Source organism: Heteronotia binoei, chromosome 21 (genome assembly GCF_032191835.1).
Source record: "Heteronotia binoei isolate CCM8104 ecotype False Entrance Well chromosome 21, APGP_CSIRO_Hbin_v1, whole genome shotgun sequence".
In the NCBI taxonomy this organism is placed as follows: domain Eukaryota; kingdom Metazoa; phylum Chordata; class Lepidosauria; order Squamata; family Gekkonidae; genus Heteronotia; species Heteronotia binoei.
In genome coordinates, this window is record NC_083243.1 from 111,565,147 (window position 1) to 111,709,325 (window position 144,179).

Genomic DNA, 144,179 nt, shown 5'->3' on the forward strand with positions numbered 1-144,179 from the left:
TCGATGCGCTTAGAGTCCAAGAGGGTGATTCTTAGCAACGCAAGAATGAAGGTTGTACACAGTAGCTGTAAAACCACTATATACATTTATTTACACACCAATCACTCTTCTCTCCGACAGTATGCTCTGCTGCAACTCCAACTCCATTAACCCACACACACCATAGTGACTTTGTACATTTATACATTGACCAGCCAATCAGCAACTTGCTGTGTCATGCTGACTGTGCTGGCTGATGCAATACCTCTGGCACCCAGCCACCTGCTGTCATCTAGATCATCTAGCTTCCAGATCTAGTTTCACTTTTACAGCATGTGCTATAAGCTGTCACTTCTCATATACAAGCAACAAGCAGCACACCAAGCAGCAGTGTGCCTGTGCTGAAGCCATTTGCCCTACTGGACTAGGTCCTTGCAGTTTATATTGCCCAGTCTGTTGCCCAGGCTGTTGTTTAATTCATCATTTTGTCTTGCAGTTGGATGCATTCTTTAAATGATTTATTTATTTCATTCAATTTATCTCCCGCCCTCCCCCACCGAAGCGGGCTCAGGGCGGCTCACAACACAATAATTCTAACAATAAAATTAAGAATTAAAATACGTTAATAATTTACACAATAAAAATAAACAACAAGTCATCGATGTGCTATCCTAAATGACCAGCACTAGAAACATTGCATTGTCTGCTTTTTGCAGTCAGCAGCATCTATTTGAAAAGTGAACACTGTTAAGAAAGGATTAATGTGTTTTTACAATAACAGACTTGTCTGATGGAAGGAAGGAAGTAAAATTCCCAAGTTACATTCCTAGAAAAGGACAATATTTTATTCTGATGGATGATCTAGGCAGCAGCCATATTGCCAGTGCCGATTTCACCACTTCGGCTAGGATGTCCTTTGCCTTGATCAACTGTCACTGTCCTTTTCAAACCCTTGTGTGCAAAATTCCTTCAATCTATACATTTTGAAGTAAGTGATCAAGAATAATCTTGGAGAGACATCTGAATTTACACTACAAGTTCTGATTGGCCAAGAAGGAAACTCTCAAACTATGGGAAAAGCCATAAGACCTGGGGTACAGCTCAGGCTCCTGCAGTTCGATGGCAGGTGTCAGATGAAAGGTGTTAAGACATCTAACTAACAACCTGCTCTCATGGACCCATTCCTAGGGAGAAGAATGTATACATATTTAAAGTAAATATTAGCCAGCAACTAACTACCTTTATATTCTTTTACTAGTATTCTGCCTTAATTGTATCTGCTCACAGTTTGTTCTCAAATATCTGTGCTATCTGGGTTTTCTGGGACCACTTGGGAAGGGCTGTTGCACGCACCTAGGTTGGTTGGTCACATTTTACTAGACAGTTTGTGCTATCTACTGTGGAGACAATAGCTGCTACTGCCAAGAACATGTGAACAGATGGTAGTGAAAAAGGTGAGCAGGCAGGGAGTACAATTCTACATGTTCCAGTTTCCCAAGTTTCAGCCTAAATGGTTTTACAAAGAACTTTCTTTTTGGCTGTATTAAAAAGTTACCTTGCTAGTAAGAACAGACCAATTGCTGCTGCAATTTAGACAGAGCTTTTTGGGTAGAAAAAGCCCAGCAGAAACTCATTTGCATATTAAGCCATACCCTCTGACACCAAGCCAGCCAGAACTGCATTCCTGTGCATTCCTGTTCAAAAAAAGCCCTGAATTTAGATATAGACAATTTAGATGGTATCTCAGAAACATGGTGGAATGAGGAAAATCTATTTGACACAGTCATCCCTCAACAGGGGTCATTTCATAGAAAGAGCGGTGCCAGAGCACAACTCATTTCCATATGCCACACACCCCTGACATCACTGGAAGGTGTACTAAATTATATCAGCTTAGCATCTACCTTAAAATGTTTCTTGAATTATAATTGTCATAATAAAACCTTACTCTGATCATACTTTTAAAATTACATTCTCCTATGTGACCACAGTGGCATGATGAAGATTTCCATCTGTCTGCTTTATATGTTTTGGTTATTTTCCCATGGTTTTTTTTTGGGGGGGGGAGAGTTTGTCAAATCTTAGATTTCAGCAAAATTCTCACAGGGGGTTTGAACAATGGAGCCCAGAAGCAAGTATTTTTTTTTGGGGGGGGGTGGAGTTAAGAAAGAAAGAGCACAATAAAATTTAGAGGTCCCAGAGCTCCACTCCTGTGAGCTCCTGCCTAAAATGAAGCCTGTCCCTCAGTATAAGCTCTATAGGCAGGGAGAGATGGGTTGAGGGAGGTGTTACATTATACATCAAAGAAGGCATAGAATCAAATAAATTGAAAACATAAGGGGAACAAACTCCCCAACAGAAGTGATATGGGAAAAGATATTAGGCCCTAAGAGTTACTTAAAAGTAAGGATATAATATCACACACCTGATCAAACCCTTGTGGTTGATCTTGAGATGAAGAAAGGAGGGAGGGAGGGAACTGACTAAAGCAGGTGATGTTGTGACACTGGGACAGGCAACCAAGATGACTAGGTAGTTGGAGCACCTTCTCTTTGAGGAAAGGCTGAGGAATCTGGGACTTTTCATATTAGAAAAGAGATGACTAAGAGGGGATATGGTAGAAATTTATAAAATTATGCATGAGGTGGAGAGGGCTGACAAAGACAACTTTTTCATCCTCTCCCATAAATACTAAAACCTGATGGCATTCAATAAAGCTGATGGTTATAGTATCAGAATGGACAAAAGGAAATACTATCTTACACAATGAATGATTAAAATGTGGAATTCATTGCCGCAGGATATAATGATTACCACAAGCATAGACAGCTTTAAAAGGGGATGAGAGAGATTCAAGGAGGATAGGTTACTACCCATGGCTACTATCCATGGTGACTAAAACGGATCTCCACATTCAGAGGCAGTAAACTTCTGAATACTTGTGCCAAGAGTCAACATCAGGGGAAAGCCACAGCCTCTATGCTCTGTTGTTGGCCCTCCAGAGGAACTGGTTGGCCACTTTGTGAAATACGATGCTGGACTAGATGGACCACTGGTCTGATCCATTGAAGTTCTTATATTCTTAATCTTTGAACTCACTTCCTATCCAGATTAGTTATTTAAACTGAAGGATTCAAACATTAATAATGCATTTAGGCATCTTTTAAAATGGAAACACTACCTCACACATTTGTTATTTCACTTCTTATTCTGCTAACCTTCAGAGGAGACTGATGACATTTGCAGCGTTCCAAAAAGATTGCTTAGTAATTTTCAGCAGCACTGTTCTTTTTTACTCTCTACTCAGTATTATGAGCACACTCCCCCCCCCTATGTGCTTTCAAGGAAATCAGCTAATCAGAAAGAGAATGGAGAAAGATACATTGTTTTAACAGCAATAATCTTGTGAATCATACATCAGAAGCCTATTTTGCTACCATTTTTGTTGATGAATACTGTAAACAGCCACAATATGAACTAAAATGCCATAAAAACTCAAGGATACCTGAGAGAAAATAGTACTATAAAAGTGTGATAAATTGTAATTTGCCAGAGAATTTCTTTGGTATATGCTACAGTAAATAGAATGCATAAAGGAAACAGTGTTGGCAATTCTTTTTACTGTTATAGTACCATTTTTGGTCACTTTGGTTTTGATGTGAATCTGATTTAATGTATTTTATGCATTTAAAACAAGGTAAACATTGATAGCCTCAAACCATATTTATTATAACTGCTCAAAGCCATAGTAGACTGTGTTAGGAAGAGGGCATCGCAATGTATCAGAAAAAAATGCAAAGTTAACTTTTGCTATTTTGTTATTATGATTGAATAGCACTTAACATTTATCTAGGGTTATATGAAAGTGGCAAACTACTGGGAGGAGAGGTAAGAGCTTCTCATACTTGAAAATGCAGCTGTAAAAATGTTGCTGCTTCTAGTTATCAATTTAATGGTACCCAATGTTCTTTCCATGGACAAACAGGTAACCATGTTGACTAAACTGGTGTTTTTGTGTCTTCACTGGGCCTGACCACTTTCCTCCCATCTATCTCAGTCTGACCTTGCCACATTGAACCATCCAAGGGTCACCACTTGTTTAGACTTCTGCAACTTGCTTTATGTTGCTTTGGAAACTTCAGGTAGTACAAAATACAGCTGCTTAGATGCTGACTAAGTTGTTATTGTCAACTCATATAACACCAATCTTGAAGCAGCTGAATTGGCTACCAATTAGTTTCCTGGTCTAATTCAAGTTGTTGGTATTTACCTTTAAAGCCCTTAACATCTGAGACCCTCATACTTACAAGACTGCCTCTCCTGTTATGATCCTCCGCCACACACCCTTGGTTCATATTCATGGCACCTGCTGCTGGTCCCAGGTCCTAGGGTGGCACAACTTTCTTCCACCAGGGGGAAGGCCTTCACAGTCCTAACACCCTCCCTCTGGACTGCAATGCCAGAAGACTTTCATGCACAGCAGGACTGGATGACATTTCAAAGACTTTGTAAGGCAAAAATATTCCAGCATGCTTTTCATTCATAATATCTCCTTATTGTAAAGTATTGTGTAGTATAGTTGGCTTTTGGGTACTTTTTGATGTTTGTAGGGGTTCCTATGATATTTTAGGATGGAGATTAGACTGGTTTTATACATATATGTATTATTCTATACTAGAAATAAGGCCCGTTGTGAGGGGGAATATAGCAGGCTCTAGAAAGAGGCTCTGGGCAAATGACCAGGGGGGCTGGGAAGGGAAGTGAAAGATAAAGGGAGGCAAGGTATGTTTAGAAGGCAGCTGTTGGGAAGGGAATGGGAGAAAGGGGGAAAAGGGGGGTAGGTTATTAGAAAAGGGGGATAAGTAGACAGAGAAGAAATGGGAGGCAAAAGAGATGAGGGTAGATTGACAGATAAGGGAAAGGGGCGAATGAGAGGGAAGGCTGATAGAGAAAGAAGAAGCAAGGAAGCAGTCCCCTTTATCTCAACTTCTTTCCCTCTCCCTGTCAACTACCCCTGCACCCTTGGCACTGCACTGCTCCCCCCATTCTTGCTGCCTTTCAACCGCAAAAAACCTTGGTATTCACTCCCCCATCCTTGCTGTCTTCCCACCCACCCCAACCCTGGCATTCACTCCTCCCTACTCTTGATATCTCCCCCCCCCCAACCCTTTATTTAATTGAGAAGGGGGGTAAGACAGTGCCAAGGGAAGGAGTGCACAGACTGATTGGAGACAGCCTCTGGCGTGGGCTTCAGTTGCTGCTGCTGTCCAGTCTGGGAAGCCTCCCTCCCAGCAGGCAGTGCTGACTGAACACAGGGTGATGAAACATCTCCCCTGAGTGGGAAAGGCTCCCACTCTGGCTGAGTGGGAAAGGCTCTGAAACATCTCCCCTGAGTGGGAAAGGCCCTCCAGCCCTGGGCCACATGACTTTCTTCCCACTTTTGCAGCTTGGTCACCAGATTACCAGGTGTGGGAGTGGGCCTGGTGAGGTGACACAGGCCAAGCCAGCCATTGAGCCAAAGGCTGCCCAGTCCCACCCCCAACCAGCAGCACCTGCTGGTGGTGCCTGTCCCTCCTGGTTGCTTGGGGGCTAAATGGTGGCATGGCAAAGCAGGACTGCTCACCCAGTGCTTCTGGCCCAACATGCCTCACAGGACTGGCATGTGAGGCAGCACCAGAGTCAGGCAAGGGAAGGGAAGGCAGGAGATGGAGGGCAATGAATGACAGCTGCTCTCACATGCCCTGGCTAGATGGCTGCTACCACCAGGAGATGGGCTTCTCCTGCACTGGCAGCTGTGGGGGTCTCCGCTGAGAGAGTCCAGCTTGTCTGTTTGCTCCCTGCCCACATCATCTTAGGGGAAGGGGGAGGAGAGAGGAGTGCAGGGGGAGGCTGAGCCAATGTGTGCCCTGACTCTGCTTCTCACTTACTCGGCTGTACATTCTGTGTGTGCTGATTGGCCCCCTGCTTCCCCAGTGGCACAATCCTTTTCTGCCTGGGGCTGGAGGGGGGGGGGGTTGCTCTCCATGAAGCCTGAGCAACATGGGACTTTGCACTGTCTCTGTGGTCAGGCTGTTTCTTATTAAATAGGCCTGGTTATAAACATGGTTAGCCCACAACTAGTTGGCAGGAATAGAAGAAGAAGACTACAGATTTATACCCTGCCCTTCTCTCTGAATCAGAGACTCAGAAGAGAGGCGTGCAGGGGGAGGCTCAGTCAATGTCTCATGTCATCATGGGGCAGGGTGCCAGGGCAAAAATATAATTGATTTTCTGTCAGAAGAATTATTGATATGGCTTTGTGTAAATTACAGACTATTAACAGTAGTAGTAGAAGAACAGAGCAAGAGCCCAGTAATACCTTAAAGACTAACAGAATTTGTGGCATCTGGAGAAATGAGCAGTGACTCACGAAAGCGCCTACCCTGCCACAACTTTTTTTTTTTAGTCTTTAAAGTGCTACTAGACTTTCGCTCTTTTCTGCTGCACTGCTATAGACAAAAACAGCTACCCATCCTAACAGTAGTGTATCAGGTCTACAGGCAGTGGCAAGTAGGACATAGGATTTTTATTAGGTTACAGATATTAATTTTCCTTGTATTCCACCTCTATGCATATCTCCTAGTTCTAATCAAACTGATTACATTTTTCAGCTTTAATAATATTTATTGGTTTTGGTCAGTAAAAGGTATTTCCGCATCCTACCTTTAACTGGTCTTCTTTACAGCATCTACCCCTACACACACATGCACACACACACCCTTTCTGACCTGGATATAAAGACCAAAAGAAATTCACTCTCATTTGTATCAGTCCAAGTGACCTTTGACACATGAAAGCTTATACTCTGGAAAATGTTGTTGGCCATTAAGGTACTACTAGACTTAAACTTTGTTTTACTACTATAGAATAACAAGGCTGCCTACCTGACCCAGGTCTGTATACAGACCTACTACTAGACCACTTGCTAGTCCAGCTACTCATCTGGCTGCTAGTCCAACTGCCTACTAACTACAGAGCTTCATAGTAGTCAAGATAGTCAAGACTTCTCCCTTACAACTCACAGGGCTTTATTGGTAGAAAAAGCCCAGCAGGAACCTATTTGCATATTAGGCCACACCCCCTAATGTCACCATTGTTTTGCATAGGGGTTTTTTGTAGAAAAAGCCCTGCAGGAATTCATTTGCATATTAGGCCACACTCTCTGATACAAAAACAGCCAGAACTGCATTCCTGTGCGTTCCTGCTCAAAAAAAGCCCTGACAACTCATATCCCTCCCCCCAAAATAATGATGTTTTTATTACCTCAGGAAGCCTCATGATAACTTTCCCTCTGTAAGTTTCTTACAATAAGCAACCTGATTTTTCCCTGGATTTTACTAGTACAGATTCAGTTCTAAGGGAAAGTTCACTGGAAATGAAATTATGACTTTGATCCCAAATGATCAGCTAAAGAAGATTCTCATCTCTACTGGAACAAAAAGGTTTTTTTGTTTAAACATCTTTATTGTACTGGGGTAAGATGCAGTGATTTGTTCACTACAAATCTTAAATCCCATTCTCCAGAAGCCATATTTTTCATTCCTTCTTATATTTTTCCTGAAGAAACAAAAAATTCTGACTGCTCACTGTTGCCAGTTTACTCTGGGCAATTTTCATTATAGTGTTTACAGTAGGACACTTGAGCCTTTGCCATATGCTTCTTGTCTCCCAGGATGCTCGTGGAAATGAAACATGTATTTCCTAAGGCTATAACAGCAAGCACACATTTAAATAAAGTATCCAGTACTGATTTAACCCTGAAGGAGGTAGAAGATGATATTTATTGGCTTTGAAGATATATATATATATATATATATATATATATATATATATATATATATATATATATATATATATATATATATATATAATTCAAATTCCAGTGAGGGACTTGAGAAGAAAAAGGGAAATCCCATTTCAAAATGCTCATTCTATACACAACTGCATGCACAAAGAATATAGCTGGAGTACATTTTTAAAAAATGGATATAGCAATTGAAGCTGTGTTCCTGATCCTAAGTATTGATAAAAGATACCTGGTTTTGCAATTATTTTTTTCACTCTTATTCACTCCCCCTTCTTTAATACATATTCACACACATGCACACACAAAATACAAACTTGTACTTCCCATATATTTTGTGTGGGCCAAATTACATGCAACAGAAGGATCCACAGCAGATTCCAGTGATTAATTAAGTTCATAATAGCAGTCACAATTGTTTGTGTCATAAAGGAGGAATACTATGGACTGGAACCACATGATTTAGGAAGGAGAGGCTTAACTCCTCCTCTTTTCCATTCCCCTAATCAAAAATGACTATCCCAGTTGGTTTTTTATCCCAAGTAGGAGTGAGGGTCAAGCACCACATGGGTTGGATATCTGATTCTTTTTCCTCCATAAAAGCAGCCTGCAGTGGCCAATTCTCTCAGAGGAATGTCAAGAGGGAGAGTTAATCCTACTACATTCCCCAGCACTATTGTCCAAATGCATCTCTCTCTCTCTCTCTGATTAACTTATATTAACTTTAATAATGGACTCCAGCATCACATATTACCCTCAGCTCTTCCTGTTCTGTGCCATGCATTTTTATCAGTCCATTAACATAATCAAATTACTCCTTCATTTTTATTTCTTCTCAATGGGTACCCATAAAAGTGTGAATGTGTGTTAACTTTTGGTAAGATTTTTTAAAAGTTTAATTAATTTAATTAATGCAATTTGCTTCATTGATTCATCTTTCATTCCCACACATTTAATTTAATTTAATTTGTGATGTATACCCCACCCTATCCCGCAAAGTGGGCTCAGGGCGGCTTACAACATTAAAACATTGCAATAACAATAAATAAAACATATCAGATTAAACACAATGAATTTAAAATACCTCATAAACATAATACATACAGATTAAAATAGAAGACCATAATGCCAATAATAGTACAGCCTGAGGTCATAGTTCAGCAGTTGGTACAACTTCAGCTAATTAACACCATTTAGCACAGCTTCAGATCATTGACACCACTTAAGGTTGTAACTCAGACCCTTGACCCAACTCAAGCACATGGATAGTAAAGTGCTGGGGGAAGGTTTCAGAGGACACCTGGTAGATTAAAAGCCTGGCAGAAGAGCTCTCTTACAGACCTTAAAAACATAGGTAAGTCCCACAGGGCCCAGATCTCCAATGGGAGCTCATTCCAACAGGTAGGGGCCTGGATTGAAAAGGCTCTGGCCCTCATTGGGGCCAATTGGGCATCCTTAGGACCAAGGATCACAAGAAGATGTTGTGTAGATGATCTCAAAGCCCAGGGGGGGCTCGTATGGGAAGAGGCGGTCCCGAGGATATGCAGGCCTCAGGCCATATAGGGCCTTAAAGGTAAGGACCAGCACCTTAAAGCAGATCCAGTACTCGATGGGGAGCCAATGCAGTTCGCGCAGCACCGGCACATTCATGCCCATATAGACCTCAATGCTAATAATCAGGCTACTGTGTTCTGCACCCACTGGAGGTTCTGGAGCAGAGTCAAGGGCAGCCCCACGTAGAGAGTGTTACGATAGTCTAATCTGGAGGTGACCTTTACATGAATCACTGTAGCTAAATCACGGGGTGCCAGATAGGGGCCCAGCTGCCAGGCCCGCCTCAGATGGAAAAAGGTGGTCCTTGCAGCGGTGGCAACCTGGGTCTCCATAGATAAGGTTGCATCCAGGACTACCCCCAAGCTCTTCACCTTTGTTGATGGCACTAATGAGGTACCATTTCATTGAAAAGGGTTTTTTCCCTCTGTAACTACCCTCCCCCTAAAAATTGACATGAAATTATTGGGCTTATAACCCTTGCCTGAGGGATCCCCCTCATCAGATTCCAGGTGGTTAAAGGAAAGTGTTCCCATTGTATAAGTAATTAAAATTCTACTTTGCTTTGTAGACTCAGTATACTTAGCATGTAGCGAGTAATGATAATGAAAACAAATATCCTTGAATATATTTGTTGCCTGCTTTAGAGAAAGTGGGAAAGGGCTCAGTTTTTAGATGAAAATTGAGTGCAATGTGGGTGGAGAGAAATCTAGAGCTAATCTGACTTACTTCCCAGTGTTTTCATTCTTGAGGCCATCTTTTCCTCCTCTTTGATACCAGAAATTAGCTTGATTGGGATGGAAATTACTTTCAACACCAAAGTTCAGCAAAATAAGGTGAAAGAAGGTGATTTTTTTCCTCCTTTCACCTACAAGATACACTTTTGTTGTTAAATAGACCCACTCTCTACTTCCTATGCACTACTATGAGGAGTATGTACATGGACATCCCCAGTCATGTTTATTTTGGTCCTTAGTTTAATTCTTTAAAAAGGTTGATTGTCTTTTTCTCTACCAGAGTTAATAGGTATTACCAACAAATCTGCAATGGGTTAACCCACACCCAATTAAAGCCTACTGTAACTACTTTCAAATCATGTTAGTGGGGAACAAGTGTAGCAGTTTCCTGCCTCCACTCCCACTTCTGCACTGTTGCATGCCTGTGCACCATTGTATACACTGAAAATGTTTGTTTGCATTTCTTAGTTCCACTATCAGTGCTGTCAATAACAAGGAGTGGAAAAAAATAATTCTATGCCATTTACTATCCTTCCTTTGAATGTGCAGTGTAGCCTAACAATAATAATAATAATAAGTTTTTATTTATACCCCGCCCTCCCTGCCAAGGCAGGCTCAGGGCAGCTCCAAGGCAGGCTCAGGGCGGCTACATGCCAATGTATGAATGCAAAATGCTTTCCTATGTACCAAGCAGGAATAGCATCAAAAGATACCCTATATCAACCAGACTGGAGTTATTGCTCCTATGGAAACAAATTACAAACTCTTCCCCATTTCATCAATGTGACTCCTCTAAACACAAATATAATGTGTCAGGGAAATCCTCCTTGATGGCAAGATCTGTGTGTGACTCTATTGACTGGAAAGCATACATACCAGATAGCAGATCCAAAGATCTCCCTTTGCCCTACTTTTTTCAGTACAGATTCATTATGATAATTAATAAATGGAGAATTTTAATTGCACTGATCAGTTAAGATGGAAAATGTTGTGTCTTGCATTTCAGTCCTGAAATTACAACACAGCGGACGCTACGGAGGTGACCAGTGGAAGTCCACTGGTCCCCGGATGTAGCTCCGCAAATACGCTCCGCCAATCAAGATCTGTGGCGGGAAGTTTAACTGAGGGTTGTTCCAGGGTATGTATATAATTGGGACCTGGCCCGCGTGGCCTTGCCTTGTGATGTACTCGCTAATAAAGCATGTTGCCTTCAACACGTCTTGTCACTTAGTACATTACAGTGGCGACGAGGATGGGATTCTAGCCAGGTAACTCCCCAAGCGGGACTTCGCTGACGTGGCCGGAGATGAGGAAGGCACACATTCGAGGGAGAAGGAAGTGCCCGCCGCCACCATGGCTAACCCAAGTGGGACAATGGGCCACCTTGCAGAGTTTGACCCCGCCAACCCCGATAGGTGGGAGACCTACACGGAGCAGGTCGACTGCTACCTACGAGCGAACATGATTACAGACGACAGCCATAAGAGAGACATGCTCCTGAATGTCTGCGGGGAGGCCACATTTGAGATCGCAAAGGGTCTCTCGGCCCCTGCGAAGATCACGGAGAAAATGTACGAGGAGATAGTCAGACTCCTGACCGGGCACTTTTTGCCCCAGCCTTCCATCATTGCCCACCGATTCCTCTTCCACTAGAGGGATCAAGGGGCGGGAGAGACATCTGCCATCTACCTGGCCGCAAAATCGCCAAATCGCAGGGAGCTGCAGCTTCGACAAGCTAGATGAAGCCCTGAGGAATTGCTTCGTCTAGGGCCTCTGAGACGAAAGACTGCAGCAAAAGCTCTTCGCAAAGGAAGAGCTCACCCTCCAACTCGCATTCAATGAAGCCACCGCATTCAAGAGAGCAACCAAAGCTTACAACAATCCGCGAGCGGAAGCCGTCCACCAGGAGGAGATGGCACCTGGCAACCCAGAGGAGGAGGAGGCAAACCAGCTATGTCGCCAATCAGGAATGGGGCCGAGAGTGCCCACGCGGCCATGAGCAACAGAGAGACCAGCCAACACCAAGTGCGCTAGCTGTGGGGATCCACACGAGCGCCAGGACTGCCCCTACCGCAACGTGGACTGCAGGAACTGCGGAAGAGTGGGCCACATAGCGCAGGCTTGCCGGGCCAAGGCCATCCGCAGTTGCCAGTCCACCAACCACAACTCGACCGATGCCTACTCAACCGCATTGACTAGCCTGCAGGTAATGAACTTGCCCCTCACCACCCCAGATAAGGTCATGGTGTCAATCCTAATTGAAGGCGCTCCATTCCTAATGGAGCTGGACTCGGGCTCTTCCATCTCCATAATTTCGGAGGAGTCTCTAAGAAAACATTGTCCCCGTGGCCGCCCCCAGCTGTGACCGGCAGACTTCATACTGCAGGACTTCCAAAAAAACCCTGTACAGATTTTGGGTTGGGCCACTGTAAGGGTAGAGTTTAAGAACTTTAAGGGCAAGCTGGACATTCTTGTGGTCAAATGCCAGCTCACCACATTACTGGGGCTGGCCTGGTTTCGACCGCTGGGTATTCAAATAGTGGGGGTGCAGCACATGCGAATGCAAAATTTCGAACACATGTGCCGGGAATTCCCGGAAGTGTTTGATGGGTCCCTGGGGTGCTACAAGGGGCCTCCCATCACCTTACCCCTCAATCCCCACATGAGACCGATAAGGCTGAAGGCCAGGCGAGTTCCGTTTGCTCTTAAACCAAAAATAGAAGCGGAGCTGGACCGCCTCATGGCCCAGGGAGTGTTACAACCGGTATCCTATGCTGCATGGGAAACTCACTCCAGTGAAGCCGAATGGAGATGTGCACATATGCGCTGATTACAAGTGCACAATAAATAAGGCACTTCAGGACAACCCATACCCCGTTCCAGTGGTCAGCCACGTACTGGCAGCTCTAGCAGGATTTAAGGTTTTTGGGAAACTGGACTTGGCTCAGGCGTACCAGCAACTCCCGGTGGACGCTGAGACAACAGAAGCCCAGACCATTGTGACTCACAGGAGAGCTTTTCGGGTGTGGTGCTTACAATTTGGGATTAGTGTGGCTCTGGGGATTTATCAGAGCATAATGGATGCTCTTCTCAAAGGGATCCCTGGAGTGCAACCGTTTTTTGATGATGTTTTGATCCCTGCCCGGGACGCTGAGGAGTTCAGCAGCCGTCTGCGTGAGGTACTCTGCCGTTTCCAGGTGGCGGGACTTAAAGTCCTCTTTTGTCTTCATTTATTAATTCTAAAGTCTTCAAGAAACATGCTAAATGTGTTTTGATTATTTTAGAAGTAAAAATTAAGATCACACTCTATATGAAGATTGTTCAAACTTTACATTTTGTTGAACCATTTATTAATTATTGTCTATTTACTAATAACAAACGTCAAAGATATGAATTATCAGAGAAAATGAATCACATTAGCATTTCCTTGTATGTGAATCTTATTAGAGATCCTTGGGTGCTCCACTTTAGCTGTGATGTGAAGTTCCCTCATTATCTCTGTTTTAATTGAAATACCCTCCTGCAGTTGTCCAGAGCAAACAAGCCAGATCTGTGTGTAGTAAATGATTTCATTACCATTTCTTTAGTTGAATCTTGTATTTTAAGAGAGTACAAATCAATTTAATGACAGTAATATCTTCCCAAAGGGTTCATCCTTATCAATTAAAAATCCATCATTAATTATGTAACTGACATCCTTCTTGTAACACAGTAACTTCTGATCTATTGTTGCTGTTGCCAAGTTTCTTTCATATTGCCTTTTCAAAATAAAGCACAGTTTCTCTACAGAGGTCTGTGAGAGTACTTCAGAGAAATTCTGTTATTAAAAGGACAGAGAATAAACCCTTCTCAAGTCTATCCAGCTAACATGACAATGGAGCAATCTCTATGTAATGATTTAAAATTTTAAGAGTGTGTTTCTTTAAATTCTAAAGTTAAAGAAGAACAAGGGGCGTGAAAGAGGTGGATGAGTGAGTGAGGAGACTGGTTGATGACTGAAAGTGTACCAGCAAGCTACGTGTGTGGATGGAGAGAAAGAAGGCAGAAGGCAATCAGTCAGCCAGCAGTTAACAGTCAGTTGTAGTCAATCAGCAGTCTTCAGAGTCTGAGAAGCAGTCTTCTGGTTAGAATCCCACAGGTGGAAACCCACAAGAGGGGACCCACAGGAAACTTGCAGAGAGGGTGGATCTCTCCCCCTTCTTTGTTTCCCTTCCTCTTGCTCCTTCTTCAGTAATATTCTCCCTCTTTCTCCCCCTCCCCTTATCTATCAACCTATCCCCATCTCTGTCTATCTACCCCTTCTGTGTTAACCTACCTATTACCTCCTTCTTCCATTCCTTTTCTCTCAACCTACCCTCTATTTCACTCCTTTCTCCCATTCCCCTTGTATGTCAATCTACTCCCATCTATTTTGCTCACCTTTTCTTCATCAGGCTATGCACCTCTGGTATTCACCCCTACTTTGCAGTCCCCCTCACCCTTGGTACTCTACTCACCCACCACTCTTTGCACCCACCCACCTTTACATTCACTTAACCCCATCCTTGCTGTTCTCCCCACCAATCCCCCCAAACTTGGCACTGTACTGAACCCAACTTGGCAATTCTCCCTATCACCTCCCCCACCATTTGAACTTCACTGCCTCCTTGCCCTTAGCATTCGCTGAACCCCTTTTCTCTCTTCCCACCTAATCCCCAACCCTTGGCATTCTACTACCCTCACACTAGGCATTCATTCACCCCCTTTCTCAACTCTTTCTGTCAGTGTCTCTTCATTCTTGGCCTGCATGTATCTGTGCTGGCTGCCAGGTGGTCGCAGGCATGGACAGTGCCATCTCCTCCCAATGTGGAAGGCAGGCTGCATTGGCCTCTGTCAGACAGCAGTTTTTGTGGTGGAACAAAAGAGGAGGTAAGAGAGGTTGGGAGTAGCCTTCTGCACCAGCTGTTGGGCAGTCGCTGGCATAGAGGGTTGTGTCTCCTGATATGGGAGCTGGGCTGCATCAGTCTCTGCTGGGCAGCAGTTTCATGTCTTTCTCATTTTGCAGTTGGATGATTGATTGTTTTAACTGATTGTACTATATGGTACTGTTGTTGATTATATCCACTCACTGTGGATGCCCTGAGCCCATCTTGGGATAGGGCAGGATATAAATCTCATAAAAACAATAAAATAAAAATAAATAAATATCCTTATTTAAAAACCCACAATGAAAGAAAAGGAAGGCTGAGGTATACACAGATGTCTTCACAAATTCTAGAGATCTAAGTCAAAAGAAGCAAATGTAACTTTGATGCTTAGCAGGAATAGTTAACCTGGAACTTCTAAATACAGAGGAAATTTAGATGGAAGGAACTTTAATTTATTTATTAGACTTGCATCCCACTCTCTCCACAGAAGCAGGCTCAGGGCGGCTTAAATCTCAATTAAACATTACATAAAACCAATTAGAACAGAAACAGATATAATATATTAAAAACATTAAGGTATTACAGGTGCTATAACAACCTTACAATGGTAGTGTATTTAATGATACTGGATAGCTGCCTATCCATTCTGTATCTAATTTCATTGTCAGCTGTTACTAGGGCTGCCAAGTTTCTGGGTGGGGTGGGGGTTCTTCCGCTTTGGAGGTCCCTAACCTGCTGGCCAGCGGGGGGATCCCCTTAGCCAGTGTGATGATGTCACTTGCAAGAGATGTCATTGCGCCGGCGATGTTGCACACCAGCCACTCTAGGAGCTTCTGAGAAAACTCTATGCTTTTCCTGGACACACTCTAGCAATTTGGGAGAAAAACTCTATGGTACCATTCTAGAGATCTAGGTCAAAAGTACCCTAGAGTTTTCCTCCCAAATTTCTAGAGAGTCCAGGAAAACAGTTCCCCGCCGGAGGGGACTTGCAAACCCTAGCTGTTACATCCAGATGTTCCATAAAAATCATAGGGTCAGACTTGTGCTTCAAGGTGGTTCAGATCACTTCATTCATGTTGCAGTCTCCAATCTTAGCTATGCCCCATCAAAAACCAGTAGTGGAATCTCCACTCCTAGGCTGCCACAACTTAAATACAGGACCTCTGTCTTTGTCATATTCAGTTTCAGTCAAATCAGCCTGAGCCACTTCACCATGACTTGTAAAGCTGGGCCAGATTGGCTACCCACCAACGGATAGAGCTGGGTAATCTGTATACTGATGGCATCCCAGCCCATGCCTCCAGGCAATCTGGGCAAGGGGGTGCATGTAGATGTTAACCAACATTGGGGAGAGAATTGACCCTTGTGGCACTCCGCATGTAAGTGGGTGTCATCAGGACAGCTGCTCCTCTATTTGCATCCTTTGCCCTCAACTCTGGAGAAAATACGAAAACAAGGTGGTTAACCAGTGGTATGCAGTGGTTTCGTATTTAACCAAAGAAAATATTTTACAAAAAAATGCTGTACATGAAAAAATAATTTATTTTTAAATATAAGACTGCCTAATGTTAAGACTATAAGACAAGGACATTCTGATAATTAATGGTCACTGTTGTTAAGTCAATGGCATTACTTGATTTTCTTTTCTTTTGTATGAATACCCTGATATTCATTGTAACAAATACTGGAAAATCTGTGAAGAATTGTATGTATATACAACCAGATGTAATTTTGAGTTTAATAAAAGTTAAAAGTTTTTTTAAAAAAAACCTCTGGAGAAAAGAGGAGAGCCACTGTAAGGCCAACAACTGGATTCCAGCATCAGCAAGGGTCAGTAACTGATGGTCGACCATGTTGAACGCAACCAATAGGTCCAACAGCAACAGTTGCTGTTGCATAGATATAGTTTGCAGAAGCATGGACAAAATAAACATCAGAAAAAATAAGTATTTACTTAATCCATCATGTACCTTTCATGCCACTGATTCTTTTCATTTGAGTTTTGCCTGCACGTAACTCACCATTCTGATTTTAAAAGAAACGAAAATCAGTTAGAGAGAGGAAAGTTGTGACAGTCAGCTTAACAGCATGGTAAATAATTGACTTTGAATCAATCTGAAATTAATCTCTGCATTTGGGGTGTGCTATTTTGCCCAGGTTAGCTTCCTATTGTGTTCTTTTATACTCTTCCCAGTGCAGCAAGACATTCAATTTACATAATTGGAGATGTCCAGTTAATTTTAAGAAAATTACTACTTTGTGGAGGGAAATAACTGTTATACAGTAATTACACCAAAGATATTCCACTTTGTACAAGACACAATTAAATTAGCAGGTTTCAAACATTAAAAACAGGGGCTTCTAAACACTATGTCACTTTTAAAAGAAGAACAAACCCTGTTAAGAAACAGCTTTGCATATTAAACTACAGTGCTTCTGCACATCTTGTGTGAAGATATATGATTATCCACACTATTGAAAGAAATAATGACTGGAGAACACTGATTTTTTTTTCTTATACAGAATTTACCTGTCGGGCAGTAAGATACATTTTCTCTGCATATGTCCATTAAAGAAGATTACTATATGAAAGTCAGATAGTAAGGAACAGAAACTTTGGTGTGCTTCATCTGAATTTATAAAATATGTTTTAATTCAGTGAGCCAGAGATGTAGGTGTAGCAAAAACCCCCTATTCTGGTGTTGTTTCCTGAGGCAGCAAAACTAATAGTTGAACACATTCTTCTCTCTACTGGTTTACGGCTGGTCCATAGGACTATTCTTCAAGAGATGGCAATAAATTTCACAAAGTTGATGGTAGAGTTTTAATATCTTCAGTCTGAATTTTCCTCTTTCTTGTACAAATTGAACCCAGGAGTCTTTCATAGAATTATATAATTGGAAGGGGCCATACAAGCCATCTTGTCCAACCCCCATTCAATGCAACATCAGCCTAGAGGACATCTTTTCATAGCGGTCTGTTTCGTCATGCCAAGTTTTCCACATAAAACAATTTTTTGCCATTATTTGTATGTAAATAAATTGTATACATAAATGTCATAAACATTGTATAGAAATGTGACAAAGGCTTTTGTCACTCTACAAACTATGTAAAGCAGAACTGTTCAGAATGTCATTTCTACAAAGGTAACAGGGCTATAAAAGAAAGTCTCATGGAGGGGACATTCCCCCCACCTTTCTTTCTCCCCTTGTCCCCCTACTTCTATGCCTCTCACTCTTTCTCCATCCTGCTACCTGTTTTCTTACTCTCTCCCCATGCCTGTCACTCTATTTGCACTCTACCTCATCACTTTCTCTTTGTTGCTCTTTCTGCTCCTCTCCCAATCTCTTTCTTTTTGCCTTCCACCTCAGCATTCTCTCTTTTTCTGCCCCAACCTCATTACTCTCTTTCTGTCTGTTTCTGCCACTTTACCCCATCAATCTCTCTCTGCCTGCCTGCCCACCCCCACCAAGTTTCCCCTGCTGTTCTCAGTGGCTTACCTGGAGTTGCTCCAGGCAGTACAGCCAGCCTTCCCTTCCCTTCCTGGATCACCCAGAGCAGCTCTAGGTGAGCCAGCCTACCTTCCTTCCCCTTCCTTGTTGGCTCTTCACTACCTGGCCCAAAATGGATGCCAGCCAGAGACAAGCCTGAACACGCAGTTTAGAAGAGTTGCTGGCTAGCTAATGACCTCCTCCCCACCCTAAGGAGAGGCATAATTTATGACAATGGATCTCCCAAGAACCTATTGCCTCACCTTGGATTTGTTGGTATAAGGAGTCCTCCTTTACACAGCCTGACAGGTGCAACGTGCCAGCAGGAGATCTATCTGACAGGTCAGGTCAGAGTGGCCTTGTCAGCAAGCCGGTTCTGGCTGGATAAGGACAAGGGGAAAGTACCTGCTGGAGTCAGCAAGATTATGGACTGCCTTGATTGGCTGATGTACATATATAAGGACTGCGGTACCTGTGTATAGTTCTCTCACTGGAGAGGTGAATGCTGGCGGAGCACTTTGTCACTGAGATCCATGTTTGTCACTGCACTAGTTACTTTGTATATAGCTTGTAAATACACTGTTTTAATACTAGGTGCAGGTGTCTGGCTCACTTCCTTACCGGAGCTCATTATTGTACATATCTCAGTTCCTCACTCTGCACACACACGCACCGATAGGATTAATCTTGTCAATGTCCAGCCTTACTTTCCCTCATCCATTTACCCTAATTATGCAACACTTCACACTATGCCTCATGACTCTGACCCTTTGGACTGTGTTTGGACTCTGACTTCTGGATTTGCCCCCAACCTGTTCTTGCAGCCAAATTGCATACTGCATGTCTGACCTGGGAGCTTGTCTCTGACCACACTGTGCCAGTTTTACCAATAGCTTGTCTCACTTACAGTCCAGCTCAGCTGACCCACCTTGTGCCTAACATGTTCCAGGACAAAACTCCTGCTTTCTGATGTATTCTCAAACTGGCATGAACTGGCACAAACTGCTTTAAAAGTTCATGAAAGTTTTCATGACACTAGATCTGCCATGAATTTTGGTTCACAAATCATGAACAGGGCAAAATTCATGAAGAATTTTGATTCTTGCTTTGGTCAGTGCCCATACCTAATCAAGAAACATACCTATTGCCTCCCCAGTTGGAATAATGAGACAGACACCAAATTGGATTAAAGGGCCACTTTATTAACTTAACGGCAAGGGCAAAACGTGGGGACAGGTCAAGCCAGGGGTCATACCAGACCACCTCCTTGACCTGAAAAATGGGCGAGCCCCCAAAGCCCCGGGTATGAGCCAACCCAGCGGCTCAGACCCGGCCAGCCCAGCAACATGATTGCCGCTCACCCAAGATCCACCATCCCGAAAGCGGTACAGCCTGGAATGTGGACACTCTCCATGTGACGGGATCCCCAGACTCCCTGGCGCTGACCTTGAGCCGTGCAGCTTAACGGTCACCCAGGGAGGCCTTTCACCAAAAATGGTGCGATGCAATGGGAATTCACCAATCCCCAAAACATCATCCCAACAACAAACAGCCACTTACATTGCCAAGCCTCTGCTTAGGCCACTGCACCCAAACTGACCCCTAGAATCTGCAACAGCTCTTGCCACAAGTCAGCCAAAAATGCCTCATTGCCCTTAACAGAAAGATGAACCCCGTCATCCCTATACAAGTCCCCAAGACTCACCTTAATGGAAGGATGAGGTACATAGACACCCAACCCTCTACCAAGGGCTTTACGCAAGGCCCTGTTGGCCTTAATGCGGGCCTGATCCAAACCTGCTGGGTCCCAAGCTGCTCGCTACACCCGGCAGGGCAACATGGCCAACCACAGGATAAGGACGCCCGGCCATCTCCTGCCAATCAAGGCAATATCCATCTGGGCCTGAATCGAAAGGGCCTTCCCCTTCATCAAACTCAGGTCATTCTCTCCCAGATGAATCACCAACATCTGGGGAGGGTGGGCCCTCATGCCCCCAAATAGCAGTGGCAGGAGCCCCGACCACCTCATGCCCTGGTGGCCCTGCCACTCAATGTCAACTCTGTCGCTCAGGCCCAGCTGCGAACCAACCGGCGTCCATCGGGCCTGATGTGCTGCCCAAAACACAATACTGTGGCCACTTATAAGGATCCTTTTCTTTTCAATGCCAGCCACAGCACCTAGAAGAAAAAAACCATTAAAACTGTTGAACATCAAAACAAACTTTAACCCCACTGGGGGAGGGAGGAGTATGGCTAGCTAACGTGTACAATTCCAGGCCTCAAGGCAGTAACGGCCGAACATAAGTTCGATAGGCCCTTAACTTCCAATGGCCAACATGACGAATGTCCTCCCCCCCATAACCCATCGCCACAGCTGTAGAAGCGGCTCCAATCCTAAAGGAATGGGTGCCGAACCTTACCCCGCCGAGACCAAGCTCCACCAATGCTCGGCTCGTAACAGTCCAAAATTGATACCTGGTCTAGGGTGATGCATTTACATGGCAAAAGAGAGGACCCTCCGACCCTCCTCGCAACTCCATGTAGTGTATCAGCACAGCAACTGGGCATAACTCCTTCTCCGAGCATGGCCCCAGAGTGACCGTGCTACCCTGCTGCTTTTGGTCCGTCTTTGACCGGCAGACACGTAACGTCACAGAGTCCCCAGATAATTTTACATCCCCCAACCGCAGGGCCCTTGTGGAAGCGTCATTACGGGAAAGTGCAACCAGTTCCAACACTCGAAAAGCCCCGAAAAAGGCCGTCAATGCGGCTGCATTAAAAAGCGCCTCTTCATAAACCGAGCCACAGACAAGCGCCCAAGTGGCATGAAGCCCCAAAAGTATAGAAGGCGAAATGGGTTGCCTGTCATTGGCCCGATGGCCAGTCTCGCAAGACCAACCCTCTAACATTTTTAGGATACGAAAATCCTTAGTCGCATCCGAATGCCCACGCACCTTACTCAAAAATGACAACACGGACATTTGTCCCCTAATGAATTTAACAGAGAGGCCCTGGTCCCTCTGTGAAACACAAAATTGCTTCAGTTGCTCGACCGGAACCAGCCATACGTCTGGTAATCCGGCCCCCTCCCTGAAGGCAAAAAACTGGCTAGCTGCCCGGTCATACGACCTTTTGGTGCTGGGCGCTATGGCGAGGTGGATTGCCCGGCTAACTTCAGCCCTCCAATCTGCCACATTTCCGCTGGAATGTGCACGGGGAACAGGTCGGCCTCTGGGGCTAGCTGCCGAAAGCGCTCCATCTGTTGGCGAGACAGAGTGTCCACCACACCATTACAAATACCTGGAACATGCTTTGCTAAGAACGAAATATTTAACTTCAGACAGTGTAGGGTAAATGCCCTAACCAATCGCATCACCGGGGGGGACTTAGATGTCAAGCTGTTGACAACATGCACCACGGCCATGTTGTCGCACCAAAAGTGCACCGTATGATTGGCCAAAGCATCGCCCCAAAGGAAAATGGCCACCACAATAGGAAAAAAATTCCAAAAAAGTCAAGTTATGACATAACTCGGAACCCAACCACTCTTGTGGCCATTGCTCAGCACACCAGTGCCCCCAGAAATAAACCCCAAAACCTGTAGAACCAGCAGTGTCAGAAACAATCTGGAGCTCCACTTCCAACTGCATATCCCCCCTCCAGAAGGAAATGCCATTGAACTCTTCCAAAAAAGTCTCCTAAACACTAAGGTCATTGCGCATCTCCCTAGTGACTCGTGTGAAATGATGTTTCAAATGAAGTGCGACCATTCCATCACAAAACTGCCTTAAAAAGGCCCTACCAGGAGCAACCACTTTGCATGCAAAGTTCAAATGGCCTACCAACTGTTGCAATTCCAGGAGAGTAATCTTGCGCTTACACCGTACTGACCTGATCCGTGCCAGGAGGCTCTCTCGCTTATCCTCGGGTAACCTGGAAAACTGGTGCACTGTATCAAGCTCAATGCCCAGAAAGGTCAGGACCGTAGAAGAGCCCTCCGTTTTTTCACAAGCCAGTGGCACCCCTAGCTCCCTGGATAACCCTCAAAAGACCTTAACAGAAAAAGGCACCGCCGGGCCCACAAAAAGAAAATCATCCAGATAGTGTGCCGTGTACCGCAACCCAGTTCTGGCACGTAGCGCCCATTCAAGAAAGGTGCTGAACTGCTCAATAGCGGCGCATGAAACAGAGCATCCCATCGGCAGCGCTCTATCCACGTAGTAACAACCTTCAAACGCAAAGCCTAACAATTCAAAATCCCGTGGGTGCACTGGGTGAAGGCAAAATGCGGACTTAATATCGCACTTTGCCGGTTCCACCCCCACTCTGCACTGCCGCACAATCTGCACGGCCCGGTCAAAAGAAGTGTATTTAATCGGACAAAGCTCCGCTGGTATCGAATCATTCACTGATTGTCCCCTGGGATAAGACAGGTGATGAATTAACCGGAATTCGCCAGTTGCTTTTTTGGGCACTACACCCAAGGGGAAACCTGCAAATTTGGAACCGGCAGGGTGGCAAAAGGGCCTAACATTCAGCTCTCAGCACACTCTTTCTCTATCTTTGCCCTCACAATGTGCTCTAAACCCTTCACCGAAGGCAAATGCGAACAAGAAAACGGGGTCCGTGGATCCTGAAAAGGAATTCTAAACCCGTGAACAAACCCCTCCAAAAGATAATGTGCTTCATCCAAACGTGGATAATCCCGTAACAAATCCTCAAGAACCCTCAGCTGAATGGGGCTGAGCCCCTTTTGCAGCATGCTGCCCTGGCCCGACACCCAGCCGCTTATTAGCACCCCTTGGTTTTGACCTGTTGCAGGCCGTGAACGCATGTGGCCCTCCACAAAGTGGGCACCCGTGCTTATACCTACATGCCTTCCTGGCACACATGCCTTGGGAGGTAAACTCCCAGCAAAGCAGCCGTGGCTAAACCGACTGCCCCGCAGTTGCATGGGAGCCAGTAAGAGTCGCTGTCTTCTGAACAAGGTGGCAGCTATCAGATTGCTCCCTGGCATTTGGTTTCATGGGAGCTAGAAGCTGCAACCAAAGCTGCTGATTAATCTGATCCCAGGGGAGTCCAGGATTAACCGCCGCCCACATGCAGAATTGCTCGTCATACTGAAGCCATGCTCCACCAGTAAAGTCATTATATGCCCTATATATAATATCGCAATACTGGAAAAGGGGGGCAGCCTGCCAAGGCTGGGCCCTAGCTATGACCCCCGCATAAATAAGAAAATCTGGTAACCAATTCGATCATGTTCTATCCACCTTCCTCCGCTTCAGCTTCTCCTTGTCTTTTTCATCAGGTTCGTCTTTTGACTTCTTTTCCAATTCCCTATATAAGAGGCTAAAACATCTACAAATTCACCTTTCAAAATCTTGTCCCTAGTGGCAAAAGTAAGGTGATCGCCTAGAGGCACAGCCGGGTCTCCAAACGGCAAAGCGTGAAAATCCACCATGCTATAAGGGACTGGTGGATGAGATGGAAACCCTCAAAACCCGCTCTGCTGTGGGGGCCATGATGATGACATGGAAGGGGTCTGCTGCCAGCCCCTTGGTAAACCTCCCCCTGCCGGTACATGCCCGCCTGGCCCTGCACCACTAACCTGGCCTCCTGCCATAGGAGCTGAATACCACGGCGCCCAAGCACCCTGCATTGTAGATGTAGTGGCCGAACTACCTCCTTGCAAGGGCAGCGTACCTAAAACTGCATGCCGCACTACAGGCATGCCCCTAACACCTGGGACCCCGCAGCCGTCCCCAAACCCAAGGCGACATTGGGACCCCAAGGCCATACCACACCCAACTGCTGAGCTGATAACTTGCCTTCGATCACGGGCGGCACCACCACCACTGCATCAGGTTCCTCCCTCTGCTCCTCCTCCGATGGTACCACCTCCCGTGCCCTGCCGCTGCATCCTTCGGCACCCTGCAAAACAGAGAGCCGCGCAAGCACCTCCTTCTGGAAGGAAATGGTGGCCACTCTCCCAGAACCCATGAGGCCACTGGCCCTCCTAGAAGGGCCCCCAACCCCTCTAGCTTTTTCCAAGGCAGCCAGCTGGTCCATGATAGCCTGTCACATCTTCGTTATCCTCAGGCAAGGGCTGTTCAGGGGGAGGCCTCTTAGGTGGCCTCTTGGCAGGTTGCTTCCCCTTTTTATTGCCTTGCCCCTTCTTTGGCCCCATGCCTAAAGCTACTGTAAAAATTGCCTGAAAAAACTGGGATCTGCTTGATGGTCTCTCGTCCCACTATTAACCAGGGCTGACCCTGCTTAGCTTCTGAGATAAGGCTCTCTTGGACCATCCAGGGCAAGGCACACAACCCCTACACAAGGCTGGCACTAATGTCCTGTGTGCCTCAAAGAAAATAGGGGAGGGGTAAGTGCAAAGAGGGAGGGGATCTCAACCCCCACTCAAAAAGCAAGGCACCCTTTCTACCCCTTAATAGGGGCAACCACCACCAACGGGGCACCAAAATGCCCACTATCCTTCCCCGGAGCCGACAGCCTAAACCGTCCTGTGCCTCAGCCACGATAACGCCATCAATCGAGGCCCCTGAGCCCCCGCTCTCCACGTCCGTGCCAAACAGCTGAGCTCCCAACAGTCTGAACACGTCCGACCAACGTTGACGCCGCCGTGCACTCCCCATCATCCTGACGAGCCCAGTCCAACACCAGACCTCCCCGGACAAAGCAGACGCTGCTCTGTTTCCTGTCCGAGAGCGATTTTCGACTGCGTGCTCGGGGAGCGGGAGCGGCCTTTTAAGGCCGTGCCTCACCCCCCCCCATCCGGAAGTTAAGCTGTTCCACTGCCTCCATCCTGCCGGGGAGGCAATGGACGGCCCCCAGCCTCAGCAGATGATGGTCCGATCGGCTGGGATGGGGCCGAATTGTCCAGGTTTAGGGGGGATAAAAATAAAAAGTAACTTTTCATCCTAATGCTTGCTGCTAATTTTTTTGTTATATTGATTATTCAAAATACTCAGCTGCGGTTTCTGAATGTGTGTTAATTATTCAAAGATAATCTGTTGATCTTTCTAAGCCCTATATGGTCAGGGACCTGCATACCTTAGGGACTGCCTTTCCCCACATGTTCCCCAGAGAGCACTTCAGTCTGGGTCTAAAAACCTCCTTTCAATCCCCGGCCCTAGAGAGGCCAGGCTCACAACAACTAGAGCTAGGGCCTTTTCTGTAGTAGCCCCACACCGGTGGAATAAGCTCCCTGAGGAGGTCAGGACCCTGCGAGAGCTCATACAGTTATGCAGGGCCTGTAAGACGGCACTCTTCCACCAGGCATTCGCAATTTAGACCGCTGGCTACTACAGTCTCCGAAAATATCTGGACCACCTCTTGTAATCTGCTCTATATAGAACATCTGGACCACTAAGATTTGCTTTGCATAGAACACCTAACTGGAATAGCAAGGCAACATAATTTAAGATCATAGCACCTGTAATGTTAATTTCTATGTTTTAAATTGCTTTTATTGTTTTTATGTTTTTATTATATGTTTATACTCATATATACACATGAGCATATGTGAGTTGCCCTGAGCCTGCCTCAGCAAGGATGGTGGGATACAAATCAAATTAAAAAACTAAATAATAAATAAGACTTCGGGAACATGAAAAGGGGGTATATTTGTACATTCTGCTGTGGCCTCTTCCTATACAACCCTCTGTCACTCCAGACCACTACACACGTGGGTTTTTTCAAACTCAGTAGTTAAGTAATAATTTATGCAGTTTTCTCTAAAAGCTAGACAATGAAATGAATATTAAAAAGTCACAAAGAATCATAAGTGAAACTCCATCAGCTGAAAGTACCCAAAATGCACAGGCTAAGTGTAACCATTTAAAAACTGAGTTAACCTACTTCTCAGTATTTCACTCCTAAGCACACTTTGCTTATTATATTTTGGAAAAAACAAAATGAACTCTTGGCTCCCTTATTAGAGAAATGTTTATATATCCACATTTCCAAAATGGGGTGTCTTCTGCTAGCAAGCCACAATTGCTGCATACATGCTACATCGGTTTCCCTGGTTCTAAGTTAGTGACAGATTATCCAAATCTGTTTTGTCAAAAGAAAAAAGAGAGAAAGAAACCAGACAAGGCACTATGAAGTGCATTTTGACAACTCTGTACAGTCAGTCTTAATGTATTTGATGTGAGTACAACTTTATACCATATGGTTTAGGGCCCTTTTACATAACTTCCTTGCTGATGAATTCTGAAAATAGCTCAAGGGGGACAATCTGGATAAGCTATGGACTAAGTGCTGCAGTTTGATCCAAATCCTCATGTTTACCCCGTGAGCACTAAGTGGTTTGATTTCCTGCCTATCTGCACAGATTAGACTTACAAACAGAATACAGCAATAACACTGAATTGCAAAGAATAACTCCAACCCCAAAAGGAATACTTATAAAATAAAAATAAAATCCTGCAGGGCTTGCATAAATCAGAAATGTTTCGTGTGTGTTCTGTGTTCAAGTGCAACAACAGAAACTCCCAAGGGGAATGTAATATTCCTTTTTAGAGCATGCATTTCATCACAACCTTTTCATTACAAACTATATCTTAAGAACAGAAGCAATGGCTCTTTTCTACACTAATGTACAATCAAAAGCTTCACATTTCCTATCCTGTCCCCTGCTATAGCTGTTCCAGCACTGGCAGTGGCAGGCACTCTTCACTGTGTGCATGTCTCTGGCTCACATTCAGAGCTTTCTCCCTCCATCTTCCATTTAACATTGATGCTGCCATTCAAAGTTGGGTACACAACAAGCTAAGCATTGTGCTTTGATTCCACTTGGACTGGTTGTCCTTTCACTCCAGCTTCAAATTCCCATCCATGAGGCTATTAATGAAGTGCAATAAATGATCGGCTGAGAATCCCTGCTCCAAGGAATGTTTATATCTATCGGCATGTGTGATGTTTTATTTTGTATGAACCATTTGTGGGGGCATGATTTGGCAGAGAAGCAGGATAAAATAGACTAAGTTAAGAAAATAACTAAACTGCCATCATACATAAGTGACCTGCAATATACTCTAGCATCTCCCGGACTCTATATATTCTCTGATGAATAAACAAAAAACAAAACAAATGAAAAAAGATTATGTACTATACTAGCCCATATTCAACATCAGATGACATAAGCAGTGAAGTAAGTCAAATAATATTGTACACATGGGTTAGGGTGTCCTGGGGTAACTGAGACACCTGTCTGACAGTATCTTTTGATCAAGATGGGTAGCTGCGTTAGTCTGTCTAGAGCAGTAGAAAAAAGCAGGATTCTAGCAGCACCTTAAAAACTAACAACGTTTATGATACAGTATGAGCTTTCGTGAGTCACTGCTCACTTCAGATACAGCTAGAATGTGAGTTCATCTGTCCTATATCTTTGGAAAGTGGAGTGATTTAAGATGTACTTTATCAAGCAAATAACAATAGCAGGTAAATGACAATAGCAAGCATGATTGGATTAGGTGCTATATGAAGAGAGGTAGTAGGCAAAGAAAAATTAGCATTGGTAAGTTCAGTTTTATTACAGTCAGTGACCAGATCCAACTGACAAGAACATTATCAAATACGCAGGTATTCAAGGTAAGCTTCAGTTAAAATAGAAACAGAAAATTTAATGAAAATCCAGATAAAATTACATAGTAGAAAGAGAATAAAATATAAAATACATAAAATAACACCATAGATAACCATATTTAAAATTTGAACCTGAAATCTAAAAATCAAGAACTATATAAAATACATAATGATGAAATCTAAGTCAAGGCTCAAAAGGGCAGGACTGAAATTCATTGCATGCTTTGATCACCTGTGCATAGAATCTAGCAGTTAGCTTGGTAATAACTGAGATTTCATTTGTTAATCATTTATGTAAGCATATCTGGTCCGCCCCTACCACAGGACTTTCTGCAAGGCACAAGGGAAAGAATTGTCTAATCTCGAATTTGTTTATAGAGAGGGCAGCAGAAAAAAAAAAAAGCATATTTCCACCTCTGCTAGAGGGCAGGGCCAAATCCTCTCAGAGTATGAGATCTTCTTATGTCTCCCCTCCAAAATAATGGATGGCATGGCATCACATCTGGTAATGAGAATGGATACCTAGCTCTCCATTCAGTCCAAGAGGATGCATTGCCTTGAGCTTCATTATCAGTCACAATTCTACAGTCTCTCTTTCTAATCTCTCTTTGAAATTCCTTTGTAAGAGAACTGCTACTCAGGTTAGCAACTGTATGTCCTGAAAGGTTAAAATGTTCCCCCACTTGTTTTTGAATGTTGTGGTTTCTGAGCCCATTTGTGCGAAGGGCAGGCTAAAATCAAACAAATACTTAAAAAAATAAAAATCAATAAAAATGTCAGACTCATGTCCATTTATTCTTGGTTGTAGGGACCAACCTGTTTGTTCAATGTGGAGGATGGGAAGGCATTGCTGACACATGATGATTCATTCTTTAATGCAATTTAGAAAAAGAAATAAAAACAGTTAATGTAAAAAGACATTCTGTCCTCTCAGTTGGTGAGTATCAATCATGCAGTTCTGCAGAATGCAGTGCAACTGAATTTAAAAAATAAATCATGTTGGTGGAGCCCAGCTCTTCTCAAGAGCCAGGTTGGTGTAGTGGTGAAGTGCGCGGACTCTTATCTGGGAGAACACGGATTGATTCCCCACTCCTCCACTTGCACCTGATGGCATGGCCTTGGGTCAGCCATAGCCCTGGCAGAGGTTGTCCTTGAAAGGGCAGCTGCTGTGAGAGTCCTCTCCAGCCCCACGCCCCTCACAGGGTGTCTGTTGTGGAAAGGAAGGTAAAGGAGATTGTGAGCCGTTCTGAGACTCTTTGGAGTGGACGGCGGGATACGAATCCAATATCTTCTTTATCACAAAGCTGATTTTTATACTGTGATTGATATGGTGTGTCCCATCCTGGCGGCGATGGCACTCCGGCGGGAGGGCCCCCCCCCACAACCACCTGGCCACCCGACGCGGCCCGACCTCCCGAAGCACCAGTCAAAGATGGGGGCCGACAGGCCTGCCTGGAGCGTACCCCGACGCTGCTGCCTACCTTTTGGCTGCCGGATGTGGCCCGCCCTCCCAGGATGCTGGCTGAAGCCAGGAGCTGATGAGCCCGACCCCAGGCCCGGGCGAGGCAGCCGTGCTGCAACCGCGGCGAAGAGAGGGCGAGGGCAGGAACATCACCCAGCCCCGAGGGCTGGGGAAGCAGGAGCCCCGAGCCGCAGCAGCTGGTGCCGCTGCGCCCTGAAGCAACCTCCATGCCCCAGCCACCTGACGACCATGCCCCAGGGAGCCCTTCCTCCGCGTCCCTGCTTATAAGCAGGGGCGGAGCTACCCGGGGGTGGTACCGGGGTGGAAGGGAGAGGGCCAGGAGAGGGATAAAAGGCCACAAGGCTGAGAGGTCGGGGAGGAAGCTGGCTGATGCTATACGAGCTGCCTAGGCAGAGAGAGAGTGAGTGGAGCCCAGCACAGTCAGGGAGGACACAAGTGCAAACAGGTGAAGTAAGCCAGCTCTGTCCTCCCACATTCTGAGACCTCATTGATGCCTAGTCGAGCCCTGGCCCCTCCCAGGTCACCAAGAGAGCAGCGGTCATGGTAGGGCAAGGTGGGGGCCAGCAGGGGCATGACATGGTGATTGTAACAGTTTATGTCACTGATAGTCAATGGTCTTAGAAGGGTATAAGTCTGTTTAGGCTTGTGTTGTAATTGCTGCCTAAACTGCTTGTAACCTGCCAGACCAAGTGTAGCCCAGATTCCATTCAATTAAATCTTCATTTTTCCTAACTTCTTGGGATTGTAGGTAGGAGGCAGTATTTTAAGTATGTGGCAGGTTTAGGGTTATCAGCCTGAAGTTCTCATGGGATTAAAATTAGTCTCCAGACAAAAGAGAATCAGTTTCCCCGGAGGAAATGGCAGTTGCAAGGGGGGGGGGGGTGTGTCAAACTGTACAGCATCACATCCAAGTTTCCTTCCTTCCCCAAACTCTACCTTCCCCAGGCACTACCCGCAAATCTCCAGGATTTTTTTTAAGCTAGTGTTTTAAAAGAACTGGACTAGAGAATTCAAAATACTGATGAACCTGAAACAGAACTCAAATGCCAATAGTTTTCAATCTGTCCTATAAGGTTTTGTTATGTTACTGGAAGTGCTTTGGGTTTCCTATTTTTAAATGGGGAAATTAGCTGGAATACCGAAACAGAGCTTTCAGGAGTCAGAATATTTAACCAATGATATGAAGGTTGGGTGCTTTAAGAAATTATTCGATGCAGAGGTGCAATTTAAAATGTTTTACTGAAAAATAATGTAGGTGTTGCAATACAATCACTCTTTTACACATAAATTATATAAGCACATACACACACAAGACCTAAGAAATAAAAGGGGTGAGATATAGTGGAAACCCAGGGAATGAGACAGACTGGGATAATACTACCTGTCCAGGTGTGCAGAGGTTCATTGGAACTTGAAGATGTAGCCATGCACTGCCATGTGCCATGTCTGAGAGGCCCCCTTACTTAAAGTAGTGTGTGGAGGGGGGACAATCTGGTTACATTTGTTCAGAGAGGGGGGGGGGAAGCTTGCTCTCATCTTATAATCTTTGGAAGAAAAAAGTCCTTCCCAGAAAAGGGGCTGGCTTGTGGTGGGCGGTGATATGTCTTTCCTGGGTGCCTGATTGGGTGCCCACCTCAAGCCAATGAGCAGAGCTGACTCTGGTCACATGGAAAGATCTCCAGGTAAAACAATAGTAGGGCTGGTTTAGTAATATCTGCCCGATAGGATACAACAGGTCAGAATATGTGTTAATTGTTTGGGCAGTTTAGCAAAATACCCCCAGGAAGAGTAGACTTAGGAGATAAAGGATTTAAATGGTGTCAGACATTGCCATAGCATTAAACAAAGAGAATCTGAGTTGCAGTAAAGAGTTGGGGAGATGGTTGATTAATCCATAGCAGAGGATTAAGTTATGAGTCATACTTACCAGCATTACTTACCCATTGTCCTCATACATTCCATTTGGGTGGTGGGAGAGGGTCATGTTAAGAGGGTGCCTTAAAATGGTGACCAGAACAAGCTCTCTACTCGGTCTACTCCATTTTGAATGGAGTATTTTTTTGGCCTATTTCTGATCAGACCATTTTGTTTCCATAGCTTGGGGTCCCCTTAGCTCAAGTGTGGTACCCCTGGAGGCAGGCAGTGCCTCCTGGCCACAGTTATGTTTACAGTTAAAAAAAAAAAACTTTTCTGGAATTCTCTTTTGCTAACAGTGCCTTGTTTTTAAGTCCCATCAAAGAGTGCATTCAAAAATGTTTGTTGTCATTTCAATTTCATAGATTATTTGAAGCAAGCTCTTCATTCTGAAATTTCCAGCTGCTTTGGGAAGGAAATGGAAAATGCTTCTTCATTAAAGGAGCCACTGGGGTTTTTGAGTATTATAGTATTCAGAGATGTGTTTTACACACAGTGGTAGCCAAACATGAAGTGTTAAATAGTTGTACTGGGGCCAATACAGAGGCAATTTGGCATGCAAATTATTTGCGGCAGCACTGCTGTTTTTCATGAGTTTGATGCATCCCGGTTGTTCCCAAAGATACTTGTGGGAGACTGGGGTGAAAATTACAGAGTGTTTAAGAATTTTAATGTTATTTTTATTGCATTCTACTTTTTAATAGAATTCATAGCTTGAAATTGCATTTGAAAAGCAGCTTTGAATGGGCTTTCTTTACACTGTTGCCTTTATCTTAATATTCTGAATGAGCATCCATGTCCCAATTTTCCTGTTGTTTAAACACAGACAGAATATGGAGAATATTGGAGATGGAATTCCTAAAGCTTTATAAACATTCAGAAGGAGTCAATGTTTTTGAGTATCTTAAATATTTCAGCATGTGTTCTGTCCTATCAAAAGCTGAACAATCTCCATGACATAGAAATCATTTTCTTCTTCTCTTAACCACTGTGAATTCAGATGCTTTGGTTTCTTCAGGAAAGCATTTTACTTTTGTAATAATGAAAAAAGTTTAGAACTTGCTGCAGTAGGGTGTGCTTTCTTTTGGAGGGGAGGGGGTGTAACTGCTACTGCTGTTTTAGGAGATCAAGGACAAAGTCAGTCCAGGCATGAAATGAACAGTGTTGTCCAGAACTAGCAAGGTGCTGAATATACAAACATAAAATACAAAATCTGAAATCTCCTCTTGTTACCATTACCAGCTCCAGGGTTTGAAGAATCCTTGTGAAAGATGCCACATGTGGTCCTTTGTTTCAGTAGGCTATCTGATTATCTCCATTCATTCTTGTCTTCTACCTTCGTGTGAAGCAGATGGAAGGATTGTTCCAGCAGCTACTTCAGCTCTGCTGCTGCTGCAGATCCTTTTCCTCCTTGCTAGCAGCAGATAAGGGTACCCTTTCATCGTCAAGCTGCCTTCCAAAGTAACAGCTGCCCCCCCACACACACACACACATGCGTGCGCACACACAAAAACGAATGTAGTATGTTTCCTTATGGGGGAGTGACACAACAGTCCCTGAGGGGGTGGCTAGGGATCCGCCCCCCCAAGGAATGTTGGCTGTTTCCTAAGGGGGAAAGGAGGGTCAGCCACTGGTGTAGCAGGCTTCATATTGTTTGGGGGGAAAGTGTGTTTTGCAACACAGACATTATTTAGAGAATTGTGGAGATGCAATGGTTTTAAAAAACAGACGCTTTGCTTTAGGACCCCCTAAGTCAATAGTTTACAGGTGGGAAGTGCAGGCGCCAGAAATGTTGTTGTACAATATATCTGAAATGTTGCCAGCCGCCCCTGGTTGTCACAGGGCGTGTCCCCTGTGACATTTAAACACACCAATAAGTGTCGGTGGCGCTTTCCCATGGAACTCTTTAAAATAGGGGAGATCCCACCCCACCCCCCCACTCTATGGCATGCATTTGTTGCTTTTGGTTTCCCGGCTCTGTTGAACCATCATTTTATGAAGAAATGAATGCTGTGGAGGCTGAAGGGGTTCTGGCTTTGGAACAGGCTGTTCATGATGATATGAACCCAGTGGAGACCAATGGGGGGAAAGCCGATGCTGGTGAGGAACCTGTTTACAAGGAGTTGATGCATCTTTCACCCAAAAGTGATGGCAAGGAGTCAGAACATGGAGGGAAGGCACAAGAAAATATGGAGATTGTGGAGGAAATGCTCTATCCAGATGTAAGGCCTAAAAATGAGATGTGTGGAATTGGGGGGTATGCTCATGAGGCATATATGTATTTTCTGTATATATATATATATATATATATATATATATATATATATATATTGCTTCTTCAAACTTCTAGATAGAGAATGTGGCAGCAGTCAACTCAGGGAGGCCTGACTCCTGTCACTACCCATACTGTGGGGGTCTAGCCCACTTTCAAGATTCAGGCGATGAAAGGGATGATGAGGAAGATTCCCTAGAAGATGCTGAGCACGGTACCACCGGTGATTCTGGAGCGGACATGGAGGATACCTCTGGAGATTCTGGAGCAGACACAGTGCCTGAAGCCATGGAAAAGGCGAGGGAACCCCCGACTTATGAAGTGCAAACACATGTGCCTCCAACAGATGCTGATCCAGCCAAGGAGGGGAAAGAAGAAGACAACCGCCCATGCATTGAGGCTTTATTCCCCGATGTAAGTGTAATAAAACTGCACCAACTGTGTGAATGTAACAAAGCAATATTTGAACTAAAAATGTGTTTTCTTTTTTTGAACACAGGTGTGGGACAGGCCTGTTGATTTTACACTACTGGCCAGATGTGTTAGCAAGGAGATAAACCCAGGCTGTTGCTACCACTGCAGACTGGTCGCCCTGTTTCAAAAGGAGGGATACAGTGCCCAAAGTGCGTCTGTAGATGTTCCAAAGTTTACGGTATTTGAAGTAAAGGGGGCAGATCTGTGTAAATTTCTGCAAAGGAAAGCCATGGAGCGTGCTGAGAAGCAGAAACAACTCGGAGAAAAAGATGAGAATCAGAATGAGTCAGAGTGAAGATCCAGTTTTTCTGTATATATGCAGCATTATAAAAAAATACTTTAATTGTGGCAAAAGAGAGCAAAGTGTCATGACGCGCCACGGGGATGTGTTAAAAGGGATTTATTATAATCCGCAGGAGGTTGGTAGTTTTGAACAGCTATTTCAGGCAGCATCTAAGAGGGGGTATAAGCTCAGCAGAAATGAGGTGAAAGAGTGGTTGGATGATCAGGATGCATACAGCGTGCATAAACCAGTAGGGTGCGTTTCAAAAGGAACAAGGTAAACGTGCGGAATATTGATGAGCAGTAGCAGGCGGATTTGGTAGATATGCAACAATATTTCCATTACAACAGGGGCTATAAATATATTCTGACAGTGATAGACATCCTGTCTAAATACATGTGGGTGGTGCCTCTGAAAGACAAAGGTGGGGCCGAGGTTGCAACTGCTTTTAAAAGCATTTTCAGAGGATTAGGGAGGGTCCCTCAGAAGCTGCAAACAGACAGGGGCAAGGAGTTTCTCAATAAAAAAGTGGGTGCTCTGTTAAAGCAACACGGAGTTCGCCATTTTGTCACCAACAATGAGGTGAAGGCGGCCGTAGTGGAGAGGTTTAATAGAACTTTAAAGACCAGGATGTGGAGATATTTTACACACAATAACACTTTTAAGTATACGGATGTGTTACAAGACCAAGCCAAAAGTTATAACCATAGTCACCAAGAACTATCCAGACGCGGCCTGTAGATGTCAAACCCTCTAACGCGCTTATAGTGTGGAGGCGTGTGTATGGTGTGGTCCTGGGGTCTCCCCCCAAGTTCTGTTTAGAAAAGGAGACCGTGTGAGTGTCTCTAGGACAAAAGGGACATTTGATAAGGGTTATGAACAGAATTTCACAGAAGAAATTTTTATTATAGAAGAGGTGGGGGGAAGGGGCAAGAGGCCCGTGTACCACCTGGTAGATTTTGATGGTGAACCGATCCTAGGAGGGTTTTACACGGAGGAGTTGCAGAAAGTGACTCGTTGGAAAGACAGAACATACAAGATAGAGAAAATTATAAAAACCTGGACAAACAAGAAACAGAAGCAGATCTTAGTGAAGAAGAGGGGGGTGGCCACCCAAATTTAACAGCTGGGTCCTGGCTGAAGACATCATTGAACAGGATGGAAGATGATGATTTTTACATCATGCTCCCCGGCAACACTTCTAAGAACCTATTTCCTGAAAACACCAGTTTGGCTTTCACGGTGCGCTTGTTTAAGCCTCTGGATTTGAAGGGGGAATGGGAAATGGGATTGGTGGAAATTCAGTACCCCTGCACCTGGTACACAATCAGTAAGCCACAGATGTTCCAAATCTGTACTGAGACTACTAGAAACAAATTCCAGGTGAAGCAGGGCTATTACGAAGACGTTCGCCATATGTTAGATGCCATGCAGATGGCTGTACAGAAACACGCCGACACACCACCCGATGTGCATTTCCTTTATGACCAAACAACGGGGAAAATTAGATTTGTCGGTTCGAGCGTTACACACTTCATCGTGAGTGACGAATTAGCACTGCTGCTGTGGACTCCCCCTAACACGCCGTTCAAAAACATTCAACATGCAACGGATATTACCAAAGGGTTTAATTCTCTGTACCTATATACCGATATCATAGAACACCAGCTGGTAGGGGACACAGCCGTGCTCCTTCTGCGCTGCGTTCCGATAAGAGGGAAAACTCACAATTTTGTCACAGTCATCTATGATGAGCCCCACTACGTCCCTGTCAACAAACAGCATATCGAAACGATCCGCGTAGAAATAAAGACAGATCAGAATCAACCCGTGTCATTCCATTACGGCAAGGTCATCATAAGGTTGCACTTACGACCATGGAAAAAATGGTGATTGTGAAAGATTATGGGGACCCAGTGCTGTTTAGGGGCTATTACCGTTCACAGGCCGGTTACGCTCTCCCTGGATTTCATGGTGCACCCGTTATGTATGGGTCAGGAGTTGGAGGGATTTTTCAGAGGCTTTTCCGAATGGCCGTACCGCTTTTTTAAAAAGGGGCGAACATTGTCAAGTCGCACTTGAAAACTGCAGCTCGCAATATTGCTCAAGATGTCGTGGGCCATGTGACACGTTGAGTTATGAATAAACTTGACCCCCAGGAGGGATTGGACTTTCTGTATCTTAAAAGAAGGGGCGGACTTAAAAGAAAATGGTCTACTACACACAGGGCCCCCCCAGGACCCATTAAAAGAAGATATTGGATTTATATCTCGCCCTCCACTCCGAAGAGTCTCAGAGCGGCTCACAATCTCCTTTACCTTCCTCCCCCACAACAGACACCCTGTGAAATGGGTGGGCTGAGAGAGCTCTCACAGCAGATGTCCTTTCAAGGACAACCTCTGCCAGAGCTATGGCTGACCCAAGGCCATTTCAGCAGGTGCAAGGGGAGGAGTGAGGAATCAAACCCGGTTCTCCCAGATAAGAGTCCACACACTTAACCACTACACCAAACTGGCTTTCCTACACCAAAGTAAAAGAAGCTGCAGGGGCCCCAAGAAGCAGAAGGCCCTGAGGAAGAGCGGAGGAAAGAGGAAGAAGAAGAGGACTCCTCACGGGGGACTCAAAGACATTTTATAAGTGGGCCATGGCATTCATCCACTGCGGCTCGGACGTGTGTGTGAAGTTGGAGCTCAATCTGTTCCAGATAGCCCTGACACAAACTTGCATCGAGAAAAGCCTGTATATCAAAGTCCCACCCCTATCAGCCCTTACAGGATCTGCGCCTCTAGAGTTCTACATAGCTGGTAATGGGGAAGCTTACATCGATTTAAACAATACGCTCCTCTACGTGAAATGCAAAATTACTCGAGAAGATGGCACAGACCTCCCTGCTGAGTGGCTACCCAATAGCATCCATATTCAGTCAGCTGGATGTGACCATTGGAGATCGGCTGATCAGCCAGAGCAATAATTGTTACCCCTATAGGGCAACGATTGAAACTCTGCTGAATTACAGCGGGGAAATGCTAGCCACACAATTTTCAGCGGGTGGTTTTTATAAGGATACAGCTGGCCAGCATGAATCCACCATCCTGATAAACCCCATCAACAAGGGGTTTGCCAAGAGAGCAGAACTAATGGCTGAGAGCAGGGTGATAGACCTTTTAGAGCATTTCCATGCTGACCTATTTTTTCAAGAAAAACTGCTACTAAATGGAGTGGATGTGAAAATCAAACTAACCTGCAGCAGGGACACCTTCTGCTTGATGAGCGGTGTGGGAGACGGGACACGTTTTAAGCTCCAGATGGATTCAGCCTCTCTCTTTGTGAAAAAAGTGAGGGTGTCCCCGGGTGTCCGACTAGCCCATGCTGAAGCACTGATGACCTCCACAGCAAAATACCCTGTGGACCGTGTCAGCATGAAAGTGTTCAGTATCTCAGTAGGAGCCCATGTAAGCAACCAAGACAACTTGTTTTTGGGACAGCTTCCCAAAATGGTGGTCATGGCTCTGGTGGACAATGACGCTTTCAGCGGTGGCGTCACCAAAAACCCTTTCCACTTTAAAAATTACAACATTAACTTTACAGCCCTATATGTGGACGGGGAACAGATCCCCCCCAAACCCTTCCAGCCCGACTTTGCTGCGGGGAACAACGTGAGAGAATACACGAGTTTGGTGCAAACGGCGGGGAAGCATCTTCAGGATAGACCACTCCTAATAGATCATACAGAACGGGTACACTCTGTTTGCCTTTGACCTCTCTCCCAATCAGGAATGTGGAGACCATTACTCCCTGATCAAAACGGGGAACTTGAGAGCTGAAATACGCTTTGCAGACGCACTCCCCCAATTGGTGAATTTGATCGTGTACGGGGTGTTTGACAACGTCATCGAGCTCAACCAAAACTGCAACGTGCTCTTTGACTATATGTAACATGGATACTGTCCAGCTAACACGCATCTTACTAGACAATCCTCACACTCAAAAAAGCTGTTTCAATGTGGTAGATTCTCTATCACCTCTTTTGTAAGCGGCGCGCCGGGTCAAGAGCTTGGGAGTTCTACTGGAGCCCTCACTATCAATGGAGGCCCAGATAGCAGCCACTGCTAAGTCAGCCTTTTTCCATTTGAGGCGGGCAAGGCAGCTGGCCCCCTTCCTAGACCACCAGGACCTAGCAACAGTGATTCATGCAACGGTCACCTCAAGACTGGATTACTGTAATGCCCTCTACATGGGGCTGCCTCTGTGCCGAATCCGGAAGCTGCAGCTGGTGCAGAACGCGGCGGCTAGGCTGTTATTGGGGCTCCCAAAACGGGAGCACATACAGCCAAGGCTGCGCGGACTGCACTGGCTGCCTGTTATACACCGGATTCGTTACAAAGTGCTGGTCATTACCTTTAAAGCCCTATATGGCCGAGGACCTGCCTACCTGAGGGACCGTCTTTCCCCATATGAACCCCAGAGAGCACTGAGGTCAGTAGGGAAAGACCTGTTGACTATCCCTGGGCCGAAGGAAGCAAAACTGCAGAGTACCCGCACTTGGGCCTTCTCTGTTGTGGCCCCACACCTGTGGAACCAGCTCCCAGAGGAAGTGTTGGCCCTGCGGGACTTTGACCGTTTCCGCAGGGCCTGCAAGACCTTCCTCTTTAGTGAAGCCTTCACTGACTAAACACTGAGAGACTGCTTAAATGATTTTGTTATCTGTCAGAATAGCACCAAGATGTTAATTTTATTGTTTTACTGTTTTTAAAATTTTAATTAATTGTTACCTACTGTTAAAGTACTGTATCATTTGTTATATTGATTGATGTTGTTAGCCTCCCTGAGCCTGCCTCGGCGGAGAGGGCGGGATATAAATAAAAGGTATTATTATTATTATTATTATTGTTGTTGTTGTTGTTGTTGTTATCATCATCATCGACGTTGGGTGTTAACTCAGTTTGCGGGAGATACAGATCCAGCTTAGTTTTCTCTTCCTCACCCATTCTGACGTGCATGAGATATTTCTGAAGAAAAGAGGTGTAGACCTTGGCCTTCTGGTATTCGGACAAATCCCCCCTCTCTAGAACCTTGTCTAGAGAGTGCACAATGGCGTGCCTGAAGGGTTCACTCTCAGAGGGCTGCTGAATAGTTAGACGATCTAACTGCTGGCTAGGGACCAGGTACATCTTCTCCGCATGATCCATCAGGAGGGTGTTAAAAAGCTGGTGAGAAAGGGCAGAACAAAACCCAGCAAGGACCCTATAAAGCCCCCCTACTGTCTCACCAGTTCCTTCTTCTTTGTAAGGGGATTCTTAGAGCTACTCAGGGTTTTAATCAGGGACCGTTTTTTTCGCAGGACAGTCTTCTGCTGCTGTGACAGGGGGAATGACACCTTTTAGCGTGTTTAAAGCTATCTCCCCGATAACCTTTATTAAGTTATTTGGAGCAGCACACAGAATAGCATTCCTTAGATGAGGGGGTGATTTGGAGATGAGTCTCAGGAGACTTCCATTTCTTTTTAAGCATGCAGACATGCTTCCTCCATGCCAAGCTGACTCTCCTTAAAAGCCCGGCAGAGTTGAGCCTCAGCGCCTTTTAATCCCCCCGACTGTTTTTTTTATAACATAGCAGACCAGGAGGTCTGGGGGGAACATCCCTGTACAAAGTCTGTAAGATTCCGGCGTGGTAGTGTTTAAATCCACCATCAGGTAGCCGAAGGGCTTTCCCATGGCATCTTCATAAGCCTCCATAAAAAAGGCCGCTTTCCCAGGGTACATCTGTCTGGCTAGAGTCGCTATTTGTAATTTATCTCTGGGGTTTTTAAATAACACCATGCACTTGGTGTTCAGATTGATGGTTCTGCCGCTCTTTTCCTGGCATAATAGATTCTGCATGATGTAAATAATACTCAGATTTCTGTGATGAACGTATTTGGTGGAAGCGTTTTCGATTTTGCCGCTATCGGAGGCACACACCATCAGATCATCCACAACGACAAGGTTTATTTTATTAAGAGGTAGCAATTCATCATCATTCAAATTGGAGGGCAAACCCTCTACAAACTTTAAAAAAGAATAGTGTCTGAGCAATTCTTCATACAATGGTTGCCAGCATGCATAAAACCACACACTATTTTCAGGCATGACAGAAAGTGTAGACTTTGCGCTCACAAGTAAATTTTTTATAAAATAACTTTTCCCACAATTGCTGGGTCCTGTCAGGATGGCCAAGAAAGGGTGATGCCACCTTGTATCCATTTTAATAACCATAGGGCAGACTCTTAAACCCCTCCCCGAGCACTCGTTTGTCATAAACCACCTTCTGAGGTTTTTTTTAAGAAGTTTTGTTTTAATAACAAAGTTCTTTTTGTCTCTGACTATGCCTGGGTGACTCACCGTGATCTCACCAGGCTCAGAGCCAGAAACGTGTGTGAAAACCAAATCCTTCAAACTGTCAAAATGGATCTTTTCACTATTAGAGGCATTCAGAGTAACACCCTTAACTTTCAGACACGCTTCCCCTCCTGACAGCTTGTATCCGTAAGTCTTAGGACCCGCAGAAACAAACTCCGTTATATACTGCCCCACGGGAACTTCACTCGTCAGCTGACCTAGATAGCATCATGGGGGGGGGGATTAGAGTCACAGGGATGGCTTACAAAGATCACGGAATCAGTATCTGAGTACAAGCACCTCTCTCCTAAACTTTTGATGAGAGCGTGGAGTTCTAATCGCACATAAGCTGTGGTGAAAGCAGCTATGAACACATTTGTGTATCTGGGAGCTGTCAAACACTCCCCAGAGTGCTTCCAAGACACCCATGCTACATCCTCGCTGATGAAACTGCAAGCTGAGGGGTCGTAATGCTCAGAAAATACCAGCTCAAAAAAACAGTTTGGATCTCTCACAATTTCAGTGTTTGGCAAGTTTGTTCTCTGTGCAAATTTACCCCACAGAGAATTGAGGAAAAGCTTAGCAATCTGGCGCTTTGCGGGGTTGGGGCAGATATGCTCGGGGTGGAGAAGGACACCTTCCTTTTTGTAAAAATCAGCGACGTATTTTTCTTTATCAGCCACCAATTTATCAGCCTCACCAATTTATCACACACCAATCTGGGTAGCTGGAAGATTCCTGCTTCTACCTGAGATGTCTTTTAATATATTTTGCAAAGAGCTGCCTGCTTTTCCCCTCAAAATGCCAAACTTCAAAGATTTTCACAACCCTGTAGCCTTTGGCCAGAGCCACTTGCAGCTCTACGGTGACCCATGTGCCCATCAGAGCCCTCTCCTCATTGGAATGCCGACATGTTTTCTGTTATTTTGCTTCAGCGCAGGTTCTGCATAATGTAAAAAACAGCTTCCCACCCACCCAGGATGGCAACACAGGGGGAAAAAAGTCCTCTCAGGAGATAGACTTTAACCTTAGCCAATCCAAAATATTCTGTGAGAGGCGCGAAATTATTTTGAATGATCTCGGGGTGGCCTAGAGGGTACACCTTTGTTGCATTCACAAACGGGTACAGACTGGTGAAATCATAGTAGTGTATTTGCTCTCCTTCTCCAGCTTTGTAGTACAGGGTAATGGCATTAGTCTGCCCCCCAAAAAGCGCATCTCTAGGAATCAGAGGATCAGGAAAGTCTGCTGCTTTAAGAAAAGCTTTCACAGCCTCGTCAGTGTTCTTAAGACGGTTCCACTCATGCTCCCATATGCTCTCAACTTGAAACCCCATCATTTTAAGGTCATCATACTTCCACCTTGTAGCACAGTAAAGCTGGTCAAATGTTTTCCCTGCTAATCTATTGATTTTGTTAGGTTCATAAGATTGTGGACAGCCGTGCCAATAGCAGCCGTTAAACTCAAAAGCTGTTTTCTTCCCATTCAGCACTGCAAACCCATCTAGGAAATACTTCCCAACCTTACGTTCCTGTCCCTTTAACGTGTGTTGGATTTGGATCTTTTCAGTGTGCTTCAAGTAGCAGTGCCACTGAATAGAAGAAGTTGAAAACCTCTTTGTTTCCCTGTGATAGTGGTCTGGAGGAGGAATGTCCACTGAGAGAGGTGTCAGAAAATTAAACCTGTACATGGCTAAACAGACCCCCGCCAACATGAGATATTGTAGGGGATCTATACTGAGACTGTCCTGGGCTGTCACGCTCATAATTTTGGTTCGGGACAACGAACAAGCCTGTTCCAGAATGTTCACACCTTGCTGGCAATAAAAAGCTAGTTCTTTTTGGAGATCAAAAGTTCTAGACTTGTTCTCCTCATGCCATTTTAAGAAAGCCTCCCTTCCTTCGGGCATCATCAGGTCTACCCCGTAGTATTTGGGCTCTGGTAAAAGTCCCACATAACACTGATTTTCCTCAGTGTTGAAAAAATGAGGAAAATAGCCCTTACTCTGGAAAAATCCTAGAGCTTTTGGCAGCTTAGAGAGGGGCATCGGAAGATGGTTCAACAAATTAATGAATTTTATGTCAAGACTTTTTATGTTCACGCACATTAGCTTTCTCCCTAAGGCTACCAGTTCGGGATCCAACCTCTCCTCAATCAGCTGCTTAACAATAAAGTAAGAATCGTAAGTCTTGAAGTTATGGGCAATGAAGGTTGTATGCTTAAACTGCTTTTGTGCGGTAATTGTGTTAACAAACTGATACACACATGTTTCACCCCTGAATTCCCAAGATTTACCACTGGCTTGCCATTTTTTATCTTCCCCCAAGGCTTTAGCAAAAACATAATTGGGCCGGTGCACCCCACCTACGTTGTCTTGTGTGCATTCAAAATCATAAAATATGTATTTTGACGAAACGTTGGGCTGCTTCAGAGGTTCTAAATAACGCAGACTGTGGAAATCTTCACCGTCTACATGCCCTCCCACGACACTCTTCAAACAGGTGTCTAACGTCCTTGTAAGAACTGCATTTTGTACACCATGCCCTGGAGGGACATGCTGTTTCATCTTGGGCTGCCAGCTCACCATGCCTCTTAAAACAAAAGTCGCTGCTACAATACAAGCAGCAGTTGGGACATTTCTTAGGCGTCCCTAGGAGCATTTTACATTCTGCAGTGGAACACATTCTACGAAATTTAGAACAATTATGGTAATGGTTGTATAGGGTGTAACAATACCTGCAATAATTCCTAGACCCAAAAGATCTCTTAATGTGAAGAATGCCATAAAAATGATCACTATTTAAAAGCATAAAATGGGTCTCAGGATATTTTGGGGGCTGCGTTTTAAATATACTCCATTCCTTATCAGAACACAACACAACATGAATGTTCACTTTTAAATGTTCCTCAACTGTTGATATGTCACAGAGACCCACCTTTTTCTGATCCGACCATCCTATTTCGCTGTGTAATTTTCTAGCTGCCTCTAACAGGATTGCATCAGAAGGATCCCCCGCTCTTTTCATTACACCCATGAGCCCCGCCGCGAAGCATAGGTTGTTGTTATAATTTGAAAAATCTACCAAAAACGCCGGGTTTTTTTTCAATTATTGAACTGTAAGGGATAGACTTGATTTTACGACCAACACCACCCCTCGGGGGCTTTGAAACAGTCACAATTAAGCGCAGTGTGTCAGTGCTGAGTATTTCTCTATTGCTTTACAGCATATTTACCACAAACTCCAGAAACTCATCAGCATTGAGATGGTCTTTCTTATTCTTAAATGAAAATAATGGGTTTTTTAGACCTTCCCCCTGTAGGCACATTTGAACAAAATCTCCCTCATCTATGCCGCCGTTATTCTCATCCAGAACATCCTGGATCCCCCTTTTTAGCACCTCCAAGGCATGTGCAAAGGAGCGCACGTGTTCTTAATTTACAAAGCGAAATTCCTTGCTGGTTACCAAAGACCTAAATCTTTCATAGGGCCTCTGCCACACTCTCACACGTTCCACATAGACTTCGGGAGGTTGTGGGGAGGCATTTAGATCCCCCAGCACCGCCTTTACATCCTCCACACCATCGGGGCTGTCAGAGACTTCGGGAGGTGATGGAGAGGTTGCACATCTCTCTGCTGCTCCCTCCCCAACCCCATTGGTGCTAGCAGAACGTGCTTCCCCATCCTCCTCTCCCCCCACCTCATCAGCTTGAACAGACATCAGATCTGGGGAGTCCCTTACCCCTTCAGAGACATTGTAGGGCAGAGCCCCCCCCCCCATACTGTATAGCGCTATCAGCACATGCTGGGTACTTTGCATAATTTTAAATCAATTTGGTCTCATAGTTGTCAAACAGCTTGGAGATCTTGTTGCAGACAACATCATGAGCCTCCTTGACTTTCTTAATAAGATTATCTTTCTCTTTCAATTGTTGAGTGAGTTTGAAAAGAGATTCAGTGAATTCCATCTGCTTTTTAGGTTGATCGCCGTCACTTATTACACCCCCTTCTGTGGTTCTTACACTGTCAGTTTTTCTCTTCATGATCGTCTGAGAACAGGTTGCTGAAGCTGCTAGAAAGATAGGTTTTAATGTTAATAAGAAACTGTAGGTGTTTGCAATTAATAATTAACGAGGCAGTGTTATTAGAATGAGTTGCAGAACTAGTCATGAATGTCTTTGCAACAGTTTCCTCCCGTAAAACACACTGAGAACATAAGATCATAAAGAAGCCATGTTGGATCACACACACACATTGTGGCTAATAGCCTCTGCTCCATATTTTTATCCAATACCCTCTTAAAGCATGCTATGCTTGTAGCTGCCACCACTTCCTGCGGCTGTGAATTCCACATGTTAATCACAACGCATTGCCAATCTTAAAAAGGGATCAAGTAAGTAACAGTGACTTTAAGTGTGCACCAAGTTCTGAAACACTAGTTCCAGATCATAATAAGAACATGAGAGAAGCCATGTTGGATCAGGCCAACACTCTGTATCACACAGTGGCCAATGTATACACACACACACACACATTGTGGTTAATACCCTCTGCTCCATATTTTCACCTAACCCCCCCCCCCCTTGAAGCTGGTTATGCTTGTAGCCTCCACCACCTCCTGTGGTGGTGAATTCCACATGTTAATCACCCTTTGGGTGAAGAAGTACTTCCTTTTATCCGTTTTAACCCGACTGATCAGCAATTTCATTGAATGCCCACGAGTTCTTGTATTGTGAGAAAGGGAGAAAAGTACCTCTTTCTCTGCTTTCTCCATCCCTTGCATAATCTTGTAAACTTCTATCGTGTCACCCCGCAGTCGACATTTCTCCGAGCTAAAGCGCCCCAAGCGTTTTAACCTTTCTTCATAGGGAAAGTGTTCCAAGCCTTTTACCATTCTAGTTGCCCTTTTCTACACTTTTTCCCATGCTATAATACGCTTTTTGAGGCGCGGTGACCAGAACTGTACACAGTATTCCAAATGAGTCCGCACCATCGATTTATACGAGGGGGGGGGGGTGGCATTATGATACTGGTTGCTTTGTTTTCAACCCCCTTCCTAATAATTCCCAGCGTGGCGTTGGCCTTTTTATTGCAATCGCACACTGTCTTGACATTTTTTTCAGTGAGTTATCTATCACGACCCCAAGATCTCTCTCTCTCTCTTGGTCAGTCTCTACTGGTTCACACCCCCATCAACTTGTATTTGTAGCAGGGATTCTTGGCCCTGATGTGCATTATTTTCACTTGGCCACGTTGAAACTCATCTGCCACGTTGTCGCCCCACTCACCCAGCCTCAACAGACCCCTTTGGAGTGCCTCGCAATCCTCTCTGGTTCTCACCACCCTGAACAATTTAGTGTCATTGGCAAACTTGGCCACTTTGCTGCTTACTCCCGACTCCAGAACATCAATGAACAAGTTAAAGAGCATGAGTTGAATCGACACACAACCTGATGCAACCTGATGTTAAAGGGATGTGTTACACGTATAAGGTTAGCCATGCTCAGTTTTAAAGCCATCATTTTATCCGTTGGGTATGCCTCCTCTCCAAACTGTGGCCGCTTAAAACCATTGCATCTCCACAATTCTCTAAATAACATCTGTGTTGCAAAACACGCTTTCCCCCCAAACAATATGAAGCCTGCTACACCAATGGCTGACCCTCCTTTCCCCCTTAGGAAACAGCCGGCATTCCTTGGGAGGGCGAATCCCTAGCCGCCCCCTCGGGGAATGTTGCGTCACTCCCCCATAAGGAAACATACAACATTCGTTTTTGTGTGTGTGCGCGCATGTATGTGTGTGTGTGTGGGGGGGGGCAGCTGTCACTTTGGAATGCAGCTTGATGATGAAAGGGTACCCTTATCTACTACTCTTGCTCCCTTTTTACTAGCTTATCTCCATTCTCCCCGGCAGAAGGGATTCAGACAACCTTAAGAACATAAGAGAAGCCATGTTGGATCAGGCCAATGGTACATGCATTCTGACACTCTGTGTCACACAGTGCCCAAAACTCAGATGCCATCAGGAAGTCCACCTGTAGAGCCCTCCCACAGTTGCTTCCCAAGCATTAAAAAAACAGTACCTCACTGCCCCAGATATAATGTTCCATCTAGCGGGTAATAGCCATTCATGGACCTCTGCTCCATATGTTTATCCCCTCTTGAAGCTGTTCATGTTTGTAGCTGCCACCACTTGTTGTGGCAGTGAATTCTACATGTTAATTATGCTTTGGGTGAAGAAGTGCTTCCTTTTATCTTTTCCAAGCTTACTGCTCATTAATTTCACTGAGTGTTGAGTTCTTGCATTTTGAGAAAGAGAGAAAAGTACTTCTTTCTTTACCTTCTCTACCCGATGCATAATTTTGTAAACCTGTCATGTCACCTCAGTCATAATTTCTCCAAGTTAAAGAGCCCTAACCTCTTCAACCTTTCTTCATACTTCAGGTGCTCCATCCCCTTAAATAATTTTAGTTGCCCTTTTTTTGCATCTTTTCCAAAGCTATAATATCTTTTTTGAGGTACAGTGACCAAAACTGCATACAATATTCCAAATAAGGCAGCACCATATATTTATACAGGGGCACTATTTGTCAAGCATCGATATTTCAAAATAATCAAGTTTTTGTTTTAAATCAAAGACTTGTTTTATTGAAACTCCATGACTTGCTCCAAGGACGGAAACCTTGGAAGTAATGCTGAATACAAAGCTGCATAGTATCTTATAGACTACTTCAAAAGGCAGGGTTACAGATAACTTCAAAAGAATAACATAAGGATGTAAATGAGGTTGAAGGTTCAAAGACTACTCACTACTATCTCTTTTATGACTAAGGAATGTTTACATCTCCATTTCTCACACATTCCCTGCTAGCTGATAAGACATGGCTATGTGAATCTGGGGGAGAGGGACTTTACACCGTTTAATATAAGGTTACACTACACATCCTGGATTGAGAAGGACTTATTATGCATTCACAGGGGGGAAGGGAAAGAGAGGGGGGGAAAGAAGAAGAAAGGCATGGGTGAATGCAGCAGTTAGAAATAGCATGATTGACATAATGCTACTGGCTGATTTGTTTTCAGTCTCCTTCCTAATAATCCCCAGCATAGCATTTACCCTTTTTTTTATTGCAGTTGCATATTGAGTTGACATTTTCAGTGAATCATCTACCATGACTCCAAGATTGCTCTCCTAGTCAGTTATCACCAGTTCAGATCCCATCAAGGTATATTTATAATTAGGATTAGGGGTGTGTACTAGGGGGGAAATGTGCTATTTGGATTCAAGGGTATTCAGGGTTAAAAGTATTTAAGATTGCTGTATATTCCCAAATACCAGGTTCTATAAAGTGAGATGGTTCAGAAGATATTCTGGCTCCCTCCCGACAGCAGGCTGAACAGCCATGTTGACAGAGGGCCATTTTTGCCTCAGTGAAAAGGAGGAAGGGTGGCAGGGTGCAGAGCACCCTGGGAGCTGCAGGGGCAGAGCCAGTGTTTGAAATGGCTGGCTCGCCTCCCACCATGTTGTCTTCACCTCATGCTCAGCCCACCCTCCCACCCTTTAGGTAGTGCAAGTGGCAGCTGGTTGCCCTGGTTTATGGGGACCTGGTAGAAATTTTTTCACCTTTCCCTGATTGGCCTGTGGATGACATGTTTTTTACCTACTCCGCACTATTTACAGAACGGATTGCAGAATTGCCTTGGATGTGGCTGTTAAATAGGTTGGTCACTTTCTAGGTGGGCAGGATTCTAGTTATTGTTATGCAGCTTGGTGAGCACCATTAGCACCATTTTGTTATGCAGCTTGGTGAGCACCATTTTGAGGGGCATGGGGGTCTGGCTGAATCATTCCAGAACCATGTGGCCTGGTTGAGTAAGGAAGCAGACTGCCTTGGGTTAGCCTGGATTAATCCTTCCCTTCAGCCAGTGCATGAGGTTGGGGTTGGATCTCCAGGGCATGTGTGTTTGCTGTGCTGGCTGGGTATGAGCCATTTGGTTGGCTCTACCCAGGGGCAAGGGTGGCTCACCCATCATTTGGCAGGGGAGGGGATGTTTTGACCTCTGGCCCTACCATGATGCTTGTTATGTCATTGCCCTTGCTGGTTAATTAATTAAATAAAGTGGTCCTTAGTTTACCCAAACTCTTTGTGTCTGTCTCTTTCTTCCGACTGTGGAGGCAATCAGGACTCCCAAATATATGGCTCAATCATACCTTAAGGCTCATTAAAATCAATGCCAAAATCTCATAGGGGGCTGGGGGAGGGGGTTTAAAGGAGAGGCACCAAATTTGCAGTGTAGTTGCAGGAGCCTCTTTCCCAAACAACTTCCAAGTTGCAAAAAGATTGCACCAGGGGTCCAATTCTATGCCCCCCTCCAAAGAAGTTGCCTTCCTTCCCCATTATGTCCTGTGATGGGAAAAGTGTCAATTTTCCCATGGCATTTACAGTGGGTTGGGGGGGGGTGGAATTTGGAGGAAGAGACACCAAATTTGTAGTATAGCTTCAGGAGCCTCTTCCCCAGAGAACCATCAAATTCCAAAAAATACTGGACTAGGGGATTGACCCGCTCTCTCATTGCTTCCTATGATGGGAAAAACTACACAGGCAGCAGTCAGATTCTCCTAGAGAATCACTGCAGAGGAAAGCCAAATGGTAAGGCTGCTTGTTTGCAAGGAGCATATGCTATGTGCCAGCAAAACAAGTGCCACTGTGGCAGTGCCAGACCAGTCCCACACCAAAACCCAACAGGATCAACTTCAAAGCCATGAATCTACGTTTTAGAAACTGAGGGGAGCCTTTCTACAAGAACCAGTGATTTGAGTGCACTAGCAGCAAAAATCTACAGGACTGACTCCCCTGTACCTGGGATCACAGAGTTGGGAGGGGCTATACAGGCCAGCACAACCCCCTGCTCAATGCAGGATCAACCTGGAGCATCCCTGGGAAGTATGTCCATCTGCTGCTAACAGACTGCCAGTGAGGAGGAGCTCACCACGTGCTTTTCCTGAGATTCATCTGGTACCCTACTACCATCATTCACCATAACCTCACCAGGCAACCATCTTAGCAAACCCACAGATCCATTACTTATTTTTCCTTATTTAATTTGCTTATATATTGAAAACCTTTCTCATTGAGAGTCAAGGTGAATTACACAGCATAAGTCAATTCAGTCAACAGGATGGGGTATCCAAAAAGCAATGCAATTTGAGTGCAGACCTCTGAAACTATAAAGAAATCTAATACAGAGCTCAAAGCATAAGCATTAACATGACATGTCAAATAATGCAGAAATTATATAGTAGATTCATGATTGCAGCAACAGGCAGTATGTACTATACACAGTGGTATAGTCTAGGTCTTTGACATTACCCAGGATGCACCATGAGAAGGTGAGCTAGCATCACACCGCAAATGAAAACATCGAAACATAGATGGTAGCATTTAGTAGGAATGCCCAGTCAGTTTGCAAGCATACCCTTACCCATTGTACCACCTGGGCTACATGTTTTAGTGTTGTTGATATATGCAGGGTGGCAGGCACCTTGTTTCCCCAGGGACAGCCTAAGAAAGTGAGAGCAAGGGGTTGTGTCTGTCCACCCTGATCCTCCTCTCTCAGCATCTATACACCAGCTATCATTGTCACATTAGAGGAACATTAGCCTAATGTAGCTGCCCTTCATCATGGGCCTTCCCTCTCCCTCCTCCCACCCCTGCAAATAAAAATGTCTCAGTTTTGTTCCTAGTAGGTGTGTGCAAAACAAACAAAACAAAATTGGAAAAAAATTGATTCTGGGGTATTTGGGGCTTAAAAATTTGGGGGTCCAAATATCTCCTAATAGCAGATTCAGTAGCCAAATCCGATTTGGGAGCTATTCCTGAATATATGGCACCATTATACCCTATAAGCCATTGAAGTAATTTGGCAAAATAGGATAAACTGAATGGTTGCTGGGGTGGGGGGGGGGAGTTTGAGGCAGTCTCCAAATTTGCACGGCAGCTGCAGGAGCCTCTCCCCCACAGAACAACAGAATTCCAAAAATATTGGACCAGGTGGTCCAATTCTAGGGGTACCCCAAAAGGGTGCCCCTATTCCCCATGCTTTCCTCTGGTGGGGGGGGGAGGTGTCAGTTTCCCCACAGTGAGAAAATTAAGGGATTGAGAAAACTGAGGGAGAGGCACCAAATTTGCAGTACAGCTGCAAGAGCCACTCCTTCAGAGACCCCCTCAGAGAACTCCCAAATTCCAAAAAGATTCTATGGGACCCCAAAGTGGTTGCCCCCATTCCTCATTGTTTCCTATGATGGGAAAAACTTGCAAACACAGGCAGCAGAGAGTCTCCTAGATAATCTTTGCAGTGGAAAGTCAACTGTGGTGAGGATGCTTGTTTGCAAGGAGCATAACAGTGCTATGTGCCCAACAGAACAAGTGTCGCTGTGGCAGTGCCAATGCCACACATAGGGCAAATCTGAGAATCTCTCTGAATTACAAACCAAGAGAGGGGGTGCTTTCTGCAAGGACCACATCACATTAGTTTTTGTTCCTTGCCACTTTGAGGGGAGGGGATGGGAGCAAAACCAAAGGTTAAATGGCTGGCAGCTATTTAGCCCTTTGTTTTTGTTTCTACTTTTCAAAAGTGGGGGTAGCAAAACCACAGGGTTAAAGGGCTGCCAGCCAGCCTTTCAAACCTACAAAATGGGATCATAGTTCATATTACTGGCAATACAAAAATAGAGTTTTTGAAGAAAGTAAAGACACTGCAAAAAGCATTGACTATAAATTGTAAAAAGAGGTTGATAACCTTGAAGGAAATAGGAACATTTCTGGGGAACACTCCTCAGGAAGTCCTTGATGAAGTGAGTTTATATCTGGATGCTCATGGAATGGACCCTTCTTATATTGTTGTAAAGTTGTACTTCTTTATAATGCATGCAATAGTTTTACATGACTCTTAAAAGATTTTACAAAACATTGTTAGCCTGTATATTACAGTGTTCGTTTTTTGTATTGCCAGGCTTTTAAACCTAACAGCTGAGCAATGGACCCCATACCACTCAGCAGTTAAGTTTAAATGCTTGGTTTCCAAACAGCCAAACGGAAGCAGCCAAAAGTCCAGTAAATATTTGAGGAAAACTGAAAAGTCCTGCATGTTCAGGTTCCTGAGCACTGAACTGGCTCAAGTTCAGCCTGAATTTTGGCTCATAAGCTGTTTCGTGCCCATCCCTGTATTAGAGTACATCCCCCCCCATTACTGTGAATCCATAGACCAGTGTGAAGTGTTTTGTTTTTACCCCATAAAACACATTAATAAAAATACTTGGTACCATCATTTAAGTCTTTGTTTGAGTTGAAATCCTAGGAAATGCTCTCCTACTGCAAGAGAGTTCTTGCTGGGTTTTCTAGTTAAGTAAGGTAAAGTAAGTTATTTTGAATGACTAGACACCCTTTTGGATCCATTATGTATAGGTGAAATGGTTGTCTCCCTGCCCCCCTCATTGCTTTCTTCCTCTCTAAAATATGCTGAGGGAAGGGAGAATCTTTCCACTGTCTCTGGCAGCTCTACCTCTCATAGCTTCCATATAACAATTCCTTAGAAGATATTTTTGGAAGCTGACTTTTTTTTATGTGTATATTTTCTTGAAGCTGCTGAAATTGCCACGTTTTCTGTTGGCTGGTATTAGTATCTACTGTGTATGTGTGTATGTATGTCAGGACAAATGACATCTAAAAACAAATTCAATATTATAAACACAACATTACAAAACATTAAATGTAAAAACTCTGTGGTGCTATGCTTCAGTATAAAAGCTGGGTTTTCAAAAGTTCTTTCAGCATTTCACAATAACTGTTAGCAACAATTAGTCCAAGTGGAGCAGCAGCCTTCTCCTGACTTATATGATATGTGCAAGCCAAAATAGTTCGGTTTTGCAGGCCCTGCAGAATTGACAGAGGTCCCACAGAGCCCTGATAGCCTCTAGGAGGGTGTTCCATAAAACCAGTGCTGCCACCAAGAAGGCCCTAGCCCTGGTGGAAATCAGGGCCCAGGGATGGAGAGGAGATTCCCAAATGCAGTGCTTTCTGGGGAACATGTAGAAGAGTACTTTCACATAAAAAGTAAACCATAGGTCTCTCTAAACTTGAGTATGCCTGCAGAACACTACAATGAAGGGGGGGGGGAGTTCTTTGTTCAAGTCTTCATTTGAATCCCTCTTACTCAAATATAAAGTCAAGTGACAAAGCAGATCGGTGTCTGGCCCCTAAATGGTGCATACTTTAAAGGGCCAAGATGCACATAACATTTTCTAATGAGTTCATACTGCTTCCAAACTTTGTCCCTTTGGACAAAGTTTACTAACTATACTAAAACTGAAGTATGGTTGATGACAGTATCACAAGATTTTTCTCTCTGCTCCTCAGCATGCATGGTCCAAAGTCTGGAGACTTTGCTGCTAAAAGCCATTCCACAGATCATACTCGGTAGGGCCTGGGGGGGGGGGGGTAGATACAGATTCTCCTTTCCCCAACTTGCAGAAGTGAGATGAGTGGTAACCATGGGCAGGGTTTTCAGTGGTTGCACCTCATCTTCAGAATGCTCCCCCCTCCCCAAAGCTAACCTGGCACTAATTTCTTTTTATCCAGACTTTTAATTAAGTAGTTATATCTTTTCAAAGCTATATTTATGATCTGATTCTCATCTTAGTACTTCATGGTATTATTTCTTATATGTGAGCCATCCAAGCAGAACTGTAAATAAATAAAATTAATCAAATGTACACTCAAGAGGGAATCTAGCTTACAGTTATATAAATGTAAAATCTGACATGTCCAAATGGATTTACACACAAACTGGGCTGAGTGTAGCATTCCAGTGATCAACCCACATTCAACCAGAAGATAGGAGGCAAAATTCCTTTTTTTCTGCACTTATTGATACAATCATACTGAATAACAGCTATCACTCACTGAATTGTCTTGTGAATGCACTAAGTATCAACAAGTGTAACACTGAAGGTTATATGCTTTATTGCCTGATTCAAGTTTTATCTTAAATCTTAGTCTTACACTTAGGCATATTACAACATTCCCTTATATTATGGACATTTTCTTTTATTTTCTTTTTTGATAATATATATTTTTAAATTATTTAGCAAAGTGATTTTACTGGGGTACCATGTGCTCAGTAACCAGAAAAAAGCCCAAAGAAAATAAATCCACATGGAAAGAAACCTACATGGAAAAAAGCCCATACTGAAAGAAGCCCACATAGAAAAAAGCCCCCATGGAAAAAAAACCCATGGAAAAATATGTAAAGCACTATAGGTGCTTATAATTGTGAATAACTATTAATAATATTTTGTTGTTATTTTAGGATTAAAATAAGTCATATTCACATGCAACAAAAAGTGACCCTTTTGTTATTTTTATATTGTTATTTTAGGATTAAAATATGTCATATTCACATATAACACATCGTTGATTTTAAAGGATAGTTATTGTTCCTCTTGGGTTAGAGCCATCCATCAGAAATTGTCTACGCTTGGCTTTTCACCTGAATCTCTCCAGATAATGGCCCTGGATCAAGCCAGGGCCATAATCAAACAGAGACTACAAGACATTGAGAGACAGAATGATATTGCCAAGGTCCCGGATTATCTAGCTCCCCCTCAAAGGAGATATGTTTTAGCTCCAGCCCCCTATCTCTCAACTCTAACAATACCATCCCACAGAAGGGCCTTTTCTATGGCCCGTTGCAATATCTTTCCTTCAGCAGTCGTTGAGGGCCACTTTAGAAAGGTGCCTATGGCTGAGTGGGTTTGTTCTTGTGGTGCAGATAAAGTTGAAATGATTGACCATATTTTGTTTGGATGTGGCCTATACCCTGGCATACAAGCCAGGTACATTTATTCTTTGTTGGAGGGATGTCTTGGGTTTTCTGATTTCAAAATCAGAAATACGCTGTTATCAGATTTTAACCCCCAATTCACAATTAATGTGCAAAATTTATGGCAGCAGCTAGGAGAATTCGTGAGGATTATGTAAAAAAGGGGTCTTGAACTGACTTTTTTTTTAATATTTCCAAGCTTGTATTTTATCTTTTCTTAAATGCCTGAGTACTCTGTATACCATCACAAATGCTACTGAAACTGATATAAATACAGAGACCATGCATAAAGTTGCCAAATTTTGTTCCCATGCAATCAAATTGCATTTTATGGTTCTTACAAGTTAATGTCGAGGTAACAGATTGTAATTTTGACCAGTGTATTCTAGTTAATATTTTTTCTCGAGCTGTATAATTTTAAAAATTTTATTATATGTACTATATTTATTAAGCTAGAAGATGTTTGACCACTACTGTATTATTTGTCATATCTCATTATTCATACTAATGTCCTATATTTTATCTTACGTTTCACCTATTTAGGTCCATCTTGATTTTTACAATTTTTATGTGGTTGTTGTCGGCCTGCATTGTGCTGTGTATTTGGTCATGGACCGTAATAAAGCAAACTGAAACTGAATTACCCAACTTGGCATGCCATGTATACAGTTGGTAAAATATATTTGGCACTTTATCAAAGGTGCCCTCCATAGATGGTATCTTTGTTTAATTCAAGCATAAGATCTCTGTCACCAAAAAGCAGAATTCGGTCTGGATCTTTCCACACCAGAATCGTGAAGTATCAGTTACCTATACTTTTCAAGAATGTCAAAATGTATGGTTTTGGGGTTAGGCAAATTACTGCCTGCTCTGTGATAGCTTCTCTTTCTTAAAGAGCAGAAGTAGTTAAGGACTCATAGATCTAAGAAGCTAAGCAGGATTGACTGGTAAGTATATGGAAGGAAGAAATCAATAAACATAGTTGGAATTAATTAAAAAAATGGTATAATGGAGAGTTGAGCCATGGGTTTCTCGAACTCAGGGGGGCTGTTTTTTTAGATAGATGCACCAAATTTGCAGCATAGCATCCAGTGCCTCTCCCCAAAATACCCTCCAAGTTTCAAAAGGATTGGACCAGGGGGTCCAATTCTATGAGGCCAAAAAGAAGGTGCCCCTATCCTTCATTATTTCCTATGGAGGGAAGGCATTTAAAAGGAGCGTGGTCCATTTAGATATGATGGCCAGAACTCCCTTTGTGCTTGTCACAATCTTGTTCCTGGCTCCACCCCTGAAGTCTCCTGGCTCCACCTCCAAAGTTCCCAGATATTTCTAGAACTGGACTCGGCAACCCTATTCCATGTGGACTTCTTTCCATGTGGACTTCTTTCAGTATGGGCTTTTTTCATGTGGACTTCTTTCCATGTGGGTTTATTTCCATATGGGCATTTTTCCATGGGGGTATGTTTCCAAGGGGGCTTTTTTCCTGTGAGCATTTATGTCCGTGTTTTTTTTTTCCTTTGTGCTTTTTTCCTAGAGCCCATGTGCTCACAGGACATATGTTGCACATGTTCGTATCAGCTACCAATCTCATATTCAAAATATCAAAGTTATCTCATAATTTCTGACAGACCACAAACAGTCACTTAGAATGCATGATGTATTCAAATAGTTGCCTAGACAAAACAATGCCCTCCTTCCACACACAATGTTATGGTTCCCATGCAGCAATGTACATACTCATAATATTTTTGTTATGTAAGAAAATATTAAAATATAAACACTGCATATGTTTCTTAGTTTACAATAAAATGAATACATAAATATTTTTTAAAATCAAAATATTGATTTAAAAGTAAGCTGGTTTTTAGTGTTTGCAAATGCTGCTGACAACTTGCAATTAAATGACAATTTGAGCCAGAGTTTGTTAACCAGTATTACCTGATTTTATCACAGCCCTGTATACACAACTCCTCCACACACTTACTGAATGCATGGGGAATGGGAGCATGCATGGGAACATTTGCCCCACCTCCACCTCTGCCAATTACTGGCTCATGAGCCAGTACATAAGGAGAAAGTGTCCTTTCCCCATGGTCAGGATGCTACTCCCTCCCCATGGTCAGGGATGCTACTTACTGAACAATCCCAGTTGTGGGGACTGAGCATAGGTGTGGATACTTTCTCCACTATTGTAATCATTCACATCCTTGTTTTTCCAGTTTCAACAACAAAATACAGGAGGTGAATGCTTAAGATGGTGCAACAATGTGTAATTCCAGCCTTAGAGAGTGCATGCACTCAGCAATTGCTCTGGCTTACATCACCATAATCTATAAAACCTCTTGAATTTATTCTTCTTTCATACCAATCAGTTCCTTGAAAAAAAAAATTTTGGGGTACTACTGGGTTTTGTAATTTTCTGTATAAATTTAGAGCTTTGTCATCTTTCCATGACTGATGTCAATACATTCAGGGCTTTAGTTTCTATGCTGATAGGAATAATGGATAAACTAAAATGATTAATGAAAACAACAATAAAAACACACATCAGGAATTGAATTCTTTTCTAGAGTACAGATCAGGACTTCTCCCCAGTACACTTGCCAGTACAGAATATATACTTGAAAAAAAATTAGATCCTCATTCAGTTTTTCTTTTTTTGCTTAGAGAGGGAAACAAAAGCAGCAGCAATCACATTACCCTAAAGACCTGACACAATTAGCAAGCATGCAAAAGCAAAAAGAATTCACTTTAGTGCCCCTAGAAGCTTTAGCACAGTTAGCAAGTGATCATTTTCATAATAATATAATTGCCAGAATGGGAAATTACAGGTAATTGCTATTGTTGTGACCTTGATCTTTTGGTAATAAAATTAAAATAACTGTTATCTTTTGGATTACTGCTGGTTCAGGGGATTTTTTTTTTGTCAAACTTTTTTTTCAGAGGAACTAAGGTGTCTACTTAAATTGAACTTTGTACTTTCACCTATGCTATATGCTTATTTTTGTTACCTCCCCTATAGCTTTCTACTTACTGATACAGAAGAATGAGAAATTCTTTGTTGCATCATGCTATTGTAGTAGTTTAAATGTCTTAGAACAGCACAAGCCGTTTTCAGACAACAGTGGAGACAAACACAGAAGAGAGCAAGAGAATTATGCATGCGAGCCACACCCTCAACTGCCACAGGATTTGTGCATGTAGAAATTTAAATGTCCAGGTTCTCTACATTAATTGGAGACTTACTTTTCATAGGGCTCCTGATCTAATGTACGAAGTCAATATACTTGGCTTTTGTGTCTTTAAGTTTTGTTACAGGGATATATAACAATTGATACTGGATTGGATCACTTTAGTATTAATTATATATATATATATATATATATATATATATATATATATATATATATATATATATATATTCATTATTCTTCTTACTGCTATTCATTCCTCTTTGTATTTTAGTTTGTGTCGATACTAGTACCAATTTTGATTCCCATCCAATTGGAATGAAAAGTGCAGAAAGTATACCATTGATTCACAGGATCTGGTTTAGCAAGTGACATGTAGAAAGCATAAAGGCACTAAATTTTGGCAGCAACTAAAGCATAGAAAGTCATTGCAATCCATGAAAACAGCCTTTAATTAGGTTCCTTCATACCCACCCCCTATCTGTCATGGAACACTGTTCAAGATAGATCATATTCTAAACCAATAAAAAGGACATTTTCTTTCTTTGAAGGAGTTTAGGATGACTTTCATGGGATTTTCTCACATTTTATCCATGTAGAAATCCTGTGGGGTAATTACATCAACAGATGGTTACTATCCCAAGGTCATATTACAAAGTTTGAGGCTGTGAAGAATTGAACTCAGGTCTTATAAATATAGCTCCAACACTCTGTCCACCATGCTAAAATTATTCTTTTGTGTTCTTGGAAGGGTGAGCTAGTTTTCAGGTATCATAAGCATTCTGTTGTGGGGACCTTGGACCATGTTAGAAAAAATATATATAGGCCCATGAACACACCAGTAATAAACTGCCTGACAGACGGAAAGATGTATAAAGAAGTTAAGTATTGTCTTTAAAAATTGAAATTAAAGCTTCAGAAGCTGTGAATCTGGAAACTTTCTTGGTTGCCTAACTGGAGCTTTGCTATGTTTCACTGAACGCCATATTTTTTTCCTCTTATCTGACATTTCTGTTTGTTTTATGTTCTGTCACTTTTAGTTAAGGCCTCTTTTGTTCTTCCTAAGATTTCTCATCCATTTCAGTGTCATACTAGTAACAAGTAATAGCCCACCACCGAGTTGCAGCCAGACTGATTGTTAGAGACAGATACCACCACTTTGATTCCCCAAATTACACGATTATATCACTACAAATTATAATCACAGTTCTGAATGAATCTGTAATTTCCATGTTATTCCTTATGTCATCATACATTACTCCCCCTTCTATGATATTTTTGGTGCCATTTTGCAAGAAGGTTGTTTGCTGCTCTTGTTTTAACATGTTCACACATTTACTCTCATTTTATTTAGACCAAATAAGGAACCAGCCTGACACTTTGTTTTCCAAAGCAACTTCATTGCATCATCCTAAAAGTGCACCAAGAATCGCTTGCAATGTCACAAGAGGTCTTGTGGTACATGCTTCACATTACATCCAATGAAGACGGAGGTCCTTTGCCTGAGTCACAGCGATCCTGGCAGGAAAATTCTGCTGTCGGCTTTTGATGGTGTGCCACTTACAAAGGTGCTCAAGGTCAGAAGCCTGAGAGTGCTACTGGAACCTTCACTAACAATGGAGGCCCAGATAACAGCCACTGCCAAATCTGCCTTTTATCATCTAAGGTGGGTAAGGCATTTGATTCCCTTCCTTGAGTGCGGTAACTTGGCAACTGTGATCCATGCTACGGTCACCTTGAGATTGGATTATTGTAATGCCCTCTACATGGGGCTGCCCTTGTCCCAAATCCAGAAACTGCAGCTAGTGCAGAATGTGGCAGCCAGGCTACTACTGGGGTTCTCCATGCAGGAGCACATACAGCCTGGGCCAGCACTACAAGGTGCTGGTTATTACCTTTAAAGCCCTATATGACTGAGAACCTGCCTACCTTAGGAACTGACTCTCCTCACATGTTCCCCAGAGGGTACTCAGATCAGGAACCCCAAACTTACTATCATTCCCTGACCGAGGGAGGCAAGGCTCAAAACAACTCAAGAACCAACTGAACCAGCTTGCCCCACCTGGGTTCTTGGTTCTTCACCAATCTCAGATAACCGGGGGAGGGGTGGTTGCAGTGCTTATTCATGACTCTTTTTCTTTCAGGGCACTCCCTGCCCCAAATATACCCGGCACTGAGTGTGCTGGCCTGGTGTGGGAGGCCAAGGAGAGTTTGGCTATCTGGGGGATATCATCATCATGTATGTTAATATCTGCGGGATATACCAACCGCCTAACATGCCCCCCCCCCCTCAGAGAGCCTGCCTGCCCTGCTGGATGCTGTTTCCACCTGGGCTCTGAACTTCCCAGGCTGCTGGTCCTGGGGGATTTCAATGTCCACGTTGATGATGCAGCATCCATGCAGGCTCAGGACCTAGTGTCATCCATGGAGGCTCTAGGACTCATCCAGATTATATCGACTCCCACCCACCAGGCCAGTCACACGCTGGATTTGGTTTTTGGGGCTGGGATAACATCGGATCTGATAGCTGTAGATACAGTTCCATGGTCAGATCACTATGCTCTGAAAGTTCGACTGGACCTGCAACCCTCCTCCTGTTTAGGCAACGAGCAAATTTATGCTCACCCTCAGAGCCAACTGGACCCTGAATGGCTTCAAGAAGCTCTGCAGGATCCGATGGCCCCTGGTGGGTCGTTAGATGAGCAAGTAGAAGACTGGTATTCCCAGCTCACCATGGCCATCGACAACATCACCCCCGACGCTTTCTGCACTGCAGTACCAAGGCGGCCCCATGGTATACCCTGGAGCTGCAGAGGATGAAACGGCAACTTAGACAGCTAGAGCAAGTGTGGTGGCGCTCTTATGACGAGGAGTCAAGAACTTCTTATAGAACATTTATGAAGGTCTATGAGAAGAAGAAGATATTGAATTTATATCCCGCCCTCCACTCCGAAGAGTCTCAGAGCGGCTCACAATCTCCTTTACCTTCCTCCCCCACAACAGACACCCTGTGAGGTGAGCGGGGCTGGAGAGGGCTCTCCCAGCAGTTGCCCTTTCAAGGACAACCTCTGCCAGGGCTATGGCTGACCCAAGGCCATTCCAGCAGGTGCAAGTGGAGGAGTGGGGAATCAAACCCGGTTCTCCCAGATAAAAATCCGCACACTTAACCACTACACCAAACTGGCTCTCCAGGCAGTAAAGTCTGCTAAGAAGGAATTCTATGCGACCTCCATTGCGTCTGTGAAGTCATGCCTAGCCCAATTGTTTAGGACAATTTGATCATTAACCACAGTGCCAACTGGCAACAAAAAGGTTAGGGAATTGGATATTGGCTGTGAGGCTTTTGTGACTTATTTCGCAGACAAAATCTTGTGTCTCCACTGAGATCTCCCGGCCACAGTTGATACGGTATGTGAACTGGGAGCCTGTTTTCCATCTTTGGGCCCTTCTTTGGACCACTTCAGCTGTCTTTCTCTGGAAGATGTGGACAGGATCTTGGCTGCAGTGAAGCCCACCACTTATCCTCTAGACCCATGCCCACTGTGGCTTGTTAAAGCAGGTGGCATTGATACTTGGAGCCCTCTGGTTGATATTATTAATCTGTCCCTGTTGTCAGGGACTTTTCTAGTTAGGCTCAAAGAGGCAGTGGTACGTCCGCTTTTAAAGAAGCCATCTTTGAACCCTATGGTCCTGGTCAATTACCGCCCAGTCTCGAATCTTCCATTTCTGGGTAAGGTAATTGAGAAAGCGGTGGCGGAGCAGTTTCAAGCCTTCCTGGAGGACACCTCTATCCTGGACCCTTTCCAGTCCAGCTTCCACCCTGAGCCGGGCATGGAAACTATCTTGGTTGCCCTCACAGATGACCTCAGAAGGCATCTGGATCAAGGCAGGTCAGTTCTGCTGCTATTATTAGATCTTGCAACAGCGTTTGACACGGTCGACTATGATCTAATGACCCACTGCCTTACCGACATTGGAGTTCAGGGGACTTTCTTACAGTGGTTTTCCTCCTTTCTCCATGGTCGGGGACAAAGGGTGGCTCTTGGTGAGCAGACCTCTTTGCGACACCCACTTGAGTGTGGGGTACCGCAAGGAGCTATACTTTCACCAATTATGTTTAACATCTATATGCACCCCCTTGCCCAGATTGCTCAAGGTTTTGGGCTGAGTTGTCACCAATATGCAGATGACACCCAGCTCTATCTGTTGATGGACAGCCACTCAGACACTGCTCTGGGTCATCTGACCGGGGCTTTGGAAGCTGTAGCTGGATGGTTACGACAAAGCTGGCTGAAACTCAATCCAACAAAGATGGAGGTCCTGTACCTGAACCGTGGGGGACTAGAGTTGGACTTTCGACTCCCAACCCAGGTCGGTGCATCCCTTGCACCGACTCAGAAGGTGAGGAGTATGGGAGTGATACTGGATGCCTCACTTACCATGAAGGCCCAGGTCACAGCAGTTGCTCGATCTGCCTTTCACCATCTCTGGCAGGCCTGGCAGCTGGCATCCTACCTATCCCCTCCGGATTTAGGTACTGTGATCCATGCAACGGTCACGTCTAGGTTGGATTACTGTAACTTGCTCTACGCAGGCTTACCTTTGCGGCTGATCCCAAAACTCCAGCTAGTGCAGAATGCAGCAGCATGGCCGTTAACTACATTGCCTTTATGGGCAAGCATTCAGCCAGTGCTGCGCCAGCTGCACTGGCTGCCTATTGAGTACCAGATCCGCTTCAAGGTATTGGTACTGACATTTAAAGCCTTGCGCTGTCTGGGACCAACATACCTGAGGGACTGCCTCTCTCCATATACACCCCAGAGGTTGTTGCAATCAGCGACGCAACACCTCCTGACCACCCCTGGCCCTAAGGATGCCCGGTTTGCCTCAACCAGGGCCAGGGCCTTTTCAGCCCTGGTCTCTACCTGGTGGAATCAGCTCCCTGTGGAGATCCAGGCCTTACCTGAACTACTACCATTTTTTAGGGCCTGCAAGACAGAGCTGTTCCGCTGGGCTTATTGTTGTGGCAGTTGGCATCCTATTATTCCATCATTTGGCCTCCCTTGTGGGTACATCGTGCCCTTGTGGTGACATTGTAACTTATTGCAGCGCTATCACCATCACTTAAATGTGGGCTTATAACTGGCTACTTGACATGCTGTGCCTTTTTCACCGATGGTGCATTTTATTTATTGGTTATTGTTTTTACTGTTTAATTTTAATGTGGTATTTTAACTCTGTTTTATAGCTTTGTACTATTACTATTATATGTTGTGATCCGCCTTGAGCCCAGTTATGGAAGAAGGCGGAATAGAAGCCCACAAAATAAAAAATAAATAAAATAAAGAGCCTTCTCAAGACCCTTATTGGTGGAACCAACTCCCAGAGGAAGTCAGAGCCTTACAGAACCTTGCCCAGTTCCACAAGGCCTGCAAGACTATACTATTTCAGCTAGCATTTAATTGAAATGATGACCATTGTCAAGATATTAGATCTGAATGGATGTTTAAGACTACTGAATGCCATCTTTAAACTGTATTGAAATTAGCACCACATTGTTTTAATTTAATGTTTTAACTTAAATGTTTTTATTGTTGTTTATTATTAATTGTGAGCTGCCCTGAGCCTGTTTTGGCCGGGAGGGCGGGATATAAATAAAATAAACCTAAACCTAAACTGCAAAAATGCATTTTGCTAGCTTCTTTTAGCCCAGAAGATGGTTCCCTACCTTGACTTCACTGCCCAGGACACATGGATACATGCTATGGTTATCTCAAGGCTAGTCTGTTAGAATGCATTCTACATAGGTCTGCCATTAAAGACAACTCAGAAATTCTAATCATTGTAGAATGCTGCAGCCCTGAGGGGCCTTGGACCAACATACCTTGGACCAACATACCTCTTGCTTTACTTTACTGTGACAGCTTTGCTCATCTGAACAAAGCCTTCTGATGCTGTCACCCTAGTTGCCACTATCTCCAGGTAGTGGCTGGAGATATCCTGCTATTGTAACTAATCTCCAGGTGATAGAGATCAGTTTACCTGGAAAAAATGGCCACTTTGGAAGATGGACTCCGTCATTAAACCCTATTGAATTCCCTCCCCTCCCTCCCCAGACTCCACCCTAAAATCTTCAAATATTTCCCAATCCAGAGCTGGCAACCCTTCTCCACCTTGCAAATTGCAAGATCAGCAGCTGTCTGTTCACATGAATTCTCTGGTGGCTCTTGCTTTGTGGAACAGACTTCCTGAGAAGATCTGGAAGGCTCTCAAACACCTTTCATTCCAAAGAATGTGCAAAACCATAATGTTCAAGAGGGAATAGTCCATTGTTATGATTATTCTAGGTATCACCTGCTTTTATGTTATCTTTACCTTATAATCTACTTTCCGTAAAAAGTTTTTATTGTCAGCTAGTAAGAGTAAGAAATGCAAACAAGGTTCATTGATTTGTTAATCAGAGTTCATATTAACATAATCTGTCAGGGCTCACCTGATAGGCTGCCATTTGACTGACATTTGACTGACATTTTAGGAATTAAGGGAAATAATGCAGCTCCATAATGAGTCACCTATTTTAGGTGAACCACTCCTTTCTTCAATTTTCTTCATGGCAAATTTTTGCCATGATCTTTATAAACAGCTGCCACAGACCCTCATATATATTTCTTACCAAAAATAATTATTCTAAATTCTTGAACCACACAGATCTGAATCCTGTACCAGTAATATCCATCCCCAAAATAAGAAATCACAGTAAACATTCTCCCCACCCCCACAATGCCCAGATCCAAATTATAATGATTTTTTAAATCAGTGCACACCTCTAATGTATTCAACTTGCCTATAGGCGTTACACAAAGATAATGATTTAATAGCAAACACAGATTTGTTTCTTATTCTAAGTTCCAGAGCCAGAAGATGAACTTAGCTAATTGATGTCAATTTGATTCACACAAAATCTCCTATTGTTCCTGGTGAGGGGGAAATAATTAGCTCAGGTCTGGAAGATGAACGAAGTGTCCACAGTATGTCAGTAGTTTGATAAGGTGTGGGACATAGTGGTTAGAGATAAACTTTCAGCACAAATTTTGTGAGAATGCATTCATGGAAAATACTTCTGTGGAGAAATGGTTTTATTATTTCCCTTATGTTAATAATAAATCCTCTTCTACATCTTCAATACCAACTAAATATCTTGATTTTGTATTCTACTGACACAGTTTTAGACTGGGTACAGATGGCTGGCTTGGAGCTGCAGCCTCCCATCCCAGAAGTAAGCCAGTGGAAAGAGAAGCACACCAGGGTGGTCAGATGGCATGTGGCCTGCCACCAGAATGGAGCAGTCACACTCCTTGACTGCTGCTTCCCAGGCCCTCCCCAGCAGTTCAATTGGCCAGGAAAGGTGCCCTGGAAGCGCCTCACTGATTTGCTGCCAATTTGCTACCATTTTGTATGTGGTACCTTTTTGAGGTGGCAGGACAATGGGTAAGAACAGGGTGAGGGCAGGAGCGAGACAGGATCCAGATATGCTGATTTGAACACTTTTTTTTAGTGGGGCATCCCTGAGGTGGCTTATACTGGCTGTCTGGACCCAGCCTTAATGTACATTTTTATGTATGTTAGTTTCTTAAGTTGTCTGTTGTAAAGCTTGAAAATTAATAAAAAATTGAGTTAAAAATGAATCCATAAGTAAATAAATATAAAGATGTGCCAGTGCCACTTTGAATCCTTGCAGTATTCTCTCCTGCCTCTTTGCTATTCACTTCTCAGTTATGCATTTTAGGGGGAGGGTGTCTGTCAGAATACCTCCTTCTGTCTTTGGTAAGTGATCTAGTAGCATGTGAGCACAAATGTGCTTCAGCTGAGTAAAGTGAATCGGCTGCCTACTATAGTTGAACTTCTTGGGAGTGGATGCAGAGGTCAGAGATGTAAAGCAAAGTTTATGAGAGGTCTGACTCTGTAAGAAGGCACACAAGTTCTAGACCTACTGTGGAAATTAAAAACCAGTAAGTCTTGAGGTTCTGATGGCATACACCCAAGATTCCTTAGAGAACTCAAATGTTGATTTACTAACCTATATATGTAACTTGTCACTATATTCAACCAGTGTACCAGTGTCACACTATTCAACCAGTGTACCAGAAGACTGGAGAGCAGCAAGTATTGAACCATTTTTTTAAAAGGGGCCCAAAGAGGAACCAGGAAATTATAGGCCATTTAGCCTTATATCTGCCCCAAGCAAATTTGTAGAAACTGTAATCAAACATAGAATTATTAGGCACACAGAGTAACAAAACCTGCTGAGGAGAAATCAGCAAGGCTTCTGCAAAGGGAAATCCTGCCTCACCATTTGGAGTTCTTTGAGAAAGTGAGCAAACATGAAGATAATGGAAACCTGGTAGATACCATATACTTGAACTTTCAAAAGGCTTTTAACAAAGCATTCCTCAAAAGATTCTTGAGTAAGCTTAGCAGTTATGGGATAACAGGGTGGGTTCTATTGTGGATTAAATATTGGTTAAATAGCAGGAAGCAGAAAGTAGGAATAAATGGACAGTTCTTGCAACGAGTGAAAATCAACAGTGGAGTCCCATTGGGATTGTTGCTACTTACTTTGTTCAAAAATGATCTGGAGCTGGGGATGAGCAATGCAGTGGCCAAGACTGCAAACAATACAAAACTATTAATGATGATGAAAACTAAAGATGACTGTGAAGAGCTCCAGAAGCTTCTTCACAAATCAGGTAAGTATGGTGAATTAAGTTAAATGTAGGTAAGTGTAACACTGGAACAAAAAAAATGGAAAATCAGCCATGAGCTAATGAGGTCTGAATTTGCAGAGAGTGGAGACCTTGGGATCATAGTGGATAACTCAATGAAAACCTCAACCCAGTGAGGTGTGGTGGTGAATGCCCTTATATAGTTCTATGGTGGGTCCCATTTGAAATACAGTATGCAGTTCTGATCACTATATCTCTAAAACATTGCAGAGCTGGGTAAAGTACATAAGAGGGCAACCAAGATGATTAAGGTGCCACAGCTCTTCCCTATGAGGAAAGGCTGAAAGCCTAGGACATTTCAACTTATACAAGAGACAACAATGAGGGGCAATATGATAAAGAGTTACTTCTTCATATACATACTTCTTTACACAACACGTGATTAAAATGTAGAATTTGCTGCTTGAGGATATAATGATGGCAACAATGGTAGATGGTTTGAAAGGGGCATTTGACAGATTCATGGAGAATAGATCTATCAGTGACTACTAGCCAGGGCAGTAAACCTCTGAATATCACTGCCAAGAGGCAACATAAGAGGAAGGCCTCAGGTCCTATGCCTCCAGTGTAAATGTGTGGGCACTGTGTGAGACAGGATGCTGAACTAGATGGACTATTGGTCAGATCCATCAGGGCTCATCTTATATTTTTATGCTCTTAAATTTGGCACAGAATTTATTGTATCCTAAATAATTAAATGGAGCAAATGTATTCTTCATGCATAGCGCAATGTAACACTCCCTTAACAGGAGTTAAGGGAAACAAAGGAGTTAAATTCAACACAGGAAAATCATTTTAATGTGCCTCCAAATAGTTATGGTGTTCTTAGAATGTGGACTGGAGAAACTTAAAGCAACTCCTGACCATTAATGTTACTTTTATTTGTTAGTCAATCACCAGTTGTTTTTAGTTGAGAACTGAAAGTGATAAAGCAAACAAGAAACTGTTACAAACGGTACTGAACAGAATGGAATAAAATGTGCTATTGCCTCCACTGTAATGAATTCTCACAAGAGCTGGACTCCTAAAAATGTCACTGGCATGTTTGAAAAATGGGAAGGAAAGAGAAAGAACTCCAAATGAGACCTGTTGTAGTCAGTATCAAAGCAGAACATGCACAGGGATGTAAGGAAAGAAGAAATAAATTACTTTCATTTATGTAAAAAGGGTGATCTCTTGAATGAGTCATCTGCTCCTCTTGATTGGTATTCCAATGCTGCTGCATATAAGATATGTACCTCAATGATTAATAGCAGAACACAAAAGGCATTGTTGGTGTCTATACAACTGAGTTTGTGAATAAAAAGTATATCACATGGAATAGCTTGTTAATGAGATATTCTGGTTGCTTCGAAGCAACAAGTGCTAACAACCTGGGAAGCCAAACTTCATTCCAATTTCAGGCTTCAGGAAGGGTTATTTAGGAAGCAGTACCTGTCGTGCTGAATGTTCTTGGAGGGTGGGAGAAGAGTATGACAAGAATTCAACTGTCAGTGCTGTAGCTCCTGACCATATAATTTGCTCCAGGCAATACTCTTAGCAACACAATGCTAAACAATGACTTTAGCATTCAACTGAGTGGAAGAGTAAGCAGATTTTAGGGTAGACTTCACTTCTTCATGTGGGGAAAGTTAAACTAAACTTTCAAAGAGTTTGGATGAGTTTGTGAATTACACTGTATTTGTGACAAATCCCATAAATGCTTGCTAATCCCATGAATCTTTTGCTAAAATAAATATCCTAAAACAATCACAACTGGATTTTTTAAAAATACAGATGCTGCCCAGTATTCCCATTCTAGCTCCCTTCATTAAGGCAACATCACCCTGGCTTCAAATGAAGCCAGCAAATAATGGCCATCTCAGCTTATCTTTAAGAACATAAGAACATAAAAGAAGCCATGTTGGATCAGGCCAATGGCCCATACAGTCCAACACTCTGTGTCACACAGTGGTCAAAAAAATTATACACACACACACACACTGTGGCTAAAAGCCACTGATGGACCTCTGCTCCATATTTTTATCTAAACCCCTCTTGAAGCTGGCTATGCTTGTAGCTGCTACCACCTCCTGTGGCAGTGAATTCCACATGTTAACCACCCTTCGGGTGAAGAAGTACCTCCTTTTATCCGTTCTAACCCGACTGCTCAGCAATTTGATTGAATGCCCACGAGTTCTTGTATTGTGAGAAAGGGAGAAAAGTACTTCTTTCTCTACCTTCTCCATTCCATGCATAATCTTGTAAACCTCTATCATGTCACCCAGCAGTCGACGTTTCTCCAAGCTAAAGAGCCCCAAGCATTTTAATCTTTCTTCATAGGGAAAGTGTTCCAAACCTTTAATCATTCTAGTTGCCCCTTTCTGGACTTTTTCCAATGCTATAATATCCTTTTTGAGGTGCGGTGACCATAATTGCACACAGTATTCCAAATGAGACCACACCATCGGTTTATACAGGGGCATTATGATACTGGCTGATTTGTTTTCAATTCCCTTCCTAATAATTCCCAGCATGGTGTTGGCTTTTTTATTGCAATTGCACACTGTCTTGACATTTTCAGTGAGTTATCTACCACGACCACAAGATCTCCTCTTGATCAGTCTCTGCCAGTTCACACCCCATCAACTTGTATTTGTAGCTGGGATTCTTGGCCTAAATGTGCATCTGTCACGTTGACATCCACTCACCCAGCCTCAACAGATCCCTTTGGAGTTCCTCACAATCCTCTCTGGTTCTCACCAGCCTCAACAATTTAGTGTCATCTGCAAACTTGGCCATTTCATTGCTTACTCTCAACTCCAAATCATTTATGAACAAGTTAAAGAACATGGGATCCAGTACTGAGCCCTGCGGCACTCCACTGCTTACCGTCCTCCTCTGCGAAGACTACGCATTTATACTCACTCTCTGCTTCCTATTAATTAGCCAGTTTTTGATCCACAAGAGGACCTGTCCTTTTACTCCATGACTCTCGAGCTTACTAAGGAGCCTTTGATGAGGAACTTTATCAAAAGCTTTTTGGAAGTCAAGGTAAAGAATATCTATTGGGTCTTCTTTGTCCTCATGTTTGTTCACCCCCTCAAAGAAATGTAACAGGTTAGGGAGGCAAGATCTTCCCTTACAGAACCCATGCTGAGTCTTCCTGAATAACTCATGTTCATCAATGTGCTTACTCATTCTGTCCTTGATAATGGTTTCTACCAACTTTCCCAGTATTGAAGTCAGACTGACTGGCCTGTAGTTTCCCAGATCTCCTCTGGAACCCTTTTTAAAGATGGGGGTGACACTTGCTACCTTCCAGTCCTCAGGAACAGAGGCAGAGTTCAATGAATGATTACATATTTTTGTCAGAAGATCCACAAGTTCAACTTTGAGTTCTTTCAGAACTCTTGGATGTATGCCATCCGGACCTGGTGACTTATTAGTTTTTAATTTGTCTATCAGTTGTAGGACCTCCTCTCTTGTCACCTCAATCTGACTCAGTCTTTCAACACCCCTTCCAATATAAGTGGTTCTGGAGCAGGCAAACACTTCTCATCTTCCACAGTGAAGATGGAGGCAAGAAATGCATTCAGCTTCTCAGCCATTTCCCTATCCTTCAGTAATCCTTTGACCCCTTGGTCATCCAAGGGCCCCACTGCCTCCCTGGCTGGTTTCCTGCTTCTAATATCTTTGACTGCACATGAGCTGCGCTGAGAAAGGCCAATTCTTACTGCACTATAATAATGAAGATTTTGGATCCTAATGCTCAGCACCCAGGGTGCTCCTTCCCAGAAACCACCCCAACATACAAACAATTGATGGTCTATTCTGGAAATGACTCTTGACTGTAACATGATGTCTCTATTGGCGGTGCATTTGCAGAGTGTAAAACAGAGTGCTGTGTAAGAGTATACTCTGGGAAGAAGGTGAGTCACACACCAGCACCTAGTATAAAAGTAGTGTATTTACAGACTATATATAGTACAACTAGTGCAGTGAATAACATTAAGCTGAGTGGCAAAGTGCTACGCCAGGAACCAACTCTCAACTGAGAGGAATACAGTCTGGCGCTGTAGTGCTTATATATACATGTCAGCCAATCATGGCAGTCCATACACTTGCTGACTTCAGCAGGTACTTTTCCCTGGTTACAGTCCAGCCAGAACCGGCTTGCTGACAAGGTTGATCTGACCTCACCTGTCAGATAGATCCACCTGCTTCTTCTTGCTTCTGTCATGCTGTGGAAGGAGGACTCAATACACTGACACACCCCCTAGTCCAATGTACATAGCATGCCCAGTAACATTACAACTTTACAGTGTTCATTTGCATTTAGACACTTTACTCATAAGTCAGCAGCATTTCCATCATACAATCTGCACTTTGCCAACCTCCCCCAAACTCAGGAACTTGTTTCACACACCAGTCCCGGTTTGGTACTGCATTAAGACATTCAGTCACAGATCCACTGTGATTCAGCAGAGAGTTATACCTCCTCTTCATTGCTGAACACCATGCCTGCCTTTTTTCACTCTCCAGCTTTACCACCTCCTGATATGAATCAGGCTCAGGCACACTAACAAGATTTACTTCTGGAAAGCCATTTCTTTCAGGAGGAATACCTTTGGTTATTCTGGAGGATACCCGTGGCCCCTGACTAGTACTGGGCTCACTCCCTCCTGAAGCCACCTCCTGAGCTGGAGATTCAGGTTCCAGTTTTACCTCCTGTTTTTCTACCTCAGAGCTGCCCTCTGAGCATGGCAGTAAAACACTTTCACTTTCCAAGCCGTGCAGCTTCGCCTAGCTGCAGTGCTCATTAAAGCTTGCTGACCGGCTGTATGTTATCTTCGCCTGCTTGTTACAAAACCAATAAGATTTTGTTCCTGGCTCATAGCCCAGGAAAGTTAAACATTTCGCCCGGTCACCTCCCTTCCTCCTGTGTTTTAAAGGTACATTAACCCATGCCTGGGTACCAAACACTTTCAGGAATCCCAAATTAGGCAGTTTCCCAAACAACCTTTGATATGGAATATCATTTGTGGCTCTTGTCCACACCCTGTTACAAATGTAAGCTGCAGACTGCAGAGCCTCAGCCCAATATGTAAATGGTAGACCAGCATCTTCCACCATGGCGTACATGTAACTTTGAAGAACAGTTCCCTTTCTCTCGGCCAGGCCATTTTCCTCGGGAGTAGCAGGGTTAGCCAGCCTGTGCTCAATCCCTCTGCTCTTTAGCCAGTTCTTAAAGTTATTTGAGGTGAACTCACCCCCACGGTCTGACTGCACAGCTTTGATTTTTAAATCTAGCTGCCTTTCCACAGCCTTTGCCCACTGTGTGAAACACTTGAACACGTCAGACTTGTGTTGCATCGTAAACACCCAACAGAACCTGGAATGGTTGTCGGTCACGGCCAAGCAATACCTGTTCCCCGAATGGCTCCTGGGGAAAGGCCCCATCACATCTAGGTGTAGCAATTCCAGAGCCTGCTTTGTCACCCTAGAGCTCTGCTTTGCTACAGCACAAGCCTTGCTTTTTTATTTTCTTGCATACCTGGCAGTCTAAAAAGCATTTGCATGGCTTAACTTTTAAGTCTGGCAGCATTGACAGGGTCTTATTTATAGCATGGAAGCCACAGTGCCCTAGCCTGCGGTGGAGTAAATGCACACACCTGTCATGCTCTGGCACATTTGTGACCTGAGCAGCCCTGACAGACTCACTTCCCAGCATATAAACATTTTCTACCCTGTGGCCAGTAGCCAGCAACTTCCCCCCTCCTCCAAGAACCTTACAGCATTTCTGAGTGAACAGAACCTCAAGCCCTGCATCATTTAGAGCACTGACACTCAGTAAATTCGATCTCAGAGTGGGTACATATAATACATTTCTCAGTTTACAGTCTAGTGAAGGAAAGTCAACAACTCCCTCCCACTGCACAGCAGCCGATGACCCATCAGCCAGCCGCACGTGGGAGAGACTGGAATGTTTAGAGTCCCGCAGCAGACCTCTCTCATTGCAGAGATGACTTGTAGCTCCCGAATCTAGTATCCACAGCGACCCAGCACATGCTGCAGTTGATGTAACCAGCCGAGCTTGTTCCTCACAGCTGCTTGTGGAAATCTGACTCCTCTGCCTCTGACAACGGTTCTGCCTTCCAGCTTCAGGACAGGCATGCAAGAGGTGAGATGCAGATCCACATTTGTAGCAACGCCTCACAGCCAACGCTCTCGGCTCTGCCTCCGTCTTTGGCTGCATGCCAGCAGCACAGACCGGCTCCCCTCCAGACGCTCCTGCAGACACACTCTCACCAGCCGACACTCCTGGATGGATAACAGCAGCCACTCACTCCTGGAAGTCGTATAGATGGGCACAGACGTATTCCATCGTCAATGCAGTTACAGCCACCGTCTCCAGCGATGTTATGAGTGGAGAAAACTCCGGAGGGAGGGAAGATAACAGTATATAAACCCTGTCATCATCCGCAATCACCTTCCCCCGGGTCTCTAACTCAACAAAGCAGTCGGTCAAGTTCTTAACATGCTGTCTCACACACCCACCAGCTGGCATTAAAGTGCGGAACATCTTGCGTGTCAAGGCCATCAGGGAGCCTGCAGTAGTTCTCACATACACTCCACTGAGCACATCCCACGCAGCCTTTGCAGAGTCCTTGCCTCTCACATAGATAAGCTGGTCGTCCCTGACAGCCAGCACTATGTTTGCAAGCGCTTTCTCTGCTAAGACAGTCTCAACTGGAGATAATGCAGCAGGAGGGTTACTCACAAATGTCCACAGACCCTCACGCTTAAGGAAGTGCTCCATCCTCAAGCTCCATACAGCGTAGTTGGTAGACGTGAGTTTCTCAACCATCACGGCAAACTGTTGTTGAGCCATCGCACCGACTCCACCAGACAGCTGGCTGCCGTCCTCCCCCTTGCTCTCAGATAGAGATAGCTGGAATTCCTCGTCTCTGTCCTCCATGGCTTCTCTCGCCTCCGGCTCCACCACAGCGTCTCGACAGCTCTCAAACCACCTCTGCGCAGCGGAACCAGACTGGGCCCATAACCCTATTGGCAGTGCATGTGCAGAGTGTAAAACAGAGTGTTGTGCAAGAGTATACTATGGGAAGAAGGTGAGCCACACACCAGCACCTAGTATAAAAGTAGTGTATTTACAGACTATATACAGTACAACTAGTGCGGTGAATAACGTTAAGCTGAGTGACAAAGTGCTACGCCAGGAACCAACTCTCGACTGAGAGGAATACAGTCTGGCACTGTAGTGCTTATATATACATGTCAGCCAATCATGGCAGTCCATACACTTGCTGACTTCAGCAGGTACTTTCCCCTGGTTACAGTCCAGCCAGAACTGGCTTGCTGACAAGGTTGATCTGACCTCACTTGTCAGATAGATCTGCCTGCTTCTTCTTGCTTCTGTCATGCTGTGGAAGGAGGACTCAATACACTGACAGTCTCAGGGTGCCTGCCAAATTCTTCCTACCTATCATGACCTACCTGTCCTATCACTGCCAAACTAGTTATGACTTAATCAGTCCACAAACCAAACCCATTCCTGTAAAAAAAACAAAAAAAAAAACCAGAGGCAGCATGAAACTGGAAGAAAAGGAACCCTAAAATGTAAATCATAGAGCACACAAAAAAATTCTGCTTGGCCCTGAAGCAACCAGTTAATTTGTATGGTCCCTAGGGAGGATGAATGAGTAACCACACATTGATTAATGCTTGTATAGGAGAAGGTGAACTTTCTCCATCCTCTGTGAACTTTCTCCATCCTCTAATGCATCCTAGATGCATGTCTCATTTGATTCTGGGAAGGGGCAGGACAACAGCATCCCGTACCCTAACTGCCAAAAATGAACTTTCTGGGGGTCCACTGACCCCAGGAACAAACTTTTGGGAGGGTTTCTGGGCTCCCACCAAGGAAGACTATGTGGAAGAAGGCAATGTCAAGCCACTCCTGTTTATCTCATGCCTGGACTGCCCCACAGAAGGCATTGCCATGAGTCAGTTGCAACTTGATGGCACATTCTTCTTCCTTGTGGGTACAGCATGAAGGGGAAAATCTCTGCATTCCATAGATGTTGCTTTGAACACACTTGTCTCTGATGTTTGAACCAAACTGCAGGAACCTGAATGAGTCTCCTATTTCTGCTTGGCAAGCAAAAGAGAATATCTCATGCAATATCAGTCCATTCCTGTCCACAAAGAGATGGTAGGACACATGACACTATGGGCGTTTTCCCACAGAGCTTACCACGGAGCGACGTCCCTCTTCACTGCGCAGCATCTGTGCGGATTTTCCACCAACTGCTCCACATAACCAGGAAGAGCCATGGCTTTTGCATCGCTAATGTAAACTGGTTTTTAGCGGTTTACATCTGCGACACAAAAGGTTCGGCACTTCCTGGTTCTGCGGAGCAGTTGGTGGGAAATCCGCGCAGACACTGAGCGGTGAAGAGGGACGTCGCTCCGCGGTAAGCTCTGTGGGAAAACGCCCTATATTTATTTATATTTTTGATTTTTTTAGGGGGATAATAATCAGTGTAAAATAGGAATGGGCATGAATCAAAGAATGAACTGCAATTCGTGTTTAAAATGGCCGGTTTGTGGTTCATTTCAAACTAGTTTGGATGATCCTGCTGAACCCAAACATGAACATGAACCGGCTTTTATCCCCCTTGGCATGTAATTTGGCTCATGTTTGCTTTGTGCCAGCCTGGTGCTAGTCCCTGAGCTTCTGGACAGGTAGTGAAATTGACTAGAAGCAGCAGCTCAGCTCCCCCTGGCAGCCTGCACCTCTAGTCAGTTTCCAGTGAAACTGACAAGAAGCTCAGAGACCAGGAGAGTGGAGCTGTGGTGTCTAGTCAGTTTCCAAGCTTCATGGGATGAAATCAACTGAAGCTTGAGAGCTGCTTCCCTTTCTTTCCCCAGTTCCTGGGAGAGCAGTTTACTGGGAGCTGTAAAATCCTATTCACACCAAACTTGCAAAAGGAGTCACGAGAATCCGTGAGGAGTTTGCCACAAGTTTGGCATCTCTAGCCCACTCAGGGGCCATTCTACGCCTTCCTAAAACAAACAAACCAATGAAGCATGAACCATTTGGGAAACTGAAAAAACAATGAAACAAACCAAACTACCAAATTGGGCAACCCAGTGAACCATCAAATGAAACTAACCACCATTTTCCCAGTTCATGCCCATCCCTACTATAGAATATATCAAATAAAAATAACTAATGATGTAGCAAACCATCATGATCCAGTCACGGCTGGCATGCCTGCTAGGTGAACTTAGGCCATTATCTAGGGTGGTGGCCCTCGGGGGCACCAAATTGGGCACCCCATGTGACTTGTGGCAGAAAAGGACACTGCACACTGGCATTTGGAAGGGGAAAAGGGAGCCCTCTTGCCTTGTGGTGTGCATGCAGCTGGTTCCCCAGGAGGCCCAGCATCCTCAAGCAGCACCACTACCACCTCCCAGCAGAGCAGCTCCTAGCAGAGGGAGGGAGGGGGCTCCTCCAGTGTGATCCTGGCAGGTCAATGAGGGCAGTGAGGGAAAGGCTCCAGCAGCTTCAGCAGCCTGATGGTGCCTCCTCCTCCTTCTTCACAGCAAGGGCACTGGGCAAGCACCCCTGGCTAGAAGTGGCAGGGCGGCAGTGTTGGAGGGGGGAGGGATGATCAGCTCCCTAACTGCACAACCAACTCTCTTCCCACCCGAACTTGCCTTTGAATCACAGAGGCCTACCCTGGAGTCTGCCAGCCAGTGGCCAATTGGGAAGTGCAATGTCTGTCTATGGGTGGCCTCTGATTGGCTGCAGTGCTGGCAAGGGGGTGGGCAAAGAATGCTGGAAGTCATTGTCAGCAGCCGCTCGGCCAGGCCAGCTGCACTGCTGCCATTGGAAGCAGGGATCAGGGCCTGCAGAGGGCTTTCTCAGGAGGAGGAGGAGAAAGAGGTCTCAGCACATTTCCCAGGGTGGATTGAAGTCAGTGTGTCAGTGGAGACAGCAGGCAGCCAATGCTTAGGACAGGGCTGTTGCACTGAGGGGGCTTACTCTCAAGGCAGAACAGCCAGCTTAGGAGCATGAAAAGAAATCCTTTTTAGGTTCTTCAGTGGGACTAAGTCAGCCCTGAATCTTTATTTTTCAGAGCTGGTCTTCCTTTTTTGTGTAATGAAGACAAACCCCCCTTCCTTCCCTGCCATACCATGAGGAATAGACACTTAAAAAAAATAGGACTAGCAGAGGTTCAGAGTATCCCCTCCAGCTTCTGTTCCCTTGTGCTGCTGAGGCTCCTGGCTGGCCTTCCCAGTGTGGCTGTGGCAGTGGCGATGACTGCCTGGGTCCGTCTGTCTCTCTCTCTCTGGCATCTCCTCCTCCTCCTTCTCACCTAGGGTGCCAAAAACCCTGGAAACAGCCCTGGATCTAGTCATGCTTTTTAGGAATACCATCTTGATGACTCTTGTTATTTTTGCTGCTTGTCACTTTTTTACAACCCAGGAATGCTCTTGTATTGCATTCTTTATCCAAACACATCAATAGGGAACAACTAGGAGTGCCAGGAGAAATGAAAACAAAAGCCCTGCCAAGCTTCTACTAGATCTTCTGCATTCACATACTCATCTTGAAAGTACTGTTTTATGTGACTTGCTGAGGGAAAGATGTGTGAAGCAATCCACATTTTTTTTAAAAAAAATAACACATGATATTTGCAAACAAAAGAATAAGGTGCTCATTCCTGCTCAAGTTCACACAACAGAGATAGGTAAGTTCAAAACAACACCCATTTGTTGGCAAGGGAATACAGGGATGGGATCAATTGTTTTTAGGACAAGGGAGTTCATATAATCAACACAACTGATGAACAGAACTAATGAATAGGGTCTCAACCCTATGAGACTAAATCAACACATGTAAATAACAGAGCGGGGCAGCAGACTGTTCTATTATAGCATAAACAATAAATACACTGCATCAGGGAGACATGCTGGCAGTGGTGCAGGATGGTTGGCTGTTGCTATCATATACTGAAGAGGGACCCCTGAATAATTAATGAATACCCCTATAATAATGATTGAAAATATGTTTATTTGCCTTCAGAAGAGGGTGTCTGATGCAATGTTTAAAGGTAACTGTTAGAGGTCACACAGCCCAAATGAGAGTGGATTCAAGGTTGTAAAAGTAGATAAAAGAGGCCCCTTTGAGAAGCTCCTTGTTAAAACTGATAACGTATTGAGACAGCGAAATGGAAAAATACTAGAAATTACCGGAAGGAGGGGCATGTGGAGTAGATAAGGCTGGAGGCTTGGCTGCTTGTTTTGGGGTTGAATAAAAACGGTCTGTTGGAGAAGAACTTTAACTTAGTCATTTTGAAGGCTATGCCTTGCTAAGTTCTGCTTTGGTGCCAGAGTAAAAAAAATCATTTCAACACAGCAATGTGCAGACCTTGTTATTTTCCTGCTACAATACAACTGATGAGGGATTGAGATGCCAGTAGACAATTGGTGGGTTGAAATCAAAATGCCAGAACAACTGCTGTGCTCTCATGCTCTTTGAAATTAGTTTTGTACCTATTTTCCCAATGCACAGAGAGCACAGACACTGACTAGCTACACTAGTCTACACTAAACATCCATTTTGGAAGAGTAAATCTTCAGATATGCTTGAATATAGACATACAAATCCTTTAGTCATAAAACCAAAGTCGTTGTGGCAATTTCCACTGTCCTGGTTTGTTGCAGTCATCAAGACTGTACTGCACCAACTATTGACTGACACTGTCACCACTTCCCACTACCATTGGGTAACCTCTCTATCACCCTCCCGACTGCAACCTTCCCCATGTTCCTGCAGGATTGGCTTGCACTCTGTCTCTGCCGTGCCATTGGCTGATTCTGATCTCCCCCACCCACCACTGGCCCTGTCAGGCGAGAACATCATCAGATGGCCACTGACATCTGAGAGAGACAATTCTCTGCTGGGGGCTTACTGATCATTACTGCTTCTCCTCAGGGTCCTGTCTATCTTCCTTCTCATTTCTCTTTCTCTCACTGCTTTCTCTCCCTCTTTTTTTCTACTTCCCCCTTCTGTTCTTTCTCTCATTCTTTCTCTGTATCTCTGTCCTTGAGTCCATTCTGTCTATCTTCCTCCCTTTAATCCACACAAACAGTAGCAGTTAACATCTCTTCAACTGACAAGGAATGTTTGTTCACAGCAGGGAGGGGCCACTTCAGAGGGAGCAAAAGAGAGGCTTGCAATGGCTTTCTTCACAATGTCAGCTGCTTGATGCTACCAGCCATTTCCTTCCAAGGAACTACTGTTGCAAACCTCCAGGTGCTTGGTTCCCCCCCACACACATACACAATGTGAAGAAAGACTCTTCTCTTCCCATGTGGGAAAATGGCCTTGGGTCAGCCATGGGTCTCATAGAGGTTGTCCTTGAAAGGGCAGCTGCTGTGAGAACCCTCTCAGCCCCACCCACCTCACAGGGTGTCTATTGTGGGGGAGGAAGATAAAGGGGATTGTGAGCCACTCTGAGATTCTGAGATTTGGAGTGGAGGGCTGGATATAAATCCAATATCATCATCCTGTGAAGACTGCCAGGTTGCCAGCTCCAGGTTAGGAAATTCCTATGGCAGAGATCACTTCCCTTCGATGTGTGTGGGAGAGAATTAATGCCTTCACTTGGGGGAGGGGGTGTAGAAGACAGAAAGGCTGAGGGCCACTCGCCCAGAGGCCTTTAGTGCTACCTTTCCAGGTTAGTGGGAAATTCCTGAGGTCTAAAGGTCTTTCCTTCTGGGGAACCACTGTTGCCAATCTTCAGGTGAAGGCTACAGAAGCTGACTGGGTGATTTCAAACCAGTCACAGTCTTTCAGCCTAACCTGCCTCACGGGGCTGTTATTCAGATCAAAGGGGGGGAGAGGAGAATGATGTAACCTGATGTAATGGCTGAGACTCCTTCCTATTAAACCATCTGTCAGAGAGCAACTGTTAGTCTGAAAGGTCATACTACAGGCCTCTGAGGCAGAACTCACTGAGGCCAGTCCTAACTATGGCTGCCAGTTCCAGGTTGGCAAGAAATTCCTGGAGATTCTGTGGTGGACTTTGAGGAGGGCATAGGAGTTAGGGCTTCAGAGTGGGGTCTACTGGACCCAGGTTCTTGCTGTGGAAGCTGATTGAGTGATTTCAGACCAATCACAGACTTCAAGCCTAACCTGCCTCACAGGATGTTGTTCAGTTCACATGGGGGGAGAGGAGAATTATGTAAACTGCTTTGGTTTCTCCCCCCACAACTAGGGTTGCCAAGTCCAATTCAAGAAATATCTGAGGATTTTGGGGATGGAGCCAGGAGACTTTGTGGTGGAGCGAGGAGACATTGGGGTGGAGTCAGGAGTAAGGTTGTGACAAGTATAACTGAACTCCAAAGGGAGTTCTGGCCATCACATTTAAAGGGACCACACATTTGAAGAGAATTGAAAACAAATTAGCCAGCATTATAATGCCCCTTTATAAATCGATGGTATGGTCTCATTTGGAATACTGTGTACAATTCTGGTCACCGCACCTCAAAAAGGATATTATAGCATTGGAAAAAGTCCAGAAAAGGTCAACTAGAATGATTAAAGGTTTGGAACACTTTCCCTATGAAGCAAGGTTAAAACGCTTGGGGCTCTTTAGCTTGAAGAAACATCGACTGCAGGGCTACATGATAGAGGTTTACAAGATTATGCATGGGATGGAGAAGGTAAAGAAAGAAGTACTTTTCCCCCTTTCTCACAATACAAGAACTCATGGACATTCAATGAAATTGCTGAGCAGTAGGGTTAGAACGGATAAAAGGAAGTACTTCTTCACCCAAAGGGTGATTAACATGTGGAATTCACTGCCACAGGAGGTGGTGACGGCTACAAGCATAGACAGCTTAAAGAGGGGACTGGATAAAAATATGGAGCAGAGGTCCATCAGTGGCTATTAGCCGCAGCATATTATTGGAACTGTCTGGGGCAGTGATGCTCTGTATTCTTGGTGCTTGGGGGGGGGCATAGTGGAAGGACTTCTAGCCCCAGTTGTGAACCTCCAGATGGCACTTGGGTTTTGGGTTTTTTGCCACTGTGCGACAAAGAGTGTTGGACTGGATGGGCCATTGGCCTGATCCAACATGGCTTCTCTTATGTTCACACCTTTTAAATGCCACCCTTCCATTGGAAATAATGAAGGATGGGGCATCTCCTTTGGGGGTTCATAGAACTGGACCCCCTTGTCCAATCCTTGTGAAACTTGGAGGGGTTTTTGATGAGAGGCATCGGATGCTATGCTGCAAAGTTGGTGCTTCTACCTCAAAAAACTGTCCCCCAAGCCCCAGATACCCATAGAGAAATTCTCCATCTTACCCTATGGGAATCAGTCTCCTTAGGGAATAATGGAGTGCCTAGCAGACATTTCCTCCTTCCCCTCCCTGCCTCCTGATAACCCTGAAGCAGGGGGAGGGCCTCCAAACCAGGGGATCCCCTGCCCCCACCTGGGGATTGGCAACCCTACTCCCCACTGTGAAGAAAGACTGTAATTTTCCTATGTAGAAGCAGCAGAGTTAGGACATTCTTGGAGATTTAAGGGGTAGGGCCTGGAGATGGTGTGGTTTGAGGAGGGATAGGACCTCAGATGGGTACAATGCCATTTCCTCCTGTATGTTCGGCTCAGGTAACTGAACTTTTTATTTTAAAAAATCACAATTGTAAATGAATTCTGATCAATGATTAGATAAAGCACAATAAGTTTAGAGAGAAAGAAAAGTGGGAGGGGATTTGTCTTAATTCACTTTGAATTTTTCTCTAGATGTGCATCAATATTGTTACATGAAGCTTGACCCTAGGCATATTTACTCAAAAAATAAATCCCACTGAATTCAATGGGCACTATTTGCATAGGATGTAGCCTTAAAAAATGATGAACCAGTTGTATCAATCGGAATAAAAATTGAAGTAAGTTTGTATTGCATACCTGTAAAAATAAGCAACATTAAAAAATTAAATAAGTGGCATTTAAAAGAGTTCCAAAAAGAAAGCTGGCTGTCATAAAACAGAGGATTTGCCTGCCAGTAAACCTCACTTTCAACTTGATTATGTTATTTAAATGACACCTATCTGCATATTAATCCTTGTGGAACAGTCTACTTGCCCACTTAATCATTATGATCAAAAACCATGAAAGTCCGTGCTAATGATAAGATAAAGAATTTATTCCCTCCACCTACAGTGAGAAGCTAATCTTCCTCCATGTTCTAATCTACTGACATACAGGTTTTGATCTGAAATAAGCTCTTAATAATGAATAATCTGACTATGAATATGATTCTGCTGAGCAGAAAATGGAGGATTAAAGAAGGAGTTTGGGAAGAATGTGTTCTTCTGTCCTCCCCTCCTGCTTTAAGGCTAATTCTTTAGAAATACTTTTCTGACTGCTGCAACCATTAGAAATGTGCACTGTGGTGTGGGATGTGAGTGCCCCATCTTGGGGCGTCTGTCTTCCTTGCCACTTCCAAAGATATCAGCACTTTTATTTATGTAGTCAAGAAACAAAAACAGAAAAGTGGCATTAACTTAAGTACCAAGTCTCTTTAATTGGAGAATTTCTGGAAAACAAAAGAAGAATTTAGGGGGAGGTATTTGTGAATTTCCTACATTATGTAGGGGGTTGGACTAGATGACCCTGGAGTTCCCTTCCAACTCTATGATTCTATTTGTTTTAACACAGAGAAACTAGGTTTGCATTCAGCACTCCCAGGAGAAGGCTGATTGCCTATTATTCATAGCAGAATCTCTCTCTCTCTCTCTGTTTCTGTGTGTCTTGGTTATAGTTTCACTCTTTAAGAGCATATTGAGTGAGTTAAGACAAAACTGCAGGAAAATTGGATTTCCTTGTCCATTTCAATATGTCTTTGTAGCGCAAGATTGTCTCATTTGAGACATAACCTTTTCTTAAAATTGCCTTGCACACAACAGTGCGTGGGTGCAGGACCTAGGATACCAGAAGGCTTGTGGGTACAAGAAGAATGTTCAGTTCAACAGACAGCTGCTGTACCACCAATTCCTTCAGCAAGTCAGCATCCTCTGGTCTGTCCTTTCTCTGGGTCAAACTATACCTGATATTCAATGCATGAATGTTTTCCCTGAGGGTCTGGACTTTCTTTTTATGTAAAGCAGCTGTAACTGTGGGTATTGCTTTTTCTGCTGAGTGGTTTTCTAATCAAAATGCCTCTCTGCAAGCTGTTCAGCTCACAGGGGAAAAGATGCAAGTATTCATTCCCCACCCCCCCTCAGGATAAAATGTGAGAGATTAAGAAGTTGTTTTTTTAATAAGGGGTGTAAGTCCCTCATGTAAGCTTTTGATCCACATGGCATTTTTTCCCATTTCTTTGGTCATGGTGAGGTGCATTCTACAGGAATTCCTGGTTGTTTTTCCATGTGACATTTGATTAGCATGTGTCCCTATGGCTTTGCTCTACTGAGAACATGTAGGTAATGATCCTTAACAATTAACACTTTGTGTTATGAGCTCACAGAACTGAACTAGCATGGGAAATGTTGAGTTTAAAGGAAAGTACTTTGCAGTCAGCTTGGGATTTTCACATGCTGTATCCCCCACCCCACCCCACCCCAGTAATTTCTTTAAGCATTGATTATGCAACACCTGGCACAATTTACACATTGGGAGATATTGTAACCTGTTTGGAAACCACTAAATATTTAAAATGGCAAAACAAAAAACAAGTGTTAAATAATTGGATAAAATGTGATTGAATAGTCAAGCAATGTATTTTGGGGGAAGAATGTAAGAAGGCAAGAGTTTGGCCTCTTCAAATATTAAAGAACTCAAAAGACCTTGAATCATCATACAGCCTTCATAGTGTTTGAAAAACTATGGATGCATGTGTCAACCCCCACCCCCCACCCTTTTGGTTTATTTTCTTTTTTGAAAACTTGTTTCTGTTTCGCTACATTTGTTATTGGAGCTGATTTGGCAACACTTGGTCAAGGGAACTGTGGACAGAAGGGCAAGGGAGGGAGCAAGGATGAAGAAAAAAATAATCAGCAGACCACATAAATTTGGAGAGGAAAAGGCCACAGCTTTTACTGAGTACAGTCATAGGAACTCTAGTGCAGCACAGGGCATGGTTTTATCATCAGGTGACCCACCTGCCAGCTGGTGATACCCTTCCTCCACCACCCTTTCTGCTGCAGGAGTAACCACAGGATGGCCAGTCCACCACTACATGGTTCTCTTGCCTGCTGAGGTTTAGAACCAGAAGCCCGTCCCCAGCTGAGCATAATGCTGATGCCCCCTGCCCTCAAGACCCTTTCCAATGGTCTCCAGACTAGAGAAGGAAGGCACACAGGCTCTGACTGCCAAAAATTGGATCTAGCCCAACACCCAGGAGAGGCAGGCAACAGCCCCTCTCCCACCAGTACTCTGTGACCGCACCCAAGAAAGGAGGCTTTCACAAATGCTGTGCAGTCACACATCATGACCCCCAGTATGACAGATGCACACCATCCAATCATAAGAGGACTGCCTGCCTAAAGGAAATGTGTGGGTGATATATAACAGAGTCATCCACTGCCTCCACAAACTGCCCAGCTGCCCTGTTAACTTTTCTCCTCACCATGTAAATCTTGCCCAGGGAAATGGCCTTACACCAATTGTGGCACTACAGGAGCTCAGAGAAGAAGAGTTTCATCCCCAGAACTCCTTTGCCCACTCTGTAATGTTGGTGTGTGAGTCTTGCATACTTTCCTTTCATCTAATGGCAGAGCTACATGTACATGTACTAACTTTGATCTGTTTTTTTTTTTTACTGACTGTAGTGGATAGGACTGCAGTTTCAAATGCCAGACCAGTACAAGGGCAAATTGCCTCCCTATAGCCATTTCTTACTGTGCTTTTTTTCAAGCAGAAATGTAAGTTGTTTTTATTCCTGCTGAGAAAAGAAAAATCTTATAGCAGCCCAGAAAGGCATCATTGTTTTACTGACTATTCTGTACACACAATATATTGGTAGAAGAGGACAGATGCTGCAAGATATTTGGAAGGGGAGTAGGGTAGTATTTTCCCTCTATCCTTCCCCCAATCTGAAGTGCTACCCGATGCCTAGTATTTGTGTTTAATAGCCTTCCCAGGCCAGTGAGTGAGCTATATGATTGGTATAAACTCTTTAGAAGGTAGTTTGGTGCTTTTCAGTGACAATATCTGATTAGTTCTGCTGACTGGAAAACATCCCTGTCAGATATATTACTCGATAACTCACATTTTCCTTATTCTTTCCTTTCTCTAACCTCTGAAAACTCTAAGTGAGACACTTATGCACCTGCTTGAAGGAACGAATGTGTAGAATTTATATATATCCACAAGTCACATTAGCTTTTTAACAATATCTGCAAATATGGCTTTGCAACAATCAGTAGCAACAATTACACAAAACAATTGGTATGGCCCCAAACATTCCATCTGGGCCCCTCCCATATGACCCTGATCTAACCAAATATCATAATTTTTAAAATCACTTAGCTTGCTGTTACCGTGACTTGAATAATAATTGTTGATCTGGTAAGAAATATTAAAGGGAAATGACAGCATTACTAAAGAATAGATTTTACTTATTTTGTGATTTACAGCACACATTGCAGCAGGATATGGTGCAAAAACATACAAACAAAAAAAAGAGGAGAAAGAATCAAAGAGACTCCCAAGCCAAGGGACTAGCCAGACTGAAATATACTACCAATTAAACACAGGTGAGACAGGTCCAATTGAATAAAGTGAGACATCAGTCTTTCTCAAAAAGTACTAAATTGAACAAAACCCCTTTAAAATATTTCTGCTAACACAAGACATGGGAAGCTAACTCATAGCAACATAAAGATGTTTAATGGATGAAGGTAAATTGAAAAAGGTTTGGAAAGTTGGTTTTATCCTCCAGGGAGAGGAAGCAGGTGAATTGAGTCCCCAGATGATGCTGTCTTCCTGAGCTCGCATCACTTTTAGAAAGTGACTCTAGTCCCTGGATACTGAACCACAAACACCCTAACTCTTCTCTTCCTGCTGCTTCCTTAAAGAAAAAAGAAAGCAGGAGATGGGGGCAGACTGGGCAATTGAAATGACCTTGGAAATCATTTCCAGAGCAGCCTCATCTGTGACAATATAAATTGACAATATAGATCCTTAGCAGATCAAAGGGTACCAATTAGATTAGACTTCCAGGGAGAAATCCTAAACAGGTAGCATTAGAAGTACACACCTTTTTTTTCAAATGGGGTTTACTCACAGTCTTCTTTTTTCCCCTTGTATATGTGTTACTCACCAGAAAAGGCAATAATGCTAGAAGTTTGTGGTTTGTATGTTTTTGCACCAGAAGTAGAAGGAAAACAGAAAGAACCAACATGAGTGGGTGTCATGGGTCAGCCAGGGCACAGTGAGGACTCCTCAGAAGAAGAGGACACCTCAAGGAGAGAGGAGACCTATACAGCCAGCTCAGGAACCAGCAATCAGGAAGATGAACTGCAGGCTGGTCAGAATTTACAGCTAACAGCTGCTGCAGAGCCAACAACAATCTCTAGCCCTGAGTCAACAGGTGAAACAGAGTTGATCATTCCCACCCACTCTCTTTGAGTGCTACAGAGAGACACTGTAGGCAGAACTACAAGAAAGACAACAAAGTGCTTGCCTCCTGGCCTGATGCCGGCTGCTTTAGTAGCTGCAGAATTACTCCTCTAAACTGTGGAGTCCTGTGAGCAAAAATTCTACTTTGTGAGCTACTGGCATTATAGTTGTGAGCTATGCATAAATTAGTTTGCTCTGGAGCCATTTCTCCTGAGCTTAAACAAAAATGTGTGAGCCGGATGCTAAAAAACCATGAGCTAGCTCACACTAACTCAGCTTAAAGGGAACACTGCTCCTGAGCAGCTGGCTGAAAAATTGACCTTAGGCACATGCCTATTAAAACCAGCCAAGGGAGGCTGTTAGGCATGGAAATAACAAGGCTTTTTACTGCTGATTCTGTGATCACAGCCTGCCTTGCTTGTGTGATTTTTGGAGTGACTTCTGACTATGGCTTTTGACTTCGTTTGACTCCTCCTTGTGAATAGTTTTTAGACTGCTTGACTATGCCTCTAGGACAACCCCTTAATAATGGCTCTCTTGGCTCTGAACTCTTGGACTAAGAGCCAGTTTGGTGTAGTGGTTAAGTTTGCAGAGTCTTATCTAGGAGAACTGGGTTTGATTCCCCACTCCTCCACATGCAGCTGCTGATGTGACCTTGAGTCCAGTCACAATCTTTCAGAGCTGTTTTGCTCAAGAGCAGTTCTGGGAGAACTCCCTCAGCTCCAGCTACCTCACAGGGTGACTGCCATGAGTGGTGGTAGGGAAAGGAGATTGTAAGCCTCTTTGATATTCTGAGTGAAAGGTGGGGTATAAATCCAATCTCTTCTTCTTCTTGACTCAGCTTCCCTTGCTCAGACTCTGCCTTCCAGGAACCTACCCTCAGCTCTGCCTGACCTGCAACAGTGGGATTGACTCAATAAAGGAAGCCACAGCTTTGAGTTTGCAAGACCTGATTGAGGCTGTTAATGAGAGGACATTTTGGAGGCCATTAATTCATAGGGTCACTAAAAACTGGAAGTGACTTGATGACACACACACAATTTTAATTTATGAAATATGAAAACTCCATAGTATGCATCTTAATAGGAATTACAGCTTTAAAAATTTTTCTCATATGTTTATTTATTTAATTTATTTAGTAGCCTTTTCCTGTAAACGGGCTCAAGGCAGATCACAACATATAATAATAACAATAAAAAAACCTATATATCAAAAGTTAAAACACCATATTAAAATTAACAGTAAAAACAATAAATAAAATGCACTACCAGCGGACAGGGCACAGCTTATCAATAACCAGTTGTAGGCTCAACTTAAACAATGGTAATAACAATAAGATAGCACAGTTGTAAAGCATGATGTCACCACAAGGTAGGCCAAATGATGGAATAGGACGCTCACTGCCTCAACCATAGGCCCTTCGGAACAGCTCCATCTTGCAGGCCCTATGGAATGGCAGTAGTTCAGGTAGGGCCTGGATCTCCACAGGGAGCTGATTCCACCAGGGCCCCTCCCACCAGGGCCCCTCCCACCAGGCTGAAAAGGCCCTGGCCCTGGTTGAGGCAAGTTGGACATCCCTAGGGCCAGGGGTAGTCAGGAAGTGTTGCATAACTGATCGCAATGACCTCTGGGGCATATATGGGGAATGGTGGTCCCTCAGGTATGTTGGTCCCAGACCGCATAAGGTTTTAAACATCAGTACCAAAACCTTGAAGTGGATCTGGTACTCAATAGGTAACCAGTGCAGTTGGCGCAGCACTGACTGAATGCTTGCCCGTAAAGGCAATGCAGATAGCCGTGCTGCCGTATTCTCCACTAGCTGGAGTTTCCAGATCGGAGACAAGGGTAAGCCTACATAGAGTGAGTTACAGTAATCCAACCTGGAAGTGACCATTGCATGGATCACAGTACCTAAATCCTGGGGGGATAGCTAGGGAGCCAGCTGCCTGGCCTGTCGAAGGTGGTGAAAGGCAGATCGAGCAAGTGCTGTGACCTGGGCCTCCATGGTAAGTGAGACATCCAGTATCACTCCCAGACTTCTCACCTTCTGAACCAGTGCAAGAGATGCACCGTCCAGGGTTGGGAGTCGGAGGCCCAACTCTAGTCCCCCAAGGTTCAGGTACAGGACCTCCATCTTGGTTGGATTGAGTTTCAGCTGGCTTTGTCGCAACCATCCAGCCACGGCTTCCAAGGCCCTGGTCAAATGCTTCAGAGTGATGTCTGAATGGCTGTCCATCAACAGATAGAGCTGGGTGTCATCCGTGTATTGGTGACAGCCCAGCCCAAAACCTCGAGCAATCTGAGCAAGGGGGTGCATATAGATGTTAAACATCATTGGTGAGAGAATAGCTCCTTGCAGTACACCACACTCAAGTGGTGTCGCAAAGAGGTCTGCTCACCAAGGGTCACCCTTTGTCTCCGACCACAGAGAAAGGAGGAAAACCACTGTAAGTTAATCCCCTGGACTCCTATGTCGGCAAGGCGGTGGGTCATTGGATCGTAGTCAACCATGTCAAATACTGCTGAAAGATCTAGCAATAGCAGCTGCACTGACCCGCCTTGATCCAGATGCCTTCTGAGGTCATCTGTGAGGGCAACCAATATGGTCTCCGTGCCATGCTCAGGGCGGAAGCTTGGCTGGAAAGGGTTGAGGATAGAGGTATCCTCCAGGAAAGCTTGAAACTGCTCCACCACCGCTTTCGCAATTACTTTACTCAGCCTCTCTGAGCCCGCTTTGGCAGGGGAGGGTGGGATATAAGAATAAAATTATTATTATTATTATTATTATTATTATTATTATTATTATTATTATTATTATTATTATTATTATTATTATTTACCCAGAAATGGAAGATTCGAGACTGGGCGGTAATTGACTGGGACCATAGAGACCAAAGATGGCTTCTTCAAAAGCAGATGTACCACTGCCTCTTTAGCTATATCTTCAGACTTCATGCATCTGATGACATAGATTCTAACCATGAAAGTTGAAACTACAAAACATCTGCTGGTTTTTTTTATAGTGACATAAGATTCTTTTTCAGTTTTGCACAACATACTAACATAGCTACCCCTCTAGAATTTACTGGAGTTGCAACTTGCAGTAAATAAAGCAGTTGGGGGGATGGCTGTACACTCCAATTTTTTAAAAGGAGAGATAAATGAACTAATGCTGGAGGAAAGAAATGTACAGCCCCGGCCAAAAATTTCAGGCAATGTTTAGCTTGATTTTATCATGACAGTATTGATTGGATTTCGGATAGGGGATGAGCTATTCTAATTTTAGCAAGAGTTACAAAAATAACTACACAAAATAGATTGCTTCTGGTGTAATTCAGCAAAAAAAAAAATCGGTATTAGGCATAATCAGAAGAAAACAAAGTGCTTCCACATTTCTGAAAGTAATGTTGTCTCTACAGGCCAACATAGTGGATGCAATTTCATAAAGTTTTAAGTATATTTTTAAACAGATTACTATTTCTACTAAATATGATAAATTATATCTGGATTCCTGACATGAAGCTTAAATATTCCATCTGAAATATGATTTAAAAACTCTTGATTACTGTAGTATATCCAGGCAGAATTCAATTTGTAAGCATAATTATATGGAATGCACCATCCATCCATCATTATCAAAGAGGGCACTGCAGTATCTATTGGGCAGATGTGTTAAATTTGGTACATGGATTAAGATTACTCAAAAAAGTTTGGAATAATTCTTTCAGGAATCCCGAGTCCTATTTATCTACTGCATATACCAGACAGACTGGCACTTGAAGTTAATTTAACTCACATGTATGCAGCCTTTTCCCTCCAAATGAAACAATAAGCTGCTACATCCCTGCCAGTAAGCCTATTAATAAGAAGATATTTCACTTTGTCAAGCCACTTGAAAGCAGGGATGTAATAAGAATTTGTGAGGAGAGAAATGAAGTTTTATGTATACAAATGGTGGCTCAAGAGGAAAAGGATTAATTTGGATGATATATTCTAAACAGGTGAAAGGCACAGGAGGACATCACTGCCAGATTCTTAGTAGGGAAGCAAAGCTGGAGAGTCAGCAGGTGGACAGGACATCACAAGGGCAATACTAGTCAGTCAAGCAGATGTGCAGGGCAGTAGAAGGTCGACTTCAGTCAGTCAGCATCTGTCCATGGAAACAGCAAGAGGTTGTGAGAAAGTCAGCATATGAATAGGAAGCTTAAACACAGCATCTCTTCTTGTTTCACTAAACATTAGTTGCACCTGCAAACTTCTGAATTTGTTCCACAAGGAAAACAGGAACTTATGCAGGCTCCTGCTAGACTTTGCAAAGATATATAAACAAATTATGCACACAAAAAAGAAGAATTCTGCCTTCTTGTGTAAAATATATGTATCAAAAATATTTGCATATATTTCTTTATTTAGCATAATTGATTTGGGAAGCCATAGAATAGGGTAAAGCACTACTAAGAGTTCTGGGGCCCTGTCTTTGCATTTGGGTCTTGAGAAGTTTGAAGTACCAGCAAGCTGTACATGAGGCATGTGGGAGTACTGCTCTGTTGACTAGCCTATTGACATTATGGGCATATTTAGGCTTTTGGGGACAAAGCAAAGCACATGTGATATGACAAAGCAAATTTGTTTTTTGTTAGTCTTTTTGTATCTTTGGCATCTCTGGAGATCTTGTGGAAGCTCCAGTTGATTTCTGCCTAGGGAAATTATTTGGATCATTCATATAATCACTTTTTTTACCACTGATACACCAAGGAGTTTAGGATAATAAATCAACAGAGTCAATGACTAGCATATACGTGAACCAAGACTGAGAAACTAATTTGGTGATGACAGCAAAGAAAGCTTACTTTGCATGTAATTCTGGCCTAGTTCCAGACACTTTAGTTAGATCAGGGTTCTAAATATGTTCAAGGAGTTCAAATACTTCCTGGGTGAATTCTTTTTCATAGAATTCCAAATGCAAATTATTTACTAAAATTTAGTCAACTGTCCTGCATTAATTTTATGCCTGCCATTTATGGTGTTGAACACTTTTCTAACATTGATCATAGAAATCTCCTAATGTGTAAATTCTGTTTTCTCTCTCCTTTAGAAGGAAGGATTTGTTACCAGGGGATTATCTCTTACTGATTATTTGAGCAATATCTGCTGAGTCATCCTGGACCAAGGATTTTTCAGCCAGCAGTGCTCTATTAGAGGGAAAAGCTACTTTTAATCCACAAATCCTGAACATGTTTGCTATTGATGTCTGATTAGTATGAGAATCTTCAGAGCCAAATTGACTGTACAAGCAGTATCATTAAAGTAAAAATGCCTGGCTTTTTTGTTTTGGCTGTTTTCTGTTTTGGTTTGCCTATAAGTCAAGCATGTGTGACAACTGCAATTTCATAATGCCTAATATGATATTGAAAGAAACATCAGTATTTGGATGGAATCAATCAACCAACAAAATTCTTCTGCACCCTTGCTTAATAACAGAGTTTGGGCAGAAATGGCCTTTGTTGTCCTGGCTGATTATATTTTTGACCAATACACTGGGAAATGTGGTGTGATAATGCTCTTTGACGTCACAGTATTGTTGTCTTCTGGACTGTTGTCTGAGCTGGAGGATAGAGGCAATATATTGCATTGATTCCACTCCTACATGGGAGGCTGAAGGTAGTGCTAGTTTTGAAGTGGAGGTGATGATAGGTAGGGTAAGTGGTTCATTCCAGATAAGAAGGTATTAATGACAGAGGTTCTAGTAATTGGAATTTGCCCCCTTCTAAATAGAAGTACACTTTCCCTTCAAGAACCATGGCTTGGGAAAACTCCTGAAACTGTATTTGCTCCTGTAGTCTCTTTTTATCAGGTCAGGCCTTTAGGATACGGGCCACAGTCAATCCGGGGCTGCCTTGGGACCAGATTAATCAGCAGCTATGGCTGCAGTTGATGTCCCCTGCGAAGCCCAATTCTGGTGATAGGGCGGATTGTGGACACTTGGTGCATAAGCAGCAGACTAGTGCAGGTGCCCACAGTACAGCGGGCCAGCTGGTTCAACCCCGGATGTTATGTTGGGAATTCACATCCAAGGGCGTGTGTTCCAGAAAGGCCTGTAAATTCCAGCATGAGTGCCCGCTATGCAGAGGGTCTCACGCCTTTTCAGCCTGCAGTAGATCTAAACCCAAGGCGGGTGCTAAACGCCCAGGGGGAGGGGGTAGCCAGCAGCCACCTGGAAAAGGGACCCAGTCCCATTTGACTGAAGGTACTTAGACGGTTGCTAGGCGATTATCCCATGGTTGCTGACAGGGCCTATTTATTGGAAGGTTTTTCCTATGGGTTTCGGATTCTGTACCAGGGACCTAGGGTACCTTGTTTGGCCCCTAATCTCTGTTCAGTTGTAGGAATGGAACATGTGGTAAGGGCAAAAATAGCCAAGGAGTGTGCGAAGGGGAGGGTCCTAGGACCCTTTGAGGCTCCGCCAGTACCCACTTTGTGGGTATCCCCCTTGGGGGTGGTGCCTAAGAAAATGCCAGGGGAATACCGCTTGATACACCACTTGTCCTATCTGAGGGGTGGATCGGTGAACAATTCCATTCCAGACATTCTCTGTTCGGTTAGGTACACTTCATTTGACCAAGTGGTCAAAGTGGTGCGTGGTTGTGGAGTCGGGGCTGAAATGGCAAAATGCAACATTAAGTCTGCATTTCGCCTTTTGCCAGTACACTCGGGGGATTTTGATCTGCTGGGCGTTAGTTTTGAAGGGAAATATTATATGGACAGGGCTTTGGCCATGGGTTGTTCAGTGTCCTGTGCTGCTTTTGAGCGGCTTAGTTCCTTTATGGAATGGGCGCTACAAGCCAGGTCTGGGCTAAATGATACTGTTCATTACTTTGATGACTATCTTTTCGTTGGCCCTGCTGGGACTGGGCAATATGCCAGGTTATTGCGGTCATTTGAGGACCTGGCGGGGGAGCTTGGGGTGCCATTGGCACACGAAAAGACAGAAGGCCCTAGTGTGGTGCTCACATTTTTAGGCATTGAGCTGGATACCATGCAGCAAGCTTCACAGCTGCGGATAAAGCAAGCAAGCTGCCTGTGGATAAAGTGGTGGGTCTTAGAATTCGTCTAGCTTCCCTTAAAAAGCAGCACAAGGTGTCACTTCTTGAGCTCCAGCAGGTCATGGGGCATCTCAACTTTGCATGCAAGGTTGTGACCCCGGGGAGGGCCTTCTTGAGGCGGCTATGTGACGCCATGGGGGCCCTACAGCTCCCACACCATTGAGTTCGAGTGACCGCAGGCATGCGAAGGGACCTAGAGGTGTGGGAGGAATTTCTGGAATCCTTCAATGGGATTTCATTCTGGTGGGAGGATTTGAAGATCAAAGCTGAGCTCCAGATATCTTTGGATGTGGTGGGCGCCTCCAGATTCGGAGTATATTTTCGGGGACACTGGTGTGCTGAGCAGTGGCCCACGGCATGATTGGCCAGTAGGCTCTGTCGTGACCTCACCTTTTTGGAGTTCTTTCCCATAGTAGTAGCCATTTGGCTTTGGGGAGAGCAGCTAGCCAATCATACGGTCCATTTCTGGTGTGATAACATGGCTGTTGTACATGTCATCAACTCTTTGTCGTCTAAATCAGCATTGGTTATTAATTTGGTGTGGGCATTTACATTGCGATGCCTCTGGTTGAACATTCTATTTCTGGCAAGGCATGTTCTGGGAGTGTGCAATGGGGTGGCGGACGCTCTATCTCACCAACAGGTTGAGCGTTTTCACCAACTTGCTCCGGAAGCGGACCCATGGCCCGTGCAAATGCCTCAGGAACTTTGGCAGCTTGGGAAGCTGAAGCAGGTAGGGCAATTCAATTAGCATTGGCACCAAGTACATGGAAAGCCTATGAAAGGGCCGACCTTCAGTTTCAGGTTTTCAGGAATGCTGCTGGGCTTCCAGATAGTTGGCTGGTCCCCATGGCACACATCATGCAATTTTGCATTTATCAGAAAGATAGAGCGTTGGGGCTTAAGTCAATTAAGGGTCAATTGGCAGCCCTTTCCTTTATTACTAAAGCGCAGGGCCTTCCCGAGGGCACTGGAGACTTTAGAGTCAGGAAGATGCTAGAGGGTTGGGCAAGGGAACGTGGGCCGTGGGCGGATGCCTGGCAGCCCATATCCTCTTCAGTGCTGAAGGGACTTTATAAGGTGTGGCCTGACATATGTTCATCTTCCTTTGAGGCCGCTCTGTTTCATGCAGCCTCTTTGGTTGCCTTTTTCGGTGCACTTCGGATCAGTGAGCTGGTGGTGCAGTCGAAGAAGGACAATTCTGACCGGGTGCTGTGCACCAGTGATGTTAAATTTGTAGGGGGGCAAGTTTGGCTGACGGTAAGGCAGTCCAAAATGGACCAGCATCAGAGGGGCACAGTGGTTACAATTGGCCAATGTGTTTCACCAGAGTTGTGCCCAGTCAAGGCCCTGGAGCATTATTTACAGATCAGGGGGAAGGTTGATGGCCCTTGTTTTGCCAAAGTGGGGTTCCCCCCTTACAAAGTATCAATTTTGGGCGGTGACAGGTCAGGCATTGGCTGAATTGGAATTCGGGGGGGGGGGGTTAGATTTGGAACACATTCATTCCGAATTGGTACTGCATCCACGGCAGCAGCAATGGGCTATACCCCTCCCGCTATTCAGCGGATTGGCCGGTGGCGGTCAGCAGTCTTCAAATCGTATGTGCACCCATTGTTCACTTAGGAGTGCAAGGGGGTGGATTAGTAGTTTTGTTGCCCGTTGGCATATATTTCTGGGTGTTGACTTTTTCTGTTTTTCAGGTTCTGTGGCTCGTAGGGAGAGTCATCAGATCCTTATCTGCGGGCACAGTATGGTGTTTTGGGCAGCCCACCAGGCCAGGAGATCACCAGTTGGCACCCAGCTGGGTCTCAGCGAATGGGCAACGGTTAAGTGGCTGGGTCACCATGGCCTGCGTTGGCCGGGGATCATGCCATTGTTGTTCCGTGGGAGGAGGGCGCCTCCTCCGCACATCCTGGTCATCCACTTGGGTGGTAATGACCTGGGATTTATGAAAGGGAAGGCCCTTTTGTTGCAGGCGCAGGAGGATCTACAGGCCATTAAGCAAAGATGGCCGGGAGTTATCTTGGTGTGGTCTGCAATTTTGTCATGCAGGGTATGGCAGTTCGCCCTGTCTCCTGGGGGGAATAGAACGCGCCAGGCGTAAGGCTAACCGGCCCTTGCAGAAAGGAGGGACGGTGGCTCAGTGGTAGAGCATCTGCTTGGTAAGCAGAAGGTCCCTGGTTCAATCCCTGTCATCTCCAGCTAGAAAGGGGCCAGGCAAATAGGTGTGAGAAACCTCAGCTTGAGATCCTGGAGAGACGCTGCCAATTTGAGTAGGCAATACTGACTTTGATGGACCAAGTGTCTGATTCAGTAAAAGGCAGCTTCATATGTTCACCAAATTTGCCATGCTGGCCAGTTGTCAGTCAGAGGGATGGCTTGTACTCAGGGGAAGGTGGGTCACCTTGGCAAAGAGGAGATCTGGGGTGACCCCTGGCCTTGACCTGTTGTTTTTGCACTTGCTACAGAATGTGTAAATAGTCAATAAAGTGGCCCACAGTTAAACCCAATACTGTGTCTGTCGCTTTCGTCTGATTGGGGAGGGGGCAAAGAAATCCTAAAGATACTTAAAAGTTCATCAGGAACAAGCCCCTACCATCCTTTTAAAAAGGAAACTATGTAGAATGGGCTAAGCTAAACTAGCCATACTCACAACAAAGTGCATGTGCATTCATGTGCATAGGAAGCTGCCTTATCCTAAGTGTTATCTGCTCAGACTGGCAACAACTCTCCATGGTTTCAGGTAGTGGATCACATTAGTGACTGGAAATTGTTTTCTTTATGTATGTCTTTTACATTAAAGGCACTGGTTGGACACATACATATACTAAAACAATTGTATGTGTTTGTTTTCATTCAGATACACTGTTTTTCAAGCAAAAAACCAAAAAAATTCAGTTATAACTATGCTGTCAGAATTTTATTGACTGCTTTACTGATAGTGGTGGATGTTTGATTGCTTTTATTGATGTTTGTGGTTTTAAATTGTTATATATATGCATTTGGGATGACATCTCTTGCTCAAAATGCTATCTATAAATACTGAAATAAATAATGTTTCTAGTTATTTCTAAATGTCTTCCTAATGCATATAAACCATGGAAGTCATTTTTTTCTGTCATCATTTTCAGTTACATTCAGTTATTGAAGCTTCTTGTTTTTCCACAGTTTCCAATCCACTCTTAAAAATTATTTATTATTTATATATTCAATTTATAACCTGCCCTGCCTTTCATAGCAAGACTCAGGCCAGGTAACAACAATAAATTGGGTTAAAACCTTTAACAAATGTTTAAAACAACTCCAAAATTTGCAGTAACTAATAAGATGGCACGTAAAGAGAATATAAATAGTGCCTCATTTCCTGGCAGTAATAGAAGGGAAGAAAAGAGATGGAAAATAAAAAGGTAAGTCAGCCTATCTAGAGATCATCACTGTCCTTAGCCATAGGTCTGGTGGAACATCTTCATTTTACAGGACCTGCAGAATTGAATCAAATCCTGCAAGGCCCAGATCTCACTTGGTACAGAGTTCCACCAGGCTGGAACTAAGGCTGAAAAAGCCCTGGCTCTGGTTAAGGACAGCTAAATACTCTTCAGGCCAGGGAGCAGCAGTAGATCGAGTATAATGCTTTTGGGGGGATATACCAGGAGAAGCAGTCCCATAGATACACTGGTCTTAGACTGTTTAGGGCTTTGAAGGTTAATACCAGAACCTGGAACCTGATCCAGTATTCAATCTGGAGCCAGTGTAGATGGTGGCGCACCAGTTGTATGTGGACTCTTGCTGGGGTTCCTGTGAGAACTCATGCCACAGCATTCTGGACCACATGGAGTTTCCAGGTAAACTTCAAGGGTAGCCCTGTGTAAAGCAAGTTACAGTAGTCTAATCTGGAGGTAGTCATTGCATAGATCACTATGGCTAAGTCAGAGGGAGACAGGGAGCAATTGCCTGACCTAGTTTAGGTGAAAGAATCACATTTGTGATCTGGGTCTCCATCAAAAGGGAGGCATCTAGAATCATGCCCAAACTCTTGACCATCTTGACCCATCAAGAGTAGGGAGTTGGCATCCTAATTCCAGATCCCTCTGGACCAGCCACAGGACCTTCATCTTAGATGGATTTAATTTCAGCTGGCTCTGCTTCAACCATCCAACCACTGCTTAGAGGCAATCAGCTAAACCATCTGGGGTGGTATCTGGCCAGCTGTCCATCAACTGATACAGCTGGGTGTCATCTGCATACTGATGACAGCCCAACCCAAAGCTCCATGCCAACTGGCAAGCATAGATATTGAATAACATCAGAGAGAGGATTGCCCCTTAGCAGATGCCACACACCATAGGGCATCGAGATAAGACCCTCTCTCCTAGTGCCACCCTCTGTCTTTGATTTTGGAAAAATGAGACCAGCCATTTCAAGGCCATCCCACAAATCCCCACATCAGTGAGGCAGTGTGTCAATAGATCATAGCTGTCTGTGTCAAATGCTGACATTAAATCAAGTAGTAATAGCAACACCAAACCACCATGGATCAAGCTGTCTATGGAGATCATCTGTGCTTCTGACCAGTGCTGTCTCCATCCCATAGTCAAATTAGAATGGGTCCAGGGCCAATGTGTCTTCCAGGAAAATATGAACCTGTTCCACTGTTGCTCTCTCAACTACTTTACCCAGGATTAACAAATTCAATACTGGGTGGTAGTTGGACAGATCAGTAGGATCCAAGGACAGTTTCTCCATAAGCAGTATCACCACTGCCTACTTTAATCTCTTTGGAAATACCTCTAAACCCAGGGACAGCTTTATAATGTCTACCAGAGGGTCTCATATTCCATTACCACTGACTTTCACCAGCCATGATGGACATAGGTTTAGGAGGCAAGTGGTAGACTTCACAGCACCCAGGACCTCATTGACATCAGTCTGGGAGAGTCAGCTGAATTATCAAATCTGAAAATGGTCAAAGGGCCTCCAGTTCTCACACTTCATCAATACTGACAGGCAGATCCTGATGTACCAGCAAGGTATTATTCACAAAAAAGCTTGCAAAGGCCTTACAGCTAATTCCCAATTCAGTGCCCATTTTGAGTTCCCTACCAATTACCGTGAATAATTGTGCCAGACAAGAGCTAGTAGGTGCAATGAAGGCCATATAATATTCCTTTTTTGTGACCATCATTATCTCATAAGGGAATTTATTTAGGTCAAAGATGGCCAATGCGCGGGGTTAATAACCTGTGTATACATGAGTCAGTCTACCCAGGAGCCCTCTTAAAATAATGAAATTTGTATTATAAAAAGGATTTTTATTAGGAAAAATTAGTAAGCATACAAGAAAAAATAAATCACAGAACAATCACACAGTCCTAGGAAATAAAGAGGGGAAAATTGGATAGAGAAACATATAAGGGATAAAACACAGACAGGGCTATATTTCACCAATCTTGAAGAATCCAGAACAATCCAATAGCAAAAACGATAAGGAAAGGGGGAGCAAGAAGCAATCAGCATATCTCGCTATAATGGGCCCAATACTGATCAGGTATTCGGGGGTGGCTCAAACATCAAAGGTGGGGGTACCATAAGAGACACACCGGACTGACCAAAAAACAGCCTAAGGCGATGTCAAGTGATGCCTGACATCACCCCAGAGATGGCTCCCAGGAGTTTGACAAAAGAACTAATGAGTGATGATGGTTTTACCTAGTGCAAACCATCATTAAAACAAAGAAAATTAAGTGAGCAATCTAGTGCCAAGATTGTTTACTATTGTAATGTAATGTAATGTAAAATTTTATTTGTATCCCGCCCTCCCCCGCCGAAGCAGGCTCAGGGCGGCTAACAACATTTAAGGTGAACAACACAATAATAAAACAATAAATTCATATTAAATTCACATTAAAACCAATCAATGATTAAAACATTCCTAGATCTGATACTGGCGGTAAACATTATTAATCTGGCGGTAAACATTAATTTAGTCATTGGTGAACGCCTGTTTAAAGAGGACGGTCTTGCAGGCCCTGTGGAACTGGTCTAAGTTCCGCAGGGCCCGCACCTCCTCTGGGAGCTGGTTCCAGAGTTGTGGGGCCGCAGCGGAAAAGGCCCGAGTGCGGGTGCTTTGAAGTTTAACTTCTTTTGGTATTGTGATACCATAACTAAGACAGTGGAAGAGGTCTACATGACAGGATTAAGTTGTTGACAGTGATTATCTCCCAGGATGTTCCATTATGTCAGATGCTTGCCTGGATGGTCAGCAGGAAGAGTCTTTTGTTAGTTGGGAAGACATTACAGCAATCCTATTGTTAACCATTGGCTTTTTCATTAACATCTCCAAAGCATAAGAACATAAGAGAAGCCATGTTGGATCAGGCCAACATGATTGTAAACCTCTATCATGTCACCCCGCAGTCGACGTTTCTCCAAGCTAAAGAGCCCCAAGTGTTTTAACCTTTCTTCATAGGGAAAGTGTTCCAAACCTTTAATCATTCTAGTTGCCCTTTTCTGGACTATTTCCAATCCTATAATATCCTTTTTGAGGTACAGTGACCAGAATTGTACACAGTATTCCAAATGAGACCGCACCATCAATTTATACAGGGGCATTATGATACTGTGATTTGTTATCAATTCCCTTCCTAATAATTCCCAGCTTGGCGTTGGCCTTTTTTATTGCAATCACACACTGTCTTGACATTTTCAGTGAGTTATCTACAATGACCCAAAGCATGACGGGCCTTTGGGATGTACGTGTTCTGGACATCTCTCTAGTATGGATGTCTGCAAGAATGACTGTTGTTTGGGACATCGCAGAAACATCGTTTATATCAGGGGCTGTTTCTGGTGCTGTTGTCTAGATGACAGGAGTGAAGTTGCTGTCCACAGGGCTGGGCAGCTCATCTGGGAAGCACGAACTGGAGTCCTCCTTGCTGGGAAAGCATAACAGTCACACAGGCACAGGCAGAAAGCTGGCTGGAGCTTGGCTGGAAACACTGTTGCAGGATCTATACAGAGCACATATCCATACTGAGACTGGAACAAAGGCCAAGTGTTTATAGTCCAACAAGACTGAATGTCCATAAACAGCAGGCATATGGATTTTAAATAACCAAAGTCCATAGTGGTTAAGAATCCATGTGAGCCTGGCATCTGAGCCAAAGGAATCTTAGTCCTTAATGGTGGAAGAGGGGGTCCAGGGCTAACTGTGGTCAACCAGTTTCCCTAGAGGGCAAACAAACAGTGTGTAGGGAAATGGGCTTGCATTTCTGCCCATGTGGAATTGTGGAAGTTGTATGGTTTCTCTGTGGTTCTCCTGCTCAGTAAGGATTCTCTTCCTCCAACTCCCTATCTCTAGCTCCATGTCTTTCCCTCTCTCACCACTACCAGCAAGTCCATTGTTCAACAGGAAATTCTTATATGTGGATTTGCAGGCTCCCTCTGCTACTTTACCCTTATAGGCTCATAACATTGAGCCCCACTGATCAAATATTGTACAGTATTAGTGTAGTGGTAGGGAAAATAGGGGCCCTTATATTGTCAACTTTTGGGATGCTACAGAGGTTAGATATGCCAAATACTGGCCATATCTGAATAACCCCACCCCCCATATCTACCAGCTCCAGTCTGCACCAAAACAGTATATTCACCAGACATCCTGCCGCAGGTGAAGATTGCCCTGACTACCACTACTAACTTCACACAATCCACATTCACAAAGCTAGTGTCCACAGAGAAGCCATACAACTATCTCAGGGTACAGTTGCAATTATCAGGTGTTTGCATTCTCCACATAAGCTCCTGGTGTTCAGATACGTAACTGGTGTAACTCTCCCTCTCCAGCAATGGGGGACCTTCTTCCACCTGATATGGGCAATGGCTGGAACTAGGAATGGGGAGCCACAGATCAAGAGACCCTTTGTATTCTCACCCTTTTGCTCACACACCCTTCAGCTTGTGCCTCTGGCACAGGCTTCCCTTTGCATGCACAACAAATGCTTTCCTGTGAAAGATATGAGGAGAGACTCAGTGGGAGGGATTTGCCACTCAGCTGTTTCTTTTTACCACAACATAGAATAAAATTACATAAACCAACTCCCCTTGTCTCCAATGTTCCTTCTGGTGAAGTCTACTCTGGCCTCCTTTTATATGCACAGCAAAAGCATACACATGAAAGACATGAAGTGCCAATCAACTTCATTTGGCACCTCTGATTTGAACCAGTTCTCCCCATTCCTAGTCCAACACTCTAGTCTCAATTCCAAAGTGGCTGTAAGGAAAGAAAGCAATTTGTGATTAATGGGAAACTCCTAACTTGGCCCTGTGCATCATAAGAAGGAAATCCAGTCCTTCTTCATCATTCTCCCCACAGAAACCAAAGAACTTTTTTTTTAAATTAAACATCAGATTGGCAAAGTAAAATCCTAATACAAATAATAGCTTCAGATAATTAATTAGATTGTTCAATATGGCAAATATTATTTTCCAGCTTATCACAACCCCTTGGGTTAAACTGCACTTAGTGATATTGTCTCTGATATTTGCAACAGCAGAAAACTGGAATGTGGGTGGGACTATGTGAAATGTATTTCTCCTCATAAGGAAAAATTGAACAGTCATTTTTTTTAAAGGGGCGAAATCACTGGAGGAAAGGGAGCTTGGAATTCCCTACTTTTATGCTGGTCTTCTGCTGCAGATTGCATCCTCCAGAGTTACATTTTGCAAAAGATGAAAAGTCAGAGGAAAGCCTTTTATAACTGAGCATCTGTGTTTTGTTTTGACACACTTAGCAAATCTCTGTAGTGTGTTTTGACTGAATTGTACATCTGCTATATAACAGCGCGCCTCGCGGTCTCACTGGATCGTTTCTATATGCGGCTTATGGCTACCCCAGCCCCTCTTCCACCTCAGTTCTTCCTTTTGAATTTTACCTCACAACTATGGAACTCAAGGGGTGGGTGTAATATGGATTTCTCAATACTAGTCTCTTCGGGGGGGGGGGTGGTTTTGCTTTCAGATGGATATAAACTCAGTTTGTAGGTAGGGGACCACAGCAGCTTTGATAGTTTTCCCAATATACTGGCACCAGAGAACTTTAAAGTAAACCACAGAAATTTATTAACATACACACACCGTCTTCAACTGGGGAATGGGAAATATATACATGGGCTATATTGTATCTCAAGCAGTTAACAGTTTCTTCGTAGTCCAGGCTTTATAATATCAAGTTCACTTAGGTCTCTCAGATTCACAGTTCATATAGATTCACTCTCCAACACTATTCTAGGTTGGCCTCTTGGGTATAATGTGCCAAGTCCCTTAAGTCGACTGGTGTCTCTTCTCCCAGCCCTTCAGACTTCTAGACCCACATCTTTCCCTCAACCACCTCTTTAGCTCTAAAGAGAAATGTCTCTGTATCTGCGACCTCTCAGGTCTTTTACTGTGACTCTCCTTTAGTCACAAGCAGCCCCTTGGCTGTCTTTATAGAGTGAACAGTGAGCTTTGCTTCTCTCGAAGACTCTCCTCAGCTCCTGTCTCAGCTCCTTCTCAGACCAACTGTTCTCTTCAGCAGTCTCCCTCAGACTCCATCAGACACTAACTGCCCTCAGCCATTAGCTGTCAATCACCTCTGAGAGTTCCGAGCACTCTGGCCCCCACCCTCAGATCACCTGATGCAGGCTCTATGCGTCCTTAGTTTTCTTGTTAACCCGTTCATTACCGTCACAGTTGGCTTTTTACTTTTCTTCAGTTCAGAAAAGCTTTTGTTACCTAGGTCAGTCATAAGGCAAAGATGTTCTTAGCAAATACTGCTCTAAAATGGACAGAATGATAGCCACTCAACTTGGCGTAGATTGCATCATATTATCATTTAATAACAGCACTGGAAATGTTCACACCTTGCAGTGGGCTTGTGCATTTATTTATTTATATTTATGGAGCACCCAGTCCCTGAGTTCACAGGGCTCGGGCGATGAACCACTACAAATATCATCATTGGCTCAAGAGTATCTAGTTTGTGTGATTAATGATGTGCTCCAGCCCTAAGCTTTACTGGATGTTGTCACATTTCAGCTTTACAAATATGAATTGATGTAATGAGCTGAAAGATTATGACTATTCAAAAATAACTGGAGAAAAAGTAACCCTGTCCCAAGATAATTGTCTTTTCTGTGTGCGTGTTAAGTAGGGGTGGGCACAAACCAAATTGTGAAGCAAAATTCATTATGTATTTTCCCTTGTTCATAGCTTGCAAACCAAAGTTTGTGGCAAATCTACTGTCATGAACTTCCATGAACCTTTAAAGCAATTTGTGGTGTTTGTGGTGGATCATGGATAGAGCAAAAAACAGGGGTATAAAGGGACTCCAAGTCCTTTTCAACCCCTGCTTTCTGTTCCCTGTGAAAGCCACAAAAACTGCTGAGCAGCTCAGCCACTCAGCTGTTGGGGGCTGGTTTTTGCAGTCCCTTGAAAATTTAAAGGAAGTGCACAAGAAAGACTGAAAAATAGCTGAGTGATGGGGAGAAGCCTGCTTCCCATTGTTCAGCTCTTTTCCAGGCTTTCACAGGCTATCTTGTGCTGTCACTTTAAAGTAGCCATTTTTCTGAAGGGAATTGCTCTATCAGGAGATCAGTTGTAATTCCAGGTGATCCCATATCCCACCTGGAGTTTGGAGGCCCTAGATCTCAGCAGGTCAGATTCAGGGCTGACCTGATGTCTCAGCCAAATTATGATGTATGTCTAATGGAGAATTAAGAAACCCCCAATAATAAGTACAAAGAACAAAGGAGCTAGAGATTAACATGGTCTCTAAAGATCAGAAACAGAGTAAATATAGATATATGTTTTGGAATCCGGGTGCAAGAAGTATCTGAAAAAGGCAAGAATATCCAAATATATGTTTGTTTACTTACTTTATTTGCAGCCTTTTCTTGCTGAGACTCAAAGTAGATTACACAGTGCAAAACAATGCAATCAAAAAGTATGAGTCATGCAACAAAATACACAAAAGCAAAAAATAGCAACAATACCAAGAAGTATCTGTTTGTTTATTAAAACATTTGTATCCCACCTTTCTCATAGATCAAGGTGGCTTACAATAATAGTTTAAAATATGTATGTGTGCGCGTGCACATGTGAGTGTGAAGGAGGAGAGAGGGGGGGAGTCTAAAGGCTGGTAAAAAACAACCCCCTGACCTAGAGTGAATGCCTTACCCAAGTATTCTGGCTTGAGAATATGCCCATCAAATATATCTATGCTGAGTCACTCTGTCCCCTCACTGCCTATCCCTTCCTCTTCACTTCCCCAAGGAAATGGAAGTACACAGCAGCAACAATGGAATCTGAAAATAGAATGTTGCTTCGGAAATTACAAGACTGCTAGAAAAAGAGCCTGATCTTGCCTAGTTTCAGATCTAAAAACTGCAAGTAATTTTGCCCACCCAGTTGGAATAAAGAGGCTGCCATAGTATGTTGGGTAAAACAGGGCTGCTTTATTAAACATAACTGGACCAACTGGGATGGCAAGGGATAAAAGCTGGACAAGACAAGCTCCGGGGTCAATCCCACGACCCCTCCTTGTCCTGCAATGGGCGAGCCACCCTGCTCCCAGCATGAGCCCAAGTGTTATGGCTGATGCCAGGCTGACCAAGCCCCCAACTCCACCCTCCCCTGGGCAGCATCAATCTGTCAAGAAAGATCCATCTCCAGGGAGGCTCCATTGTGATCTGCCTTCATGGCATTGAGCCATGAAGCCCATCTGCCGTTTGTGCAGACCACATGCACTCAAACTGATGTAAAGCCTTGAGTGCTCACCAGATGAATTCTGTAGCTCGTTCCTCCTCCTGCCACTGCCACTGCCAAGTCTCTGCTTAGGTAGTAGTGCCCACTGGTCATCCCAGAGCCAATCACAGCCCTAGTCGAAGGTCCTCCAAAAAGGCCCTGTTCCCCAACACAGACAAGTGCACTCCATCCGATCTGTACAGGTCTGCATTTTCGGCCTGTATAGTCGGATGAGGAAGAAAAATGTCCAGGCCCCCGCTCATGGCCTTCTGCAAGGTCCAGTTGGCCTTTCGCCTGGCATGCTCTAACCCAGCTGGGTACATCGCAGCCTGCCATACTCTGCGTGAAAGGATTGCGGACCACGCCAGGAGGACCCCAGGCCACCTGTGCTTAATGTCCCGAAGATCCACCAGCACCTTCAGAGAAAGTGCCTTCCCTTTCATCAGGCCAAGGTCATTCCCACCGAAGTGGATTACTATTATGTGCAGCAGAGGCCTTTGCCTTGCCGAGAACAGTAGTAGGATGAGCCCAGGCCACCACAGGCCACAGTGACCAAGCCACTCCACCTCAGCCCACTCGCTGAGCCCCAGTTTGGTACCAACTGGCGACCTCCTGGTCTGGTGGGCTGCCCAGAACACCATACTGTGCCCGCAGATGAGGATCCGATGCGCCCCACGATGAGCCACAGCACATGAAAAACACAACAGTTAGAACCAAAAAACAGAACTAGCCAACAGGGCAACAGTAACTATGCCAAAACTCTCCTCACTGTTCAGGGAAGCCCCAAAGGGCGTATGTATGCTTTATAGGTTGTGGAGTGCTAGCGGCCCACCCGCTGAATTACTGGAGGGGCATAGCCCATTGCCGCAGCCGTGGAAGCAGCCCCAATCCTAAAAGAGTCGGTGCCAAATTTGACAGCTCCCAACCTCAGCTTGGACAAAGCCCTTGATGTTACCATCCAAAACTGGTATTTTGTGAGGGGAGAACCATCAGTGTACAAAATAAGGGGCCGTCCTCATTACCTCTCACTGAAACATGCTGCTGTAGTGCCTTAACTGGGCATAAATCAGGAAGGCTACACGGGCCAAGCATGATGACCATGCCCTGCTGCCTCTGGTCCATCTTGGATTGCTGGACGGTCAATCTGACCTGATCAGCCAAAAAGTTGATGCTGCTGGAGCACAGCGCCTGGTCCAAAAGGTCCTTGCGTGACTGCACCACCAACTTGCTAATTCTAAGAGCTCTGAAAAAGGCTGTTAGAGAGGCCATATGAAAAAGTGTGATCTTGTAAGCAGATGAACACACTTCAGGCCACACCTGGTGCAACCCATAAAGCACGGATGGAGACATGGATTGTCTGTTGTCAACCTGTGGACTGCATTCACGGGACCAACCCTCCAGCATCTTTCTTATCCTAAAGTCCCCAGTGGCCTCCCCAATGCCTTGGGCTTTACTAATGAAGTCTAAGGCTGCCAACTGACCCCTGATGGGCTTAACCCCCAATCCCCTGTCCTTCTGGTAAACACAAAATTGCATAAGGTGGGCCACCAGGATGGGCCAAGTATTTTGCAACCCCCCTGACCCCTGAAATCTCAAAACTGCCAGGCCACCCTGTTGTATGCCCTCCTAGTACTCAGGGCCAATTCTAGATGGATTGCTCTACCGGCTTCAGCCCTCCAAGCAGCCACAGGTCCTGGGGAATCCATACCAGCCAAGGGTCAGCTTCCGGCGCAGGCTGGCAGAAACGCTTGATCTGTTGATGAAACAGGGCGTCCGCCACCCCATTACACACTCTGGGTACATGCTTTACAAGAAATAGCAGATTCAGATGGAGACTGCGTAGTGTGAAGGATCGAACTAGATTCATTACCAATGAAGATTTTGATGACAGGGAGTTGATAACATGTACTACAGCCATGTTATCACATCAGAAATGAACTACATGGTTGGCAAGCAAATCCCCCCCACAGCCAACAAAGCTACCACAATGGGAAAAAATTCCAAAAAGGTGAGGTCACGGTAGAGACCGCCCGCCAGTCATTCCTTGGGCCATTGTTCCGCGCACCAGTGTCCATAAAAATACACCCCAAAGCCACTGGATCCTGCAGCATCAGAAAAGATCTGGAGGTCTGCCTCAATATTTAAATCTTCCCTCCAAAAGGAAACACCATTAAATAATTCCAGAAATGCCTCCCAAACCTCCAGGTCCCTTCACATGGCCACGGTCATCCAGACCCTGTGATGAGGAAGATGAAGGTGCCCCATGACATCACAAAAATGCTGCAAAAAGGCCCTCCCCAGGGCCACAACTTTGTGAGCAAAGTTGAGGTGGCCCACGAGCTGTTGAAACTCCAGTAAGGATACCTTGCATCGCCCCTTGAGCACAGTTAGTCTAACCCTAAGGACAGCAACTTTTTCTGCAGGCAGTCGTGAAGCTGGCTGTGTAGTGTCCAGCTCAATCCCCAAAAAGGTTAGCACCACAGTGGAACCTTCTGTCTTTTCGTGCACCAGCAGCACCCCCAGCTCCTCTGCCAGACCCACAAATGCTTGCAGTAACCTGGCACACTGCCTGGGGCCTGCGGGGCCCACAAAAAGAAAGTCGTCAAAGTAATGAACAGTGTTCATTAACCCCGCCTTAACCTGGAGTGCCCATTCCAAAAAGAAACTAAACCGCTTAAAAGCTGCACAAGAAATTGAGCAACCCATCGGTAGGGCTCTATCCATGTAGTACTTACCGTCAAAGGTGAAACCATGGAGCTCAAAATCCCTGGGATGCACGGGCAGAAGGCGAAATGTCAACTTAATGTAGCATTTTGCCATCACAGCCCAGCACAACCTTAACCGCCTGGTCAAATGATGTATATTTGACCAAACACAGGTGATCAGGAATGGAGTCATTCACTGATGCCCCCCCCCCTCAGGTAGGACAGATGGTGAATCAACTGGTACTCCTCTGGTGCCTTTTTGGGCATAACTCCCAAAGGAGATACCTGCAGACCAGGCACCAGGGGGGAATCAAAGGGGCCAGGGACGCGCCCTTTTGAGTACTCCTTGGCTATTTTTGCCCTCACTATAAGTTCCATCCCTAAAACTGAATGAAGGTTGGAAGCCATCGAAGGTACCCTAGGTCCCTGAAATGGAATCCGAAAACCAAAAGTGAAACCCTCCAATAAATAAACCTTGTCAGCAGGCACGGGGTAGTCCTTTAGCCATTGCTTAAGTACCTTCAGTTGTATGGGGCTGGGTCCCCTTTCCAGCTGTCTGTTGGTTACTCCCTCCCCCATGGCGTTTGATGTTACCTTTCGGCTTGGACTTGCTACACGTGGAAAAGGTGTGCGACCACCCGCATAATGGGCACTCGTGCTTAAACTTACATGCCTTCCTGGAGCAAATGTCCTGGGAGGTGTATTCACAAAACAATAATCGGGGTTGAACCGCCTGGCCTGCTGAACCGCGGGCACCTACATTAGATTGCTGTTTGTGGACAAGGTGCCCACTGTCAGCCCTTCTCCTGCGTTGGGTTTTGCTGAGGACATAAACTGCAGCCAAAGCTGCTGGTTTATCTGGTCCCAAGGGAGACCAGGGTTAACTGCAGCCTTCATGTGAAAGTCCTCATCATACTACAGCCATATTACCCCCACAAAGTCAGTATAAGTCCTGTACACTATGTCACAATACTGGAATAGCGGTGCCACCCGGAAAGGCTGTGCCCTAGCTATTACTCCCACATAGATCAGAAAACCCGGTAGCCAGTTTGCCCAGGTCCTCTCAACCTTCCTCCGCTTCAGTTTTTCCTTCTCATCCAGATACTCCTTGTCTTTTTTTTCCCAGTTCCCTATGAAGGAGGCTGAATGCATCAATGTACTCGCCCCTCAAATTTTTTTCTTAGGTAGCCGCTGACAGATGATCCCCCAAGGACATGGCCATATCACCATAAGGAAGTGCATAAAAAGGTACCGACCCATATGGATTTGGGGGGTAACCCCACATTCCCCACTGCTGGCCAGGCAATCCCCCATGCTGTGCTGCCACCTGTTGTCCCTCCCCCCCCCCGCATGGAAGAACATCCAGTGCTGCCTGGGAATTGGCTACAGCATGAGAAGTTGCCACAGCCATTGGAGCTGCTTGTGGCTGTACCGATGGGCCCAACACCCCTTGGCCTTGCGATTGTTGAAAAGGTATACTTGCCACCCATGAAGGGCTGGGCTGGCTAGGGTGTGCCCAAGACCCCACTTGCCCCAGCATCAATGGGGAAACGGCAGTTATGCCTGCAGGCATCGTCGAGTATAAATGGCCCCAGAGCCCCCATGGCCAGGCCTGGAAGTGTTGTGGCATTGAGGACTTACCATTACCCCGGCAGGGGGTTAAAGCCACTGCAACAGCAGCAGCCTGGGTGGTTTCCTCCACCTCTGTTGACCACTCCTGAGCCTCTGGCTCCTTCTCCATCCCCACATGTTCACCCACAGCCTGGTGCAGATACTGCCCAGATCCAGCTTGCATTGCACCACCCTGCAGAGCAGAAAGTCATGCCAGTACTTTCTTTTCAAAGGTTAATTTAAAGGACCACCCAGTAGCCCTGTGTCACCCCTCCCAAGTAGAAGGGGCCCTGGCAGCACCCCTTAACTGCTCCAATGCCTCCAACTGGCCAATGATGGCTTGCCCTAGCTAGGCCTTGTCCCCTTGTTCTGCTGGAGGGGTGGCTGGCTGCCCCCTTTTTCTGGAAGGCCTGGCTGGATGCTTTCCTTTGGAGGGGCCTTGTCCTTTCTTTGGTCCCATGCTGCACAGCAGCCAGTCAGCTTACGTGGGCACCCCATGCCTTAACTAGGTTGGAAAGTGGAAAGGTAAGTAGGCCCACCGCCGAAACAGGCCCTGGCAAGCCCCGTACGCCCTTGCACCGCGAAAGGAGAGAGAAAAAACGGAGGCCTGGACCCCCTAACACCCAGATCCCTTCTTGCTGAAAACCCCTGGCACAGGCCGGACCCTATGCCCAGAGGCTGCTGCAGCAGGTCCCCAAGGGGTAGCCACCCAGGGCCCACTCGCCCAACAAAATGGCTGCCACAGTCACTGAAGTTCCCTCACCATCTTCTGAGCATCGTTGCTGCTTCACCGCCTCTGCTGTGCTCCCTCAACACTCCCTCCGCTCCAGCCCACTGATGCACCGCGTGGATCTAAACTGCACCTTGCGCCCGCTCCCCCAAGCTCTCGGCCCAAGGGGAGAGTGCACGATATGCGTCTCCTCCCGCTGAGAGCCCAAATGAACTGTGTGGTCTTGGGCGCTGTCGGGGCTGATATAGCCCCGATGCTCTGCCCACCCGCCATTTCCTGGGTGCCTGGGATGATGCCTCAACCTCCCGGTCCTTCTGGGCAGGCAAAGGATGGCCCCCGGCCTGTGGCCGCTACCGTGGCTCGGCCAGGAGAGGCCAAATTATTTTAATTGTATACACTTAGGATGTTGATCCAAAAGGAAAGTCAGTGTAAAACTATTTTAATTAATACATAGTTTTTTAAAAAATGCATTCAGGTTGGCTGTTGGTCAGTTATTTTCTGAATGCACACCCCTACTCAGGATGAAGATGTCTAGATAAATTGGTTGGGACTAGAAGGAATGTTTTGGTGTTGTAGCTTGGCTTAGGAACAATGCAGGATGCTAGTTTGCATCAGCCAAAATACTCATGTTAAATCAAAGTGTATTTGGGAGATATGTTGCTGTCAGAAAATTATTGTTTGTGAATTCATTACATCTTCCAAGCTTTTCTGTTGCAAACCATAATCTGTTGAAACCAGAAGGGACCTCAAAATGTTGTCATGACATCAAGAAGCAATAATATCACTAGTGTTGATGTATTTGAATTCTCAGACTACATAATATATGATGATTAGATGAGCTTTGTTAGGTTTATGAGTTCTTGTGTACACTGTGTATGAAATAAACAAGCTTTAATGACAACCAACTAGTACATGGTGGATCATTTATGGATATAAATTGTCAACAGTCATGAAGCACAAGCTGGCAATAAATCATCTGAAAATATTTAATCTTGCAGGAATATATTGCAATATTTACTATGGAAAAATGAATTACCAGTTTATTGGCTGCTTAATTCCATATTCTTTAAAAATAAACGTGGCATGCTTAGAAATATCTGATCTGATCCATGGAAGTCCTGATCAGGAAAGAGCAAATGCAAATACGTGCTTGCAGTTCCCAGTAACTGAATCTAGCTGGAGAGATTAACAGTGTGCCATAATTTTGGTGGTGTTCTTCATCAGCTAGGTCCCAAAAATTATTTTACAATGTATTCACTTACTGTACCTCTTCAGAGCAGGGAGTCATATATTATCTAATCCACTTTTATCCTCAAAATAACCCTGTAAGATAAGTTGGCCTAAGAAATATTGACTGGCTCAGTCATCCAATGCACTTCACTGGAGAGTAGAGATATGAGCCTGATCTCCCAGGTGCTAGTCTGACACATCAACCACTACACCACATGCATTTGCTGTGTACATTCTCAGGGTAGGACCAGATGTTACTACAACAAACAAATCAGAAAAGTCTTAAGGGGTATGGATGGGAAGGGAAAGGAGGAGGAGGAGAAAAAGAAGAGGAGGAGGAAGGATTGGTTTTATATCCCACCCTTCACTATCCAAAGGAGTTTTGGAGCAGCTTACAAACACTTTCCCTTCCTCTCCCCACAACAGACACCCTATGAAGTAGGTGGGGCTGAGAGAGCTCTGAGACAACTGTGACTGACCCAAGGTCATCCAAGAATCACCAGGCAGGAGAAGGCAGCCCCTTTCTTTCTTATGGAGTTTCTCCTAAAATGACCTCTGCATCTGCATTATTGTTAACTAGGAAGAACTTGTATGAAAGTCCCATGATTGTCCTATTACATGTAGTTACTTTACATCCATAGGATTAAACAAGATGTGAAGTTGGGAAATATGCATATGAACTGCCTGTGGTTTTTTTAAATAAAGTATTAGATACACAGGAGACAAATTCAGATTAGAGCCACAGCCTGGAACTTGTAGAGAGCTCTTCCACCACTTCCATTGCATGTCTCCATCCATCCCTCAAGTTGTTATTTAATCCATGGGGAAACATAGAAGCACTCAGCCTGATGCTGAGTAAATAGCTCTTCAGGGGTCTATTGGGATAACAGCGGGGGTGGGGGGGACTCATCCATTTCTGCTGCTGTGCGGTTGCCCCAGTATGAATCAGAGTTTGCTATGACTGGTGTTTAATTAAAAAAAAAAAAAACAAGCAGCTGCAGGTCTATTCATAGGCCTCTCTGTGTCATGTAGAGGTTGACTATTAGTGTAAATGCTAGAGACACAATACTGCAGGATGAACTTGAGTGATCACATCAAACTCAGGGGGCAGGGAAGGGAGGCTATTACATGAGATCTGGGTCTGTTACAATGACTTCACTTTTCTATAAGGCATACTTACTGTGAATTCATATGTTTGTGCTGCATCCAGTTTAAGCTTAAATGTATCAAGAAGAAGGAAGATGAGATTCTAGGTAACCCACAAACAAACTCTTAGATACATTAAAAATAAGTCTAAGAAGACAGATCACTGTTAAGAGTGAATGTACCCACAGTTTGTCGCACATCCTATGTTAATTATCAGATAGCTAGTAAGCAAAACCGAACATGGTGAGAATGGCACCCTTACTTATCAGCCCTATATGCATATACTGTTGACTATTTAATCTTACACAGCTTAATTGATTTCATACTTTGAGGGAGATGGGACATTTGCAGGTAAAATGCATCTAATTATCTCTGAATACAATGTAACTAATTTAAGAAGTACTTTTTATTTAGGACAAAGGGAAGCACAAAAGCTCATGTATCATGGTGAACAGAATGTTATTGCCACGGAGCTATTTTTTTTCAGACTTTAAAACATGTGAAAGAGGTAGGAACCTATTGCCCTGAAATACAAATGATTAATCATTTCATTATTGAAAAAAGAATGTCAAGGCAATTGCTGAAATTTGAAAGGCAAAATATTAATCCTATTAAACATGTAAATAGGGTGCTGATGTTCATTTACTTTGTCCCTTGAGCAAACAATTAAATGATGCATTTTCTAATTAATTGCCAGGTAAAATCAGGTGTTTGTCTAAAATTCACAGTTTACTTAAAGGAAGATATGACATTCATTGCTGAATCAGTCATGCCTGTTATATTTTTTTTCTACCTTCTGCTACTGACATTGGGTAGTTAAATTCCATGAGCATGACCTCTGCCCAGAGCGACTGCCTTTGCATGTACTTCATTAGTGCTATGTGATGTGCCACAAAACTAGACTTGTAAAAAAACTGAGACAGTATACATCAGACAAAAATTGTATGAGGTGCTTTGCAATTCAAAAATGAAAAGTTCTGCTTAAGGCAGATTCTGATGTCTCTTAAGAACACAAGAACAGTTCTGTTGGATCAGACTAATGATTCATATAGTCCAGCATCCTGTCTCACATAGCGTCCAACAAATTCCTCTGGATGGCCAACAAAAGAGCGTAGAGGCTGAAGTCTTCCCTTAAGGTTGCCAGACTACCACCAGGGGTGGGGGAACCCCTGATTTTGGGGGTTTCAACGGTCCCAAAACTGTTGAACATGTTCTCTCATGTCAATTTTACCAGGAGATATGGGCAAGGTTAATTAGTCCCTTAATAAGTAGATTCCAGGACCATTCCAGTCTTTCTGATTCTGAGGTCACTAGGAAGTTTCTTTTGGATGTGAACCCACAGATTACAAGTCCATGTGCAAAGTTTTTTTTCAATTGCTTGTAAAGTTCACAAAGATACATTATATTCTGAAACTAAATTTTAATTATTTTATATACTCTATTGATCTATTGTTATTTTAAGAGATACTTGAATATTTTGTAAGTATTTTAGCTTTGTCTTCTAGCTTTTGTTAACTTGTGATTTGTGCTGGTCATTGACTGTATTAAAATTGAACAAACTATTTTGGGGGGGCTTCCCTGCCACTGGCCAGTGGGGAAAATCCTACTCCCAAATGGCCTGAAAAGTGATGTGATGACACCTCCTGGAAGTGATGTCATCACATCACCAACATTACATGACAATGCTCTAGTTTTGGGGCAAAACTCTATGGTAAAATTGGCTACAAGCCATAGCATTTTGCCTACAAACTGGAGCATCACCCCCTACATTGGCACTGTAATGACATCACTTCCAGGTGACTTCATCACACCACATGCACAAAGTGGAACCTTTGTGAAGAAGACCCAGGTTCCTCCCACCAGCTGTCAGGTAGGACCTAACCAACAACAAAAAACTGTGGAAAAATAACGAAAAATTAATACTTCAAAATTGTAATAGAGAATTAAACACTTCAACTTCACACACTTTCACATATCATTACATATAACAGCATATTATCAAAAATGCAAAGTATAAAGTACAAGGAATAAATATTCAAAAGTGCTTGCAGTTAGTCCATATCCAGTTTGAAATCCTTGAAAACTATTAATTAAAGTGCCAGTGTCCAATGTGTTGCAATTGCAGATAATTCTTGTTCTTCAGCAAAGAATTTATGATGTTAAGACATTGCTTTAAACTTCCTTTCTTTAAAGACGTTTATTATATAGTGGAAGGTCATAAGCCTCTAACAGTAAAGCTTGCAATACTGTTTCAAATGTCTTCTCCCCCCACAACAGACACCCTGTGAGATGGGTGGGACTGAGAGAGCTCTCACAGCAGCTGACCTTTCAAGGACAACCTCTGCCAGAGCTATGGCTGACCCAAGGCCAGCCATAAAACATGGAGGCTCCTTTAATGGAACATTATGTATCTGTTAATCATACTGATAGGGATATGAGGTTTTGTGTCTTATATAAATATCAAGGGATCAACAAAATTCAGAATGAAATTCAAAGGATATTACTCAGGGAAGAAGCTGCCCTGATTTTCAAGTTGAATGCATTGGAACCTATAGGTTTGAATTCAACCCTGGATTTATCTTGCTTTTTATAATAAAAAAGCTAATTTGGCAAACATTTTCCAGTATTGTTTAGAGTAAGTGATATTTAATAATTAGGCTTGGGTTTCCAGCCCTCATGTTAGTAATGATGTTTTAAAAGTTGTACCAGCTGTTTCCAATTTGTAAAGATAAAAGTAGCCTGTGAGGGAGGATCCTTTGAGGTTTTCTCCAGAGCTAATGTCACAGGAATGTGGTATGCTGGAAGTTGGTGAGTTATGATGTCCTGGTTGATTTGAGCGCGTTGTATTTAGTGTTGAAAGATGTGTTAGAATGATGTATTGTGTTGGTTACAGATAAGTGGAACACATCTCTCAGATGAAGACATTTGAAACAGTATTGCGAGCTTTACTGTTAGAGGCTTATGACCTTCCACTATATAATAAACGTCTTTAAAGAAAGGAAGTTTAAAGCAACGTCTTAACATCATAAATTCTTTGCTGAAGAACAAGAATTATCTGCAATTGCAACACATTGGACACTGGCACTTTAATTAATAGTTTTCAAGGATTTCAAACTGGATATGGACTAACTGCAAGCACTTTTGAATATTTATTCCTTGTACTTTATACTTTGCATTTATGATAATATGCTGTTATATGTAATGATATATGAAAGTGTGTGGAGTTGAAGTGTTTAATTCTCTATTACAATTTTGAAGTATTTTTCATTAATTTTTTGTTATTTTTCCACAGTTTTTTGTTGTTGGTTGAGTCAGGTAGGACCTGGCAACCCTATCTTCCCCTGATGTTGCCTTCTGGCTCTGGAATTCAGAGGATTAGTGTATCTGAATGTGGAGCTTCCCCTCAGTCACCTTGACTAGTAGCCATTGATAGATTATCCTCCATGAATCTATCTAATCTCTTTCTAAAGTTGTTTAGAAACTTTAGAGGCAGTTTGGTGTAGTGGTTAAGTGAGTGAACTCTTATCTGGGAGAACCAGGTTTGATTCCCCATTCCTCTACTTGCAGCTGCTGGAATGGCCTTGGGTCAGCCATAGCTCTAGCAGAGGTTGTCCTTGAAAGGTCAGCTGCTGTGAGAGCTCTCTCAGTCCCACCCATCTCACAGGGTGTCTGTTGCGGGGGGGGGGGGAGAGAAGATATAGGAGACTGTAAGCTGCTCTGAGTCTCTGATTCAGAGAGAAGGGTGGGGTATAAATCCGCAATTCTTTTTCTTCTTATTATTCCTGTGGCCATCGCTGCATCCTTTTGCAATGAGTTCCACATTTTAATCACTCTATGTGTAACATTGTTCCTTTTGTTTGTCCTGAACCTACTGCCCATCAGCTTCATTGGATGCCATCAAGTTTTAGTATTTGGGGAGAAAAAAATGTCTTTGTCAACTCTATCCACCATATGCATAATTTTATAAACCTCTATTATGTTCCTCCGTTAGTCATCTCTTTTCTAAACTGAAAATCTCAGAATCCTCAGCCTTTCCTTGTGGAAAAGGTGTTCCACCCCACCCCACCCCAATCATCTTGGTTGCCTTCCTCTGCACTTTTTCCAGCTCTACAAAGTTCATTTTGAGTTATAGTAACCAGAACTGTACATAGTATTCCAAATGAGGCCTCACTATAGATCTATGCAGGGGCATTGCAATATTGCCTTTTTTCTTCTCAGTCTCTTTCCTAATAATCCCTAACATAGAGTTTTGCCTTTTTCACCACTGCAGCACCTTGCCTTGACACTTCCGTTGAGCCATTCATGATGATCTCAAGATCTGTTTTCCCTCCCAGTCTCAGCAACTTCAGCCCATTATACTTGAGGTTGTCCCAATGTGTAGCATTTTACACTTACCAGCACAGAAATTCATTTGCCACATTGTCACACACTCACCCAGTTTGTAGAGCTTCTCTTGGAGCTCTTCACAGTCAGCCTTGGTTTTCACCATCCAGAATAATTGGTGTCATCTGCAAACCTGGTCACTATACTACTCACCCCTACATCAGAGCACTAATGAATAAATTAAATAACACTGGCTTCAATACATTATTTGTGGGACCCCACTGCTTACTCCCCTCCATTGTGAGAACTGTCCATTATTCCTACTCTTTGCTTCCTGTTATTTAACCACTTTTTCATCCGCAAGAGAACCTATCCTCTTATCCCATGACTGCTAAGTTTACTCAGGAGTCTTTTGTGAGGTATTTTGTCAAAAGCATTTTTGAAAGTCCAAGTATATAATGTCTACCAGGTTGCCATTTTCTTTCACTATCTCAAAGAACTCCGAAAGGTTGGTGAGGTAGGACTTCCCTTTGCAGAAGCCATGCTGATTTTTCCTCAGAAAGAAATAATATCAGCTGCTGTCTGCCTGGCCACTGTCCAACTTGTTTACAAATATCTATGTTGTATTTATAACCTTTTTCTAATTTAAAAATATATTGAGTCCCTTTGAGGACTGGATTCCATTGCTATTACGTATTTAAACAAACAAGTGTCTGCCAGAATACAAAGATGTATGCAGGCATTGTGTTTTTCACAAATGACTTCAGTTAATTTCCTTTGGGGGAAAATGATGAGATCAGTTTTATAGGCAATGGCATGAAAACATATCACAATTTACATGATGTTGTATCTGTATTATCTATTATTATGGAGCAAAAGGTTACAGCAGTTACATACTATTTCTTAAGAGCAACATATGCTTTATTATGATTAGTCGTTTCATTTGCTTCAGTTATTATCACATTCTCCCATGAAATTTGCATCCGTTTTTTTCTAAATTCATCAGGCCATATAAAATGTGCTTGAAAAACAAATCTGGATACTAGAATTTATTTTGCATATGGAATTTATTAGCCAGAAAGAAAGAAAATGGAAGATATGTTTTAATAAGCAAAAGCCCTATTGGTTTCAGTGGGAGAGTTATGGAGATACTTGAACTGATTCATTGAAATCAATAAGATTTCAATAACTCTTCCTAGCTTCTTCCTTTAGTTAGTTAAGTTAGGGTACAATCCATTTAAATTTAGGCAGTTGTCTGTCTTATCGATTTTAATGCAATAGAGTGGCATCTGGTCCTAAATCTTTTAAAGAGGATGGTGATATTTTGTGGTGCTTAACTATGGCTGGATTTTGCCAAGTGTTAGGTAGCTAGTTTGTAAGCTAAATATTAGCTAATTTGCTAGTTAAATACTGCACTGGATCTGGTGAGATCCAGATAATTTTTGGTCAATTTCACGCAAAGTCCCTTCTTATTATACACATGGCATTTGTCCATGCATTTTCCATGGTCCCCAGTTTACACTTTTTGATGGCCATAGGGACATCTTTCTTCTTTTTTCACACTGATTGGATGCAATCCATTCCCTCTAAGGTACAACTGTCATTGGGAGCAGTCTCATGAGAGATTTGGTCCAACCTAGCCACACCTCCCCTCCAGATTTAATGTGCCTGATCACACACACATTTGCCCCCAGGGTCCTACCCATACCTACCCCATCTGAGGACAGGTTGGGACCAGATTTAATCACTACTGGGAACTTCCTGGTAGCAAACCTCTAAAACGTATACAGGGTGCATTTCCTGGATGCCTGAACCACCGGGCACATGTTGAACTCACCCAGCACTCGCTTGGCATGCATATGAGCAGTCTGAATGCTCCTCTTGTGTGTATGTGCCCTGTACCTCTCCTGGCAGCAAGGTGACAGCTGTTTGTTTATGTTTATGTTTAATTTGATTTATACCCTGCCCTTCCCACCAAGGCAGGCGCAGGGCGGCTTACATCAGAGTCATAGCGTGCTATGATCACAGTCATAAAAACAATAAAACCCTTTAAATATATAAGTTAAAACACATAGATTAAAACAATATACAGCTTGGTGCTAACACATTAGATGTTCCTCATAGTTCCAGGATGGTGGTTATTCCAGAATTCTTCTATGGTAGGTTGAAGGCCTGCTGGAAGAAAATGGTATTACAGGCCTTGTGGAACTGGGCAAGGTCCCACAAGGCCCTAACCTCTTCCAGCAGTTGATTCAACCAGGACAGGGCTGCCACTGAAAAGGCCCGATCCCTGGTGGTCACTAATCTCGCTTCCCTCAGCCCGGGAATCACTAGGAGATGTTGGGATCCAGATCTTAGTACCCTCTGGGGAACGTGTGGGAACAGACGATCCCTCAAGTAAATGGGTCCTTGGCCAAACAGGGCTTTAAAAGTAATAACTAGCACCTTATAACGAATCCGGTACACTATTGATAGCCAGTGCAGTTCCTGCAGCACTGGCTCTATGTGCTCCCACTTGGGCAGCCCCAATAGCAGCCTAGCAGCTGCATTCTGCACTAGCTGGAGTTTCCAGGTTCATGACAAAGGCAGCCCCAAGTAGAGGGCATTACATTAGTCCAATCTCGAGGAGACCGTTGCATGGATCACAGTTGCCAGGTCGCGACCATCGAGGAAGGGAACCAACTGTTTTGCCCACCTCAGATGAAGAAAGGTGGATTTCGCAGTTGCTGCTATCTGGGCCTCCATTGAGAGGGAGGCTTCCAACAGCACCCCAAGCTTCTGACCTTGGACGTCATTGACAGTGGTGCCCCGTCAAAGGCTGGTAGGGGGATTTCTCTGCCCAGGTCGCTGTGACTCAGGCAAAGGACCTCTGTCTTCATTGGGTTCAGCTTCAGTCAACTCAGCTTAAGCCAACCAGCCATGGCCTTCAACTCCTGAAGGTTTTCTGGGACAGCGATAGGCCGGCCACCCATCAGTAGATAGAGCTGGGTGTCATCAGCGTACTAATGGCAACCCAGCCCATACCGCCAGACAATCTGGGCAAGGGTTGCATGGAAATGTTAAACAACATTGGGGATAGAACCGCCGCCTGAGGCACACCGCAATTAAGTGGGTGTCTCTGGGAAGACTCTCCTCCAATTGACACCCTTTGTCCCTGACCACATAGGAAAGAGGAAAGCCACTGTAAGACTAGCCCCTGAATCCCTGTGTCAGTGAGGCACTGGACTAGCAACTGATGGTCAACCATATTAAATGTGGCCGATAGGTCTAACAACATCAGTACCACTGAGCCGCCTTGATCAAGAGCTGTGTGATTAATATGGCATGGATCAAAGAGAACTGGCTTTTTCAGAGCCAGGATGCTGCCACACCAAATCTTTTGTGTGATCTTACCCATTGTATATTAATAAAAATACAAATACAGAAATACAAAATATATTTTTTTCCAGATGTACAGAAAGGTCAGACCTCTCTAAATACATTTCTTGACACTCTATTGACATGGAAAAGAACTTTCATTTGCAGAAGCCAGGATGATCTTTCTCAGCAAGGATCATTCTTCAAGATGTTAGGCTATTGTTATATACCTTTGTGGCCTAGACTAGCAACTCAGTTGGGTAGATTTTTTTTTCCAAAGATGACAGTGACTCAGTTTGTGAAAATAACAAAGGTTTTATTTAACAGGCATGACAAAATACAACTTCAATATACTTGTTCTTTATAACTGTAAACCAGCTTTCATCTCCAGGAAGGAAAAAAACCTCACTAACTTGTCCACACATGGGGATTACAATTTGCTAGAGATGCCATCCGCCGGGTGGATACATGAAAAAAGTGTGGGAGACTTAACCCAAACTGAACTGAATTTAGAACCTAAAATTAAGAAGATCTAAATGTATAGGCACAATAATTATTTTAGTAAAATTAAAACATTAAATATTGATAGATACATTAAAAATATTAATGCATTTATTACAAAGTAGATTTAAAAATAGATATTGGTCCTGGTGATAGCCTCAATTAAGAATCAAATTGTAAAATGACAACTGAAAATGACCATTATTGACCTTAACCAGTTACACTTTGGTTAAACAAATGATATTACAGAATGGCTTTTGACATTACAATGCAACAATCATTTTTTATGAATTGACCAATGAACATTTTTAATGATTATTCTTGTCAAGAGTCACTCCATTTTGTTTCTCTTGTCATATGTATCCAATTATACAATGCTATGCTTGTGCTAGCTATGCTGCTTTTGATGTAACCCGTTGCTTGCTGCTTATCTGAAGGGAGGCTAGTATGTCTGGGAGCTGTTTAGTTACTACCCAACCAAGGCCGAGGACTGGAGGAGGTGCGACCCGGGAACTGATAATGATACCTGTGGTGATGAGAGCTTATTAGAAACCCTGCAGAAAACTCCCACTTTAGCTTGGTGCGCTTTGGCTTGAATTATAATGGTCAGGGCAAAGGTTTATATAAGTTGGAGGGATTGGCGGGAAGGTCAGTTGCGACAACGTGTGTGTATGCCCATGAAGCTGGAATAAAGATCTTGAACTCCACTTGTCTTTTCCTTGGCTCTGGGTCTGACATTTTCTCAGAACTGACTATTACCCTGGCCTAGCCTAACCCCAGACTCACGATGGCAGGTGAACAGGACTAGGCTACAGGGATTACCAAACCAGACAGTGAGGAAGAACCAAAGCCCAAAGGACCGCCGGTCACCCCAATCACAGTGACGGTGCGGAGAAAGGACTGGGGCTCCATGGATTTCCGGGAGAGTATTATTGGAGATCTGAGAGAGGACCCCCAACAGTACCACCAACTCTCGGGGCTGCAACGCTCCTACTACCTGTGGGGATTCCAGGGCGATGAGAGTTGAGAAGAGGATCCCCGGACTGGCGGGTCCAGAGACGTGACCACAGAGTGGATGCAAGAAGCCTTAGCCAGCCAAAGCGGGCAACTCTGTGAGGAGTTGCAAGCCATGCACACCTTCATGATCCAAGAGATGCAGAACCTCACCTGGCAAGTGCGGGTGATGGGGGAGCAGATCACGACTGCCCCCCCACAACCAGTCCTGAAGGGGGGTGAGACACCACTGATTCCTGTTGGGGGTAGCCCCCACAGGAGGTGACCTGCCTGCAGGGGGCGACCCGGTGCCCCAACCTCAACTGGGGCCAGAGGAGCAAGAGTCGGTGCCAGGGGCCCCCAAGTCAATGAGGCAAGATTTGACGGGTACCCAGCTGAACTGGCCTATTTCATTGTGACAGTGTGGGGTCACCTCAGTTCTGGGCCCACAACTTCCCGATGGAACAATCACGAGTAGTGTACATCGGCAGCTGTCTCTGGGGGCCAGCGGCTCAATGGCATGTCACCCTATTTGAGAGGCGATCCCCTGCTCTGAACTCAGCCACCGACCTCCTGAGGGCTTTACGATGCCACTTTGAAGACCTTCTACAGGAGACTAATGTGATACCTGAAGCAGGGTGCTGGGTCGGTCCAAGACTACCTCAACAAATTCAGGGTGCTGAATTCCAAGGTCCATCGATGAGACAATGGGGCCAGGATCGAGCAGTTCAAAAGGGGCCTAAATTCCCATGTCTATGGAGAGGCTCTGAAGCTGGGGAAACCACGAGATCTGGTTGGGTGGACCCAAGTTGCCTTGCGAGATAGAGGACCACAACAAGATGATTGCCCTCCATAAGAAACAACAAGGGAGCCCCTCAAAAGAAGCTCGGAAGAAAACACCCCGACCCAGTCTGCCCAAGCGAGCCCCTGAGCAACTCTCGCATGAGAAGTACAACCGGAGTGCCAAAGCAAAGTTGTGCTTCAAGTGCAGGGGGGGGGGAATCGCATCGCCAGCAAGTGTCCCAACAAGTCAATGGAACTGAGGACCTCCACACCACTGAAGCTGGAGGCGAAGAAGAAGACTGGCGGCACTGGCACTCCAATGGCCAAGGCCAAGTCAGCAGTGTTGCAGTTCCGTGAGCCAATCCCCAAGGAATCCGAGGAGGAGGACGGAGGGGTCCAGCTGTTGGGAAATGACCCAGACCTGCTGTGAGGATCACGCAACAGCATGTCAGAGCCACGGCCGCGCCTCTACAGGTGAGATTATTTGGGACTTTGTATTATGTACCTATAGCTGTAGTGAACCCCATTACGAAATGGTTTTCCTGCATCAGGGCCCTACTGGATTCGGGATGCTCCAAAGACTTATTATCCCCAAACTTGGTGGAAGCGTTAGAACTAAAAACTGTGCCCATTCAAGAATCCTATGTGTTTGACTTCCTGGGACACTTGCTGGCGATGCAACTTCACTGTGGAAGATGAGAACTTTTTGCCCACCCCAGAAACACTAATTTTGGAAGGGGTGTTGAAAGACCTGAGTCAGATTGAGGTGACAAAAGAGGAGGTCCTACGACTGATAGACAAATTAAAAACTAATAAGTCACCGGGTCCGGATGGCATACATCCGAGAGTTCTGAAAGAACTCAAAGTTGAACTTGTGGATCTTCTAACAAAAATCTGTAATCTTTCATTGAAATCTGCCTCCGTTCCTGAGGACTGGAAGGTAGCAAATGTCACCCCCATCTTTTAAAAGGGTTCCAGAGGAGATCCGGGAAATTACAGGCCAGTCAGTCTGACTTCAATACCGGGAAAGTTGGTAGAAACCATTATTAAGGACAGAATGAGTGGGCACATTGATGAACACGGGTTATTGAGGAAGACTCAGCATGGGTTCTGCAAGGGAAGATCTTGCCTCACTAACCTGTTACATTTCTTTGAGGGGGTGAACAAACATGTGGACAAAGGAGACCCGATAGATGTTGTTTACCTTGACTTCCAGAAAGCTTTTGATAAAGTTCCTCATCAAAGGCTCCTTAGAAAGCTTGAGAGTTATGGAGTAAAAGGACAGGTCCTCTTGCGGATCAAAAACTGGCTGAGTAATAGGAAGCAGAGGGTGAGTATAAATGGGCAGTCTTCGCAGTGGAGGACAGTAAGCAGTGGGGTGCCGCAGGGCTCGGTACTGGGTCCCATGCTCTTTAACTTGTTCATAAATGATTTAGAGTTGGGAGTGAGCAGTGAAGTTGCCAAGTTTGCAGATGACACTAAATTGTTCAGGGTGGTGAGAACCAGAGAGGATTGTGAAGAACTCCAAAGGGATCTGTTGAGGCTGGGTGAGTGGGCGTCAACGTGGCAGATGCGGTTCAATGTGGCCAAGTGCCCCAGCTACAAATACAAGTTGATGGGGTGTGAACTGGCAGAGACTGACCAAGAGAGAGATCTTGGGGTCGTGGTAGATAACTCACTGAAAATGTCAAGACAGTGTGCGTTTGCAATAAAAAAGGCCAATGCCATGCTGGGAATTATTAGGAAGGGAACTGAAAACAAATCAGCCAGTATCATAATGCCCCTGTATAAATCGATGGTGCGGTCTCATTTGGAGTACTGTGTGCAGTTCTGGTCGCCACACCTCAAAAAGGATATTATAGCATTGGAGGAAGTCCAGAGAAGGGCAACTAGAATGATTAAAGGGCTGGAGCACTTTCCCTATGAAGAAAGGTTGAAACGCTTGGGACTCTTTAGCTTGGAGAAACGTCGACTGCGGGGTGACATGATAGAGGTTTGCAAGATAATGCATGGGATGGAGAAAGTAGAGAAAGAAGTACTTTTCTCCCTTTCTCACAATACAAGAACTCGTGGGCATTCGATGAAATTGCTGAGCAGACAGGTTAAAATGGATAAAAGGAAGTACTTCTTCACCCAAAGGGTGATTAACATGTGGAATTCACTGCCACAGGAGGTGGTGGCAGCCACAAGTATAGCCACCTTCAAGAGGGGTTTAGATAAAAATATGGAGCACAGGTCCATCAGTGGCTATTAGACACAGTGTGTGTGTATATATAAAATTTTTGCCACTGTGTGACACAGAGTGTTGGACTGGATGGGCCGTTGGCCTGATCCAACATGGCTTCTCTTATGTTCTTATGAGAGGATGGACGGGAGTCCAATGAAAGGGGAGCCATGTAGAACGGGGACAGAAGTATGTACCTTGGAGGTGGGGGAACATTGGGAACCCCACATTTTCATTATCACCCCAGCCGCCAAGTTCCAAGTCGTTCTCAGCCTGGAATGGCTGGCTGATCATGACCCGCTTGTCCAGTGGAGCAGGAGCGCCATTTACTTCTTGGATCCGATGTGCGAGAGTCACCGATGGAACAAAGAATGGGGCCCACACACCCCTCCCCAGCTCAAAAAACTTTGCATCACCAAGGTTGAAGTGTCCAGTCTGTCAAGTCTGCTGTAGTTTAGAACTGTATCTTTGGTTCAGGAAAAGGATCCTGGGTGAAAGCCATACTGTATACTGATGCTGCTAGCTTGATCCCTCCTTCCTTCCCCCCTCCCTTCCTTTGTTGTGTAGCACTGCTTTGAAATGGGAATATGGGAACAAGATAGTAGAGCCTTCTCAGGAGAACACAGGTGGGAGTGGTGCCAGGGAGACGGCCAAGGCCGGCCAGGCCTGAGAACGAAATAGTAACAGCAATGTGTGAATGTGTCCTGCATAGAGTACCCCTCCCTCAAGAAACCTTTTGATGTATACCTTAAATGCTTGCTTTGACCATGTACTTGCCAGTCTTTTAATTTAACTCCATAGCCTGACAACATGTTACAATAAACTAGAAACTTTTATCAAAAAGGTCTCGTTATTGAAACATCAGACTTGACATTTTGAAAGACTCCCTTTTTGGAGTTCAACCTTTCCGGCAACTTGAAAAGCCCGATGGCCGACCAGATTCCGGACAATGGAGAACTCCCACCCGATACGGGACTGGAGGGAGCCGCTACCCCTTGGAACGTCCTAGACCCGAGAAGGGCAGCGGATTCTCCCCCCGAGTTCCAACTGGTGTTATCACCCTGGCAGTATCAACCGAGGACCTCGACCACCATCATGGATCAGGCCCCACTCTGCCAGGAAGCCATCCTGAACCGCCACATCAGGCCGATCCAGGTGGCTGGAATGGAAGCCACAAACCCGGGCTCTGCGGAGACAGGCAAGGTGGACAGCATCATCGTCATCCAGGTCGAAGAGGACGAGGGCGATGGGGCCGGGCGCAAGGGAGCCGAGAGTGGGGACCCGAAGGCCAAGGACCAGTACGAGGAGGACTACCAGATGTTCCATTCGATGGTTCGCAGAGAGATCGACGGAGCACTCGGGGGACTGTGAGACGAAGTCCGTGACCTGACGATTCAACTGGGGAGAGCCCTGGGGGGAACGACATCCCCGAGGCCAGTGGCAGCCCAAGCGGGGGCTCGGAGCTGCCCAAGCCAACCTACACCGGCCCTAGCGAGAGCCGGCGCCGCACCAGCACCGGCTCCCCCACCCCCGGCCCCTCCGGCCGTGCCACGGAACGTGGGAAGGGAGCTGGATGCCACCTTCGATGGAGACCCGGAGGAGGTGAACTACTTTGGGATCCAGGCAAACAGCTACATGCATTACTGGGGTCACTCCTTCCCGGACGAGTTCAGTCGGGTCGATTACCTGGGTTCGAAGCTGAGAGGGGCGGCTAAGAGGTGGTACGTGAGCCTGTGCGAGGCCAGGAGCCCGATCCTGGACGACGTGCACACCTTCCTGCAAGCCCTGCTGACCCAATATGAGGACTCGCTGCAGGAGTCCCGGGCGTTGGCGGCCCTGCGATACATGCAACAGGGGGCCCAACCCATATGCGAGTATGCGGCTGACTTTCAAGCCAACATCGCTCGGGTCTGGGGTTGGAACGAGGTGATGAAGATCGAGCAGTTCACCAATGGACTGAACGCGAGTATCCTGGATCGGGCCCTCACCCAAGCCCGACCAACCTCGTTGGTGGGGTGGATCCAGCTGGCGGGGGAAGTAGAAAATAACCTCAAGCGAGTAGCCATGCTACGTCAACACCAGTCGGGGAAGGCCCAGGTGAGAGGGTTGCCCGCGAAAGCTTAGCCGCCTAAGGGGAAGAAACCCACCGCGGCGGTACCGGTTGGGCCCCGCCGATGCTTCAGGTGTGGGGACCCGAACCACCTGGCCTCCAATTGCCCACACCCTCCGCCGCTGCGGGCCCTGCCGGCGCCCCCCAAGGCGGTCGCCCCTACCCCAAAGAAGACCCCCAGCCGCCCTAAGGATGCGGCGAAGAGCAGCGCAGTGGCGGTGCAAGAAGAGTTGCAGGAGGAAGAGGTGCTCCTATCCGCAGAGCTGGCTGACCTCGCCTGGGTGGAAGAACCAGCGGGAAACGAGCCCGACCTGCTGCTCTGAAGAGTGCCCACCAGCAGGTCGATCGAGACGAGGCGCCGCTGACGGTGAGAGTGACGGGGAGGTTGTATTTTGTGACTGTAAAACTGCTGAACCCCAAGTTATGGAGGTTCTTACAAATACGAGCCCTCATAGACTCAGGGTGTAACAGAGAACTGATCTCCCCCAAAGTGGTGGAGGCCTTGGGACTAGAAAGCTCGCAGCTGCCCCACCCCATGCTGTTTGAGCAAATGGATGGGTCCGTGATGTGCGGAGAGCCCTGCACGCGCAAGACGCAACCCTGCCCCATGGGGATCGAGGAGCATTGGGACCAGGAATTTTTTGTGATTGCCCCTTCGTGCTCGTACCCGGTGGTACTGGGGGTGGGGTGGCTAGAAAAGCATGAACCTCTAATCCGGTGGAGGGCGCAGACCATCAGGTTCCTGGACCCCGAGTGCAAAGGACACTTGTGGAATACGGTGTGGGGGCCCAGGGCTCCCATCGCTAGGGAGAGAGCATGTGTGTCTGTGGAAGAGGTCCACCCAATCCCAAAGGTCTACCGCGACCTGATGGAGGTGTTTAGCGAGAAGGAAGCCAACCAATTACCCCCCCCCCCCCACCGAAACACGGATTGTGCCATAGAACTGATCCCGGGGGACACCTTGCCCAGAGCCAAACTGTACCAGATGGGTTGGGCAGAGAAAAAGGAACTTCGCAAATTTCTAGACTAGAACTTGGCGAGGGGGTTTATCCGACCCGCCACGGCCCCCCACGCCGCCCTGTACTTTTCCGGAAGAAGAAGGATGGCTCGCTTAGACTTTACACAGATTTTCGCGGGATTAACGCGATCTCCATGTCGAACGCTTACCCCATCCCACTCATCCGGGACCTATTGAGCACGGTGGCGAGGGGGGGGGGGATTTTTACCAAACTAGACTTGTGGGATGCCTACTTCTGAGGGCGCATCAAAGAGGGGGATGAGTGGAAAACAGCGTTCAATACCCCGATGGGACATTTTGAATACTTGGTGATGCCTTTTGGGTTGCAAGGGGCCCCGGGGGTGTTCATGAACTTCATCAATGATGTGTTGAGAAAGTATTTGTACAAGGGGGTGGTGGTGTACCTGGATGACATCATTATTTACTCGCAGGAAGAGCAATCCCATGTAAAGCTGGTGAGGGAGGTGCTCAGCACATTGCTGAAGCACCAACTGTATGCTAAACTGTCCAAATGCGAGTTCCACCGAACGGAACTGGATTATCTGGGGTTTCGGGTTTCCGAACGGGGGTTGGCGATGGACCCGGCAAAGGTCCAAGCCGTGCTAGAGTGGGCTCCCCCAAGGACATGTAGACAGCTCCAATCATTCCTCGGTTTCGCAAATTTCTACAGGCAATTCATAGAGGGGTTCGCCCAAATCGCCCTGCCCCTGACCGACCTGCTAAAAACCAAAGGCAAAGGTCCAGAGGCCAAACGGCCGGGGGCCGGGCTAAATTGGACGTCCGAGTGTCAGAGAGCATTCGAGCAACTGAAGAGCCTGTTCACAAGCGAGCCCGTCCTAAGCCACCCGGACAAGCAAAGGGCCTTTGTGGTTCAATGTGATGCTTCCGATGTTGCCGTAGGAGCCATTCTCATGCAGAGGGATGGGGAGGGGAAACTGCGCCCCTGTGCCTACATCTCCAGAAAGTTCTCAGATGAACAGCGCAATTGGTCAGTCTGGGACAAAGAGGCATTCGCTGTCATGTTTGCTCTGAAAACCTGGAGATCTTGGCTGGAGGGGGCTAAAGAGCCATTCGAAGTGTGGACCGACCACAAAAACCTGGAGGCGCTGACGGGGAAACGCAAACTGAATGAAAAGCAAATTAGGTGAGCAGGGTTCTTCTCCAAATTCGATTTCACCCTGAGACAATCCCCGGGACAAAAAATTTCTTGGCAGACACACTCTCGCGACTCCCGCAACACGAGAGTCAGAAGGAGGAAGTGGTGGACTCGCTAATCTCGCCGTCCCAAGTGGCGGCCATGGTCACCACCTGCTCCCAAAAGAAAAGAGAGCTGGAGGGGATCAGCCGGGAACGCATCGCCCTGGAAACCAAGAGGGAGGGGGGTGATCGACCCGAGGGAGTGCAGAGGGGGAAGGACGGACTTTGGTACAAAGGGGATAAGCTGTACATTCCAGAGAGCCTGAGGAGGGAGGTGTTGCAATTCTGTCATAGCTCAAAACTAGCAGGACATTTTGGCTATGTAAAAACTTTGCACTTGATAAACCGTCAATTCTGGTGGCCCTCGCTCCGGAAGGACGTCTCGGGCTTCGTCACGAGCTACCCGGTGTGCATCATGGCTAAATGGAGGGGGGGAAAACCTCCCGGACTCTTACAACCACTTGAAACTGCCACACGACCCTGGGCTGTGGTATCTATGGACTTTATAGTGGAACTGCCCCCCTCCCGAGGGAAAACGGTGATACTGGTGGTCGTAGACACTTTTTCCAAACATGCCCACTTCATCCCCTGCCCCCAACTACCCACAGCAAAGAAACTGGCGGCCCTCTTTTTCGATCACGTGATAAAACTACACTCGTTCCCGGACAAGGTCATTAGCGACCGCGGGCCGCAGTTCGTTGCCACCTTCTGGCGGGAGTTCTGTAAATTGGTGGGAATGGAGCAGGGACTGAGTTCAGCCTACCACCCCCAGACCGACGGCCAGACAGAGAGGGTTAATGGGGTGCTGGAGCAATACCTAAGGTGCTTTGTGAACCAGCGCCAATCGGACTGGGTGGACTTGCTCCCTTTGCTGAGTACTGCTATAACAACAGCATGCAGAGCTCCACCAAGGATTCCCCTTTCTCTATGGTGTTCGGTTACGAAGGGAAGCTGATCCCTCTGCTGCCAGGGGGAAGCAACCAAGAAAATCCCTCCGCATTTGAGCAATGGTTGCAAGGGCCGAGTAACAGCTGGCCGACCATCAAGGAAAACCTCGAGGCGGCTAAAGAGACTTACAAAAAGCAATATGACAAATCTCATGCCCTGACGGGGGAGTTCAAAGTGGGGGACTCTGTTTTTCTGTCAACCAAGAATCTACCCCTCACCCAACCCTCTAGGAAACTAGCCTACAAATTCCTGGGGCCCTTCCGAGTTAAATGGGTGATCAACCCAGTAGCTGTGGAACTAGACCTGCCACCCACCCTGGGTAAAATTCACCCTGTGTTTCATTGCAGCTTGCTTCGTCGGGACCCCGGGCCGTCCAGTTGGCACCTGCCCACTGCGGGGGGCCTCGCCCCGCTGCCGATCGACCACTGCCTCACCAGTCAAGAAGCCCGGGAGCATGACCCGACCAAGTCTCTTCCGCAACCCCGAGTGGTGGAAGGGGCTTAGGGGGGGGCAGTATGTCAAGTCTGCTGTCGTTTAGAACTGTATCTTTGGTTCAGGAAAAGGATCCTGGGTAAAAGCCATACTGTATACTGATGCTGCTAGCTTGATCCCTCCTTCCTTCCCCCCCCCTTCCTTTGTTGTGTAGCACTGCTTTGAAATGGGAATATGGGAACAAGATAGTATAGCCTTCTCAGGAGAACACAGGTGGGAGTGGTGCCAGGGAGACGGCCAAGGCCGGCCAGGCCTGAGAACGAAATAGCAACAGCAATGTGTGAATGTGCCCTGCATAGAGTACCCCTCCCTCAAGAATCCTTTTGATGTATACCTTAAATGCTTGCTTTGACCATGTATTTGCCAGTCTTTCAATTTAACTCCATAGCCTGACAACATGTTACAATAAACTAGAAACTTTTATCAAAAAGGTCTCGTTATTGAAACATCAGACTTGACACAGTCTGCCCCCCGAGTATCAAGATTTACAAAGGGTATTTGATGCCCAGGAGGCGGACAAGCTCCCCCCACACAGACCCACTGACTGTCCCATTGAACTGGTGGAGGGGGAGTCACTGCCCAAAGCCAAGATGTACTCAATGAGTTGGGGGGAAAGGGAGGAGTTGCAAAGATTCCTGGAACTCAACCTATGTAGAGGAGTCATACGACTCGCCAAATCCCCCCATGCCGCCCCAGTGTTATTCAGAAAGAAAAAGGACAGCAGTTTGCGGCTCTGCACTGACTTTCACGGCTTGAACGTGATTTCCATGAGTAATGCGTACCCCCTCCCCCTTATACGGGACCTCCTAGGGGAGATGTCCCAAGGGAAAATCTTCACCAAGCTTGATCTCCAAGATGCTTACTTCCGGGTGTGCATCAAAGAAGGGGATGAGTGGAAAACTGCCTTTAACACACCACTGGGTCAATATGAATATTTGGTCATGCCATTCGGTCTCGGGGGGGGGGGCGGGAGTATTCATGGACATAATCAATGAAGTGTTGCACAAATACCTATATAAAGGTTTGTGCGGTTACCTGGAGGATGTTTTGATATTTTCTCAAGACCTGCCCTCACTTATTCAATTGGTGAGGGAGGTGCTACAACCTTGTACGAACACAGACTGTTTGCCAAACTGTTCAAGTGCGAGTTCCACAAAACAGAGCTCAATTTTTTGGGGTACCACATTTCCACAGCGGGGGGTGTGTGTGTGTGTGGCTGGGAATGGACCCAACCAAAGTACAAGCAGTGGTGGAATGGGAGCCCCCTCAAACCCGTAAACAGCTCCAGAGTTTCCTCAGGTTCGCAAATTTTTATAAGGAGTTCATAAATAACTTTGCCGAGGTTACCCTACTCCTCACAGAACTGCTGAAAACCAAGGGGAAGGGGCCACAAGCCACAAAGGGTAGCTACAGTCTCCTGTGGACAGGGGAGTGCCAAAAAGCATTTGATGAACTGAAGGCCCAGTTTACATCCGAGCCCTGCCTAATGCACCCCGATAAAAACAAAAGGTTTGTGGTGCAATGGGACGCGAGCGATGTCACCCATGCAGCCGTATTACTCCAGGAGGGGCCAGATGGCCAATTGCACCCTTGCACATACTTATCCCAAAAATTCAGCCCAACTGAATGCAATTGGTCAGTGTGGGACAAAGAGGCCTCCGCTATCAAACTTGCCCTAGAAAAATGGAGGTACTACCTAGAGGGGGTGCGAGAGCCATTTGAACTATGGACAGATCAAAAAAATTTAGCCACCCTATTGCCACTCACAACCTCAACAATAAACACATGCAGTGGGTGGGGATGTTCCGGCAGTTCAATTTCAAGCTAGGGCACATCCCCAGAAAACTGAACTTCCTAGCGGATGTGTTGTCCCGCCTCCCTCAACACGACAGCAAGAGGGAGGAGGTTATCGACTCACTGTTCACTCCCTCCCAGCTAAGAGCATTGGTGACCACACGAGCACAAAGCCGGAAGGAGGGGGAGCCCCCTGACGGGTTTCTAGGAGAACTGAAACAAGCTTTTCTCGACAATCCCCCCGAGGAGGACTTACACTTGGCAAAGGTGGGAGACAGGCTCTGGAGCCGAGGGGAGAAACTCTACGTGCCACCCCATGTAAACAAGTGATCCAAAGAGCGCATGATTCCAAGTTGGGGGGGGGGGCATTTCGGGTCTGTAAAGACTGCATTTGATTCAAAGACAATTCTGGTGGCTGGGGCTGTGGGAGGATGTGGGGGAATATACAGCAGGATGCTCCACCTATATCATGGCAAAAAAGTGGGGGGTGTTTACTGCCGGGACACTTACAACCCCTCTCCCCTGCTTCACGCCCCTGGGAATGTATTTCCATGGATTTTATAACTGATTTGCCTCCCTCGATGGGATAAACAGTGATATGAGTCGTTGCGGACACTTTTTCTAAACAGGTTCACTTTGTACCTTGTAAGCTACTCCCCACTGCCAAGCAACTGGCCCAATTGTTTATCCAGCACATCTTTCGGATACATGCTTTTCCCGCTAAGGTGGTCTCTGACCACGGCCCACAATTTGTTGCCAAATTTTGGTCGCATTTGTGTGAACTGGCAGGGATAGAACAAGGGCTCAGTTCCACCTACCACCCACAGATGGATGGACAGATGGAATGCGCCAACGCGGTGCTTGAGCAGTTCTTATGCTGCTATACGTCCTTCCAGCAGGACAACTGGGTAGCCCTGCTGCCCTTTGCAGAGTATGCTTATAACAGCAGTGTGCAAAGCTCCACCAAAGTGAGCCTCTTCCAAGCGGTATATGGATATGAGAGCAAACCGTTCCCTGAGCTCGCCCCCCCCCCCCGTCAGCCCCCATGGACTTTACAGAATGGTGGCAAGGGATAGCAGGGGGCTGGGCAGTTATCAGCAAACAACTGCACAAGAAGGCTATAAGACCCAATATGATAAAAAAAACACCACTCTGAACTTCGGGAATTAGCAGTGGGAGACAAGGTGTAAATTTAAACCAAGCACTTACCTAATGCACAGAACAGTGAAAAATTAGGGATGAAATACTTGGCACCTTTCCCAATCTAAAGGATTATAAATAAGGTAACTGTTGAACTGGAACTGCCAAAAAGCCTTAAACATGTCCACCTTTGTTTCTGTGCCAGCTATTTGAAGAAGGACCCTGGACCCTCACCTTGGAACCCCCAGATGGAACCACCACCCCCGACTCTGGTTTGTGGTCAGATTCATCATGAAGTGCAGGAAATTCCCTATGCCAAGATCAAACGTGGTGAACTGTTTTATCTTATCAAATAGACTCATTTCCCCTTAAGTCAAGCTGAATGGGTCAGCTCCAAAGATACAAACTGTAAAGCTTTAATTAAAGACTTTTACAACAAACAACCCAATAAGCCTGGGGGAAGGGGGCCTGGAGGGAGGGGGGCAGAATGTCAAGAGTCACTTCATTTTGTTCCTTTTGTCATATGTGACAGTATCCGTCACTTTAAGGCTTCTTGGTACTGTTGGCAGGATTATGTAACACTTGCTATACAGGTGATAAAGTGAAAGCATGTGAGTAGCATGTGCAACCCATTAGCCAATTAGGAATGTGATTGGCTGGTGGGGGTATAACAGCAGTAGCCACAATGCTACCTACTGTGGAGAGAATGGATGGAGAGGAGTGGTATGCTGTTGGATTGTTGGATGGACTGATATTGATGGACTGTGTAACTGACTATTCTTTTGGACTGTGTGTACCTGTACTGTTGAACTGGCTGGACTGACTGTAAGTGGACTGACTTCTGGACTGTAACTTGACTTTGCTATTGCCTAAACCCTAATACAATTCTGTTAACTGGCTGTCTGTGAGTGTATATTCATTAGAACTTCAGCTGAGGCTGGGCTGACCAGAGTGGCCCCTACGGGACGTTTCCACTACACTCTGTCAATATGTATCCAATTATACAGTGCTATGCTTGTGCTAGCTATGCTGTCTTTGATATAGCCCATTGCTTGCTGCTTATCTGAAGGGAGGATAGTATGTCTGGGAGCTGGTTAGTTACTATGCAACCAAAGCCAAGGACTGGAGGAGATGTGACCTGAGAACTGATAACAACACCTGTGGTGATGAAAGCTTATTAGAAACCCTGCGCAAAACCCCCGCTTTAGCTTGGCATGCTTTGGCTTGAATTATAACAGTCAGGGCAAAGGTTTATAAGTTGGAGGGACTGATGGGAAGGTCAGACAACACATGCGTATGCCCATGAAGCTGGAATAAAGATCTTGAACTCCACTTGTCTTTTCCTTGGCTCTGGGTCTGATAATTGTCTGTGACCAAAGGCAAAGATATGAATCAGAGGCTTCATTCTTGATAGTTTGCTTTCATGGTCACTATTTACTCCTGGCTGCATTGAATTTTTCTGCCCAAGTAAAAAAGGTACACAATTGAACCATTATTATAGGAAAGTGTACCTGATCATGGCAGCAAACTATCAAGAATGAGGTCTCTGATTAGTGTCTTTGCTTTTGGTCACAGACAATGATCATTTTAAACATTTCATCTTGGTCAATTTATGAGAAATGATTGTTGCATTGTAATCTCAGAAGCCATTCTGTAGTGTTATTTGTCTGTCTCTTGAGGAAGGCCAGTGGGCCAAAACGCTGGTCAGGGTCAATAATGGTTTCTTTTGGTTGTCTGCACCATGCAGTAGTCTGAAGAAGCTGTGGTGTTATGCTGCCAAAATCTTCCTCCTTCTTTCCTTCCAAATTGGTGGATGGCTAGAAGCCCAAGTGAAGAATCTTATCTCTCTGAAGGTGGCAGCAAATGACTGCTCAGCTTTGGGGCAGTGTTCAAAGGGTCTCTTCTTAACTTGAAAATGCTGCAAGCTTTTAAAGCAAGGATTTTCACTTTGCAATCCAGATAGAAGGGTACCTGCCTGCTTATAAATGCTGTACCCTCCTGGCTCCACTGGAAGATGGCAGGATTATTCCATTCCCCATTTTTTAAATTCCTTTCCAGGCTTCTGTATACCTCAGAATGATTTAAAAGTTCCCTGACAGTTTGAAAACAAGAAAGCAAACCAAATAGCAAAGTAGCAGAGTGAACATAGCTGGCTTAGAGGATACAGAAAGTGTAGGCATAGATTTTCATGAGCTGGGAACCCAGGACTAGTAATATTTTAACAATGATTTTTAGAGAAGAAGCATTTAGATGGACAGGGGTCACTGGAAAGGCACAGTGCTGTAGGAAGATGGGCTACACCTTGGAGCTGCCTGCAGATGCAGTAGGGAGAAGTGACAGCTACACTTAGAGACTAGGGACAGATGCTGAAGCAACAAGGGGTGGTTGCCCCAAAGAATGCATGCTGAGTTTGGTCCTAGGTTTAGCTTATAATAAGATAAGAGAAACCTGTTGGAGCAAGAATCTACATAAACCCAGTCTGACAGCTACAGTATGACAGCTGGTGATCTAGCTGCCAGGCTAGGTCACAGTGACCTGATCAGCAGACCGGCTTGAGCCGGCAGAAGCCAAGTGATGCAATCTGCTGAGTCAGCATGGCCAGGATTGGCTGCTTGGACTATATATGATCTGTGTGTGCATCACACAGGTCTCTCCCTGTGAGATGGTGGTTAGGCGAAGCACTTTGTCCGTGGAGGTGATATTGTATAGACTGCACAAGAGAGCACTTGTCGTGTATATATGTTAATACACCTTTTGGCACTAGTTGCACGCGTCTGCCTGATTTTCTTTCCTGAAGCCCTGTGTCGGGCAAGTCATCTCCCTCACTCTGCTACTCCCGCTCCGACAGGGTTATGGGCCCAGGGCGGTTCCGCTGCGCGGAGGAGAGAGTTGAGAGTTGAGCTGACTGTGAGTTTGGAAAGAGCCGGAGGCGAGTAACGCCGGTGAAGGACACAGAAGCACCACCGTTCTCTGTTTGAGAGCCAGAGGGACGTCGGCAGCCAGCTGTGAGGAGGAGTCGGCACGATGGCTCAGCAACAGCTTGGAGTAGCCGTTGAGAAGCTCACCTCAGCCAACTACGCGGTGTGGAGCCTGAGAATGCAACACTACCTCAAGCGTGAAGGGCAATGGCTGTTCGTGAGTAACCCCCCTGCTGACTTATCTCCTGCCGAGACTGTGTTATCGGATAAGGCACTGGCCAACATAGTGCTATCTATAGGAGATGACCAGCTGGTTTATGTGCGAGGGAAGGACACTCCCAAGGCTGCCTGGGACGCGTTGAGTGCGGTGCATGTTAGCACCACTGCTGGTTCCCTCATGGCCTTGACAAGGAGGATGTTCCGCACCGTTATGCCGGCTGGAGGGTGTGTGAAAGATCACATCAAACGGCTAACGGACTGTTTCGTTGAGCTGGAGGCAAGAGGCAAGACTGTAGCTCCAGACGACAGAGTGTATATTTTGCTGTCGTCGTTGCCACCTGAGTACACTCCCCTGATAACTTCTCTGGAGACGGTGGACGTAGCGACCCTGACCATGGAATACGTCTGTGCCCACCTGCTTGACTTCCAAGAGAGAATTGCGGCCGTGAGCTGTCCGGGGGTGTCGGCCGGGCAGCGTGCTGTTATCGGTGTGTCCGGGAAGACAGCCAAGAATGAGCCAGTTTCTGCTGCTGGCAGGCGTCCGAAGGTGGAGGAAGTGGAGCCGACTGCGTTTGCAGTCCGTCGCTGCTATGGATGCGGGTCGTCGCAGCACCTGCTCCGAGCTTGCCCTGAGAGGGAGAAGAGGCGGGGGCGTGTGCGGCGAGAGCGGAGGACCGCCAGCCCGTGTGAGGAAGCAACCCGGCTGGTCACGTCTGCAGTAGAGAGCACAGGGTCTGCTTGGATTTTAGACTCCGGGGCAACGAGCCATCTCTGCTGCGAGAAGGAGTTGTTGAAAAACATTGACAGTCCTGAGCATAAGTATGTGAGATTGGCTGATGGGACCACTGCCAATTCCGTTTGCTCAGGCAATGTGGAATTTCCTGCACTGAAATGTATGTTGCAAAATGTGTTGTATGTACCCTCACTGCAGTCTAACCTGTTGAGTGTTAGCACACTGTTTGACCAGGGATACCAGGTGAGATTTGAGAAAACCTGCTGCAAAATCCTGGGAGGTGGGGGAAAGTTGCTTGTGACAGGAAAGAGGGAAGGTAAACTGTATGTGGTCCAGAGTGATTGTGCCCAGGTGGCTCAGGTGTCGAATGAGCCTGTGCACAATAATTGTATACATTTGCTCCATAGGAGACTTGGGCACTGCGGATTTAGGGCGTTAAAGAAAACCCTGGAGCTTGTGCCTAGTTTGAAAGTAAATCCTTGCAAATGTTACTTGGATTGCCAGGTCTGCAAGAAGACCAAAAGCAAGGCGTGTGCTGTTGCTAAAGAAAGCTCAAGGGAAAGCACACGAGCCCTGGAACTAGTCCATTTAGACGTTATTGGCCCATTGCCAAAGAGTCTGTCGGGGAGGAGATACTGCTTGGTGGCCACCGACGACCACACGAGGTACGCGTGGGTTTTCACCATGGTGCATAAGTCTGAGGTGTATAAGACATTCACCAAGTGGGTCAAAGCAGTGGAGAGACAATTAGGGGTTAATCTCCTAGCTGTACAAACCGACAGAGGGGGGGAATTCTTATCTAACCAGATGAAACGTTGGCTGGAGAACAAGGGCATTGCCCACCGTCTGACGAACCCGGCAACGCCCCGAGAAAATGGGCATGGGGCTGTATTGCAGAATGTGATGTATTGCATGTTAGAGGATGCACAACTGCCAATGACCTATTGGGCAGAAACCATACATGCAGCTGTTTTTTTGCAAAACAGGGTTTGGTGTAATACTGTGAAAAATGTGCCTTACAGGTTACTGTTGAACAAGACCCCAGATTTGAGTTCTTTAAAAGTCTTTGGGTCACGGGCTCGGGTTGGCATCCACTCCACGAGTAGCGGGGAGGGGGATGTCCGGGCAGAGAGCCTAATTTTTCTGGGCTACAAGCCAAGGGCCAGGTGTTATCGTTTCTGCAATAGCAAAAGCAAGATAACACTTAGTAAGAGTGCCCAGTTCAATGAAGAAAGCAGCTGGCCAAGGTTGCACTCCTTGCAGAAACAATTTGTCCTGCTGCCAAGTAGCGATAACGATGTTGGAGCGCAGCCCAGAACTCCAGCCCAGGAGGTGGCACCCAGTGGGGCTGGAGAAGGTGAGCCGAATGCTGGCACAGAGCCTGACGAGCAGAGTCAGGAGGCAGAGCCTCAAATGCAGGAACTGGAGGTAAAGTGTGAGAGTCAGGAGGTTCAACACCCAATTACAGGGGCAGAGCAACCAGCCCAGGAGGTGGGAACAGAGCAACCCGAAGAAGACAAAGCTGGTCCAAGCACAGGGCCACGGGTGTCTGCCAGGTCCACCAAAGGCCAACGTCCCGCTAGGTACAAGTGTCCCTATGTCACTCTGACTGTCAATCCAGACCCACCCGGATTAGAGGAAATGTTAAAAGAAAAGGCTAAGAAATGGAAAGCCTGGGTGGCAGAGTGCGGGGCAAGGGAGAAGGAGGCTGAAGCCAAGCGTCTGAAAGAGCTGGCTGAACAGGAACACGATGATGTGTTTTACAATCATGATGAGTTCCTGAACGAATTCCGGAAAGGGTTCCGAGCTACGTAAATATGAACTGTAATGTTGCTGGTGGACATGTATGTAAACTGTGTAAAGTGTTTTGGTGCACTGGGTTTAAATAGATTAGGAGGTGTGTTGGAGCAAGAATCTACATAAACCCAGTCTGACAGCTACAGTATGACAGCTGGTGATCTAGCTGCCAGGCTAGGTCACAGTGACCTGATCAGCAGACCGGCTTGAGCCGGCAGAAGCCAAGTGATGCAATCTGCTGAGTCAGCATGGCCAGGATTGGCTGCTTGGACTATATATGATCTGTGTGTGCATCACACAGGTCTCTCCCTGTGAGATGGTGGTTAGGCGAAGCACTTTGTCCGTGGAGGTGATATTGTATAGACTGCACAAGAGAGCACTTGTCGTGTATATATGTTAATACACCTTTTGGCACTAGTTGCACGCGTCTGCCTGATTTTCTTTCCTGAAGCCCTGTGTCGGGCAAGTCATCTCCCTCACTCTGCTACTCCCGCTCCGACAAAACCATGTTGGATCAAGCCAGTGGCCTACCCAATCCAACATTTTATTTCACTCAATGCCCTCCCAAAAAGCAACCAGGTACCATCCCGAGGTCTGCAAGCAGGGCCAGAACTCTAGAAGCTTCCCTACTGCTGCCCCCTCCCCCAAGCACCAAGAATACAGAGCATCACTGCTCCAGAACACAGTGTTCCATCTGTTTTTTAAAAAGAAGAAGAAAAAGAAGAAGGTAGTTTCCTATGCAAGCACCAGTCAATATAGGCACACTGATGAACATGGGTTATTGAGGAAGACTCAGCGTGGGACCTGTAAGGGAAAATCTTGCCTCACTAACCTGTTACATTTCTTTGAGGGGGTGAACGAACATGTGGACAAAGGAGACCCAATAGATGTTGCTTACCTTGACTTCCAGAAAGCTTTTGATAAAGTTCCTCATCAAAGGCTCCTTAGAAAGCTCGAGAGTCATGGAGTAAAAGGACAGGTCCTCTTGTGGATCAAAAACTGGCTAATTAATAGGAAGCAGAGAGTGAGTATAAATGGGCAGTCTTCGTAGTGGAGGACTGTAAGCAGCGGGGTGCCACAAGGCTCAGTACTGGGTCTCATGCTCTTTAACTTGTTCATAAATGATTTGGAGTTGGGAGTGAGCAGTGAAGTGGCCAAGTTTGCAGATGACACTAAATTGTTCAGGGTGGTGAGAACCAGAGAGGATTGTGAGGAACTCCAAAGGGATCTGTTTAGGCTGGGTGAGTGGGCATCAACTTGGCAAATGAGGTTCAATGTGGCCAAGTGCAAAATAATGCACATTGGGGTCAAGAATCCCAGCTACAAATACAAGTTGATGGGGTGTGAACTGGCAGAGACTGACCAAGAGAGAGATCTTGGGGTTGTGGTAGATAACTCACTGAAAATGTCAAGACAGTGTGCGATTGCAATAAAAAAGGCCAACGCCATGCTGGGAATTATTAGGAAGGGAACTGAAAACAAATCAGCCAGTATCATAATGCCGCTGTATAAATCGATGGTGCGGTCTCATTTGGAATACTGTGTTCAATTCTGGTCACCGCATCTCAAAAAGGATATAATAGCATTGGAAAAAGTCCAGAAAAGGGCAACTAGAATGATTAAAGGTTTGGAACACTTTCCCTATGAAGAAAGGTTAAAACACTTGGGGCTCTTTAGCTTGGAGAAACGTCGACTGTGGGGTGACATGATAGAGGTTTACAAGATAATGCATGGGATAGAGAAAGTAGAGAAAGAAGTACTTTTCTTCCTTTCTCACAATACAAGAACTCATGGGCATTCAATGAAATTGCTGAGCAGTCAGGTTAAAACTGATAAAAGGAAGTACTTCTTCATCCAAAGGGTGATTAACATGTGGTATTCACTGCCACAGGAGGTGGTGGCGGCTACAAGCATAAACAGCTTCAAGAGGGGGTTAGATAAAAATATGGAGCAGAGGTCCATCAGTGGCTATTAGCCACAGTGTGTGTGTGTATATGTGTGTATATATATATATATAATTTTTTTGGGCCACTGTGTGACACAGAGTGTTGGATTGGATGGGCCATTGGCCTGATTCAACATGGCTTCTCTTATGTTCTTATTTCCAACTCTCGGGTGATATTGTTTTCACAACGTTTTCACAGCAGACTTTTTACGGGGTGGTTTGCCACAGTCTTTCCCAGTCATTTACATTTTATCCCCATTTTACCAACCTTGGAAGGATGGAAGGCTGAGTCAACCATGAGCCGGCTACCTGAACCCAGCTTCTGTGGGGATCGAACTCAGGTCGTGAGCAGAGCTTGGATTGAAGTACTGCAGCTTTACCACTCTGCGCCACAGGGCTCTTCCATCTATACCTAGTGGCTAATAGCCACTCATGGACCTCTGCTTCATATGTTTATCTAATCCCCTCTTGAAGCTGTCTATGATTGTAGCCACCACCACTTCCTGTGGCAGTGAATTCCATGTATTAATTACTCCTTGGGTGAAGAAGTACTTCTTTTTATCTATTCTAAACTGACTGTTCAGCAATTTCATTTAGAGCCATATTAACAATTAGACAAAGGAGACGATTGCCTATGGGCCTGTCCCCCTTAGAGGGCCCCGCGTGAGTGACACAAATCTATCCCCTCCCCACTCCCCAGGCTGCTGGTGGCAATGCGAGAGAAGGTGAATCAAAGCAACACAGTTTGTAATCACAGTCAGGGGCCCCACCCCACATGCAATGAAAGCCTATCCCCAGGACGCTACACCAGCATGGCCCTCCTCCCACTCAGCCGGGACCTGACTCATCAGGCCGCGCAACTACAGAAAAAAAACACACCGCAAGCGAGAGAAGGCACAAGGCAAAGCAACGACGCTCAAGCCCGCTGTGCAGTCCTAACAGGGCAAGAGCCTCCTGCCCCTGGCCAAGTGTGTGGTAGCAAAGGACTCCTTCCAGTAAGCACGAGGCCTGGGACACAATGGTGCAGCTGGAGCCTGGGAGTCAGGAGGGAGTCAGGGAACAGCTGCTTAGGCTGGTCACGGGCCAGAGGAGGGGAGGCAACAGCACATGGAAGCTCTGCTCTCTCCCCCCCCCCCCAGTGTCCCTGTGTGTGTGTGTGTCTAGGATGCCTAGGATGATGCATCTGCCAGCTGGCTACCAATTGGGGCTCCCTTTCTTTCCCCCAGACCACCTTGCCTTGGATTTCTTGGGTTTGGAAAGATGCTTTCCCTCAGTGTGTGGGGGAGGGAGGGGGAAGAGTTTATCAGTTGCAAACCCGGAGCTGGAGGCTCTTTTTTTTGGGGGGGGGGGAGCACAGAGGAGAGTTGCAAATAGGAAAGTAGGAAGCCCTCACATGGAGATGGGTTTTGGGGGGGTGGGGGAAGGCTTGAGAGGCTGCTTGGTGGAAGGGACTTGTAAGGAAAGAACTCACCTCCCTTCTCACCTCCAGGTCAGGATGCTGAAAGTACAGGGAATTCTTACCAAGACTGGCCTTATCTTTCCTTTAAGGGAGGGGGGGGGGGTCTGGCATCTGATTCTTGCAGGGAGAGAGAAGAGGGACCAGCTTGGCAGGAACTGGTCAGTGTCGGCAAAGAGGCTGGAAGATGTGCACTTTGTTCACATCAACTGTCTGATTTTTCTTTAAGAAATGATGCTGAAGTTTGCAATGGGATGTGGGCATTTACCTGAGAGTAACATACTTCTGTAGGGTTGCTCCTTGGTGAGCAGACTGAGCTCTGCCTCTTAAGAACATGCTTTCTGGTGGTGCAAAAAAAGAGAGCAAACCCTCCTCAAGGGGAAGGAAGATTTGCCCCTTGCCAAGTTGCCACTAAAGAACTGCCTCCCCCCTTTGAATTGACGATGCGGCTTTAGACCTTTTTCTTTTCAAGCCTCTGTTATAAATTGGGACCAAGTCTCTCACAGCTTGTTGATATATGAGCCAAACTAGTGGCAGTTGGAGCTGAGCTGTAGGAGTGCTGGCTCCCTCCCCTGCCCTATCCTGGTGGAGCTTTTGCTCATCAGCTCTGTTCTGAGCACTTTAAACATGCTCCCCCCTCCCTTTGGTTGCTCTTTTGCAGCTGTGAGTTTTGGAGAGCAGATCAGCAAATGAATCCTGCGCCCCACCCCCCTCCCCTGTGCTGCAGAGTCTTGTGTTGGAATGCAAGTTATTTACATTTCAGACATTATAGAAGATAGAAGAAGATATTGGATTTATATCCCACCCTATACTCAGAGTTTCAGAGTGGCTTACAATCTCCTTTACCTTCCCTCCTCCACAACAAACACCCTGTGATGTGGGTGGGGCTAAGAGAGCTCTTACAGCAGCTGCCCTTTCAAGGACAACTCCTGCAAAAGCTATGGCTGACCCAAGGCCATTCCAGCAGCTGCAAGTGGAGGAGTGGGGAATCAAACCCGGTTCTCCCAGATAAGAGTCCACGCACATAACCACAGCACCAAACTGGCTCTCTCATATTCATAGAGTATGAATATGATGTATTGTAGCTTATATCCAATTAGGAATTATTTCATATGAGCCCAGGAAAACTGTGCTGCTCACCATTAGAAATGCAACTCCTAAAGTTGGGGAATAAAAGAGCTGAATCTGAATTATGAGGGAGGCAGCTTTGGTCTTTAGTCCTCTGCACTCTTATTTGCAGAGTAATGTCTTTAGGATAGGAAGAGAGCACTCTATGTTCATTTTAGATGTGCGTAGAATTGGATTGAAAGTTATTTGGTCTGATAAAATGGGGAGAGGGGACAGAGGCACTAGCAAGTTGCAGGGAGCATCCATCCATGGTTCGTAGCCTTCCAGAGAGCCAGCTGAGATGGTTGAGGTCATCTTGATGGGCAGGCAGCAACTGGATGTTGTTGGAGCAACCTTCTGCCTGACTTCATAGCCCAGTCAGCCATGATTTCA